General features: G+C 39.3%; 3 protein-coding genes and 1 long non-coding RNA gene across 5 annotated transcripts; 1 reads left to right on the top strand and 3 right to left on the bottom strand.

Annotated features, from left to right (window-relative positions):
• Positions 1 to 7,017: 7,017 nt before the first annotated feature.
• gpi.L (glucose-6-phosphate isomerase L homeolog) lies at positions 7,018 to 28,924 on the bottom strand. Its single transcript, XM_018258011.2, has 18 exons — positions 28,699 to 28,924; positions 24,726 to 24,816; positions 23,893 to 23,961; positions 19,040 to 19,159; positions 18,687 to 18,770; positions 18,447 to 18,593; positions 16,677 to 16,748; positions 14,229 to 14,273; positions 14,072 to 14,125; positions 12,356 to 12,416; positions 12,234 to 12,277; positions 9,749 to 9,901; positions 9,529 to 9,658; positions 9,163 to 9,239; positions 8,517 to 8,645; positions 7,859 to 7,934; positions 7,688 to 7,754; positions 7,018 to 7,490 (listed from the first exon to the last, which is right to left on the bottom strand). The coding sequence occupies exons 1-18, from the start codon at positions 28,815 to 28,817 to the stop codon at positions 7,367 to 7,369; spliced, it is 1,662 nt and encodes a 553-aa protein (XP_018113500.1). The 5' UTR covers positions 28,818 to 28,924; the 3' UTR covers positions 7,018 to 7,366.
• Positions 28,925 to 29,983: 1,059 nt separating this feature from the next.
• Positions 29,984 to 51,237, bottom strand: LOC108714110. Its single transcript, XR_001935301.2, has 4 exons — positions 51,140 to 51,237; positions 48,711 to 48,762; positions 33,112 to 33,581; positions 29,984 to 30,029 (listed from the first exon to the last, which is right to left on the bottom strand). It is a non-coding gene; the product is annotated as an uncharacterized LOC108714110 (long non-coding RNA).
• garre1.L (granule associated Rac and RHOG effector 1 L homeolog) lies at positions 51,214 to 110,296 on the top strand. Of its 2 annotated transcripts, none has more exons than XM_018258012.2 (14): positions 51,214 to 51,351; positions 67,524 to 68,854; positions 77,549 to 77,749; positions 84,849 to 84,989; positions 85,872 to 85,967; positions 86,900 to 87,061; positions 88,763 to 88,921; positions 96,483 to 96,580; positions 97,484 to 97,609; positions 99,391 to 100,427; positions 101,572 to 101,737; positions 103,330 to 103,467; positions 104,126 to 104,204; positions 105,456 to 110,296. In XM_018258012.2, exons 2-14 carry the CDS (start codon positions 68,360 to 68,362, stop codon positions 105,753 to 105,755), a joined length of 3,198 nt encoding a protein of 1,065 aa, XP_018113501.1. In that variant the 5' UTR covers positions 51,214 to 51,351; positions 67,524 to 68,359; the 3' UTR covers positions 105,756 to 110,296. The 2 variants fall into 2 exon arrangements, with proteins under 2 accessions (XP_018113501.1, XP_018113502.1); XM_018258013.2 differs by lacking the exon at positions 51,214 to 51,351 and adding an exon at positions 55,904 to 56,485.
• A 2,934-nt stretch (positions 110,297 to 113,230) lies between these two features.
• On the bottom strand, positions 113,231 to 117,841 carry ss18l2.L (synovial sarcoma translocation gene on chromosome 18-like 2 L homeolog). The gene is given in 4 exon segments (NM_001171722.1): positions 113,231 to 113,893; positions 115,206 to 115,313; positions 117,344 to 117,420; positions 117,755 to 117,841. Coding segments are annotated over 3 exon segments (246 nt in total). The 5' UTR covers positions 117,824 to 117,841; the 3' UTR covers positions 113,231 to 113,893; positions 115,206 to 115,213.
• Between the last annotated feature and the right edge of the window lie 9,232 nt (positions 117,842 to 127,073).

The following is a 127,073-nucleotide window of genomic DNA, read 5'->3' on the forward strand; positions in this document are numbered from 1 at the left end:
TAAGAGGTATTCTGTATATAAGGGGGCATGAAAGAACATGTATTTATATTTTGCTTGGGACTTTTATATATTTTAGTTTTCATATCTGGTATAAACGATTAAATCTGGTTAAATGAATGTTTTACACAGAACAAAATAACATAAGGGTTTTGTTCTGAGATTTCCCACCGCAGTGATAACTGGCAGTTTCCTGAAGGTGCAATTTGCTTCTATGGATAACTTATTTACATTCTTTACAACATGATTTTCTGATGAAAGATCTTGATCGGAAATTACTTCTGGGTTGTGTTTCAAGATTACTGCTGCTGTGATCTATTTCCAAAGCTAGTTAGTAAAAAAACAAAAAAGTTGAGGTAGGCTTTAATAAAAAAATCCCACCTTATAAAATCTACAAAGTCTGCAGCATGAAAGGGCTGTCAAACTTCAAAGCTTGCTATGGGACGGACACAATAATTCTTTATACGAAAGGCATCTTATCCATCAATAGATTCTATTAGTGTGGAATTTCTGCCATTCTCTTTCTCTCTGTGTGTGGTATGCCTCTGCACACCTCAAAGAAGATTTATGATAGCTCTGGAAGATGATCCTTTTGTCATGAACCTTGGTTATCAAAGAGGGATCAGGTACTGCTTCATTACTGAAGGCAGGGTAGTTCCATGAACCCCAAGTTCACTACAAGATCTACGTTACATTTGACAAATAAACATATAGTTGAGATATTAAATCAGCACAAAAGTCAAAATAACATTGTTTTGTCACCATGTACATGAGAACAAATGTGATGACATGTATTCATGCTTTGATGAGATATTTAAAGGCCACTATATTTTTCTGGTATATGGTGCTTAGTTTACAAAAATATATTTTCTCAGATCAGAAATTCCATGAATGTGGTCACATTTTAGAGGTGGTGAGAAGTGGTGATCGCCTCACTTTAGGTGACACTCCTGCAGTGGCTTTGTTCACTTCAGGTAAGGTTGTTTTTTATATATATCGTAGGACCCTGAATATATACCCTTGTCAGTTGCATTTAGAACTGAAAGGAACACATTCTTGTGCTTTTTCTCCGCCTGTGCTTCATATTGGCGTGCCATTAGCCAAAGAGTGGCAGTTTTTATGGGCATTCAACTGTTTTGATCCAGAGTGTTTGTGCTCTTTACAGTAGTATGTGTGACCACAGCACATTGTGGGATGCAGGTGAGGGGTTCCAGTATCAGGTCTGCTGCTTCAAGTGGCAACAGCCCCAAACAGGCCCAAAGGGATGTTTATAGAAGCACAAAGGATAGATAATATTGTTAAACAGTTGTTAAAGGAAAACTATACCCCCAAAAATGTAGGTCTCTATAAAAAGATATTGCATAAAACAGCTAATATGTAAAACCCTGCTTCATGTAAATAAACCATTTTCATAATAATATACGTTTTTTAGTAGTATGTGCCATTGGTTTATCATAAATAGAAAATTGCCATTTTAAAAAACAAGGGCCGCCCTCTGGGATCGTATGATTCACTGTGCACACAAACTTACCAACAATCCATACTTGTTAGGTCACATGAGCCAATTAATAGACAGAGTTCTGTCTTTTGCTTCCAAGTTCTGTCTTTTGCTTTTGCTTCCTGTTACAGTTAGAACTTCAGTATTTCTGGTCAGGTGATCTCTGAGACAGCACACAGACCATCACAAAATGGTGGCTCAAGGCAAGAGATGTAAAGGGCAATATTTACTTAAATATATAGATATATAGATAATTTGGTAAGATTCTTTTTATATGTCACTTACATTTTGGAGGTATAGTTTTCCTTTAAGACACATGGATGCTATTGTACTGGTGGGGCCATTGGACCACCCTTATTATTAAAGACGCATTCCAAAAATATCCAGACAAGATAGAATGTCTCAGGTTCATTTCAGAAGTGATACTATTTTTTTAATGTTCTTATCTTATTATTGGATAATCATTATTATATATTTTTTTTTAATTTATCTGAAGTATTTGCACTCCAGGCCCCAAACTGCCTACCACCATAATGTATTATGTTTGTGGTGATGACCTCAGCTAATCTTTGTGTCTATTAAAATAAAGACTAATTGCAAATTGTCTTAAGGGACTTATTATAGTGTTTAGCTATTGTTATAAAAAGTTATAGGTCTCTCTGTGGACATTCTTCCCCAACAACATACAGTCAGGTAAATGGACTCCTGATAATTGTTTGTGGGGTGCATTTGTGTGTATTTTAGGGACCTTAGATTGTAAGCTCCACCAGGGCAGAGACTGATGTGAAAGATACACAATCTCCACAAAAAGCTGCTGAATATGTTAGTGCCACATAGATAAAGCATAATAAACAAAACATTTTAGCTGTCTGTACAGTGAACATTGGCATTGGCATCGTTTCACAGTCTTTTTAGATTCAGCCACTTACCAATATGGCTCACTGCTGACATCTAGTGTTAAATGTTTGACAGAGAATTTAGTTCACTTGTGCAAAAACAGACTGTCACATAAATAGGCTGACAGCTTGTAAACCAAGTTATAATTATTATAATTGGAACTTCATTTTTTTAAACAGATGCCTTCTATCAGAGATGTGTAATAGCAGTCCTCAAACTATGTGGCAGATCGTTGTAATCCCAGTAGGAATGAGAAATGCAGAACAATCAACCAACAGAAGACATAAGGGTAATTTATAACAAGGAATGCACTGTGCAGCAAAGTGCACAATATGGGCACAATCTGACATTTCTTTTGCACTTTTCACACTGGTTTTAAAGAATTGCTGCAGGTTTCTGTGCTACATTTCAGACCAATGAGAGCTGTGGCTGCCCCCATTAATACAGTGCTGCCTGTAAGAACGAGGCTTCCTCAACTACCCTGTGCATAATTCAGATACACAAGTTAGAGAGCAGTGACAAATTCAGGCTGGAATGTGGCCCCATACTGTCATAGAGTAGGAGACAAGGACAGGTATGGTCTGTACCTGCTAACAGTGCGCTTTGCACGTCACTGCCATCACCATGAAGATCAATTTTTGCTGCTTCAAATAAAAGGCTCCTCTGGATGACCTCTGGGTCTTTTTTCTTTTCTGTTTGACTAAAGATCCCCCCCCCCACACACTATCTGTCTATAATGCCCTCCAATGTACTTGTAAAGAGTATTCATGTTCCATCGCAAGCACCTTTTCTAAAGCTGCAACCTTGGCACTCTTTAGTTGCACAATTTCTAGCTCAATAATATCTCTCTTAAGGACTGAGGTCCAAACTGTGCTGCATACTCAAGGTAAAAACTTTCCAGGATTCTACAGAGGCAAAATTATGTTATCTCTGCTGGGCAGCACTTAGAAAACCTCATCAGGCAAATCTCTTAGCAAAGTGACCGGGTTCTTATAGTTTTTCACAATTTAATATCACCATCAAAAATAGAGACAATACATATAATTCCAGCCACAAGATTTCAAAAGTAAAGATAAGTTATGTTATATATTAATATCTATGTCAAATGCTTGAGCAAAATCTAAGTAGATCACATTCACTGCTACCTTAGTTTCTAGGTTATTAGAAATCATCTCTTATTACCCCCTCCAAAAGATTTCCTATCAAAAGTAAAGATATTATGTTCATTTAATCAGTAATCTTCTATGTGGAACTGTGTCAAATGCTGGAGTAAAATCTAAATAGATCACATTCACTGCCACCTCAATTTTTTAACGTTTCTAGAAATCATCTCTTATTACCTCCTCCAAAAGATTTCCTATCACTGATGTTAAATGAACAGGATTACAGATTACTTCACCAATCTCTCGGCACCATGACATGACATCAAAGTATCGTAGAAAATTAAGTAACGTGGTTTGGTAATCACACATTTGAGCTCTTTTAGTACCCAGGTCCTAGAACTTTGTTTATTTTCACCTGTTTTAGCATGCTATGTTTTATATTTTGAATCTCCCTGTTTCAGCCAGGCATCAATTGTTACGTTATTAGAACTTGATCAAAAGCTTGATTAAATAGGAACCTTTATTAGAGGTGTAAAGAGACAAAAAAAAAAAAAAAGCCCAGTTCAGAATCTCTGCTTTTTTCCTGCTCCCATTAATCAATTTACCACCATTTAATACTAAAGGTTTCTCCCTTCTTGCATCATGTTTTTACTATTTAGAAAATATTTTTATTTAATTTCATTTCATTCTGATTGCTTATTTGCATGTTTTATTGGCATCTTTCTACCTAATAAAAATCTTGGCTATCTCAGCTAAATTGAATGACTTAAACAGCTTACAAATGGGTGTTTTTTTTTTTGTTTTTTTTTTTTATACATGTGCGAGATGCAGGTTTGAGCAAGCCTTAATTTAACAGCTAAAGGATACCATTCCATTCTGCCAGGTTGTACTCATAATGGTTCAATTGTGTTTCATTGCATTCACGATTTATTGCATTTTTTAGAAACGGCTTGCTACATTTTTCTTGTGCTATACACGTTTTAAAAGACAATAGAACAAAATGTTGCATCTGTTCTCTACTTTGTTGCAAAAACACATAAATGCAGTGTTTTTTTTTCGCTCAGCATGATTTTGTAAATGCATTAAAAATTACTGTAAATAATAACCCTTAAATGTATTTTCATACCAACCCATAAGTCATTTGTTAATCAGCATGACATTGAGGTTTACAGTTTCCCAAATCAATAGGAAATTTACAAATTAGCTATATTTTACAGTGATGTTCACTATACATTTAAACCCCCATTTTACATTTTTCAGGGGGAAAATGGTGTAAAATCCAAGAAAATGTACAATCGGGGAAGTGTCAGTAGGACCACAAAAATGGTGCATAATCCAGAAAAATATAAAATCAGGGTATGTAAAATGGATTGCCATTCTTTGCATTGCCTTATAAATATGTCCTAGATCTATTTCTATTTTTTATAACTAGTCCAGTCTTATTTTTTGTTGAATTTACTATCTCCGTTTGCCCGGTATTTGGTAGAACTCTTATGGTCTATGGGAGAGGCACTGAAATCATATAGAAGACAGTCTCCTTTGTGCACCACCCGTGAGCCTTAATGCAACAAGCCAGGTGAACATGTGGAGATCCCATCTCAAACCCAGGAGAAGCGACACATGACATACAAAAACATGTAAAAAATGTAGCGGGACTGTTGAGGAATGATGAGAAAGGCAGAGAGAGAGATTATATATATATTCTCTGTCTTAAATATATTGATAATGGGTTGAGTGCAGAGGACCTCTTGTAGTTGACTATATGTATTTTGTGGTCACACCCTCATTGCACCCCCGCCTAATGGTTTTAAAAAATAGTGGTGAGCACAACTTTCCCTTGTTTGTTATAGTTATACAGGAGCAGTGACCAGCTCTATGTTGTAGCTCTCACCCCTCCCAGCTATAGTCAGGTGATCCCACTGGTGTCTAATAAAAGGGCAGCCAAGTTTGGGAGTTTTACTTTGAAAGCAGCTAGTAAGTTGCAGGTAAAACTTAGTCCCTTTGTAAAATGTATAAGCAATTGAATTCTTAATGAATCAGATGAAAATTAAGTGTAGGACTGGCCAGATATGGGATGACTTTGACGTAGTTGGCCAGCTTAAATATATTGCAATATATGGACAAACAATCCCTGTGTTGTTTAAAGGGTAAGGCATTTTTTAGTAGCAGTATGCACAAAATGTCTCTGTCTTAAATATATTGATAATGGGTTGAGTGCAGAGGACCTCTTGTAGTTGACTATATGTATTTTGTGGTCACACCCTCATAGTGATGTCATCAGTTATAAACGGTGAGTAGTGATGTAATTTCTGTCACATGACTCACTAAAATTTGTGTATTATAATTAATAAAGTACCCCCTCTTGTAAAATATAGGGATATTATAAGTTACCGAGGAGTTTCATGACCATATAAAAACACGAGGCCGAAGGCCGAGTGTTTTTATACAGGTCATGGAACTCCGAGGTAACTTATAATATCCTCATATTTTACAACTGGGGGTACTTTATTAATTATAATACACAAATTTTAGTGAGTCATGTGACAGAAATTACATCACTACTCACCGTTTATAACTGATGACATCACTACTCACCGTTTATAAGGATATAATTTACAAGATATTCATGGCTTTTGTGTATTATATATATATATATATATATATATATATATATATATATAGTCTTCTGTTGGTGAAGAACCACTTCATGTACGATTGTCCTAAATTAATTCAGTTTCCATAGCACTAGATTAACAATCAAGAGTCTTGATTGTTAATAGACTTGATTCAAGACTACTCCAAAACATCTAGTATATTTTCATAAATATACCTATAAAAATTCCTGGGATCAGTATAAGCTTAATAGGTGAAGATGTAACAGATGTTTTAACATTTTGCCTGTTATACATTGACCATTCTGATAGAGATGGTGTGGGTGCTTTACAAGAGACTGGCCTTCAACATAAGTATATTGCTCCAACTTAGTTGTTGTAGGTTGGTCATAACCATACATTGCAAATCTGCCTTTTTTGTAGATTATGTAGGATTTGTGTAGGACACTAGATACAATTTTCATCTCCAGCTTTATATTAAATGTTTCGGTTTGCCCCAAATTCTCTCTTGTTCTGAACCTATAGCTACAACCGACCAAAACAGTTGTTCTACCTTTACCACATCTAATCCAGAGGGCCCAACAGATTGAGGTTAAACCAGAAACCAGTGTCTGAAATGTCCTCATGTTTTGTGGTTAACAGACATGAGTGTTGCTTTCTCCTCTTGTTGTGATTAGACACAGTGGCAGTCTTGTCCATTGCGAACTTTAGAGGGTACCTTGGCAATAGTCATATTCAGTTCTCCAGAGCTATTAAGTCACATGACTTCAAGGGTTGGGATTTAGATGAAAACCAGATTTGGAACATCCCTAACCAGATTTGGAACATCTTTTAACATCGAGAAATTGCTAAAACTAGCTATACGGAAACATTGTATTGAAAAAAAAAACAAAATCAAAATACCACCCTGAACAATTGCATGTTTTTTTTTAATTACGTAAACAGACATTTCACAATAAACAATGAATGCAAAAGAAAAAAAAATCATATGCGTGTTAAGGTGACTTAAAACAGGACATTTTTGTTAGGATGCATGCCTAACAGGACTTGCTTGCCCCGACATCTAGAATAGTACTGACACAGATTGTCTTTCAACAGTAGCTCTTCTTGCTTCATCCTCAGACTTATTCAAACTACAAGACACACCGCAATTACAACTATAGAGAACAAACTACATTAGGAAAGTGCTTTTTTTTTTGCAGAAAGCCAATAACAGGACAAGGTAACAGGTTTGCAGCAGAACTGATCAGTGACCATGTTTAGCCTCTGTGTTTCTTGATGAAGTCGATGAGTCCATTGGTGGAGCTATCATGGGATGTTATAGTAGCATCAGATTCCAGTTCAGGCTCAATTTTCTTTGCCAGTTGCTTCCCAAGCTCAACTCTGTAGGGTAAAATTGCATAATGTAGCATGGATTATGCTGGTAAGGAAAGATTTTGCAAACTTCTAGCAATTATACATCACTGAACTCAGACACATTTGATCTCTATATATGGCAGCTGCACTGCTACATACAAGTACAAACAATTATACTGTACCCCCGATTGTATTATAATACATCTGAAATAGTGCAGACTTACCCCCATTGGTCATAACTGTTTATGTCCCACACAACTCCCTGAACAAAGATTTTATGTTCATACATAGCTGCAGGGGAACAAGAAGAAAAAAAAAAAAAAAAAAAAAAAATTATTAGCCAAGTACAATTTAAATCAATTCACAGTGAACTGGTAGTAATGTTTAGTATTTACCAATTAAAGCACCCAAAATGAATGGATTAAGTTTTGTAAATACAATGGAATTTGTTGGTCTGTTTCCTTCAAAAACCTGCAGAAGAGAAAAGGCCATGGAATAAATTAAAATATGAATGAATAAAAGCCAACAGAAAAAAAAACACTTACCTTATTAAACAGTACTCTGTTTTAATAAACTGATCATTCCCTAGAAATGCATCATTAGCAACTGAAACAATCAATTTTGCAAAATAGCTTGTAAAAGATTTCACTGGCTAGACTCCATAATCAGTGTCTAACGATCATCAGCATATCCAACTAAAGCCAGACCAGGTAAAATGTATGGGACCGGTTATCAAGAAGGGATATGGGGTTTTCCCACATTAAGAGGTCTGTAATTTGGATCCTCATAAGTTTACAAAAAAATAAAATGTAAACATTGAATAAACCCAACAGGATTGTTTTGCCTCCAGTAATGATTATTGGGATCAAGCACAGGGCACTGTTAATAATTCAAATTTTAAAAGGGATTTCCTTTTTCTCTGTAATATTTGATTGAATTGTAGGAAGGCAATCTCCCATAGACTCCATTTAAGACATTTCTGGATATTGGGTTTCTACACCTGTACTGCACTATAAAAGTATTAAGTAGATCATATTAAAAACTGCTGTATACCTTGTGAGGGAGCAATTTTTCCAGAGCATCACCAGTGAGCCCAGAAGCCTGTAACTCCTTTTTGGCTTCTTCTGTGGACTTTCCCTTCATGAGGGCTTCTGTCTGAGCAAGGAAGTTGGACAGAAGGATCTAGCAAAAGAGAAGCACAGTTTGTAGTTTTGCAGAATGGTTCACTTTCTTTGGTTACCAAATTCCTATGTACTAAGAAATAAAACACCACACTAACATATATAATTAATTTTAGTTAATATTTTATGTTTTAAACTAAATAAGCCTATGCAGTGCAGACAACTTGGATTATTCTTTTTGCTTCCACTGGAACGTTCATTAAACGGACCACTCACAATTCATGATGTAAATATACAAATGTGTTTTTTAATGGGGAAAGGAATGTAATGGGCAAAGTTCCTTTCAAACAGACTTCCTTACACTTAGCCAGTAAACCCGTCTCAGCCTAAAGCACAACAGTCTGAGATTAAATTAGTGGCAAACGTTTTGCTTTTTACATTTGCATTATAAAACATTTGTAAATAGCATTGACTTTTATCATTGATTTTAGCGTCCCTTAAATAAGTCTCTATTACATCTCAGTAGGACCTAAGCTAAACTGTAAATGTACCCAAGAATATGAGCCAACAAGTCTCACCTTGTGGTGCAAGCCATTTCTAATTGGATGCTGGGTCTGCGCTGGAATCAAGAAGTCACAAGGAATTTTGCGAGTTCCTATAATAATTCAGGGAGGGGAAAAGGGTATACAAGTTTAACACCGTCATTAGATACAAAACAACTGGCAAAAGCTAGAGAAAAGATACTGCACTTATAACCTGCCCAGTGCCAACATGGCAGCAACCCAACATGGTTCCCTGACGTTTTAAATTGTGCACCCAAACAGCACTAATTTCCTGTTGTAACTGATGTCAAAGTTGGAGGAGCTTGGCAAAGCATGGCATATCAGTACTCCCTGCCCCCTACTCCCCCTGGTGCACATCATAAATTAAAAAAAAAATGTTACCTTGATGTATGAGCTGATAGAATGCATGCTGCCCATTGGTTCCTGGCTCACCCCACACCACAGGGCCAGTGCTATAGTTGACACGAGCTCCTGTTTTAGTGATATACTTCCCATTTGATTCCATGTCACCCTGAAAGGCAAAAAAAAGCAAAGCAACCATTTTTGTTTCTCAACCACACCATCTGAATTGCTGAATGGCTCAGAGTGGTCCCCAACTCACCTGCTGAAAATAGGCAGCAAATCGATGCATGTACTGATCATAAGGAAGAAGAGCATGAGTCTCACAGCCATAAAAGTTGGTGTACCAAATGCCCAGCATGGCCAGTAGCACAGGGACATTATTCTCTAGTGGAGTTTTGTTAAAGTGATTGTCCTGTCAAAAAAAAAAAAAAAAATACATTCTGACGCGGAGGGATGTAAAAGTTTAGTTTGTCAAAAACACTCATTAGGTCGTGTTCCATGTAATATCACAAAATTCCTAGATGCATTTACGAAAAATGTTAATACACAAGCCTTCATGTTCAAACTCTGCAAACATATTTGAAATAAGTTTCACATTAGGTCGTGTACAGTGGGGGGGGAAATGGATTTTTCTCTTCTATGAACGTTATTAGTGAAATTGAAGTTGTGGTTCACCTTTAAGTTAACTTTTAGTATGTTCTAGAATGGGTAATTCCAAGAACCAAGCAATTCTTCAAATGGTCTTCATGATTTATTTAATTTTTTTTTTATATATAGTTTGAATTATTTGCCTTCTTCTGAACTCTTCCCAGCTTTCAAATGGGGTCACTGGCCCAGGCTACACGTTTATGGGGTTACTTATTAAAGGTAGAGTTATCTCAAAATATGATCTTTTCAAGGGTAGTTTAAAAAAAATAAATAAATAAATATAAAAAATTCTGGCGGGGGGGTATGGACTAGAATTTTTAGAGATTTATTATGCCCAGAAGCTGCTAAAGGCCCAAATCAAAAAATATTACAGCTAAAACCGGTTGTGGTCATGAAGATGTTTTTGCCTTCATGATTTTTTTTTTTTTACGCTAGTTTGTGCTCAAACTAAATTAATTTGAGGTATTTAAGGTTTTATACCCTATAAACTCAAATTTGAGGCACACATTTTTCCCCCTGATTGCATTCAATCGAGTTTTTTACATTAAGGTTTTTCATAAATAAGCAAACATTCGAGTTTATTTGAGGTAGAAAAAACCCTTCACAAACTCTACCTTTGATAAATACACCCGTATTGTTACTTACTCATCTTTCTATTCAGGCCCTCTCGTCAGCTTATTAATAAAAAAAAAAAACGCCCATTTAAATTGGATCGCAGAAAAACTAGAAAATGGAGCGAAACTCCAAATCGTACAATTTTTCGGGCTTTTTTCTCCAGGATAGTTTTTGCCTGAAAACCCAGAAAAATTTCAGATTTTCAGGCTAAATCCAGCACAGACCACGATAACTTCAAATTGGGATAGGTGCCTCTCCCATTGACTTATACAGGACCTCGACAGGTCTGAGATGGTGGATTTTCAGATTCTGACTTTCTACAGCATTGGGGTATTATAAATCAAAAAAAAAAAAAAATGTAATCTAAAAAAAAAAAAAAGTTTTTGCCCAAAAAGCCCAACCAGAATAGTTAAAAGTTTTAATAAATAACCCCCTAGATGTCCAGTTGCCTTTGACTAAATTCTATTAAGACACTTTATTAAAGTGTATGTTCACCTTTACTAACCAGGTGCACATTTTGCCATGGTTGTCTATAAATAATCAAGCCCAAGTAGTCTGCACCTCATACAGTCATGCACAAATCACTTACTGCTCTAAGTTGTGCAAGCAACAGAGAGGCCTTGCACATGTCGCCAATAAGGCTGCAATGCCTTAACCCAAATGATTAAAACAGTAAATATAATTTCAAAGTAAAGCGGAGTCCAGTGCTTATATCCTTTGAGTCCTTGAAAAAACAGTAGCTTAAACACATTTACCCAATTCTACACCATTTTCTTCTAGTCCCTTATATAGTACTACTATAGTTTGCTCATAATATACTGGTCTTTATATAAAATTGGCTTTTTTTGCAGGCTGTCTAACAAACAAAAGAATTGTAGTGGGAAGTAAAGGACTGATTTTTCAAATATGGAAGTGGGGAATCCAGATGATTTCATAGCAGTTTGATCTGTTGAACTTTTACCCCTACCTTTTCCGACTTTCAATCCATCAGAAGGTGTTTGCTTTGTGCACAATTGGCGACTACAATAGGGCTCACTTATATTATATTTACAAATGCAGTGGGCAACTTGCCTTTTCCCCTGCAGTACAATGTATGCAAAACCACTTTTGTTAAAGGTCCTTGTGTCAAAATACGCTCTTCACATGTCCATATAGTTGTGCTCGGCACCATGCCGTCCCCCTTACCTTGCGTTATGAAAAAGGCACCGAGGCCCATATTAACGCAGGGGAATCCTCAAGCTCCTGCCACTTCCTGACCAGGCAGTACCCACTACGTCCTTGTCAATTGGAGCAGCACATTACACATTTGACAGAAAGTTTTCAGTGCAGCTGCACAACATTTGCAACGAAGTGCACATGCAATTTATTGTCAAATCAGGCACAATTGCACCAGATGCAACTCAGCTATGTCAGTCCGTGGCTCTATACATTATTATTAACAAAGACACAACAATATGATTGGGCAGTGTAGCAAAACCTACCATCCAGTGGGCTCCTGCCAAAAGCTTTTCAAAGTTATCAAACCCTACAAGGAAGAATAGATACTGTAAGCATAATGTATATATTCGTCAATATATAAAACACACAATGAATGGATACCAACCGACATGAAGTGCAATGGATAACCCAATGGCTGACCACAGAGAGTAACGGCCACCGACCCACTAGAGAAAAATGTTAAAGAAAAACTGGATTATGACATGGGCCATTTTTTTGTATGCATGTAGAAAATCAAAACCTAAACAAACCTAAGTTTCCATGAGGTTAATAATGTGGCTGATCCACTGACCTTTATCATTTACAGTACAAGGGCTTTCCTGAAAACTGTAAAAGGTTAAAGCTGAGAATAGCCAGGAGAGACTTCGCCAAGGACTGTGACAACAGCTCATGTTTCAAACAGCTGCCTGTACAGCAAGTGCCTAGATAATGTTTAAAGACCAGTCTTGCATGGACTACATCTTAAAACGTTTGATACTACAGTGAAACCTCCATTTTACATCCCCGGTTTTAAGTTTTCCATCATTTTACATTGTTGTTTTGTGGTCCCACCTATATTTTATGCATAATACATTTCCCTGATTTTAAATGTTCCTGGATTTTACCCCTTTTTTCTGGTCCCCTGAAAAACTTAAAACGGGGATTCTATTGTATAAATTTAAATATTGCAATCACAAGAAAACCGCATGCCAAGATAATAGTTGGCAAGTAAGGAAGATGCCAATGGTCTGTACAGTTGCTGTTTAAAAAGAACCATTTCAAGACTTGTAGAGTTTCCTCACTTCCACATGAGCTATTACAATACTATGCTCCAGGCTGCCTGCAAGACCTCTTCTGTTTATAAAACGCACAGAGCTGCAAGGGCAGACATCTCATGTTGTCCAGATGAAATACTGCTTGACATATTCATATACATATTAAAGAATATGGCAGGGTGCTCAAAGAACTGACAAACCCTGAGCAACCTGCATCCTTATTGATGACATGGCATTCTTAGGGTTTCAGATCATAAAAAAAAACAAAAAACACCTGTATGTTACAAGACCTTTTACACGGTCATGTTACTTTTACCTAAAACAGCCTGTGTTACATTTTCAGAGTTCAGCAGTACAAAGATTTCACCGGCACACAGGATAATGCAAGCAGGCTCGGCCTTGCTATGTGATTTATTGCAGCATGCAACGTTTCGGGGTTACCCCCTTTATCAAGCATGCTTGATAAAGGGGGTAACCCCGAAACGTTGCATGCTGCAATAAATCACATAGCAAGGCCGAGCCTGCTTGCATTATCCTGTGTGCCGGTGAAATCTTTGTACTGCCGTTACTTGGAAGGTGGCCGTCTCCTTCCTTTGCTGTGCACCAGGGAGTCACTATCGAAGGACGAGGGTGTTTTTTGGAATTTCACATTTTCAGAGTTAACAGCTTTGATGCACTGTGCCCCCAAACTAACCCTTATCTCTACCACACTCCTTTTAATAGCAATTATAGGCCTATCTAAGAAGGAGAAATAGCTACAGACAAAGGGAAATCCCGAGCCTTTCAGATAAAGCATAAAGTGGCCTTGCCACAGGGATGTTTGCACTGCTTTCACGAACATCTAGGGGTTATGTAACAAAAGGCACGAAGTTTGCCCAGGGCAGTAAAACATAGCGACCAATCAGCAAGTGCAATTTACTGGCCACCTGTTTAAACGCAAACATTTTATTGGTTGCTATGGGTTAATGTTCTTTTAACCCATAGATTACATATGGGGGCTAGAGCCTAAGCAACAAGGGAATTGTTGCCAAAAAATTTACCAAAAGAAGCTCAAATGAAATACTTACATCCCAGAATTCAAACATATTTGCGGTGTCTATTCCAAAATCTTTTACTTTTGGCTGGACAAAAAGAGGGGGAAAGTAAATGTTGACATTAGAAATAAGCATGTATACTAGATAAAATGGCTACATTTACAAAGCAGAAAGAGAAGCAAATACTCACTGCATTGGTGGACAGGGCAACAAAATGTTTGGCCACTGCAGATGCCTGAAAAAAGGTGCAAAAATAAACAAATGTACTGATTTGGATCCTATATTCTGCCAATACTTTACATACGATGAATCAGAGTTATGAGGGTCTCCAAATGTAAAGTTTTCAAATCAGTAAAGGTGCCACACTTACACTGGATCGCCTTTTGCAGCGTCGGGTGCACAGCTGTGTTCCTCTCTGCCAAGGAATAACTCCACTGTAAAGCAATAAATCCAGCAGCACTCCGATATGTGAATCAATGATTATTTATTCATGCCATTAGCAGAGCGACGTTTCAGGCTATTCCAGCCCTTTATCAAGCTGATAAAGGGCTGGAATAGCTCGAAACGTCGCTCTGCTAATGGCATGAATAAATAATCATTGATTCACATATCGGAGTGCTGCTGGATTTATTGCTTTACAAATGTAAAGTGATAACTCACCACGAGAAGGAAGTGGCCCAGGTACACCGCCCTGAGCCCTCAGCATGGGGAGCGGACAATCCGAAAAACATTTTGGAGTAGGCACTCAATGAAGGCAATCTTCCACCAGGCAAATAGTTCAAAGCATTTATTGTGTCCACAGCCTTATGCATTTCTTGTCATAAACACTTAATCATAGGCCTATGATTAAGTGTTTATGGCAAGAAACACGCAAGTCTGTGGACACAATAAACACTTCACTTTGAACTATTTCCCTGGTGGAAGTTTGCCTTCATTGAATGCCTGCTCCAAAAGGTTTTCGATACACACACACATTACAGCTATAGTTTTTAGTTTCTGAATGCATCTCAGTGAAGGTCAGTTTAAGGTTACACGAGGTTGCAGACTGAAATAGGAACAGGAGAGGTCAGCCAGCCTACTGGCAACCCCCTATCTGTAACTAAACGGAATGCTAAATGTCACAGTGAGACGTTTAATAAAAAAATTCTGGCTTTAAAGAGACAAAAATAGCACAAGGTGGAGCTGCTGCTTTGCTAACTCTAATACAGGAATGTGTAGGACAGAAGGTCACACCGAGAATTCAGACCCTGATAAAGTTCATCCAAACTGTCATTCCTGCTTGTGCTTTAAGTCCTCAAAAGGCTGCACATTAGAGATACTACAGGCTTGTGCTAGCACTTGCCAAATGTAGTTACATTGCTGTCCTATCAGAAAAATACAATTGCAGAGTATTTTTAATGGGGTAGTTTACTTTAAACTTTACCTTTAATCTAAACTTTAATAAGGCATTGTCAACTTTTCAGCTTTAATGAAGGTCACTGCTACAATTTTTTGTTTGTTTTTTTTATTACTCATCTTTCTATTCAGTCCCTGCTATTCATAACCAAATTTCTCATTTAGACCACTGGCTGTTTGCTAGGGTAAATTGGCCCTTACCTACCAGGCAGCTGGTGAAATTCCAAAATGGAGAGTTGCTATAAATAAAGCTAAATAATTCAAACCCCCCCCCCCAAAAATATATTAAAGGGGGTATTTTACCTTTAATTTCACTTTAAGGGCTGCTATTTAGAAAGAGCAGCTCTCTAAATTCAGGGTGTCTTTTCACAACGGAATACAATCAACTAACAAGGAAAATCCGCACCAATATGCAAAATGTAGCATTAGGGAGGGCATAGATTTCAGAAAAGGTGAAGATAACATTACTACATCATACTTTTACAGAGCAATCATCAGATTCAGAAGAGAAGGCAGGGTAAGGAAAAAGGACTTCACTATATCCTTCACTGCAGATCGGAACTTTTACTCAACTTATTCCAGTATCTCTATTTTTACTCCAGGCTATGCTAACATGGATAGCAAAATAAGTGACCAGATTGTATATCAAAAAAAGTGTTGGACGCCACCTTCTACCTACATCTGGAATATTCACAAATGGTTTGCTTGCATGCAATTCCAGTTGTGTCTGCATAAAGAATAAACAATTCTCTATTAAAAGGGAACAAAGATATTTTTGCAATTTGTTTTAATGGATACATTTCAGTGCTCTCAGTACAAGTGAACCAATTTCACCTACTGATCAGGAAGCAGCTAACTAGGTGTATATGCAGGAAGGATTGCTACAGTATTTCTGATCAACAGAGCTGCAGTGACAGGAACTGACTTCTTACAGAGAGAACCCTGGGATATAGGTGCAGAAAGGATTGGTCCCTCTATACTTCAGATGCACGACAAACTGTCAGGCAATTAGGGGGTGAGGGAAACGGCACTTAATATCCCTTCAGTCAGAGCTGCTTGGTCACAGCCAGTGCAGCTTCTGCCTGACATTTGAAGTTAAATTCGAATAGGGTTCAAAATGTGTTTTCATTGTACACTTTTGGTGTGGCATTAAAAGGAGACATGGGCAAAAAAACAAATATTAGCTCCCCAATAAGAGTATGATTATATATTGTTAGTTTCTCAAAATAATTTTAAGACTCACATCTTTGGCAGAAGTCAGGAACCACTCCTTAGCAGTTTCAGCATTAGTTATGGTCTCCTGGGTGGTAAATGTCTAGAAAGGGAAACAAAACACAATATTTAGTTCGGCTGATTTAGAAAAACTGTAAAAAATATGCAGTTGTTGGCTCTGCCCCTTTAAGGAACATATGAATTATGATGTGAAGGCACAAGACAGACCAAGAGCCAAGTGTACAATGTCTTTATATTAGGGATGCACTGAACCCTGCTAATCCATGATTTTGTGTGCACACTAAACGCATGCATTGGCAATTCCCAGGAGCAAAAGGAATTTGGATTTGGTTGGCTATTCGGACTAATCCATTAGAGGATTTCTTACAAATACCCAGTCAAATCCAAATGCTCTTTGCAACTGCAATTTGGTGGTGCACACAAATTGATGGACGACGCAAATTTTTTTTTTTTATAGTTCAGATTCGGTAGTATCCAAATACTGCTGAAAAAGTCTTGCATTTTCCCAAATCCAGAACTTAATCCTGGGTTCAATGCATCCAGTGTCGGACTGGGATACTAGGGGCCCACCCAAAAACCTTAGACCAGGGGCCCACCAAGAAAATTTAGACCAGGGGCCCACTGTCAGTACTATTTTTCTTCCTCTCCTAGCTCAACCTCTATTTATAGTTTTACATACTATAATCTATTATTCCATCTATTTAGCCACTTTGTTCTCATAGAAATAGGGAATGGCCTTGAAATAGGACAAATGTTTAGCAGCACAAGGGCCCCCTGATAACTTGGCCCACCGGGAGTTTTCCTGGTATCCCTGTGGGCCAGTCAGACACTGAATGCATCTCTACTTTACATGTTCAAAGTGCTCAGCAATGTCAAATATTATCCCTTATATTACTACAAAATGGTTTTAAAGTGCAGAGTCTCTAGAGAGAGACTGTATAATGCTGTATAAGTACAAAATTAAGGGTAATGCCATACTGTCTTACGCTCTGATTTCTTGTCTTCTGTGTCTGCACCTGGAGCAACTGTGGTGGCCCAGATGCAGATACATGAAGTGGATTTTAGCTCTGAAGTGCATAGCCATGCATTTTGATGTCAAATCCAAAATCCACTCCAATGTATTTGCACCCGGGCTGCACTCCAGGTGCAGACCCAGAAGACAAGAGTGTAGGGGTCGTTTCCCTGTCCCACTTATACACACAGACCAAGAAATTGCCCCATGTGGAATTAGCATTTGGAAACATTAAAACGGCTTGTAGAAAGAAACCTACTGTATTTAGTTATCCTACCAACATTCAGGTTTGCATTTGAACTTATGCAAAGTGCCACACCCAGTATTCAAACTGTTGCAGCAGCAGAGAAGGATAGATCTGCCAAAGTCATTACACATTCACAGAAATAAAGGCTAAACTGCAGCAGCAACAAAAAATAATCAACAATAGGTTCTATCTAATCATATTCATTCATATTCAGACTGGGAAGACAAAAGTTAAAAAAAAAATAAAAAAATAAAATAAAGACAACTACTCTTATAATACTTGCCCTAATAACACCACATCTGATGCCATTGTAACTCTGCCACCAATAGTTATTTTCAGGTATTTTAAATATGAATCAAATTTCAGTAAATGGATCCCCAACCTGTAGAATGGTCATTTGTGAAAGCAGTTGTTACGAAGTCCTGCTTACATTAAGGATTAGCAACGCAAATCCTTAATGTAAGATCATTTCCAGTTTTGTTACAGATTCCTTTGATACAAAGTGGTTGACTTGAGTTTACCTTTGATGCAATTATGAAGAGTGAAGTTTCTGGGTTCAGTTCAGCCAGAGTTTTAGCAATGTGAGTGCCATCAATGTTCGATACAAACCACACACGAGGTCCTCCCTTAGAATAGGGCTTCAGTGATTCAGTTACCATCAAAGGTCCCTGAAATACACCAGGATGTTAAACGAGTTATAACAGAATTATGGAGCTTTGGAAGAGAAAAAGAAAAAAAAAAAAAAAGTTTAGAAAGCTCACCAGGTCAGATCCACCAATGCCAATGTTAATCACATCAGTAATGGCCTTTCCAGTGTAACCCTTCCAATCTCCGCTGCGGACTTTCTAAACGGAATTACAAGGAGAAAAAACATAGAGAGGAATGAATGAACTATGTAAAAGTGATGCATAATAAATTTGCTGTTCCAACATAAACGAGAATCCCATTAAACAGGCTTATCATTGCATACAAATACCTTCTCAAATAGATTTAAAAAAAAAAAAAAAAAAAAAAGTGAACCAACTTTGTAAGCATTTTAAAGCAACCATATTGAATAGATTTTTTTTAAAATGCAGTATTCTATACAGAAATGTTAGGCAGCTAAAAGCTATACCTGGCAGAAAGCCTTCATCTTCTCCAAGACTGCATTGACTTCAGGCATGACATCTTTACCTTCCAGCGTGATTGGTGTATTCGAACGGTTGCGAAGAGCAATGTGAAGAACAGCCCGGTTCTATATATGCAGGCATGAATAAAGTGAAAAATGGAAGAATATAGAAATATATCTAAATATATGCAGATATCTAAAAAATTATGGAGCAGATCTAAACGAAAGAATTCAGAAATTGTGGCCAAACCACTTACATGTACGTATGTAATCTTTGCAATATAGATATGGGACAGTTATCCAGAATGCTCAGGACCTGGGGTTTTCTGGATAATGGATCTCTCCATAATTTGGATTGTCATACCTTAAGTCTACTAGAAAATCATTTGCATATTTAAAATTTGAATTTACCTAACTTGCCCTCCTTGTTTAGCTCAAGAAAATTATTTTTCATGATTTAAAAAAAAAAAAATCAAAACTGTGCAGAGAGCACAATCTCTATTCATTCAATTAATGTTGAACAAGGGGGTATACTCCTTTAGAGGTTTTAAAACATTGAGAAGTGCAGAAACAAAATGTTTTAAGTTACAGGATTCAAATAAAATCACACCCAAAAGCCTTGGTAAATGATATGCCTACGTGCCAAAACAAGTTACAATATTATCATAGGTAAATAATGGACAGATTTGTTTCCAAAACTTCCTGGCCATCCCAAAAAAAAAGTCTTTAGATCCAAGACTTTCCCCTTCTTCATTATCAAAAGCCTTCTCCAAAGTCATTCTTAAACAGTGTTTTCATTTTATTCATATAATGTACTGATGCCTTGCACTGGTAAAGCCATTGTGTTTGCTTCAAAAGCACTACTAATGTGTATACGAACAAGCTGCTGTGCAGCAAAGCAGGCAATTGAAATAAAGCTAAAAGGCACAGGTTAAATAGCAAATAAGCTCTGTAGAATCCCATTATATTCCACAGAGGTTATCTGCTATGTAACCTGAGCCTTTTCCCCTTTGAATGGCTGCCAACCCATGGCTACACAGTAGCTTATTTATATAATACTATATAACTTTAGTAGTGATTCTGAAAAACACACACACGTTATACCAATGCTGAGCAACAGTACATTATAATTTAATTACTTTCAAAACTTTAAAAAGAACTTTTTTTTCCTTTAATGAGAAACACTGGAAAGGATCATACGTGGGCTAGCGCAGTAGGCTTCAATGGTAGAACAGGACATGCAGAAGGAATGAAGCAACAGATTAATGCATTGAATTCCATAGAATTACACAAGGCTCAGTTTACAAAAAATCAATCTATAAAATTATAAACTAACATCATTTGCCATTCTGTCCACATTTTGTCTGTAACAAGCAGCATAATGGTCTCAGATTTTTTTGTCTTTATAAAAACGGAATTGCCATTAAAGGGATACTGTCATCGGAAAACTTTTTTTTCAAAACGCATCAGTTATAGTGCTACTCCAGCAGAATTCTGCACTGAAATCCATTTCTCAAAAGAGCAAACAGATTTATTTATATTCAATTTTGAAATCTGACATGGGGCTAGACATTTTGTCAATTTCCCAGCTGCCCCTGGTCATGTGACTTGTGCCTGCACTGTAGGAGAGAATTGCTTTCTGGCAGGCTGCTGTTTTTCCTTCTCAATGTAACTGAATGTTTCTCAGTGGAACATGGCTTTTTACTATGGAGTGTTGGTTCTTAGATCTACCAGGCAGATCGGTTCAGCCCAATATTGCCCACCTCAAGGTGGGCATGTCGGGGAGAGATCCGCTCGTTTGACAACATCGCCAAACGAGCGGATCTCTCAGTGTATGGGCACCTTAAGGGAGCTGCTATCTGGTTACCTTCCCATTATTCTTTTGTTTGACTGCTGGGGGGAAAAAAGGGAGGGGGTGATATCACTCCAACTTGCAGTACAGCAGTAAAGAGTGATTGAAGTTTATCAGAGCACAAGTCACATGACCTGGGGCAGCTGGGAAATTGACAATATCTCTAGCCCCATGTCAGATTTCAAAATTGAATATAAAAAAATTTCTTTGCTCTTTTGAGAAATGGATTTCAGGGCAGAATTCTGCTGGAGCAGCCCTATTAACTGATTCATTTTGAAAAAATGTTTTTTTCCCCATGACTGTATCCCTTTAAGCATGGCACATGGAATCACTGTTTGCCTGATAGCATGTGTCGATATGTTTAGACATTTTTCAGCCTAAATCTTTCAAGAAGGATTCAGCCAAATTCCAAACAAAATTGGAACCGTCATTTGCATATGCAAATCAAGAGCAAGGGCTAAAATTAACTGTGCATGCAGGACGCAGAAAAAAAAAAAAATCAACTTCCTTGTGTCTGTGATGAAGTTGTATGATTTTAAGGATTCAGATTCAGTTCGGGCAGATACTTGGATTTGGCCAAATCCAAATTCTGCTGAAAAAGGCAGAATCCTGGCTGAATCCTGTATTCAGTGCATCTCTTTTACCAGCCTGTGTTTGCTGTTTCAAGCATGAGTCAGCAAGCTACAATGCACTACTGCCAAATATGATTGTTTGTTGGAGCAAAAAAGAAAAACACACATTCAGGTCGAGGAACACACTATAACCATTCATATCTCAGAGATTTCCCATACTGTTATTGGAAAAAAACATGTTGAGCAGACTTCAGCACTGAAATCTGTTTTCCAAAAGAGCAGAGCTAGACATATTGTCAGCTTCTCAGAAGCCCCCAGTAATGACTTGTGATGTGATAAACTTCAGTCACTCTTTACTGCAAGTTTGAGTGATATCAACCCCTCCCTTGCCCCCCCAAGGGAGGTAACCAGATAACAGCTCCCTGGTAGATATAAGAACAGCACTCAATAGTAAAAATCCATATCCCACTGTGACGCCTTCAGTTACATTGAGAAGGATAAACAACAGCCTGTCAGAAAGTAGTTCCACAGTACAGCACTGGCTCTTTCTGAAAGCACATGACCATTTTATATGGTACAGTGCAGTGTAATTTAGAAATAAAAAGTACACCATAAAAACAGAACCCCTTTAAGAATATATATGCGAATAAGTTTAGAAAAACTAATTAAGCATCCACTACAGTGTATTTTACATCAAAAGAGTTCCCTTTTCTATTAGCCATGTAAAAAGGCCACAATTTGCGAAATAGCCTCCATGCCCTAAACTCTATATATTTTTAAAGAAAAAAAATAAAATAAGAAGCAGGCATGCAGATTACAATCAAGTTGAAGTAAAAACTACGCAGTTTGCATACAAGAAGAGGGTGTGCCTGGTGCTTTTGTTTCTGAACAACTGTTAGGGATTTGAAAAACTAGCAGCTTTCCAGTGATAGACAAAAGCAGTAAAGCAAACAGCACGCGTGAACCTGTGCTCCACAAAGGGAAAAATAAATGTTTAGTCGAGGGTGCGCAGTAGAAAAGCACAAAGATTCTCACTCCAAAACAAACTAATGACGCACACTAATTTATTATTACATTTCAAAACTGTGTATATTAAAGATGTATCAGATAAATCTAAAAGCAAAGACAAAGAAACCACATTTCAAATAAATAAGAATTCACTCACCCCTTCTGAATCAAAGGGATATAGATCACACTGAGCTACTCTGAAGTGAACATGGTTACTAACTAGAGAGACCATAGGTCTTAATATACACGTAGACCAAAATGATGGTTTTGCGTGCAGAAACAGTACACCCAACATATAAATTATATTAATACACACAGACACATTAAAGCATCTAATAATGAATCTCAACATGTTTCCTGTGACTTGAGGAGTAAAAGTGAAATGAGTTCAGTTGGGTTAATGCAGAAAAGGTCGAAAAAAAACTCCTAGAAATAAATATGTTATTTTTACTTAGACATGCATAATTCCACTGATCAAAATAAGCCATAATAGCCTATGTGTGCTCACAGGGACCTATTCCCAACCCCCTTTACAATTACTCCTGCCCTCACTTTTTCCATTATGAATTACAGGTACGGGACCGGTTATCCAGAATGCTTGGTACCTGGGGTTTTCCCGATTATTGATCTTTCTGTAATTTAGATCTTCATACCTTTAGTCTACTAGAAAGTCATGTAAACCTAAAGTTTGGATTATTTGGATACTTTGGGAGAAGGCCTTTCCGTACTTCTGAGCTTTCTGGATAATGGATCCCATATCTGTAATTGATTCTTGAAGACCCTCAGCCTTCCACAGCGAGTGGTGAACAGATTCTCTGGAAAGCACACGTTACAGCAAAACTAGGTTAGGGGAAGCTTAAATGGTGGAAAAGGATCATTAAAGGCACAGACACACTATTATGGTTTCTTTTCAACCAGTGGAATCATGTATGTCTGTGTAAAGAAAAAAAAAATCATATTATATGAGATTCGGTCAAATAAAGTGATTTTCCTCGTGGACAAGGTCACTATATGTGGCCAAAACATTGGATTTTCAAATTGTTTACAATACTTAACCAGCACTAAGGCATTTGATTTCTATAGGTGTGTTCTCCTTTGTCTTTTTAAGAAATATTTCCTTTTTCTTTGTAATTATAAAACAGTACCTTGTACTTGATCCAAACTGAGATATAATTATGATAATCCTTATTGGATGCAAAACAATCATATTGGGTTTATTTAATGTTTACATGATTTTCTAGTAGACTTAAGGTATGAAGATCCAAATTACAGAAATCTGTTATACAGAAAGCCCCAGGTTCCAAGCATTCTTGATAATAGGTCCCATACCTGTATTATAACATTGATAATACAGATTATATACATATATTACTCTGTAAACAAACATTTATAAAAAAAAAAAAAAAAAAAAAAAAGTTTGATTGTACCTCAGTGAAGTTAATCTTCTCAGCCGAGAACATCTTCTGTCTCGCACTCTCAACACCTCTTGAGTGGGCCTGTAACGATTCAGAACAGGAAATCATTTCAAGAGGCACATTTTATTCATATTTAAAAAAAATCTACACTGTCATGTGGAAAAATTAGAACATGTATGTAGATACATCACTTTGATAATTACATTTGTTCTTGAATCTTCTGACTTGTTGTTAAAAAGTATTGGAATCTGTGCCCCCAAGAGTCATAATTGAGTGATGTAAATGGTCACTCTTGAAATAAAGTCTTAACTGCAACACTGGCTTGAACAAATGAATTAAGCTTCACATACACTGAAGATTAACTATAGACTAGAAAACTCAAATGTATCTTTCCCCTCCTGATCTAACCTAGAGCTCTTGAGTTGGGTCTCTTCCTGCCTTCCATCTCTACTTGGATGCCCCAACTAAATTAAACATCTCCAAGACAGAAATGGTTCTCTACAAACCATTTCACACCTATAACATCCCAGAAGTGCATCACGGTTAACAACTCTATTATCACCCCATCTCCTCAGGCCTGGTGCCTTGGGGTTATCCTTGATACTGCCTGTCCTGCACTTCTATCTAGTCACTTTCTAAATCACACCACTTTCACCCAAGGAATATTTCCAAAATACAATAATTTATCACCCAAGATGCCACTAAAACTCTAATTTACACACATCATATCATGCATGGATTACTATAACACTATTAATTGGCTTTTCATCTCCACAGACTGTCACCTCTCCAGTCCATTATGATTATGATTATTAGATTAGTATTGAAGAATACAGGTGCTTTACCAGTTCTATCAGAAGCTTCAGGACTTCTTCATTAACAAGGTTCTTTGAGTAGTCAAGCAGAATATCGCCATCATCAGTCGCAAGTTTTTTACTACAGAAAGGGATGACAAAAACCAAAACAGTTATTTGAGAAACCAGATATCTAAATGAGCCAAAATAGATTATTTGTCTGTTATAACTGTAGTGCTGAGGATATGGCAACCAATTAACTTTTCTGCACATATATTAACAAAACGGCATGATTTCATGGTAACACACAAATTTCATGTTGCAGCATAGCAGTTTGTCATCAACATTCAGGTTAGTTTATTGTGTAGAGCCATTCAATTCTCTCTGCAAATCATTTCTCTGCCTTGTTAAGATAAATTGCAAGTTTGCCCAAAACGCCATGTATAGTTTGTAGTCATAGGTCACACAGAATGAGATTAAACATAGATCAGTGCTGTCCCAAAAATTTTTTCCAATGCAGTTGGACAGTTATCAAAATTACTCAACGTGGTCATGACCCTGATTTTAATACAATAATGTGGTCACACCAAGAAATTTGCGAAGCCCATGGAAATACTACAAAGTAGAGCCACATCTGGCCCTTGCGCATCCAACAGAGCAGATTCAGTTTCTTTGACTTTTAAATAGGAATGTGACAGAATGATTTTACTTCTGTATTCAATGCAATTTGATTGGTCAGCATACTGTATAAAGATTCAGTAGAGCATGTAAAAGGCAAGGGATACTGTAGGTTGGCAGATTTCAGTAAGCAGCACTTCCTCCTTTCCTAAACACTGTTGAGAAAGTGGGGGTGAATCCAAATGAATGTGCAATTCACTACATACTAATTTTGTGTATACATTACAAAACTAATTTTTCAACCCAGTTAGGCAAGCGCACTTCTTAGCAAACAAACATGTATCACATTGTGCAATGCAGATATGCTCTTAGCAAGAAGTTGAAATGCAAGCAGTGGCCGATTGAGTGCGGCTCATTTATCATGACTGGACAACTTTGCATCTGGGGAGCAACCCATAGCAACTATCAGTTAGCTTTATATGGAAACCAGTTATCCAGAAAATTATAAATTACGGGAAGGCAATCTCCCATAGAGTTCTTTTGAAGTGAATAATTCTAAAATGAAATTAAAAACGATTTCCTTTTTCTCTGTAATAAAACAGTTCCTTGTACGTGATCTCAACTATAAGCTGCATGAATCCGTAGTGGTGGCAGAACCATCCTATTTGGCTTATTTAATGTTTAAATAAAGACAGATAATAGTTCAACTCAAACCATGAGAGAAAGTAAGAACTGGACCTTATTAGACACTTCAATTAATTAATTTAATTAAGTAGCATAAAGTCGCTGAATTTAAAGAGGTGGATCACCTTTAACTTAAAGGAGAACTAAAACTTAAGAAGTAGCCTAGAAATGTTGTTGCCCAGGGCAACCACAGCCCTTTAGCAGTAAAGATCTGTGCCTTCAAAGATGCCCCAGTAGCTCCCAAACTTCTTTTCAGCTGATTCACTGCACATGCTCTGTGCTGCTGTCTGTTACATCACAATATAAAGTACACATAGAATACAAATGTCGCAATATAAGGCCGATTAGTAATTAATACATGGCAGCACAGAAACCATTGCAACTAGCATCAGAAATTAATAATCAGCCGTGTAGCATCAGTTTATATTACAGGCAAACTTGATTTTCTGCTGGATAATTTGTGATGACCCCTAAGCTTCGCTTCACAGAACCCACTGAGCATGTGAGTGTCAGAGAAACTTTACAATATGATGCCCCCTGTGGTGGGCTTGAAATCCTGGAGCATTGCTGCCATTGAGAAGCTGAAGCTTTAGGCTGGTGCAAAAGGGTCATTATATAAAATATGACATTTTTAGCCATATTCATTTTTAGGGGTTAGTTCTCCTTTAAGTTTTAGTCTGTTATAGAATGGCCAATTCTAAGCAACTTTTCAATTGATCCTTATTATTTATTTAATTATTTGCCTTATTCTTCGTCCGACTCTTTCCAGCATTCAAATAGGGGTTGCTGACCCCATCAAAAAATAAATAAATAAAAATAAAAGAAATGCTCTGTAAGGCTACACATTGTATTGTTACTGCTACATTTTATTACTCATCCTTCTATACAGGCCCTCTCCTATTCGTTTTCCTGTCTCTTATTCAAATCAATACATGGTTGTTAGGGTAATTTGGACCCTAGCAACCAATGATTGCTGAAATTGCCAACTGGAGAACTGGTCAATAAAAAGCTTACCAACTCAAAAACAGAAAAAAAAAATGAAAACCAATTGCAAATCACTCTTCACATCATACTAAAAGTGAATTCAAAAGGTGAACAACCCCTTTAAGGGCTAACCTAATGGGAGATTTGGTGGGCCAGTTTTTATCTTTTGATCTTGTCACACAACAGCACACAATTTTGCAAGATTCTAAAAAAAAAAAATTGAATCCCCACAGCTGTAATATTAGGTTGGATCAGATAAAGTTGGATGGTGTGGTTTGTTCATGCATTGACATCTGACATTAAATAGTATCATAGTAAGTTAGGTTGAAAATAAGATGTGTTAGTGATGTGCAGGCCGGCCCGAAAAACGTGGGGCCAACTCCTGCACAAAATCTTCAGGTCGTGACCTAGTAATGCCGGCTTCGGAATTTATAGATTTTTACCTGTCCCTGCCCCTTTTGTGATGTCACTGTGGGGCAGGTCGGTGCGGGTCTATTAAAAAAAAATACAGGGGGCAGCAGTGGGCCCGGGTCAAGAAATTCTTGACCCACACATCACTAACTCATGTCCATTAAGTTCAACCTTTGAACTCTTATTTTAACCTGCCCAACTGCCAGTTGATCAGGAGGAAGGCAAAAAAACCCCCATCTGAATTCCTTTGTGAATCCAAAATGACAATCGAACTAGTCCCTGGATCAAAGTCTTTCAATGAGAAAAAAAAAAGTAGCTCAGACACCATCAGATTTTAGTTTGTTGGATGACAACACACCATATGCAGTGTTCGGATTGAACTGCCATGTCAAATGGCAAATCTTCCATTTCATTTTTTGTATCAGCCCTTGTCGTCACTAGGGATGCACCGAATCCACTATCTTGGATTTGGCAGAAGCCTTCACGAAAGATTCGGCAGAATACTGAACCGAATTTGCATATGCAAATTAGGGGTGGGAAGGGGATAACATTTTTTACTTCCTTGTTTTGTGACAAAAAGTCACACGATTTCCCTTCCCGTCCCTAATTTGCATATGCAAATTAGGATTCAGATCGGTAGGGGTGGAGGATTCGGCCGAATCTGAATTATGATGAAAAAGGTCGAATCCTGAACCGAATCCTGGATTTGTTGTGTATACCTAGTGTCACACTGTGTATTCAAGAGATGGGGACTTTGTAGCAACTGGAATTAGAGCACTTGAGTTGTTCAGTAGAACACTCTTGGTGCTGAGCATCACTGTAAGGACTAATAGCACTAACATTGCAGAGTGATGAAGCTACAGTAAACTGCCCATGGTTACAGGAAAGGGATTCAGGACGTGCCCTGAGCATCGATCCGCCACATCATGCCGCAATGACTCTATAAATATAGGATATGGGGATGAAAGAGTTTCCTGAAGGTGAGCTGAAAGCTGCCAGGAGACAGGATGTGCACCAGCGCACGTACTAACCCACCCACAAGGGTGAATGAAGGTCACGGCCACACAGGCAGAGATACACGAAGAGAAGCGGCCAGAGACAGATCCCAATATGGCTGGGTACCATTATCATACCTCTAACATACCTCTACTATACCGCTACACCGCCCACACCCTCTCCTGTCTATCGCTCCGCCACCCGGCCAATCACTGCGCTGCTACAACACAGACAACATGGCGGACTGCAAGCAGGAAATACAGCAGCACAGGCTCATCCCGGCACACCGATGCCATGTTGAAGAGAGGCTTCACCTTCATATGAAGTTTACCTGAATTTGCTGAACCTGTCCTTGTCAGCTTCAAACATCTGCCTCATGTTAAGGCTGCCATGGTGGGCTTCGTACCACTGACTCAGCTTCTGGTACACTGGGTCGCAGCTAAGTGCCATTGCTGGGCTTATACAGGGTGCAAAGTTCGGCGCTGAACTACACAAGCTAGAAGTGGAGAACAAGCGGTACACGAGCAGTGGCTCTTATACTGACAGCGGAAGGTGAGCTTCACGCCCATTCAGGGCTGCAACATGTGGTCGAAACTCGACCAATAGGATGCTTCATTTGATTCATTCGACCAATAGCATGCTTCATGGGCACAAGCCCTTTCCCTCACGTATCAGTAAAACCCCGCCCTTCATTGGATGAGAGATTAAGATTCTCTACCTTCTGAGCCAGCAAAATCCAAGTGAGTCACGGAGGAAATCCTGACGTTGTATATTAACTCTAGTGTTGTTATTCACGCTTGCCGCGCATAGTAGCGTTACATTCCTCTTTTATTCTCAGCCATTATCGCCAATAACTGATACTCGTTTTCCAGTTTTCTAAAAAGGCCACAGCTCCGAGACAAGCAGGTCTGTTATATTTTCACTTAAAGGGCCAGTGACATCAAAAAAGTGAAAATGTTTTCAATGATTTGAAGGTATGTGTTTGCCCAGGCTCTGCAATAAAAGATGTTTTTGACAACAATTGATTTAAATGAGAAGTGTTTTTATCATTGCAGTGAAATCAACCTAGAATTGCAGCCAACTGTCTAAAGCTGGCCATAGACGAAAAGATACACTCATTTGGCGACATCGCCAAACGAGCCGATCTTTCCCCGATATGCCACTAACGGGCATTGCTATTTCGGGGGTAATCTGAACGTTTGGCCCTATGGCCGAACAATCAGATTATGATGAGAGCGCAATGGGCTCCGGCGGCATTGGTCGGGACAAAATCAAACCTGTCCGATCGACCAAACGACTGATCTCCGCCGGACGAAAAATGTCGGGACTCTCCACACACAATCCGAAAATCGTAGGAATCCTCGATTCATACAATAGGATCTTTGCGTCTATGGCCACCTTAAAGCCAGGGCACAGGCCCAGACTGGTAATCTGTGAGTTCTGGCAAATGCCAGAGGGGCTGCTCTTAGAAGCCATAGACAGTCACTCGAGTGGGCTGGTGGGAGACTGGTTGCGCCTCTGTGTACTTGAAATGCCAGGACCTATTTTGAGTCCCAGGGCAGGTGGGAAAATTATATTGCCAGAAGGTATACTAATATGTAGACAGAAAGGGCAGCTTGATGTTTGCAGAATCGTTTATTTATCCTGGATATCTCAGTAAACCTGCATGGAAGAAAGTTAAGGGAATTACTGCTAGCATTCAGAAATTACAGTCTCCAGAGTGGTTGTTATCAGTTAAAATAAAACAATACCACTTTAGGGTGATGGCCAGGGTTGCCATCAGAAATCACAGGGCCCGCACAAAAAAATTATCAGCCCCCCAAATGGTTAAAACCCCAAACACACATTGGTGACCAGGGGCTTTAATGGTCCCAGCTTCTCCATTAAAAAAGAAACCTATTTTCAATATACATTTCACTAAAAAAAACTAAACAAAAAGCGATCACTTGCCTGTAATTCTCCACTCACTTTGAATACTGATCGCACAAATCTGGCTGAATTACTTTAAAACCATCAGTCAGAGCTGATCCGAGTTCTGGACAGTAGCAAAGCAGCTTGCAGGGTTGTTTCTGAGGAAGGTAAGCTGCTGTCCCGCCATTCAGAACTCAGAGCAGTGCTGATCGTTTCACTGTAATCCAGCCAGGGGCCGTCTAAAGATTTGTGTAATTGTTAATCAGAGCTGGAATGAAGAGGGATTTGCATTTTTTTTAACAAATGTGTAATGGAAATACTTTTTTTTAAATGGAGAACCAGAGACTGTGCTGTGACTCCCACATTGCTTATCTCTTAAATGACCTGCGGTGTTGCAGTTACTTGGGTTAGCTGGGCCCCCCTGCAGACTTGGTGGGGAGGGAGGCAGCTACAATGACTGCATCTTCTTTTGCAGGTCAACCTGATGTCAAGAGCTAACAGCTTCATTATTACTAAATTTTATCAACATGTGGCAGTATACACAAGTACTGTATATATATATATATATATATATATATATATATATATATATATATATATATATATATATATATATATATATATATATATATATATATATATATATATATATATATATATATATATATATATATATATATACACACACACACAGTGGTGTGAAAAACTATTTGCCCCCTTCCTGATTTCTTATTCTTTTGCATGTTTGTCACACTTAAATGTTTCTGCTCATCAAAAACTGTTAACTATTAGTCAAAGATAACATAATTGAACACAAAATGCAGTTTTTAAATGAAGGTTTACGTTATTAAGGGAGAAAAAAAACTCCAAATCTACATGGGCCTGTGTGAAAAAGTGATTGCCCCCCTTGTTAGAAAATAACTTAACTGTGGTTTATTACACCTGAGTTCAATTTCAAAGGTTATAAAGCCATTTCTAAAGCTTTGGGACTCCAGCGAACCACAGTGAGAGCCATTATCCACAAATGGCAAAAACATGGAACAGTGGTGAACCTTCCCAGGAGTGGCCGGCCGACCAAAATTACCCCAAGAGCGCAGAGACAACTCATCCGAGAGGCCACAAAAGACCCCAGGACAACATCTAAAGAACTGCAGGCCTCACTTGCCTCAATTAAGGTCAGTGTTCACGACTCCACCATAAGAAAGAGACTGGGCAAAAACGGCCTGCATGGCAGATTTCCAAGGCGCAAACCACTTTTAAGCAAAAAGAACATTAAGGCTCGTCTCAATTTTGCTAAAAAACATCTCAATGATTGCCAAGACTTTTGGGAAAATACCTTGTATACCGACGAGACAAAAGTTGAACTTTTTGGAATGTGCGCGTCCCGTTACATCTGGCGTAAAAGTAACACAGCATTTCAGAAAAAGAACATCATACCAACAGTAAAATATGGTGGTGGTAGTGTGATGGTCTGGGGTTGTTTTGCTGCTTCAGGACCTGGAAGACTTGCTGTGATAGATGGAACCATGAATTCTACTGTCTACCAAAAAATCCTGAAGGAGAATGTCCGGCCATCTGTTCGTCAACTCAAGCTGAAGCGATCTTGGGTGCTGCAGCAGGACAATGACCCAAAACACACCAGCAAATCCACCTCTGAATGGCTGAAGAAAAACAAAATGAAGACTTTGGAGTGGCCTAGTCAAAGTCCTGACCTGAATCCTATTGAGATGTTGTGGCATGACCTTAAAAAGGCGGTTCATGCTAGAAAACCCTCAAATAAAGCTGAATTACAACAATTCTGCAAAGATGAGTGGGCCAAAATTCCTCCAGAGCGCTGTAAAAGACTCGTTGCAAGTTATCGCAAACGCTTGATTGCAGTTATTGCTGCTAAGGGTGGCCCAACCAGTTATTAGGTTCAGGGGGCAATTACTTTTTCACACAGGTTTGGATTTCTTTTCTCCCTAAATAATAAAAACCCTCATTTAAAAACTGCATTTTGTGTTTACTTGTGTTATCTTTGACTAATAGTTAAATGTGTTTGATGATCAGAAACATTTTGTGTGACAAACATGCAAAAGAATAAGATATCAGGAAGGGGGCAAATAGTTTTTCACACCACTATATATATATATATATATATATATCAGATAGGTACTAGTACACAAGTACAACCATTGGCAGCTGGAGGACAGCAGGGGTAATTGTTGTAACCCCTTTCTGCTTTGCTCTCATACTCTCTCCACACCATGCTATTCCCTTACACTTTACTCTTTTGTTTTACACTTTTCCTCTTCTTCCATCTCTTCTCTACTTTCCCCCCTTACATTCTATCTTCTGATCTCTTGTTTTGTACTTTTTCCATTCCTCTTTTCATTCCTGAATCCTCCTCCTTTTTAAACTTTGAATCCTCTTCTGATTTTATTAGGCTTCCTGCTAATTCTCTAACCCTTGCCTTTTCTACTGTGTTCCCCATAATTTTTTTCTTTCAAAAACCTCTTGGTGTTTTGCTTGTAAAAAACAATTGAAAATAAACTCCCTTTCTATCAGAGCACAAATGTAGGAGGTGTGCAGTTAAGGTTGCCACCCAGCCGGTATTTTACCGGCCTAGCCGATAAAACACCTGTCAAGTCCGGGGCCGGTATTACAAATTTACTGGTAATGTAGTTGCGCAATGTTGCCCTGCCCCTTTGGCATCACGGTACATGGCTCTGCCCCTATTGCATCATGCCCCCCCCTTTTTTTTGTTCCCGCTCCCCACCTGTCTGTAAACTTTTTCAGAAAAGGTGGCAACCCTATGTGCAGTGCAATTTAGCACACATCCCTTGTGGCTTACTTGCAGGCTGGCTCCAGGCACACTGCATGTTCTTTTCCTGTTCCTCCTGAAGACCCAACATAGCTGTGATGTGATCGGACAATGAGGCAGGTTCTACTTGCGTTATCCAATGGCGAAGTTCTTGATTGTGCAGAATAGAGGAGCATAAAGAAAATGGCAAGCAGTGCAATCTGATGTGTGGAGGGGGCCCGGCTACTTGAAGTAAGTGCAGCACAGCCTTGCCCGGACAACTGTCCCCCCCGATGGCAGCCCTGGTGGTGGCACACGGCACTACTGCGTGCGACTAATCTCCCCACAAAATGCCTTCCCATTGGCAAGAATGTGAATAGCCAGCGGGATGGCATAAGCAAAGTAGCGAAGATTTATTGTAGTTGACAAAATCTCCCAGTGTGCCGTCACCTTTAGACTAATGCCACACTGTCCACAGGCTCAGATTATCTCTTCCACTGCTGCCCTACTGGCCGATGTGCCTGCACCAAGAAACAGATAAATGTATGATAAGTGACTTAATAAAGAATCTTACCAAATGGGCATATACATATATCAATATTCATCAATAAGCAGGAATCTGCACATCACAGGGCTTATAGTTAATTCAGCTGATTTTTATTGTAGAGACAAACATTTTGGCCACATGTAGTATTATCAAACGGCACATACTGCTAAATATATTTTTATGAAAACAGTTTGTTTAGATGAAGCAGTATTTTACATATGGATTGATTATCCTTAAGTGGGTCCTGGACACCCCAGTACAACGTTGATAATAATTGTACTTATATGGAAAATTTACAGCTGACTCATACTGACTGTACCAGACATGTAGCTATAAAGGAAGCAGACAATCCAACTGGGTGGGTGTCTCCTGAAAGAGAGGGACCAGTGACGACCTAAACAGCACATATATTACAACACTGTGTCCCTCCCCCTTCCTCACCTATGCCATAGTCTGCAAGTGAGATGTGCATACAACACAAACAGATAAATTAGACATTGTTTGTATTAAATTATGTTCAAAGGAATATTGACACTTTTTGTTGCAAGCATCACTATTCTATGATGAGTACAAAATAATTTGGTAATGGTAATTTTTTTTTTAAAATGGGGCATCAGAGGTCAGTATTCTCTTTAGCAGTGCATAGTTGGCAGATACAGTACAGTACACTTAAATGCTTTTTAATATCCCAGGATATTGGGTCTTTTAAATGGTACAGCCAGAACAATTGAAAAAATAAATAAATATAAAAAGAGTTCAAAAAATGTAGGGTAAAATATTTACACATACATACATACAGCACATACATTCTCTAAGATATTATCAAACCTGCAGGTCATATAATATTTGTATTAATTTCATCAGATGAATTGGAATTAGATTGCCAAGTGCCAAATAGTATGACATTGCCAGAAACTGTTCCTGAAACAACTAGAGGCCTCAAAGAAGGAGAGAAAGGACCGCAGGTGGCCCCCAAAACATGATTTAACTTGCCTGGCTAAAAGGAAACACTTATTTATCTGGATTTTTGTTTGACATTCATCTCTGTCTTCCTTGGTACAGAGAAGTGACTTGTAGTAGTGTACTAAAATTTTGTAGCATTAGCAATAGATCAACAAAACATTTTTGTGGTATCTTGATACTGTTTATCAGCTAACTGATTTATGTAATAATGCAAGCTTTTGAGAAAAAATATATCAGGTCAGCATCAACCTCTGCTCCCAGAATACAGCACAAGTTAGGGGGCTTCTTGCCTCCCCCTGTCCCTCTTGGATAGAGCCTGTCGAAAGCAAGCAGTGAGTGCTTTATTCAAGGGGCCAGCCACAGGTATCTGTACTCCCAAACTCTGGAATGTGTGCTAAGTACAAAACACAGGTGCATTGTTGGTGTGTTCAGTTTTTGCCCTTTTGCTCAGGAGGTTGCAAATGACCCCTTATGTGCCCCTATAAAGAGGAGGTTCATCCTAAAGTTAAATTTTAGTATGTTATAGAATGCCCTATTCCTGTTATTCATCAACTATTCATATTTTTTTTTTTTTTTATCGTTTTTGAATTATTTGTCTTCTTCTTCTTGCGAAGGAATACAAACAGATAGATGCTGAAAGTCCAAATTGTTTCAGAATATCAATATGTGGCTGGGCATAATACCACACCTGAAAACGTGCTGCCAGTGTCGGACTGGGACACCAGGGGCCCACCCAAAAACCTTTGACTAGGGGCCCACCAATTAATCTTAGACCAGTGGCCCACTCTTAGTACAATTGTTCTTCTTCTTCTCCTCCCCTCAACCTCTATTCTCCTAGTCTCTTTTCTTTACATACTATAATCTATTATTCTATCTATTTGGCCTTTTTGTTCTCATAGAATTTGGGAATAGCCATGAAATATGCGAAATGTCTAGCAGCATGAGGGCCCACTGACACCTTGGCCCACCGGGACTTTTCCTGGTATCCCGGTGGGCCAATCCGACACTGCGTGCTGCCCTAGGTCCGGGCCGGTGCCGGTGACAAACATAAAAAGTGTGACAGAAAAATTTCTAACCTGTGTCAAGTATGTAATTGGAAGTCAATAAACTACAAACCCCAAAAAAATAAATACCTTCATGGTCAGGATAATGTTAAAAATTCAAAAAGCGGCACTTGACCATAATTCACATATAGGCCAGAAACTAGCTGAAGTTCACCAGTGAGCAGGAAACAAAAATATTTGCAAAAGCCTTTTTTTCATGTTGGAAAACATTCTGTATGACCCAAGCTACATATAATAGCAATCCAGGCAATCAGTTTTTCGAACAACTGACAGAGACCAAACAACAGTCAATAAATACAATATAAGGCTGATTAGTAAATAATTCAGATTATTGGTACATGGCAGATCAGAAACCAGCAAATTAGCATCAGAATGCAATCATCTGTAGCATCAGTTTATAAGACAGAAAAACCTCATGTTCTGCCTGATGATTTGCAACAACCCCTAAAGCTTAGCTTCCCAAAAGCTGCTCAAAGCCCACTGACCATCAAAATCCAAGATGGGAAACTCCTGTGAAGGCCTGGATCATTACTATTATAGTGATAATGAACCTCTAGGCTGGTTCAAACTGCCTTCCCCCTGATATAATAAGAAAACACCAGTGCCAATGCACTCGTGGTTCTTCGATTTCTGAAGTCAGAAATCGATGCGCCGCGACTGCATTGTCGCTTGCGTTTTCTCATTCTTAGGCCCTAAGAATGTCACAGATTGTAATCACTGTGTGTGGGGGGGGGTGACAAATAGGCAGCCCCATTTATTTTTACTTTCCTTGTCCTTTAATGGTACACCCAGCTTTTGAGGATATAGCACTAATCTTAAACTAAAGCTTCAACCTTTATGAGTGGCCCCTGCTCACATTTTCCTGCAATGAAATGCAGATAGACAGCCACGTCTCTCTTCTATATGCCAGAAAGCGAAAGAATATCTCATATATTACATAGGCCTAATAGTGCATGTGAAAACATAACACACTGTCTGTTTTTTATGTGTTGCAAAAGCTTCTGCAGAGCTGGAACTAGGGGTAGGCAGAAGAGGCACTTGCCTAGGACTCAAAGCTTGGGGTCGCCAGGAATATACCTCACATGCAGCCTACTCCCAGTCCGGCAAGTGTTACCTCAGTTAAAAGTGGGTACGCACGTCCCCAGTTGCGCGCAGTTATGCACACACGGACTTGGTTGCGCACTGCTGCGGCGGGGACCGAAGTGGCCTGCCAGGATGCCTACAGCGCTTGGCTGGCCTGGCCCCAGCCGGCACTGAGCTTCTGTACAGTGAAACAACCCAAGAAAACCATATATTGTTTGGAACCTACACTTTGTGAAGAATACTAGACAGTACTATTAACAGGGGAAAGAATGATACGGCCTGTTATCATTTTTTGTGACACCTTAAACTACATCAGCATACATGCAACACATTTTCCAAGCACAGTAGTTTCTTATGTGTCTTAGTACTATACTAATACACTACATTTCTTACAATATATATTATATGTTGCTGACACATTTCTTGGCAGCAAAGGGTTACAGCAATTCTGACTCCTTTAAATCAATAACACCTCTAAAACCAAAGCTACTGTTGCTTCTCACCTCTTAAACAGAAGTCCCTATGCAAAACCTTTCCTAGAGGATCCTTAGACATGGACAACACTGCGAGTTGCTGCCATCTACTGACACAATTGGAAATAACTCTAGACCAGATACAAAATGCATTTTACCTCCAGAATTTTCAAAGTGTCCAACCTTTAGGACATGATATGATAATCTTATTCCAAAGGATGTCTAGATTATTCATTTGCAGATTCCCAACCACAGATGAGCATTACCAAAAGGCTTTGGAAAAATTCAAGCAGTCCAACGGGGTCAATTCTGTCAGTCACACTGTGGCTTGATGTAACACAATCCTCCTACAGACTGAACCCCCGCCCCCCTTCGGTCATATTTGTTTAATTCCTATAATTGGTAGCAACATGTATCACCATAAAAGATAATTTGATTATGGCAGATTTATGAAAATGTCCCAAGGTTTAGAAGGCCCCAAAATGATTTTGCTGTAGGGCCCAGTATCATCTAGCTACTCCACTATATATAGTACTTGATATGTTGTCGGCACTAAATAAATAGTGATGTACTGAGCCTTCTAAGGCCAAACAAAGAACCTGAATTCAGGGCTCATTTTCACCACTGAGTTGTAGGCAACACTGTACCCATTAGTGATGAACAGCAGCATCAGACATCTTTAATTTTTTATTCTTCAACTCTCAAGTTTGGACATTCTCCACCCAAATACTGTTTTGGCATAATGAGAAACAGTTCTGTATCATACCAGGTAGTATTGTGTAAAGAGTGTTTTGTGTGGGTCTGGATAGGGAGGCTATACAGATTGACCAATGTGAAAAGGTTTTTAAGAATATTTTGTTCCTTATGTTCCATTGTTTCTAGCCAGTCCATATAGAAAATGTAATATAGTTTTTGTCTGACTAAGGGTGGTAATTCAGGTGTAAGCCAGAGATGTGGGTGGCTGCACCTAGGCGTTCTGCTAGGGCTCTTTCTGATTTAGTGAATAGGGTAGGTTGAGTTAATTTACTGAAGAGGGTACATTCAAAGGATAAATGTAATGGTTTCTTTGTTAGATGACAAAGCACTATATCATGTATGTTCAATTCATCCAGGTCATGGTATATCTAGAAGTAGATCAGTCATTTCTGTTTCAACAGACTTGCCTACTTCAAACCTACTTGCCAGGGTATATTTTTTATCTTTCTTAATTCGTACATTTGCTCTAACCATCTGGCTTTTTTAAAAGAAATATCATTTATCCCCAGCATCTCTGAGTTCTTGTAAGTATCCATTCATCATAGCTGACTTAACATACAGAGAACCTTTTTATTCTTATAAAAATTTTGGGAGTTATTTTTCAAAGGTTGAGTTTGTGAGGTTTTTTCTACCTTGAATAAACTCACAACTCGAACGTTTATTTATGAAAAAAACAGAATGTAAAAAATTCGATTGAATGCAATCGTGGGAAAAACCCGAATACCTCAAATCGATGAATTATTGGCTAAAAAACCCTCAAATAACTTAAATTGATTGCATTTTCTAGCGCAAACCACCGTAAAAGAACCTGGAAATGGTGAAGGCAAAAAACATCTTCAACTGGTTCAAGGGACCTCTGCCATTGACTTCTACATGACCTCGACAGGTCTTAGATGGAGTATTTTCAGATTCAGTCTTTTAGCAGCTTCGGGGCATAATAAATTTAATGGTTTTTTTTATCCAAAAAATTTTAGTTTTTAGTGAAACTACCATTGAAAAACTAAAATTTTTTGGGAAAACACAACTCGACCTTTGATAAATAACGCCCTTCATGTTGAGCTTCTGTTTGAGGCAAAATCTGTCATAGCCCTGTAGCAGTGAAGATCTGTGCTTTCAGATGCCCCCAGTTGATACCTATCTACATATCTTCTGCCACATGTGCTGAACTGCTATAGATTACCTAAATTTATTGACTGACTCATAATACACAATAAATAATTTTCAATGCAAGGATGAATAGAGCCTAATTCCGATCAATCTTACTTGGTTGTTTAGAGAAACCAGTTCATTGTGCATTAGAAGTGATTAATAGCCATACCTGTTTGTCAGCTTTTATGCTACCTTCACTTTCTGCTAATTTATTATTGTCAACCCCTATCGTCTCAACAGCAGCCCACAGCACAGAGAGCATGCAGTTTCCCAGACCCTCAATAGATGGCCTAACAGGATCAGTAGATGGAGAGTTACTGTGTACAACTTTGAAGGCTCATTACTTTTATAGGGCTGCTGAACCTCTAGGCTGTTATTGTGAGATCAGTACATAAAATATAGAATTTCTAGTCAGATTCACTTTTAAGCTTTAGTTCTCCTTTAACTCCATCTATAATTCATTTCTTTTGTTTTAATGATATGTGGTTTTTACTGGGCCAATAATAATAATATTCCTTCTTGGGATGTGACTGGAAAATGATGTGATTTTAAGTATATTCTGTGTATTTGTATTGGACACACAATTTGACTGAATCGGCTGATTTAGCCGAATTCAGCTGGTATGATTGTATTAGAGACTCAATTGAGTCTCTAATCCTGCAGGATTCCTACAAATTGAAGTGTCCTGTTAAACCAAATCCAGTCCCAAGCAAATCAGATTAGTTCCAGTATACTGTACCAGCTAACATGTATCTTCCCATTGACAGCACTCCAATCGCTTTTTCATTAGAATTACCTTTAATTATCACATATCAGGGCAACAAAAAAAAGGTGCAATGTTTCGAGTGGCACTCCACTCTTTACCAAGCATAATAATAAGCTGTACCAGCTAAGGCAGCGCTGCCTTGTCTCCTTTTGGAGGAATGGAGCAGAAGACCATGTACTCCCTTTTTCTAAATTGCGGGTAGGTTCAAACAGGTTGGAGAAAATGAGTGGGCTGATGGAAATAAAATATGGCAGCTAATATTAAATTTATTAATAATGTTGTTTTTCTGTGCAGTCAAGATTTGTGTGCCTAAAAATTAGTTTTAAAAAATTACCATTTGTGAGAGCATTTAGGTTTCCAATCATATAAGGTTCCTGGTATTCATTTTCAGGGGAGCGCCTGCCATGAGGCAAGGTGAGAACCTTGCCTCAGGCAGCATTGCCCTGTGAGTTACCAGAGGCGGCAAAAAGCTGCTCCTGGTAACTTTATGAGCCAAAGTTCTGTTTCCTAAAGGAGAATGAACGGCTTGCTGCACTTGGGGAGCCAAATGTTAGGCACCACTAAGTGATTCTATTGACTTACCAGAAACCCCGGGCCAGTGCTCCTATCAGCAGAAAACAGCACCGGCCCGGGGTTATACCAGTGAGCACCACGGAGCAATCCACTTCCGTCTTCTTCTGTCTTCAAATTTCCTGGGGCAGTTCAGCGAAAAAGCCGACTTTTTAGTTAAAGTTCGGCTTTTCGTTCTACTGCGCATGCGCAGCTGGGAAGAAGGAAGTCGATCGATCTGTGGTGCTCACTGTTATAACCCCGGGCCTGTGTAATTTTCTGCTGATAGGAGTACTGGCCCGGGGTTTCAGGTAACTCAATAGAATCACTTAGGGGTGCCTTACATTTGGCACCCCCAAGTGCAGCAAACCTTTCCTTCTCCTTTAAACTGGAAATTAGGCTCTTCTAGTGGAAGAGAGTGCAATGGCGCTCTTTAAACTTGCTATGTGGCCCCCCTCCAGAGCAAGAAGTAAGATTGGTGGAGGGGGGGGGGCATCACAAGAGTTGCCTCAGAGTGGCTTAGGGGCCAGAATGGCTGTGTTCATTTTAAAAGAAGGAATTTTCTCTTGCACTTGCATAAGAAAATAAGATCCCAAATGAAGGTTTTAAGCACAAATAAGAAAAATGCTTTTTCTAGATGTGTGCAGAGCAGTGGGTGGGTCACACCAAGATCTGGAAAATGCAGAATGTACAATCAGAAAGATTTGTATGAATGTGGAGAGCAAAGAACACACACCCTGTAGGGGGTCATGCCTTGCTCCAAGAGTCCTCAGCAGTGTCACAAAGTTGTGAAATTTTATAAAAGTTGCTGAACTAACTTTGCATTTGAAGGAACTGCTACAATTGTTAACTTTTGATATGGTGAAGGAAATTAAAAAAAAAACAATGAAATTGAACTGTTTATTGCTTGTTTTTCTCCATTCATGATATTTCAAATGGGAAATCACTGCACATAATGCATAGCATTCCTTTCCTTTGCTGCAGAAGCTGCCTCTTTGTCCTGTAGAGCAAATATCTTAACACATGTAATGGAGTGGAAAAGACTATTCATTCTAAATCATGCACTTTTGTGAGCATGTACTCAGGTCAGGCATAGCTGGTGGATCCATCTTGAAGGCTATGTAAACTGTGAAATAAAAGCATGTTAAATTGCATTTCTAAGCACATTTGCAATTTGCATATTTTTTTTAATTCAAATATGTTGTACAAAAAGTGCTGCCTGCTGGTCTGTTTTCCAACCATGATCCAGTTGGCAGAATGTGACAAGAAAAAAAAAAAAAAGAAAAAAAGAGAACTGTCTGGATGTTGTTCAGTTACGAATGACATGAGAAAAGTTTGCTGAAGTTTGTGATGTCTTTGCTAAACAGAGCAACATCAGAACAGTCATTTTTCTTTATTCTGTATATAAATAAATCTATGGATTGCACACTCAGACTTGTATAAAAAGTCAAAATTTATTATATCATGTCAGTAAAAACTTACAACATCGCAGAAAACTCATTGGGTTTTCTGCAATGTTATAAGTTTTTACTGACATGATATAATAAATTTTGACTTTTATTATAGGTGGGAATCAAATAATTGTGATGGTAATGTAAAGCAGTTGATGATTGGAATGAGAAAATTGTGAATTTGAGAACTAAAAGCTAGGAAGCAAAAAAAGAAATGGAAAAAAAGATTAGATCAAGAGAATAGCCATAAATGTTTCAGGTCACTGTGAGATGCCAAATAAAGTGGAAACTGACATACGTTTAGAGTTGGTAGGGCAAGATGGGGATCCCAGAGGAAATGTCAAGAAATGTAGAAGCAAGTCCAATGTGGCAATATATAAAGAAAGGGCATTATTGTATAGAATTAACTATAAGGAAGAAGAAGGATTCTGACATTACTGCTCTAACAATCTCCAAATATAATGTTATGGCTGAAGAAAAATATTCATAGTGAAGGTGGTGTGTAGAGGGGGAAGTGACTTTATTAGTCACTGAACAAGTGCTCCGGGGTGCCAAAGAAAAGGGGACAGTCACTAATGATGTAATGAGAATACAGTTTAAAGGGTTCATTATGCAGGTATGATTGGAAGTTTTAGAAGATAAACACTGTTTAGGTTTTGAGGGCATATTTAATAAATGGCAATTTTTCTCTCTCTCTTCATCTCCACCAAAGTTTGCATCAGTACTTAAGGGGTATTTTCGTGGGGACATTGCATTTAAAGACTTAAAATCGTACTTACATCATGGAATTGAATGTGCCAAAATTTCTGGTTGGGTTTTAGAAGAAGATAGGTAGGAAAAAAGAAAACAGGATGCACATTGTCATGACATTTCCAAAAGGGGTAGTTTAGAGTACATCAACTTTTATTATAGTTATGGAATGTCCTTGTCACGGCCGGCACCCAATACCAGAACAGGTGCCAAGTACCCTGGTCTCGGCTCGGCTTCACCAGTAGTGTGACCACCGTTGGGCTTCGGGAGGAGCCCTCAGCTTACTTGGGTGCCACCTGGACTTAACGAGGGGTGCAAGGCGAGATGTTCTGGCTAGCAGAGGGGCACGGCAGGTAGATAGTCTTTTAGGCCGAAGGTCACGGTACAAATGGAGCAGGCAAGAGAATAGTCAGACAGGCAGGGTCGAGGCAGGCAGATATCAAGAATCGTCAGGCAGGCAAGGGTCAAACCGGGTAATCAAACAGATGGGGTCAGGCAGAAAGAGTAGTCGAGATGCAGGCAAAGGTCAGGATTCGGATATCAGAATAGTCAGGAACAGGCAGGGATCAAAACCGGAATAGCAGATACAAATACACAGGAACAGACAGCACAAGGCTTCAGGAACCACCAGAATCAAGATTCTATCACGGGCACTGGCTGGGGGTCAGAATGGGCTTTATATACATTCGAAATTGTCGCCAAAACGAGCGTCAATACCTGTACCTTTAAGAGGCGCGCAGACGCGCCGCGCGCGCCCTAGAAGAATCAAGATGGCACCGGCCCAGGAGCGCGGCAGCGTTGCAGCCGTCCGCGCCGCCGCTCACCAGGTAATTTTATTACAGTCCTATTCTACTTTTCATATCATATGTATCTATTCAGACCCACTCCTATTCATCTTCCAGTCTCTTATTCAAGCCACTGTTTGGTTTCTAGGGTAAATTAAACCAGATGATGAAATGCCAAACTGTAGAGTTTCTGAAGAGAAAGCTAATTCATTCAAAAAAAAAAAAAAAAACTGACCAATTTTAAAGTGAACTACCCCTTTAATTGCCTTAAAATAACTGTCTTAAAAGGGGCAGATGTGGCAAGAACACAAGGAGAGATTCTATAGCAAACGGGAAAAAAGTGTGGTAACTGGGGGAAGCACCAAAGTCCCCAGAAGTTTAGAAACACATCTCTACTTTTAAGGTGTGTACACACAAAGTCAAATCAAAGCAATTGCATTTCTACTTTAACCTCCTTATAAGATTAACAGCATTCATATTTTTGAAGAAAAAAATATTTCTTGCTGTTTATAAAAGAGAAAAACAGATTTAATTGTCTCCTGGCCAACCACAATCACAGACTGCATTCTTGTGGTTTTACAGCGTAATTCCTTGTGAATTCTTCACGGCAAGAATAGAACACAACAGGGCCTCAGACAAATGACTCATATCATACTTCATGGAATTGGAATTGGTAAAAGAAGTCCCAGATACAGGGAAGGCAAGACAACACAAAACCGAATAAGGATCATAAAAGAAGCCATGGCTAAAATGAAACTGCTAAGTGTACATTAAAACATTTAAACACAACGTAATATAGAACAGATATGCTTGCTGGTAAAATGCTAAATTGCAGATGAACACAGGTGAAGAACAAAGGATACAGTAATATGCAGAAAACACTTGCAAAGCAAAGATGGTACAAAAGTACTGGAATTTCAGTAAAATGTTACTATTTCAGAGCCAATATTTACAATTACTGTATGTTACTGTCCTTTCTTCATAGCATTTAACTACAGGAGAAAAGTTTAACGTGCAGTTTAGAGTGCAATAGCAGTTAAGGTAGCCTTAATTACTTAAGGAATAAGAAGGAGAGGGGAGGGAAGGTATGAAGATATCCTTCTTACTGATTGACAGGACAGCTATGGAGCAGCCTGAGATGAAGCACTCTCATAGAAAGGCAAAGGGGCAGGATTATGTGCACTCATGAATCATTCACTGTTTGATGGGTAGCTTCCCCTAATAATTTTCTGCTCAACATTTAGGGGGTTATATATCAATGGTCGAGTTTATGAGGTTTTAGAGGTTTTTAGACCATGAATGAACCTGAATGAACTTACAACTCGAATGTTTGCTAATTTAAGAAAAAACTTGAATGGTAAAAACTTAAATCAGCGGGTTTGGGGTTAACAACCTGAAAACTTGAATTGATTGAGTTTTCGTCGAAAAAGAAAATTGAAATGCTCTAATTGAGCAATAACAAGTATTTCCTAATGCTAACAAAGCCCCACCAGGTTCACCTTCCACAGGCAGAGTAGGACAGGCAGAGTATGGTACACAAGCACAGGGCAGGAAAAGTATGGCACACACAGGGAGCATAGGGGAGGCAGAGTATGGCGCACACACACACATGGAGCAAAGGGCAAGCAGAGTACGGCACACACAGGGAGTATAGGGCATGCAGAGTATGGCACACACAGGGAGCAAAGGGCAGGCAGAGTATGGCACACAGGGAGCATAGGGCAGGCAGAGTATGGCACACACTGGGAGCATAGGGCAGGCAGAGTATGGCACACACTGGGAGCATAGGGCAGGCAAAATAGATTTGGAGACATGGAAACCTATAAGGGCCACTCTAAAATGAACAGTTCATACTGTGCTTCATACAATTCCCCTCCAGCAGTTTATATGAGGTGTGAACAGGTGAACAATGTGGGCACTTTCAGTCTGGCTCTGAGGTATGAACAGTACAGGGCTTTAGGGGTGATCAATAGAGGTGTGACAGGTATGTATGAACAATGTTGGGGAGATTATATGTGTGAAGCTTCCTGTCTGAATTTGATGTGTAAACAATGCAGGGGGCAGTTAATCTCAGTACTGATACCTTTTAAAATTTACACAAGGTAAACAGGCACAACAGGCAGATTTACATATGGGGGGCCACACAAGGGGGGGGGGGTCATGTGCCACCAGTTGGACAGCACTGATCTAGATGGATAATGTGGTACATAATAATCCTATTCTATATGCTAGTTTGGGTATGATGTGTGATCTCTAAAGTCTGAGGGCCACATTCTGCATATGCCTTAGTAAGTAGTAGTAGTTGTGATATCCGAGAATATGTCTGACCATTTATATTATGACAGTTTATGAATAGGGGCTCAAGCATAAATAGACACATGTAGGCACAAACAGCTTAATGGGCATAGTTATTTTTATTGCCTTTGTGTCTAGTGATAGTAAAAAGTTGTAAAAAAGCTTTGATACAGGGCATACACTAAAGCTTGTATTTAGTATGGAAGCAGTAGTTCCATACTAAAGTAGTACAGCCTTGTCGGTGTCTCCTCTCTGGTAGCATTATTATCCATTGGTGAATGACTCCTCCTCTTTCATCCTTCTATGAGATGTCCAGTGCTCCTGGATGCATGGTGAATGCCCCTGCACGATGATTACTAATGATAATGTCTCAGGGTTTCGTTCTGCTGCTGATTACGCCAAAGAATTCGGAAGACTTGATTTCCTTTACCATCTGTATAGGAACTTGGCTGAGGGAGAGGTCTTGAGGACCCATGTTTGTTAGACTGATTATAGCTAAGGTCTTTACCTACGTAGGGCCGTATCTCTACTAAAAATTGATCTCCGTAGAGACAGTATCAGACAGGGAGATGTTTATGTTTTAAATGAACTCACTCGAATGGTTTCTTATTTAAGAAAAAACTTGAATAATTAACAACCCAAAAACTCTAAATGATTGAGTTCTCAGCAAAAAAAACAAACCTTAAATTGCTCAAATTGATTGAGTTTTCAAGTGAAACCCACTGAAAAAAACTCGAACATCATGAAAGCTATTAACATCTTCAAATGGTTCAAAGGACCTCTGCCATTGACTCCTACATGACCTCAACAGGTTTTAGCTGGAGTATTTTCGGATTTGAGCTATTTACAATTTCGGGGGGAAAATAAATCGTTTTTTTTTTTTTAAATAAATTTTTGACTCAAAACACAACTTGAACCTTAATAAATCTGCCCATAAAAGATATTCAACATTTCCATAGCATTGTGAATTTCTATTGGAGGTTTATTAAGGGTGTTTCCCAGATTGCTGCCCACATCACTGTCCTCACTAATAAAGGGACATAACTTTCTTCATCACATGAGTCTCACGTTGCTTTTGATAAATTAAAAAAAAACCTTCAGCTCTCCTCTGGTTTTGTTTCATCCTATTTGTACTTTAATCCTTTTAGTGTAGCATTAGGGTTCGAGCTATTTTATGTCAGTAGTAGTAGTAGTAGTAGTAGTAGTAGTAGTTCTAATTTTCACATACTTGCATTCTTTTATTGGAAGTTATCTTCTGAGACAAATGATAATGTTAATAACCAAGAACTACTGGATATCAAGCTTACTCTGGAGTGGCACCATCTTTTAGAAGGCTCTTTGTAACTTGTGACCATTCTCATTGACCACAAGAACCTTAAACTTGATTTATATTCTGCCAAAAGACTTAAAGGACCAGTGACATCAAAAATGTTTACAAAAAAATTTGTTCTGAAGAGGAGGGGAAGCAGAGTTTCTGTAAGTTATTTCTTAATAAAGGCTTTGCTATTTTAAATTTAAATTTGTCTTGGTGTTTTTTTGTTCTATTCTAACGAATTTGTTTGTAAACATTTTGATGTTACTGGTCCTTTAAGCCTAGTCAAGTTTGTTGGGCACTTTTCTTTTTTAGCTTCAACTCTGAAGAAGTCTGTGTAGGGAGTGTGTGGGGGTCATACCTTTATAGTATATCTGCATTTTATTTTATATGACATATCTTTATAATAGAGGTAATGTTGTTTGTTATATAACACAAGGAGTACATGACATAACGGTACAAACAGTTGTATTGCATGCTATTGTTTATGCGTAAACAACTGTTGGGGCTATAAAACATCAAAGTCAACTTTTCTGGAGGAGTGATTTTCCTGGACCAAAGGTAAATAAGAAAGCCCAGATGTCTGGTCTTGGAGTCAGTAGGATTGAGGGAGTCAGTAGGATTGAAGGGACAGCATTGAACATCTCATGCTAGTACCCTGTGCCTGTGTTTGCTCAATGTCATTCCATTGTAATCTATGCTGTACCTTTTTTATTGAACAACGCATTAAATATTCATATTTTTCTACAAATACTACGAGCCTGGAGATTGTTACCCCTAGACAACAAGTGAGTCGGCACTTGTATTAGTAATTACACTATACTGCCGAATCTAAAGGCAGTAATCTGGTCCTATTCCGACAGTCTGTGCCCTCCCTCTCACCCTTATTATTCTTCTTCCTGAAATCACTAACAGAACAACAGTGGACAACAGTGGACAAGGTAGAGAACGAGCAGATGGGGGGCGGGTGGTAGGAGGTACTATGTGTCCCTTTAAAGATTGTCTTGCAGGAGGCCTTGTACCCTGTATCTATAGTATACACGATATTTATTCACTTGTTTGCTGTGCCACATATCAAAGATTTATTGGTCTGTACTCGAGTCATTTTATCTGAATTATTGGATTTTAAAGTTACAGTATAAATGGATTTCAATACATTCTATTTAATAATTGTATTATCCTGGATTGTATACCGTTTTATTTAGTACAGTAGCAGAGTATGTGCTGTTAGTTATCAAGCCTCCAGTGGAGTGCTCTGTTCTAAAATGAGCCAGCATGGACAAGGAGCCTTGCAGCAACAGGCAACCTGCTACAATGCTAGGTCGTTCAGGCATGCACAGTAGCCTCTTTGACTACCTGTCAGAGAAGGAGAGCCCAGTGAACCTAAATGGTGTGGAGTTTTATGGTAGAAGAGGAAGTGGCTGATCTGAGCTGCAGATTTGAGCTTCTGTGTTAGGAGATCAGACTGAATCAGGGAGAGAGATGTGTCAATCTGGATATAGTTAAGAGACATTTTAGAGATTTATAAAAAAAAAGTTTACATTTTCTTAAACTGATAATAAAGTCCACTGCAATATCAGTCCAAGAATAATAAAGAACATGCAGTCACTGAAGAAGACCACAACAGCACTAACAATGCAGGGAGACACAAACGATAACATCATGGATCAGGAACACCAATAACAAATCAATAGTCTTTTATACTACCTGGATGTCCAGCCAATCTAGAGGAGTGGACCAACCCAAGAACATGCTGCACCTAGGAAGTGGGAACAAAAGTCTACTCAGAAGGACAAACAGAACTAGAATACATACTCTGGGGTGCAGGAGAAGACACAGCATTTGAAATTATAATGAGTTCATCCTTTGATAAATACGCCTTTCAAAATCCCATAGAAATGAATGGTGAGTGGCGGAATTTCACTCTACAGGACTGTGGTGATCTCTGACTTCACTCTTTGATAAATATACCCCCTGGTGTTAACAGATGTTACTCGTACTCAGACCCATTAAAAATGTAATTTAGTCCCTCTATACTCTGTCAATAAGATATTTTTAATGAGCAAAGTATACTTCCAAACATTTGAAAACCAGGGAAAAAGGGTGGACAAAACGATTTGACGTCCGAAGAGGGTCAAAATGTTTTGTCTATGCCCACAATGTGGTTACAACATCCAAATTCCATTTTCAAAACACACCCATGTTTCTGGGTTGTAGAATAAAAAGTGGGACAGTTGGGAGGTATGCATAATAAAATCTATTAATTTTCCATTTCTTTTGCTATTAATAGGCAGGTTTATGAGTATAAGTATGAGGACATAGCTTATTGTGTGCAGCAACCATTTCAACAAAGTGCTAATATAAATTATAATTGGCAGTGTGTGTTAGAGGGTGCTTGTGTTTACTACAGTGTGCCTGGGAGTGAGTGTACTGCAGTGTTCTTGAGAATGAGTGTGCTACAGGGGTGTTTGGGAGTGTGTGTGTTTCCTACAGGCAGGGTTGCTAGGTTGGCGGTTTTCCAGCCAAATTGGGCTATTAATTTAAAGCCCAGGCGGGTTTTGAAAGTACAAACTAGCTAAGGTACAGATTTGGGCTACTTTTTGGGCCTCTGGCTGGTTTGGGCAAAATTGTTTTACTTGCCCAAATGTGCCAAGTCTGCATCTCCCAATACATGTTGGGTAATGTAGTTTTTGTTGAACAATTTGCCGACTGCCAGGTTTAATGTAAGACTACAATACCCAGCATGCAATGGGACTGACTTGTGTAGAAGTTGGGAGTTTCCAGAGTTTGGGCTGTGTACCCCAGTCTCCCGTCACTCTTAAGCATTCTCACATTTTCCGGTGACTTTCCTCAATTCAATTTTGGGGCAAAAATATGCTGAATGTCTAGAGGATGACCTGTTTTACCAACATTTATTAAAATTGTATACGTATTAGGGCTTTATGGGGCCCCTATACCTCCTGACGGGCAAAACTGTCCCATTTTGCTTCATGGAAAAATATGAAAAAGGTTTATTTTCACATATATTTTTTATACACTTTTGTTTTTCACTGCACATATTGTACTATTTTTTGGGCTACTTTTGAAGTGCCTCTTGGCTAGTTTTGGGCTTGTTTTGAAACTCAGACCTGGCTAGGGTTGCCACCGTTGCCAGCGGCTAAACCCGAACAAAGGAGGCAGGGAAGATAGCATTGGGGGTGGGGCAGTGATGTTGGGATGGGCATGATGACATCAGAGGAAGGCACAATGATGCCAGTGGATTAATGATGCTGGGTGGGGTTAGTACATCACTTAGACGCAAATGGCTTGATTTCTGTTCAGTTTTATGAATGTTTTAATCTGGACAGAAAGTTTTAAACTGCCAGCACTTTAAACTGAGATGTCCAGTTAAAAACCACAGGGGTGGCAAACCTATCTCTATCTATATTCTGCCTGATGAGTAAGCCCAAGCCTCTAATTACAGGTGGTGGATCTATTTATACAGAAATTGGTTATCAAGAAAGCTCTGAAATACAGAAATGCGAATTCTTATTTTTGACTGGGGGCAGCTGGGAAATTGACAAAATGTCTAGCCCCATGTCAGATTTCAAAATTGAATATAACAAAATCGGTTTGCTCTTTTGAGAAATGGATTTCAGTGCAGAATTCTGCTGGAGTAGCACTATAACTGATGCGTTTTGAAAAAAAAGTTTTCCGATGACAGTATCCCTTTAATGGCAATTCCGTTTTTATAAAGACAAAAAAATCTGAGACCATTATGCTGCTTGTTACAGACAAAATGTTTTGGAAAAAACATGTTTTCCATGACAGTATCCCCTAATGAAGGTGAATTGCCCTTTAGGCTGCGAGTTTCCCAAGGGACAAAATTATCTTATATTGTTGCAATTACTTATTTGCTTATCTGAAATTGTTACAAAAGTTTCAGAGTGTACCTAGTGGCTGTTCTGGACTCTCTGCAAAAAGCCAATTAAGTTAGAAACTTTGTTTCTTTTTCTGTCTGTTCAGTGCAGAGAAAAACGGGACTTTCAAATACAAAGGGACTGTGGGTTGAGCTGTCAAAGGAGGGACTGTCTGTCCCTCTAAAAAAGGGACAGTTGGCAGTACAAATATTTTTGTAACCATGTAAGAGAAAGTACCTGAAGCAGCTGCTGCTGATGTCCCTTTTCACACCACCGCCGAAAGGAGCGCTAGCATGAACTACCTACCCAACTAACTTTCCTACTGTGTTAGCGGCCTCCCAGAACCCTACGTCACTTCCGCTGTACACAAGCATCCACTCTGTGGGCGGGCGGAGAGGGTGTTGGTGACTGGATGGAGAGAAGCCCCGGTGGAAACTAATCTTAACACGGTAAGAGAGGCTCACGGGTAACGGGAGTAATTGCGGTTAAAGAAAGCTTTGGCTTCCTTTGTCGAAGGAGAGACTGTGTATTGGAGACAAAATGTGGTAGTGGAGGCCCTCACACCCAATACGTGTTTCTAGCGAGAGAAAATTTCCCGAAGCGATGGGATGCGGCTGAAAGCGGAATGCGGTGCATGTAAATCCATTGGAGAAGAGCATTGCTCATGTAGTTGTCAGAGGATGAATTAGATATACAGTACAGGGTCTCCAGGAGTGCGGGCTTTGCCTTCATACACATACACATACATACATACATACATACATACACATACATACATACATACACACACATACACATACATACATACGTACATACACATACGTACACATACATACATACACACATACATACACATACGTACATACACACATACATACATACATACACACATACATACATACATACATACATACTCACACACATACACATACATACATACACACATACACACATACACACATACATACACATACGTACATACACACACACACACACATACATACATACACACACACATACATACATACATACACACATACATACACATACATATGAAGGTGCCTGGGAGTGGCGGAGTAAAGCCGAGAGACCATGGAAAAGGCATTACTACATGTGATGTGTTCTGCCTGACCCCTGTGGAAGACATTTGTCTCACTAATTGCCCATTATTATCTCTTCCAACCACTGTGTCCTTAAATGGTTTTTTCAAAAAAAAAAAAATGGACAGAAATATATGTAATTCTAAGCAAATATTCATGAAATAAATGAAGTTGGCAAATAGTTCTCTGTAAGTGTAGTTGCAATTGAACGCAGTATTGATTTATCCTTTATGTCTAGTGTTTCTGACCACTGAACCAATGTACAAACCTGCTCTCCATTACGTCTTAATCAGATACTCGTTGCATTGCTTTATGAGTTAGTAAATGCATTGCCAGTCAGGCAAATGCTGCTATTAATAACATTTACATCTACAAGTAACTTTAAAACCATTAATAGAGTTTTTAAAGGACACTTTTCACCCCAAAATTGGGAGACGCCTCACTGGCACAATTGTTTTCCTTTTAAATTCCTTCTGTGGGCATCCATGTTTAGCTGTGTTCTTAATAGGGATGCACCGAATCCACTATATTGGATTCTGCTGAACCCCCGGATCCCGCTCAAAAGATTAGGCTGAATACTGAATCCGAGTCCTAATTTGCATATGCAAATTAGGGGTGGAAGGGGAAAGATTTTTTACTTCCTTGTTTTGTGACAAATTTACGCAATTTCCCTCCCCGTCCCTAATTTGCACATGCAAATTAGGATTTGGTTCGGCCAGGCAGAAGGATTCGGCCGAATCCAAATCCTGATGAAAAAGGCAGAATCCCAAACTGAATCCTGGATTCGGTGAATCCCTAGTGCTTAGAAAAAGACAAGATGCTCAGAATCACCCCCAATTTTCTGACTGCACTGGTAATAACTTGTCAAGAAAGTGCAAAAGTTTATGGCAATTTACATTAAAAGTTAATGCGGATGGTGTTGAGCATTTTATTCTCCAACCAAAAAGCTATGAATGCCTGGGAGATTAAGCTCTCATATATCCCAAGTGCAATTGGCCTAAAATATTTTAGCTGCTTCACAGAGAATGGGCCAGCTTTTGACAAAAGGAAAGGCAACAGATTTTGATTAGAGTTAATATGATAAGGGAAGGATAAAAGAGTATACCCTGGCAGTATGCGGAACTAATATGATGAGCTATCGATAGTAATTGTAAAATGAGAAATATGACATGGTCTGGGTGCAAAATACTGATGCTGATATTTGTCTCATCTTCTACCATACACACACCGGCTATTCTACGAAACCTAGTGTGGACACAAAATAAAAGCCTATTAGCAGTTATTCTGCCTGCTGTTTGATTCCGAATCTTTAAGATACATTTACATGATTTGTGGATGGCAGGACGAAGTATCCAGGGAAAATCATACGAACAGCCTTCTAATTCAAAACACACAGCTGACACCTGCTGATTGCCCTAAACATGGAAGTGACTTAAAGGGATACTGTCATGGGAATTATTTTTTTTAAACGCTTAAGTTGCTCCAACAGACTTTTGCACTGAAATCTTTCACAAAAGAGCAAACAGATTTTTTTTATTTAATTTTAAAAGGTACATGGGGCATGACATATTGTCAGTTTCCCAGCTGCCCCTAGTCAAGTGACTGGGGTCACTCTAGCTGCTGTACTGCAAGTTGGAGTGATATCAACCCCCCCCCCCAGCAGCCCATCATCAGAACAATGGGAAAGTAACCAGATAGCTGTTCCCTAACACAAGATAACAGCTGCCTGGTAGCTGGTAAAGAACAGCACTCAATAGTAAAATCCAGGTCCCACTGAGACAAATTCAGTTCCATTGAGTAGGAGATACAACAGCCTGCCAGAAAGTAGTTCCATCCTAAAGTGCTGGCTCTTTCTGAAAGCACAATCCCAGGCAAAATGGCCTGAGATGGCTGCCTACACACCAATATAATTTAAAAAAAATACACATGCTGGTTCAGGAATTATATTGTATGGTGAATTAATTGCAGTGTAATTTAGAAATAAAAACTTCGTAAAATCATGACAGAATCCCTTTAACATTGCCACCACCGTATACTTGCTGGCTAAATCTGATGGGGGCTACTGGTGGTGTTGAGGGGTCGGCTGAAGTCTGGTCCCTAGGGCTAGCAGTATCATTGTAGGACTTTGGGAGCCTGTTGGACAGGGATCACATTGGGTCCTCATCTGAGACTATTTCCAGACGTGCCAAGTAGATGTCTGACCCAAGGGCACCATATATCGGCCAGTAATAAGCTGAATATGCAGTTTGTCCATGTTTATCCAGCTAAATGGTTACACTATTTCCATGAAACTTTTAAGTGTTTCAGGTCCCTATGCTGCCCTGAAGTGGCCGAGTTGATGCAATGATGCAGTAGTACTCTGCACTTTTTGAACTGATTTAAAATTAGAATTTCTGCTTTTTGCTCTTACTCTAAAGTAGGGATGCACCGAATCCACTATTTTGGATTCGGCCAAACCCCGAAATCCTTCACGAAAGATTAGACCGAATACTGAACCAAATCCTAATTTGCATATGCAAATTAGGGGTGGGAAGGGGAAAACTGTTTTTACTTCCTTGTTTTGTGACATAAAGTCACACAATTCCCCTCCCCACCCCTAAATTAGGATTCGGTTCGGCCGGGCAGAAGGATTCGGCCGAATTCCGAACCGAATCCTGGATTCGGTGTATCCCTACTCTAAAGGTAGAACTCCACGAGCGTGAACATAACATTTTCTTCCGAAATCCTTCTTCTGGGCCTTAAACAGTAAAGTCTCTATAAAGCAACAGCAAGGAATTAAACATAAGAATATCTTTGCAACTAGGGATGCACCAAATTCAGAATTTGTTTCTATATTCAGGTGAATTCAAGCCTTTTTTTCTTTTTAAATCAGCCGAATCCAAGTGCCTATCCAGACCACATCCAAACCCTTAGGGTAGAACTTCACAAGCATTTTTCGTCGGATCGACGCCTGCCGACAACTCACGCGACAAGCTTGCTGGAGTCACACGCGTCAACATATAATTGGACTTAATGAAAAGTCGGAGGTAAAAACTACATGGTCCGACTGTCTGATGAAGATGCTGCTTTCTGCGTCCATTTCCGACAGTTGTGTCGCGTCAGATGTAATGTAGTTTTTACCTTGTTCTTTTCCTTCAGTCCAAGTAGAATCTTGATGCCTGCGTCTCCATCCAAATTGTCGTGTGTGATTTTGTCGCCGAGCGTCGATCTGACGAAAAATGCTTGTGAAGTTCTACCCTAAGGGTTTGGATGTGGTCTGGATAGGCACTTGGATTCTGCTGAATTACAAAAAAAAAAAAAAAAAAAAAGGCTTGAATTCACCTGATTATAGAAACCAATTCTGAATTTGGTGCATCCCTAGTTGCAAAGATATTCTTATGTTTTTAATTCCTTGCTGTTGCTTTATAGAGACTTTACTGTTTAAGGCCCGGAAGAAGGATTTCGGAAGAAAATGTAATGTGGTACGGCATCAGGAAAATATTTGGGATTGTTGGCAGTGGCTGCTGGAGTATTTGGCTTTAGAACAGAGTTCTGTTTATGTGATGGGACCTAGTATGAAAGCAAGTATGACAGAATAAATAATCCACCAAGTTTGGATATTACAATCAGTGATGGGTAAACTGTGGGACTACGGCTGTAGTTAAACTACCAGTCCCAGCATCCAACAGAAGCCTTGCACTGATGTGATCATGTTAGTAGAGCCATGATTTGGTACAGTTGGTTAATCAGCGGGTGACACAACATTATATTATGGAATATATGGGCGCTTGAGGCTTTTCCCTGCCAAATTTGACCCACAATGTGGAAGAGATGACAAGGGGTAACTTTATTTGTAAAGGCGGCTAATGTGAGGGCAGCTGCAGACTAGAAGCAGGGTGTGCGGCTGGGAAGAGAAACAGATATGAGCTTGATTAATTCCTTGCTCTTTTGGGAATGTGTCTGGCGTCTCAAGTGTTTACATCTGACTGGGGAGGTCCGGCTCGGATGTGCGATTGTTCAGCCTCTCAGTTTTAGTTCATGCGGAATTATAACACGGAAGTGTACGGTTTCTCAATGCGGCTGTTAACGTTACTAGGAGAACTTGGAATTTGTGCCGAGTTTACTTCCAACATAATTATTTCGGGGCTGTGTAGTAAAGAGCGCTGCCAGATTGTGATCCTTTTCATCCGAAAGGAGAGGAGCGAGGTGACGGGCGTTTCAGGCGCATGCGCGAATTCCTGAGCACCTTCCTGCCAGATAGTGAGACAGAATCAGGCCAGGGCTGTGACACCCAGCGGATCAAGAGCTCGGGCAGGGACCCTGTGGCACACATCATTATACGTACTCTAATCCGCTCTCAAATCCGCCTCTACCGACTTCCCCACTTTAGGGGCTCTGTTTCCGACCACTACTGCTTTTTTTTTTTTGGTCATCTGTATTTGCACTGGCACGATCAGCATCGTTTTTGTGGTTTCTCCCGCATTAGCGTTGTGATGACTTCGAGGTAGGTGTTAATCCCCATGTTTGTTTAAGTAATAGAACTGCGAGTAATACTGCATAACTTATAATATATGGATGCTGTAGCTTCTATCAGAAATGTGATCTGCTCCTCTCTGGGCTTTGGTTTATGTTTCATGTTGGTGGTGTGAATCAGTGCTTCAGTATGCCTTGTTTCAGACTATTATAGGAGCTACAAAAATATCACAGCTGAGAAGGCTTTTTGTGTCATCAGTTTCTCTCCGCTGTAGTTGACACGCTTGCTTCAGAACCATTGCAGACTATCTAGTCTTATGATTTGGGCCAGATTGCCAGCTTGTGGCCTTTCCACTTGCAATTCTGGCCATTTGCTGCTGTGTGTCTGTGGGGGGAATTCATGTACAGATTTGGAGCCACATGTCCGTTAAGAAGCTGCTACAGTGATGTCTGTGGCAAATGTAGATTCTCTTGGGAAGTAGGACTAACAGTTGTGTAATATGAGAATCTGCTTATGAAAGTTCATTATTTGGGGGGTCAGCCTGGCACAGAAGTGTAAACTATATAACTACAAGAGTGCATATGCATTCTAGAAGGAATTTTTTTTAAAGATTTAAAGGAGAAGGAAGGCACCCCAAATGACTACTTTTACTTACCTGGCACTATTGTTGCCACCTTTTTAAAATAAAATTACCGGCCAGTGGTGGGGGCGGGTACAAAAGGGGCAGACTGTGATGCAAAAAGGGGCGGAGCCGGCAGTGACAACCCTAAACACAGCCCGCAGTCCAGAATCGCACCTTCCATGTCACATAAGCGCCGTGACAGGTGCTGCATAGCTGGGGGATTTCAAGCAGGGAGGGAGCAGCGAAGCTGCTTAAAATTAAGTGGCGGTTCCTCCCCTCAGAATTCTACCGGCAATGTAATTGCCGGTTTTTTTTTAATACCGGCCTTGAGACCCTTTTTTCCGGCTGGGTCGGTTAAATACCGGCTGGGTGGCAACCCTACCTGGCACCCTGGGCCGATGCTCATCAGTAAAGGTGGCCATACACTGAGAGATCCGCTCGTTTGGCGATGTTGCCAAACGAGCGGATCTCTCCCCGATATGCCCAACTTGAGGTGGGCGATATCGGGCTGATACGATCGTGGGCCCTTGGGCTAGGGTTGCCGGCCAGTATTATACCCGCCTAGCCGGTAAAACACCTGCCGGGGCCAGTATAACAAATTTACCGGCAATGTAGTTGCCAGTAATTTGTAATACGCTTAAGAAAAGCCCTTGGCCTTTGGTGGAAACTTACCTTTTCTTCATCTTCTCGGCATCTTGCCATGTGGCCCGCCCCTTTTTGAGACAGGATCCCTCAGCTCTGCCCCTTTTTGTGTCACGACCCGCCCATTTAGTTCCTGCCCCCACCACTGGTGGCAACCCTACCTAGGGTCCAACGATCAGATCATAACGATGGGTAAACGGGCAGTTGGACAGATGCGGTCCTCGATCCAACGGTATTATTAGTCCCTGCCGATCGACATCTGCCTGATCGATATGGGGCCCTCCGTCAGAGGGCCCCATAGACGGGCCAATAAGCTGCCAACTCGGTCTGTCAGCAGCTTTTATCCGCCCGTGTATAGCCACCTTAAGAAAACTGCACCAGCCCAGGGTTCTTCTAGCGACCAACAAGGAGAGCTCCTCTTCCTGCTTCTCGCAATTGCGCATGTGCAGTATAGCAGAAAGACAGATTTTAACTAAAAAGCCGGAAATTTGAAAACCGATGAAGAGGATCTCTCCGTGCTGCTCGCTAGAAAAACCCCGGGCCGGTGCGGTTTTTGGCTGACCGGAGCACCGGCCCGTTGCGTCAGGTAAGTAAAAATAGTCAAAAGTTATTCCTTGTCCTTTAAAATTCTGTCATATAATTATCCACACATTTTAGGGTGTTATTTGTCAAAGGTCGAATTTTAGTTATGTGAGCTTTTTTAAACTTCGAATGAACTCAGAACTCGAATGGTTTCTTATTTAAGAAAAAACTCAAATCAGCCAGATCTGACAACCCAAAACTGGAATTGATCAATTTTTCGGTGAAAAAAAACTGATTGAGCAAGTTTTCGAGCGAAACCCTCCGAAAAAAACTTGAACATCATGAAGGGTACAAACATCTTCACATGGTTCAAGGGACCTTTTGCCATTGACTCCTACATGGCCTCAACAGGTTTTAGATGGTGTATTTTTGGTGTATTTTTGGATTTAAGCTATTTCCAGGGTTGGGGTATAATTTATCTCAATTGGTTTTTGTACTCAAACTCAAATTTTTCGTGGAAAACAGAACTCGAACCTTAATAAATCTGCCCCTTAGTGTTGCCATATTAGATGTTTGGATTTACTACTTTTAGGTATTTTAAAATGTATTTGGCTTTATTGGCTGTGCCTTATCTGAACTTAATTAAGCTCACAAAGTGAGCATAGCCAGCTTGTCAAACAACTTGCCTTAATTTCACCACCCACCTGGGACCAAATGATCAAATCAAAGTAAGGGGCCTATGCCCATGGTAGCCTGTATATAAATATGGCCTTGTAGACAGGCCTGTGGTTCGCTCCCACATACAGTAAGCTACCGACTCAATCTTGAGGGGATGAGTAGGCAGATAATATTGGCTCTGAGTGCCTAGGAACAGCTTTATTTTTGGTGACACTAAATCCAGCAGTGCAGTGAATGAGAATTTAAGACAAATGGTGGCTTGGTGTCCTGTATTAAGATGTATTACTAACATTTAGAGAGAGATTATCTTCTATTTATTTACTGTAAAATATAAGGGAATAGTTTGAGCACACAGTCCATGTCTTCTGCATACTTTCATTTATGCCTAAAGCTGGCCATAGATGCAAAGATGAAGTCACACTATTTTTGGACCGTCCAGACATTTTTCTTGCCATGGCCTTTAGCCGATCAGACAGAACAGAAGATTTCTGTCGACTAATGATAATATCTCTGCATGTATTGCCTATCTGACAATATCAGTGAGAAATTGTCACTACTGTTTGTCGGACATAACTTTTATACAGTTGTTGTCCGTGTAGTAATGGCCAGAACATCGTCTGATTTGTTCTTTTTAGTACTTTATTTAACCTGAATGATTCTTTGTAGATCGGAAGATTGAAACACGATTGTTCGTTGGACATAGGATAAAAGATTAAAGGGATTGTTCACCTTTGAGATAACTTTTAGTATGATGTAAAGGGTGATATTCTGAGACAATTTGCAATTGGTTTTCATTTTTTATTATTGAAGGTTTTTGGGTTATTTCGATTTTTATTCAGCAGCTCTTCAATTTCAATCTTAACCAATCTGGTAACTAGTGTCCAAATTACCCTAGCAACCATGCATTGATTTGAATAAGAGACTGGGTATGAATATGAGAGGCCTGACTAGAAGGATCTGTAATTAAAAGTAACAATACATTTGTAGCTTTACAGAGCATTTGTTTTCTAGAAGGGAGTCAGCGACGCCCATTTGAAAGCTGCAAAAAGTCGGAAGAAAAAACTACCGATAAAACTCTAAAAAATTAATAATTGAAAAGTTGCTTGGAATTGGCCATTCTATAACACAATAAAAGTTACCTTAAAGGTAAACCACGTCGTTAAGGCCTCATGTCATGTTCTATCTGCTTTGCCAGCACCAATCCTGGTGCAGGAAACGGAGCACTAGCTAGGGGGCTTCTCTATGCTAAACTTTATTTTTAACATTTTATATCACATATCACTTCTAGTAAGTGCCCAGCCATTTTCTGTTGTTTCCATAAAATCGCTTGTAACTCTTGTTTGTTGATTTATTGAAAGACCCCTGTTTATTATATTATTTAAAAGCTTTGCATAACTTGCTGGGGCTATATTAATAAATTGTGATGAACTGCTTAGTAATGGTTTAATTAGTCACCTAGGAGTTCCGTGACCTGTATTAAAGCACTTTGTATTCGGTCTTGTGCCTTAATATTCTTATAATACACAAAAGTCATGAATATCCTGTAAATTATATCCTTATAAACGGTGAGTAGTGATGTCATCAGTTATAAACGGTGAGTAGTGATGTAATTTCTGTCACATGACTCACTAAAATTTGTGTATTATAATTAATAAAGTACCCCCAGTTGTAAAATATGAGGATATTATAAGTTACCTTGGAGTTCCATGACCTGTATAAAAACACTCGGCCTTCGGCCTCGTGTTTTTATATGGTCATGAAACTCCTCGGTAACTTATAATATCCTTATATTTTACAAGAGGGGGTACTTTATTCACTATATAATACACAAAAGCCATGAATATCTTGTAAATTATATTCTTATAAACGGTGAGTTCTGATGTCATCAGTTATAAACGGTGAGTTCTGATGTCATTTCTGTCACATGACTCACTGAAATTTGTGTATTATAATAAATAAAGTACCCCCAGTTGCAAAATATGAGGATATTAGAAGTTAACTCGGAGTTTCATGACCTGTATAAAAACACACAGCCTTCGGCCTCGTGTTTTCATATGGTCATGAAACTCCTCAGTAACTTATAATATCCATATATTTGACGAGGGGGTACTTTATTCACTATATATCTTACAATTGGGGTACATTATTCCCATATTGGAATCAGAGGGCGACTGAACCCACAGAATCACTGCTCATTCTTTTGAAACCCAGTTGCCTGCAATCAGGTGTGTTGCTTGAAATCTCTAACTGCCAGGCTTTCAAACAGAAACCCCTGAGATGTGTGTTATCAGTCATAGGTTTTTGTAGAGCAGGCTTTTAGACTGTATACAGTCCTTAGTTATTTTATTTATTCACACTGAAGGCAAAACCATTTAAAGTGGTATTGATAAATGCAGCAACATACTCCAATCTGCTGCATTTCAGTAATAAACTATAGATGTGTTTTGAGTTCTAAAGAAACATTCCCTTGATTGGTTGTCATTGGTTACTAGTAGTGGAGCACACTTTTGCATTCACAGCTGTATAGTTACAGCTACTGTAATGGATACTATTGCAGCTGCTGTTGAACTACAGTTCTCTGCTACAGGGGGTTTGAGTCTGTGGAATAAGATTTTTGAGACAAGCAGGTTTTTGATCACGTGATGATTGTAGGTTACACAATTCCAATTCCAATTAAAGGATTAAGGTTGATTGGCACACCAGAAGTTCCCATGAGGGAAGAAGAGATGTCCTCCTGACAGATTCTAGGAATAGGCAGTGTGCAGCGAGTGCCTACAGCAGGGATCCCCAACATTTTTACTTGTGAACCACTTAAAAAAAAGTTGGAAAGCAGCACAAGTGTGAAAAACGTTCCTGGGAGCACAACTTATGGTCTGTGATTGATTATTGGTGGTCCCTATGTGGACTGGCACACTACAGGAGGCTCTGTTTGGCAGTACACCTGGTTTTTATACAACCAAAACTTGCCTCAAAACAAGGAATCTAAAAATAAGCACCTGATTTGAGGCCACTGTGAGCAACATCCAAGTGGTTGGTGAGCAACATATTGCTTTCGCACCACTGGTTGGGGGATCACTTGTCTACAGTCTTGCCATTACAAAGGCAGCATGTGTAGGACTGGGGGATTTCGGCAGGACAATGCAGTGACGTAATCCTGGTTCTGTTGTTAACCAGGCAGTTTAAAGTAATTGTAGAGTTGTAGGAATGTCTTTATGCCATATCAAAAGTGTCTTATGGAGTGATAACATGCCCTGTCCTTAAAGGGGTTGTTAAAGGGATACTGTCATGGGGGAAAAAAAAATTCCAAAATGAATCAGTTAATAGTGCTTCTCCAGTAGAATTCTGCACTGAAATCCATTTCTCAAAAGAGCAAACATATTTTTTTATATTCAATTTTGAAATCTGACATGGGGCTAGACATATTGTCAATTTCCCAGCTGCCCCAAGTTATGTGACTTGTGCTCTGATAAACTTCAATCACTCTTTACTGCTGTACTGCAAGTTTGAGGGATATCACTTCCCTCCCTCCCCCCACTGCAGCCAAACAAAAGAACAATGGGAAGGTAACCAGATAACAGCTCCCTAACACAAGATAACAGCTGCTTGGTAGATATAAGAACAACACTCAATAGTAAAAACCCATGTCCCACTGAGACACATTCTGTTAAATTGAGAAGGAAAAACAGCAGCCTGTCGGAAAGCATTTCTCTCCTAAAGCGCAGGCACAAGTCACATGACCAGGGGCAGCTGGGAAATTGACAAAATGTCTAGCCCCATGTCAGATTTCAAAATTGAATATAAAAAAATCTGTTTGCTCTTTTGAGAAATGGATTTCAGTTCAGAAGTCTGCTGGAGCAGCACTATTAACTGATGCGTTTTGAAAAAAACATGTTTTTTGATGACAGTATCCCTTTAACCTTTAGATTAACTTTTAGTATGATATATAGAGTGTTTTTCTGAGACAATTGGCAATTGATTTTCATGTTTTATTATTTGGGCTTTTGAGTTATTTTTTTCAGCAGCTCCCCAGTTTGCGGTTTAAGCAATCTGGTTGCTAGGATCCAAATAATCATAGCTACCATGCATTGATTTAAATGAGAGACTGGAATATGAATAGGAGATCAGTAATAAAAAGTAGCAATAACAATACATTTGTAACCTTAGAGAGCATTTGTTGTTTAAATGGGGTCATCGACCCTCATTTGAAAGCTGGAGTATTTATAAGACAATGCTACTTTAAGTTCAATGAATAACATTGGTGTCATGTTTAACTATTATTTTTAGAATGTAGTACAGGTATAAGATTAGACAAGCATCTTGTAACCTGATTCTTTAAACCTCCAAAATATACTTTTTATAGACTCCATTCTTATGTTTCTAGGGTATTTATGTTACAGCACATAAAGGGTGAAAAAAAAAAAGCTTTTTCAAATGACCTAATTGGAATGCAATGCACTTGCTAACAGTATGAATGGATATACCCCGAGGCTGCTTGCATACATCTTAAGAATATACTGAATAGAGTATGCTTTGTGTTTGACACTTACCCTGTAGTTACAAAGCCAGGAAGTGTAGTGGTTTCCTATTTTACCCAAATTTCAACTTTTCAGCTGCAGTTGATAATGATTGCAGTCTGCACTTTTTGTAACAAAAATATAATTATTTCTAAAATAAAAGCCACAGCTACTTTATCCTGAAGATCCTTTAAAAAAGACGCGTAGGATGAATGACCCCCCCCCCAATTCTGTAGGCAATAAAGTATACTATATGGTGCTGGTTTTAGTTTTGGCTGTAAATTAATATTGTTTTCAAAATGAGTCCCTTTATTTGAGCTCCCCATAGATCTTCTCTGGTTCCTGTTTCAAATGAAGAGTGGGCGTGTCATATCGGTCCCTGCCAGAAGCACAGTATGAGGGAGACAGCCAATCACAAAAGCAAAGAATGGCTTTAGTTCCCTATCGGGTTAGCCTAGCTGCTGATTGGTTCCTATACTACAGTGCAGCGTGTGGAGTGCTGCTGGCTCCCCTGCACAGCCTGGGAAAGGAGGCAGCAGAACCAGTAGGGTTTTTGCAGAAATTTTCAATAAAGTAACCCGAAACACAACATTTTAAACCACATTCCTTCTGGCACATTCTTGTTTTTTACATATGTCTCCTTTAAAAGTTTTATGACCCTCCACTTTTCCTATTGCCTATGGTTTGGTTAGACCTTCTCCATTTCCATGCTCATTAGATCTATAGGTGGATTTAAAATCTGGTTTTAAGCATTTTAGGGCTAATGTCACACAGATATTTTTTGGCACAGTACTTCAGTATGCCAAAAACCACCCATGATGGTCTCAACTGTCTCCCATTCGCTTCAGTGGGAAACACGTTGTCACACTGCATGAGGCCTCAAAGAGAAGAGGTAGGAAGGTAGTAGCTGAAGTTGGTATAGTGCCCTACTGCGTTCTGTTTGAGTATAGGAACAGGAAATGTTAATACAGGTATGAGATCTGATATCTGGAAACCCTTTATTCAGAAAGCTCCAAATTACGAGAAGGCCATCTGCTATAGACTTCATTTTATTCAAATAATCCAGAAATTGTTTCATTTTTCTCTAATAATAATACTGTACCTTGTACTTGATCCAAACTAAGATATAATTAATCCGTATTTGGAGCAAACACGCCTATTGGGTTTATTTCATTTTTAAATTATTTTCTAGTAGGCTGTAGGTATGGCAATCCAAATTATGGAAAGAGCCATTATCTGGAAATCCCCAGGCCCAGTGCATTCTGGATAATAAGTCCCATACCTGTACAGGCCAAAGGGAAGGGTAAGTGGCCGTGGTCTAGGAAGGTAGGACAAATAAAAAAAAAAAAGTCAGTGGAATCTATTCTTTCCTCTACACACACAATATTTCATGTGTCGCTGACTGTAAATTATATCTATATAAACGGTGCTTAGTGATATCCGTTATAAATGAAAATTAGTTGTCATTTCTGTCACACGACTCACTGAAATTTGTGTATTTTAAAAAAGTACCCCCATTTGAAAAGTGTGTTTTTATGACATATAATATCCTTATATTTTACAATAGGGGTTACTTTATTCACTATATACTGTATTCGAATTGCTAAGAATGTTTCATGGTGGTTTAAAGATGAGAACCAGTTACTAAATGGGTATTTTGCTACATGGTTTTTCATTTTCTACACATTAATTTCATTTGGGGACATGATTTATTTTTCTTTTATTTGCTATGATATATATATATATATATATATATATATATATATATATATATATATAATCATTGGATAAGGACCCGCACTCCGATATTTCGTGAAAAAAGATTTTTTTATTTTAACTTGTGCATCCAACGTTTCGGCCCATGCCTGGGCCTTTATCAAGGATAAAGGCCCAGGCATGGGCCGAAACGTTGGATGCACAAGTTAAAATAAAAAAATCTTTTTTCACGAAATATCGGAGTGCGGGTCCTTATCCAATGATTGTATGCCGAAGCTTTGACCCAGCACCCACAGTATCTTCAAGACTATATATATATATATATATATATATATATATATATATATATATATATATATATATATATATATATATATATATATATATATATATATAGTCTTTAACAAGGAACATTCTTCTCCTCTGGAATTTTAAAAGAACTCTATTAACTGGTGCATGCTTTTGAAGTCTAGATTGTTTAGAAGATAGCATGCAGTTCTATTTAGAGAAACCTCTGACGCAACACATGAGAAGAGCTCATTTTGTTTTCAGAAGCTATTTTTGTCAGTCCTGACTCTTATAAATGAAAAGCCAGTAAGTTGGTCATACAGGTATATGACCTGTTATCCAGAATGCTCGGGACCTGGGGTGTTCCGGGTAACGGATCTTTCCGTAATTTAGATCTTCATACCTTAAGTCTACTAGAAAATCATGTAAACATTAAATAAACACAATAGGCTGGTTGTCCGCCCAATATGGATTAATTATATCTTAGTTTGGATCAAGTACAAGCTACTGTTTTATATCTTTATTATAGAGAAAAAGTGAATCCTTTTTAAAAATGTGGATTATTTGATTATAATGGAGATAGAGGAGATGTTCATTCCGAACTTTCTGGATAACGGCTTTCCGGATAACTGATCCCATACCTGTATCTTAGAACAGTTCTCTTCTGGCCCGCGCCCCCCTCCCCCTGCCTGCCCTATGCTCCCTGTGTGTGCCATACTCTGCCTGCCCTATGCTCCCTGTGTGTGCCATACTCTGCCTGCCCTATGCTTCCTGCGTGTGCCATACTCTGCCTGCCCTATACTCCATGTGTGTGCCATTCTCTGCCTACTCTATGCTCCCTGTGTGTGCCATACTCTGCCTGCCCTATGCTCCCTGTGTGTGCCATACTCTGCTGGCCCTATGTTTCTTGTGTGTGCCATACATTTTTTTTAATATTTAAATATGTTTTTAATAACTGTAAGATATGGTGATCTAAATTACAGAAAGTCCCTTTATCCAAAAAAAAATGTAGTGTGGTATTGTGAGACTATTTGCAATTGGTCTTCATTTTTTATTTGCAGTTTTTTTTTTTTTTTTAATTATTTAGCTTTTTGTTCAGCAGCTCTCCAGTTTGGAATTTCAGTCGCTGTCTGGTTGTTGGGTCCAATTTAAAATAGCAACCAGGCAAATTTTTGAAAGAAACGTGGCTAAGAATAGAGGCTGGCCTAAATAGAAAGATAAGTAATTAAAAGTAAATATAGCAATAAAATGTAGCCTCACGGAGCAAAAATTGCTAAGAATAGGCCTATGCAAAGATAACATACTAAAAGTTAACCTAAAAGTGAACAACGCCTTTAAAATTTCACACTTGGGGACTGTAAAAATTGATTAAAAAAAGCCATCTCAGGCTTGGTGTAATAGATTAAAGTCAACGGGACAAGTTCCGACACAGAAGAAATTCAAGCTACTATGCCAATATACAAGGTGTTTGCAGGTTATGTTTTTTAAATGCTAAACGCTCGCTTTAAAATAATGAAGTATGATAGGGAAAGCTTGTCCATTAATTGTAGGGGCAGATAGTTGCACATTTCTTATATAATTTATTACATTTAGCTTGCAGTTGTTATCACTATCATTCCGGTTGTTGTGGCAACTGGCTTTCTAAACACTAAAACAAATCTGGAAATATATTCTGACAGCTTTTGACCCAGAACAAGCACATATACTTTCAGGCACATTATTATTAAAACACATATTTATAAAGCACCGACATTACACAGCATTGTACATGCGCTACTCCTCTCCAGCCGATCTCATCAGCATCCTCCTACTAAATTAATTGTTTCTTCAAGAGAGAAATACATATTGTCTGATGTTAGGACCTCATAAGTGTCTGTTGTCAAGTTTTGGTTTGTCTTGAGTTTGCTGGCTGCAATTTCGTTTAAATGTACAGTGTATATATCTATAAAAGAAAGTGAAATGTCCTTTGAAACATTGTTTTTGTCCTTTGCTTTCAAGTATAATGTAAACTTAGCTTTTCATGCAGGAATTTGAAATAATAAAGCTCGGATTGTACTTTAACCCCTCTTTTGCTTTTCTTTCCCAGGAAATGACCTAGAGGCCTTACAGTTACATTGTGTGCATTCTTGCTCCAGACTACCATCCACCGCAGATTCAATCTGGAAGCTGCACTTGTTTCCGTTGTAACATTATTAACTACCTCAATAAACACAGAGAAAGAGGAGGGAGCTTCCAAAAGCAAATCTCTTGTTTTACCTACTTGCATTCAGATTGTCTCCCTGATCAGAGATGAGACGGATCCAATATAAAGGGCACTTCAAGATTTGCAGACTGGATCTGCTAGAGATTAAAATATTTTTTTTTTAATTTTGTTTGCTGGTTTTTTTTTTTTGTTCCTGCATGTGAAGAGGCTTTTCATCGCTGTTGATCAGTGTTTTTGTTCTGTTTCCAAGGAGGAGTGGATTCCATATATGAAACTCCCAAGTTACTTGGCATTTAAAGGATTATTGAAGTTTTTTTTTTCCCCTTAATTTTCTTGCGTTAGACAAAGTAATGTCCATTGGCTGGCACTAGACAATTTTTTGAGCTTGTACTTCTCTGGCCTGCAGCTGTGCGAAGGGTTAATACAAAGCATAAATAACAAAGGAGCCCACAACAGGTTGCCATTATTTCAGCTGGCTTCAAAAGTAGAAGTTGTAAACTGCAGCAGGACTGCAAGAAATACTACTAAATTTTAAGTCAGGAAATTTACTGCCTTTATCACTGCTTATACAGATTACCAAGAGCCTGCCTTTTGGAAATGCCTTTTATGAAACCTGTGAATGCTGACTTCATTTATTATTTGACATAGCTGGTCAACTGAAGGCGTATTTCTGTGGCACAGCAAGTTAACTTAGGTAGCCTGTGAATTGTAGGACACATATGTATTGCTGTAGTGCTCAGGAAAGTAAAATGGACTACAAGAGGCGGTTTTTGCTTGGCGGGTCCAAGCAGAAGGGGCAGCAACACCAGCAGTACCAGATGCCAGAGCTCAGCCGGACTCTGAGTGCACCTTTAGCATCCACAACTGCAGCATCATCCTTAGTTTCCTTGGGTAACAGTGGCAGTTGCCCACATTCTGCAGCCCATACCTCCCCTATTGCAGACATCCAGCAGGGTATCTCCAAATACCTGGATGCTCTTAATATTTTCTGCCGCGCCAGCACTTTCCTAACAGACCTTTTCAGCAGTGTTTTCCGAAATTCGCACTACTCTAAGGCAGCTATGCAACTGAAAGACGTGCAGGAACATGTCATGGAGGCCGCCAGTCGACTTACAGCAGCAATAAAACCAGAGATTGCAAAAATGTTGATGGAGCTAAGTGCTGGAGCTGCTAACTTTAAAGATCAGAATGAGTTCAGTTTGCAGGACATAGAGGTTAGTGTATTTGTTTGTTTTTTCTGCACAAAGTACCATAATATCAACTTACATGTAAATCATTTGTATCCGCAGTTATTCTGCATTTATTCACAGTGGTCTTCCCAGTCGTCTTGACTCTTTACAAAGCTGATTCCTGTACAGGGTTGTTTTTTTGAGAATGAAAACGGGGTATTCATTTCACATTGTGTACACAATGTAAACTTTTTCCATAATTGTAAAATGGTAAATTTGTATTCAATATGTATTTCAAATAAGTGCCTCCCTAAACCTTTTTTTTTTTTTTTTTTCATTTTGTTATAATACTGTTTGGGTTGCTATGGATAAGAAGATTTGGGGTGGCAACCTGTTTGCTATTTTTTTTTTTTTTTGCACATTTTTGTGATAAGCTGGCCATATATGTGCAGAAATATCCTTATTGATCATACAGTGAAATCTCCCAACCTATAACCCTTTAGGTAAATAAAGTAGTGTAGAGAAAAAAACACAAAACGATCTGGCCATGAATTGACCGCAATCATACAAAATTTATGTCTGACAAATAGTACTGACAGTCTCCCAGTGATATCAGATAGGCCAAACATGCAGAGATATTATCGTTGGCTGACAGAAATCTTCTAACCTTTCCGATCGACTAAACGTCCAATCGCCATGGCACGAAAAATGTCAGGACGATCCATACACAGTCCGAAATCATACAAAACTAAGACTTTATCGTTGCATCTATAGCCAGCATTACCTGCACAAAATCTGCCCTATGTATGCAGTTGCAGACCTTTCTGTTTCTGTCGATGTACACAAACCTGTGACACTAAAGCTGGCCATAGATTTTTAAAAGATCTTTTTGTTATCGTAAGACCACGATTATCTCTAAACTATCGTTTAAATGTACGATTTGTCCATCAACTAAAAATACCATTTCAGCCGATATTGCCAGGAAAACTGAGGGTAGCTGCCCGCTTGGCCCTGCAAACATAGATAGATTGCACTGGGGCCGATAACATTTTTTTTAACCTGGCCGATCAATTTTCTGACAGATGTCGGACGAAAAATCGTAAGATGCATGATCGTTCAATTCCCACTAACTTCACGATAATTTGAAGGATTGGTCAGATTGCACTGAAACCAATCGTTCACCAACAAAAGATCTTTGCGTCTATGGGGACCTTAAGGGGGGGGGACCAATTACTGTTTTCTCCAATGGTGGTGATAATGCAGTGTTCGCCATTAACTTCAGGGACCTTTTTATTTCATACTAGACATTAAGCCCGTTAAATTAACGGGCGCTAGAACATATGTAGAAAATTCACCAGAGACGGTCCGTGGGGCACATGCGCAGTAGCGCAATCCCACAGACACAGGGACTGGACGCAGAGACACTTTATTATATAGGATTATATAGGATAGGATTATATAGGATAGGATAGGAGTCCAGTGCTGGGTATTGATTCAATTGGTTTAACCTACTATATCTCCCCAGTTGTTGCTGAACTGCAACCCCCGACACTGTTAATGTCAATTATTAGACAGGCCGAAGGGCAGTAAGAGAGCGCTTACCTGTGTCCCCCCAAATAGCCAGAAGCAGCAGCAGTAGGAGGAGGTGAGGGGCTGCGAGAGGCGGGGGCAGCCGCTCAGCCCCAGGGTAAGAGAGTCCGGCTCTTTTCCCCATGCCCATCCATTCAGGTGGCAGTGCCGGGCTCCCAGTGCCGAGGTGACAGTTGCTCGTAGCAAGGCGGGCGGCTCTTTTCCTCTTCTTCCTTAACGATTGCGTCAAAGTTTTAGCAGGACATGGAAGCAGGGAACGTACAGGGAGAATGGGACGGTGCGAGTGACGTCAGATGGGACACATAATGAGAGACAAAGGGAACGTGGGGGAGAGAAAGAAGGGAACACGGTTACAAGGAGCAGGATGTCCCGCTGTAGCGCCGGCAGGTCCGTGGGGCACATGCGCAGTAGCGCCAGAGACGGTCCGTGGAGCACATGCGCAGTAGCGCAATCCCACGGACACAGGGACTGGACGCAGAGACACTTCAACTTTATTATATAGGATGTGGGAAAAATGGCACTGAGCAATCGCCGGCTAGTTCCTTTTCTAAGCCATATCTCGAAACCAATGGTAGTAATATTCAGACAGGGGAAAATGAATAACTTTTGTGCATAGACGAGTATGGAAACTAAACATTTGTTAAATTAATCATTGGTTTATTTTTTCATAGACTACCTCAGGGTATTACATTTTTGCACTGCAGTTAAGGCAAACGGCTTTCCATAGATGAAAGAGAAACCTTTCTTGACAGACATCTAGCTCATCCAGTAAACATGCTGCATATTACATTGTTGAGCTGTGCCAAAGGGGTTTGATGTGTGCAGTTCTGTAAATAATACTCTTCTGTTCCTTTTTGGGGTTTGGAACAAAATTAAGGCACCTCCTATGATTTTTTTCTCTGTATCTCCTGGCAAATCTTCTCTCTAGAATGAGAGAAACTCCCTTGTTCTCTCCTTAGTGTAGTCTATTTCCTTTCTGTGTTATCATAACCAGCCAGGTTTCCAGTGTTCATTGCCAACAAATATATACAAACTCCAGTCTTTGGTGCTCAAAACTCTGAAACGTACACGTTTTGAGACATGCTGTTTTTTTATAACGGCTCCAAGTTTGTATAAACAGCTTCATTAGGCAAAATACATTTATAATGCAAACCCTATTGGTTGGGCAAACACACATAAAGTGGGAAATAGTGTGAATGATGACCAATCTCTAAAGTGCTACATAGGATGTTAGCTCAATACAAATAGAATGTAATGGTACTTACGGTATTTACTTATACATATGCAAAAAGAAGACATCTCATTGGTTGCTCAAGCTTTGTGTCTGGGCAAGGAACACTTTGGTATGTGACCTAAATCCTAAAGTTACTTGTACTGACTTGATAACACCTTTTAGGAGTATTTAGCAGGGCTTTAGTTAACATAGCAAATTTTTCGGCACGTTTAGATTAGAAGCTTAAATGTGCAGGGCCTTATTAATCAGTGTTTGTGTGTTTGGTGCATGTATGGTTGCATTGTATGTAATCTGTGTTCAGGTTTACACCTATTAACTATACAATGCTTAGGAATATGTTAGAATTTTATAAATGTAGTATCGGTGCATACTTGTTTTAGGCGTCAAGTTCATTTAAAGGAGAAGTAAAGTTTAACTAAAGAAGTAGGTTAGAAATGTTGTTTTGGGCTTTTGTACCAGCCCAAGGCAACCACAGCTCTTTAGCAGTAAAGATCTGTGTCTCCAAAGATACCCCAGTAGCTCCCTATCTTCTTTTCTGCTGATTCACTACACATGCTCTGTGCTGATGTAATTTACTGAGCTTGGGGACCGACTCAAAATATACAGTAATATAGTATTAGTAATTAGTAATTAAAACAGATTACTAAATGGCAGCACCGAAACCAGTGCAACTAGCATCAGAATTCAATAATCAGCCCTGTAGTATCAGCTTATATTACAGGACAGCCTGATTTTCTGCTTGATAATTTGCAACAGCCCCTAAGCTTAGTTTCTCAACAGCTTCTCAGAGCCCACTGAGCATGTGAGTGTCGCAGACACACAAGATGTTGACCCCTTGCGACAGGTTTGAAGTCCTGGATCATTGTTGCTATTGAGAAGCTGAAACGTTAGGCTGGTGCAAGTTTAGTATATAAAATGTGCCAATTTTTAGGCTTTAGTTCTCCTTTAAAGATGCAACATTATTGTTTAGGAATTCAGGCACGGAGGGGTAATTGAATCCATATGTTTGTGTCTTGTTCAATGTGTTTTTTTTTTTTGTTTGTTTTTTTGTAGACATGTATTGCTAATTAAAGGTATTTAATGATCTAAGCATTATTTATTATTGATTTTGGAATATTCTTTTTCTTCATTTGACTCTTTCCAGCTTTAAAATGGGTCATTGATCCCATGTAAGACTACAAATTTATTTTTATTGCTACTTTTTATTGCTCATCTTTCTATTCAGGGCCTCTCCTATTCAAAGTCTCTTATTCACTCTACATCATAGTAAAAGTTAATCTAAAGGTCAACAACCCCTTTCACTGCACATTCTGCAATGAAATAAAGGCCAAGCAGTGTCCTACCTGTTGTCAATTGTAAGAGTCTGATGAGGGGAATTTTAATTCACCGGCTTCAGAGCTATTGCAAGGGCATACCAGATCTTGCCCAAGGCAATGTTGTTCAGAGAAGGAATACACCGAGCAGTTGTTTGTTTCTTCCATCTGAGAAGATGTGGGATAATGTATTTGAAAGAGAGTATATGAAATGTAGAATGATAGAACCAAGTTATGAAAAAGGTAAAAACCTTTGTATATAGTGAAATAATAAATAAAATAGAATCTGATTGGAAAGGCCTTTCTACTGTTATTTTCCCATTCAAACGCTGACCTTTTAATAGACCTTTAATATTTTTTTGTTGCGCTTTATGTAAAATGGAAATATATTGCCGACATTTTAAATGGGAGATATTAACATTTTCACCGTTCTCTCATCTTCGATAATATGTATACCAAGCATTGGTTAAACTAAAGTCTCCATTCCATGTTTTCCTGCCAGCAAAATATGACGTGAAGTTATTTGAGAGTCCTTGCTTCATTGATGTTGTTGCAGACATCAAGTGACTAAAATAGAATTTCCATTTCCTCCTCTCCAGTAGCCAGCTGTTTTGTAAAGGAAACTGGCTCTCCGAACTATCTTTGTTTGCTTATGTCCATAGCCTGGACATGTTTTTTTAGGGGGGGGGGTGTTCTTTAGTTCCGCGATAGAAGGCAAAGCTTGCACCCCAAACACAGACAGAACTACATAGTTTGCTGCCCGGCTAAAAGATACAGGAGTATATGCTTTGAAAGGAACCAAAACCTAACCAATGTCCTGCAAATGTTTATTAAAGGGATTCTGTCATGATTTTTATTTTATTTTATTATACTGTTAACACTGCACATAATTCACTCTACCATGTAAAATGTAATTCCTAATCCAACATGTGTATTTTTTTTTTAGTTGTAATATTGGTGTGTGGGCAGCCATCTCAGGTCATTTTGCCTGGTCATGTGCTTTCAGAAAGAGCCAGTGCTGCACTATGGAACTGCTTTCTGACAGGCTATTGTTACTCTAAAGGTCCCCATAGATGCGACGATTCTTCTTTGGTGAACGACCGATTTCAGCGCAGTCCGACCAATCCGTCAAATTATTATGCGGTTAGTGGGATTCAAACGATCGTACATCTTATGATTTTTCGTCCGACATCTGTCAGAAAATTGATCGGCCAGGTTTAAAAATCTTTATTGGTCCCAGTGCAATCTATCTATGTTTGCAGGGCCAAGCAGGCACCTACTCTTCAGTTTTGCTGGCAATATCGCCTGAAATGGTCTTTTTAGTTGATGGACACATCGTTCACTTTGAGATAATCGTGGTGTCTCGATAACGATTGGATCTTTTAAAAAAATCTTTACATCTATGGCCAGCTTTACTCAATGTAACTGAAGGTGTTGCAGTGTGTCCTGGATTTTTACTATTGAGTGCTGTTCTTATATCTTCCACGGTGCTATTATCTGGTTACCTTCCCATTGTTCTGCTGGTGGGCTGCTGCTACGGAATGACCAATAAAACCTGTCACATTACAGCCCCACTTGTCATAACACAGCCTGCAGTTCCAGAACGCTCTGCAGGTCCTCTGATCCTGCAGGCCAGCACCCCTAGACTTTTGTCACGTTACGACTATTGAGTATATAAGTGCAGTGACGTGGCACGCAAGTGCCTTGGAGTGACGAGAACGGAAGGAACATGGTGTAGGCACACAAGTGTGAGATGTGGTAGATTGTGCAGGGAATGCGTTCGGTATATATGCCCTAGTGTTGCACCTCCCCTCATCTTTGGTCCAAGCAGCTGGCAGGTCGTGGTCTACCAGGAACATTACTGGGATCGACTGGTAGAACGCGATCGAAGTCCTGGGCACCCCTGGTCTAGGCCGATGTCAGATATCAAAATTAAATATAACAATCTGTTTGCTCCGGATTTTCTTGCAGAATTCTGCTGGAGCAGCACAATTAGCTGATGCATTTAAAAAAAAACATGTTTTCCCATGACCGTATCCCTTTAACCAGTGACACAGACCCAATACTAGTGACAAACAAAAAGACAAGCAGAATTCCCAAGGATGACTTGTGCCCACATATACAACACTGATTGGATATTAACACCACATTCCCATATTTCTATATGGAGCATCAAATACAGGACTCTACTGTCATTCATCAAATATGACTTCTCTAATGATATGTCCCACTACAGCACTGTGTGTTGGGAAAACAGGACTGACCCTGTGGATTTACTTTAGCTCTAACAGTTAGATGTGTGGAGATGATTCCTCATGTGATTTCTGGACAAATAAAAAGCTTTGCCTTGATTTATAGCAGTGATTCTAAATAGATGCTTCGATAGAAGAAGAGAGATGGGGAGACACTTATGCTTTGCTTAGGGATGCATTCAAGAAAACCGTGAGGTTGTAGCACTAAAGGAATACTTTAAAAATAAATTTGGAAGTCTTCTACAGCAGACCTCCGGTCAGAGGACAATATAGTGGAAAATACTCTTAATGCATAATTCATTTCAGATGAATGTGGTGTTGTGCTTTGTAACAGTATGCCAGTCATAAGCCCCTTTTTTTTGTTACAGAAGAAATGCCTCCTTTATTTAAAACACATGTAGAAGGAGATCATACTTTCACACTCAAATGCACTAATGCACATGTAATATCTATGACATGATAATCTGTGTCCAGATCACGAAACACAAAAAAAACTACTGTAAGAAAATTGTATGAACAAATCAGATGGATTAACTGGATCCTGCATATAACATATACGTTCTTTGTACATTACTGCTGATGTCAACATTAAAGTAGAAGCAAACCCTAAAGCTAAAAAAACCTTACCCCCCTATCCTACATAGACCCCTCCCCCTCCTCCCCCCCAGCCTAGCTGCTTCCCTGGGCAAATGCCCCTAAGTCTTTACTTACCCCTCGGGGGATATTCTGTTCAGTAGAGTTCACGCGCCATTTTCTTCTCTTCGGTAATCTTTGGGAAGTAAGTGCCGTTTTGGCACATGCACAGTTGGATCAATTTTCTGTTTAGCAACAACTGTGCATGCTCCGAAACTCACGGAAATTGCCGAAGCACCTGGAGAAGACCCGAAGATTGCTGAAGATGTCGCCCGTGAACTCCGTTGGACAGAATCTGCACCAAAGGGGAAGTAAAGAGTTAGGGGCATTTGCCTGGGATAGCAGCTAGGCTGTGGTGAGGGGGGGGGGTGGTCTATGTAGGGTAGGGGTTTTTTAACTTTAGGGTTTGCTTCTCCTTTAAACAGAGTGAGCTGCCAACATCTTTGTATAAACATTCATGTTTTGCATAGATGATTGTTACAGGCTTAGCTAGTAAATGTTTACCTTGTTCATGTATCTGGCCCCATAAGGGTGGTGGGACCAGTTCAGGCAGCTTTTCTGCTCTTAAAGGAGAAGGAAAGCTACCAATCAGTTTATTGGCTATAACACTATATTTATTCTGTAGAATGCTTTACCTCACCTGAGTAAACCGCTCTAGAAGCTCTTTGTTTGTTTAAGATAGCAGCTACCATATTAGCTTGGTGTGACAGCACTTCCTGCCCGAGTCTCTCCCTGCTTACTCATAGCTCATATCAGGGAAGGGAGGAGCAAGCTGAGCATGCTAAAATCCTAGCCCTTGAAGTTAATGCTGAAAATAGGATAAAGCTTACTTAATTTTAGCCTTTCCTTCTCCTTTAGATGCGCATGCATGGGATCATCTATTCATTTCCTTGCTTGCAAATCTTTGTTCAACTTGGTCACCCTTTGATGCCAGGGTAGCAATCAGATCAGACTGCAGGCATTTGGAGACCTGGCAGGAGAGGATCGCTTCAGTGTGGGCACCAAATTGGGATTTTTCTCCGTAGAAAAGTGTTCCATTCGAAGTATCATCTGCATGTACCAATATATACGATTCAATGCAAAAATCTGTTTTTTACTGGGAGGTTTTCTGGATTCCACTATAGGCATCTATATGCATTATTGCAAGGGAATACACATATATTTTTAAGCTATAGGAAGCAAATGTTTAAGGCAGCAAACTGTCATTTTATGGTTCATAGCAAATATTTTCCCTTTGAAAAAGGCTAAAAATTAGCAGGGCGATAGATTTTCATTTGTATTTTTCTGGATCTTCCCAAAAGTTATGGAATGTTTGAAATTCAAAAAAACGTATTATTTTTTTTCAGCCTTGCAGTGCTGTACCATTTGCTGGAAGACAAATTGGTACAATTCTATCATCATCACTTTCTAGTTCTTTTACAATGCATGTAGATAGCTTCATCATACAGACAAAATGGCTTTGTAGCTGTCAGGACAGCTTTGGTTAGTTTTTAACAAGTGAATGTTCTTGAAACAGTGGATTTCTGCAGAAGCCAGTCTGTGGTTCAATTCAGTTCAATAAATTGTATGGTTGATGCCTGGATGGGCATCCAGAGGAACCAGTACACCACTGAATATTAAGGGAGAAGAATGCGCACAAGTTTGAAATGGCAAATTGAAAAGCAAAAGGCATGTTCAGTGTGCATCCACAAATTTCAATTTCTTTTCTTTTTTGCAGGTACTTGGTCGCTGTTTTTTGACCGTGATGCAGGTTCATTTTCAGTTCTTGTCCCAAGCTTTGCAGAAAGTTCAGCCAGTAGCCCATTCTTGTTTTGCTGAGGCAATTGCACAAGAGCGGAAGAGTTCTTCAGGAGCTTCAGATCTGAACCCTACAAGAGAGATGGAGGAGGCAGTGAGATCCTGGAGAGGTGCTACGGAGGTGAGTACTGTAGTTGATTCAGGTGCCATATGAGAGCTTGCCTCTGAATGCTACAAATATAGTAGTAGAAGTTAATTGGAATTTAACTTTTTTCCTTCATTAAATATTTCTGATTTGATGGCATAATACACACCCCTGTTTCATAATCTTGACTTTCTTAATAGTCCTATATTGTAGCATTTTCCATCATGTAATCCAAGGTTAATCCCTGTTTTGGAGGTGTAGTTCAGCAACATTTAAAAACTGAATTTCAAAAAATCGGACTGTGTACATAGATATTACCGATTTATAAGTTAAAGGGGAGGTTCACCTTTAAGATTACTTTTAGTATGTTATAGAATGGCTAATTCTAAGCAACTTTACAATTGGCCTTCATTTTTTATAGTTTATGAATCATTTGCTGCCTTCTTCTGGCTCTTTGTAGTTTTCAAAAGGGGGTAACTGACCCCATCTAAAAAACAAATGCTCTGTAAGGCTACACATGTATTGTTATTGCTACTTTTCCCGCCGGCCATTTTAATTCTAGCCAGCGGGAAGGCAGGAGAGGCAGTCGGGAGATTAGTTGCCCCGAAGAAGAGGAGATTTCTCGCCGGGCGACTAATCTCCCCGAATCGCAGCGGGTGTCTCTGCCCTTACTAGTGCAGGGCAACACTATTTAAAACAATTCCATTTTTTTGATTTTACTGTTCCTTTAAGTTGCCCTTAACAGTAGTGGTGGCATACAATGTAATAAATTGCTTTTCCCAGCACTATTCAGATATGTGATGGATTTGTATGCAGGTCTTTTGTAACATAACCCAGTTTTTCTTGCTCCTCCATGTGAAATGAAAATGTGTGACTGAGCTGTGTGCAGTAAGGTATCAGCAAAACATGCATGTAGAGACATGATAGCACTTTTACTTGTATTCACAGGCTCAGTATAAAATTAGATGATACAGTCTACCCAGCCCAGTGCATGTGAAACATTCTCTCCTCCAAATGTTTGGCCGCTATCGAATATGACTTTGCTGATTGTTGCAATATTTCCTTCTGGAGGAGTGTAGTGGAGCTTCGAGAAAGCGAAAAGAATGTTTTACAGACCAGTCTCAATAATTCTTTTAATTGCATGTAGTGGGGCTGTGCTGAACTCAAGCTATTATGAAGCTTGGATTATTTAATTGCATGCTCAGGGAGATTCTGTCATTTGACGAGCTGAGAATTTTGCATTTGCAGATAAAAGAGCTCTAAATGTAATTGTCATATACCATGTTCACATAGTATGTATTATGGAAGCTTACAGATCGTTTCTAAAAATCAATATATGGTGAAATCAAAGCTGAAAAAGCAGCGTAGACATGCAAAACTAGAGCTATTGTACCAAATCCACCACTACAGTAAAATATTTGCCTTTGAAATGCCTCCAGTATCTCCCGGTTTTCTTTGTTATTTCACTGCACAAACTCTGGGCTGATGTCCCTTACCTGGGCCTGGTAACCTACTCACAACATACAGTTTATATGTAGATATATGCACACATTATGAAATGTATAATCCTGTCTGATTATTAATTAATTAAAGATCACATTTTATGGCAGCATAGAACATAGTGCATGGGAATTGATTATTACTAATCGGCCCCAACAGCTTCACTCACTTTTTGCAAACGTTTTGATGGCAGGGGACATTTTTAAAGGGGTTGTTCACCTTTAAATTAACTTTTAGTATAATGTAGATAGTGAAATTCTGAAACATTTTGCAATTGGTTTTAATTTATTATTATTTGTGGTTTTTGAGTTATTTAGCTTTTTATTCAGGAGCTCTCCCGTTTGCAATTTCAGCAATCTGGTTGCTAGGGTCCAAATTACCCTAGCAACCAAGCACTGATTTGAGTAAGAGACTGGAATATGAATAGGAGAGGACCTGAATAGAAATGAGTAATAAAAAGTATCAAAAACAAAAAATCTGTAGCCTTACAGAGCATTTGTTTTTAGATGGGGTCAGTGACCCCCATTTAAAATTCTGGAAAGGGTCAGAAGAAAATAACTCAAAGTATAACATATAAATAATGAAGACCAATTGCAAAGTAGCTAGGAATTGGACATTCTATTACAGACTAAAAGTTACCTCAAAGGTGAACCACCCCTTTAGGCATCACTTCTGAACAGTAGTCCACAGCACACTGAACATATGTAGTGTTACTGATGAGGAAAACAAGGAGCTCCTGTGTAAATCTTTAAAGCTTAACTAAAGAACTGGCTAGAAATGTTGTACATTATGTTTTGGGTTTCTGTACCAGCCCAAGTTAACCACAGCCCTTTAGCAGTAAAGATCTGTCTCCAAAGATGCCACAGTAGCTCCCCATCTGCTGCTGTCACTTACTGAGCTTAGGGGCCGACTCAAAATATACAGTACACATAGTATATACATGTCACAATATAAGGCTGATTAGTAATTAATACAGATGATTACTACATGGCAGCACAGAAACCAGTGCAATACGGTACAATGCAATTAGCACTGGGCAGGGCAACACTACTATTTTTATTACCTTAAAACACTTTAATTTTTTGTTGTTACTGTTCCTTTAATAAGCCTTTTGTATAGGTGCCCTCTTAATCCCCCCCCCCAGTCATGAAACTACATGGAGAAGCATTCCTGAACTATGGGCAGCACAAGAGTCAGGCTGTACCCCCTCCAAGTAAAGGAATTGCAGCATTTTGTTCTTCATAATGCTGTATTAAAAAAATAATAATAATAATGATGATAAAAAACATAAGGGGGGTCATTTATCAACACTGGGCAAATTTGCCCATGGGCAGTTACCTATAGCAACCAATCAGTGATTAGCTTTTTAATGCCAGCTGCAAGTAGAACAATGAATGCAGCAATCTGCCCATTGGCAAATTTGCCCAGTATTGATAAATGACACCAGGGTGTTTAGGGGAGAATTCTATGCACATTTACTTAATTTTTAGCATTTTCTTTTTTTCTAAATCTCAGTTTAACATATTCTCAGAATGTTGTTCGACCTGCTTATAAGTTACCTTTACGCAAGAGGTTCTTAGAACATGACTGGAAAGAGTGAGAGTGCATTTCAGGCAGCACAAATCCTTAGTTGTATTGTGGTGTCAATCTGTGACCCTCGATAGTGATGTTGTTGTTGGTGCCAGACACAGCTGGCCCTGTTATTCCTCTGCTGCTCATTGTTAATTGTTTCTCATACAGTAGAACATGCATTCTGACCTTTCTTTATGTTATAGCTGCATTTTAATGGGAGCAGTCATTTAAGTGTGGGAGACCCTGTAGGCGATTACTGTACAGCTTTGTGTTTTTTTCAATTATAAATCTATTCATGTTGATCAAATTATCTTTTGTTTAACGAAAAGCCTGAAAATGGTTGAAGAAAAACACTATTTGCTACTGCCTGCCAGCTTGTGCTAAAGCTTGTGTTTTAAAGGAATTGTCCAGTGTAAAAATAAAAACTGGGTAAATAGATAGGCTGTGTAAAATTAAAAGAAATTCTAATATAGTTAGTTAGCCAAAATTCAATATAGAAAGGCTGGAGTGACTGAATGTCTTAACATAATAGCCAGAACACCGCTTCCTGCTTGCAGCTCCCTTAGTTTCCACTGACTGGTTACCCTGATGACCAAGCAGTAACCAATCAGTGATTTAAGAGGGGCCACATGGGTCATAACTGTAGCTTTTGGATCTGAGCTGCATGCTGAGGATCATTTGCAAACTCACTGAACAGTTATGTCCCATGTGGCCCCCCATCAAGTCGCTGACTGACTTGGAGCTGAAAAGCAGGAATTAGTGTTCTGTTATGTTAGACACCCAGTCACTCCAACCATTATACATTACATTTTTGGCTAACTAACTATATAAGAAACATTTTTTTATTTTGCACAGCCTATCTATTTACCCAGTTTTTATTTTTACACCGATCTGTTCCTTTAAGAGTGCAGAAAATGCAGATTCGGATTTGTTCTCGCATCTCGTTTCAAGCATTATCTCCTCTCCAGCTGCCTCCTGTATTCTATATAACTTTGATCCACTCACTTTTGCCATATGCTTGTTACCCTTATAGCCTTTATAGATGAACGCTTAACTTTTCTTAACAGAACTAGGCTTTTCCTTTCCGTGAGAGGATGGCACTAAATGTAAACAGCTGCTTGTAGCAAGAGGCATATGATCTCTTGTGATCTCAATGGAGATTGTTTCATTGGGCCTTGATTTACTGGCTTGCTTCTTTAACACCGCTGTGTACAAAGTACAGCTATTTTGATCCCTTCTCTAGTCTGTTTTTTGTTGTTGTTTTTTATATGAATGATTTATATACTTGTGTTTAACAAGATTCTGCTTGTAGATGCAGTTTCAGTCCTTCATATCTGGAGTACAGTCGTTGTATAGCCTTGATACATGCTGCAAGCCGTTTAGGAAAGAGTGTTTGTCCTTTTCCTTACCTTAGTTGAGTGATTTATTTACTTCTTAATTGTGTAAATGTTTTATAAAGTTGAGTCTTGAACTGGCAGCAAAATGTGTTTTACAAACCCAGGATTGCCTCGTTTTGTTGGAATTTTTTTTTTTAATTTCAACCTTTTTATTATTTCACTTTAGAGGACTGGCATTGGCATGCACTAATAAGGATATTCTAATTTGAAAGTGTTTATGCAGATATAGCTTGTCTATTAGGGCAATGACACACAGGACTCCTTCTGGAGCTTTACACTGTTTTCTTTGCATATTGTTACATAATTGTTAGCAACTTTTACTATACGTTAATGTGTTTATAAGGTTATTTGTAAGTGTAATTGGTATTAAGACCATTATTCTGTCTGTTTATATTTACTGCACTCCTGTCTGACTTCTGCAACATTATAGCAGAAGCAGCTGATTAAAAGGCCTGGAGAAAACTGCTACATTCTTTTAAGAATAAGATCCAGAGAACAGAAAGGGATAAACAAATTCTGCTTTCTAGTCATGTGCAGGTCATGAAAAACATAAACTACACCCAACACACAGAATGTTGCCATTGTAGGACCAGTATACGGAATGCATTTTAGAACATCAGGACAGCACACGCTCCTGCATGCACTCTCGTAAAGATGTATGCAGACTCGTCTCCTATTCTACTCACTTATCCGAAGAAACTGCATTCTCACCTCCATGCTGCCCACATTTGCTGTTGAAATCTTCCCCCTCATGGCTCATTCCTCAGCCCTCCCTCCTCCGTCCTCCCTCCTCGGTCCTCCGTCCGCAGCCCTTATTACAAAATCCCTCCGTCCTCAGCCCTCCCTCCTCAGCTCTCAGCCCGGCTTAAGAGCTGAGGTCTGAGGAGGGAGGGCTGAGGCAGTCTCACCTCCATGCTGCCCACATTTGCTGTTGCAATCTCCCCACTCATGGCTCATTCCTCAGCCCTCCCTCCTCGGTCCTCAGACCTCACTCCTCGGTCCTTCCTCCTCAGCCCTTATTACAAAATCCCTCCCTTCTCAGCTGTCAGACCTCCCTCCTCAGCTCTCACCCTGGCTTACGAGCTGAGGTCTGAGGAGGGAGGGCTGAGGACGGAGGGCTTTTGTAATGAGAGAGAGATTTATAGTTATTTAAGTTCTATTATCTGGGTCGTAATAAACTAGGCCCAGAGGTAACTCAAATGTTGTATGTAAAAGGGTGTATTTACCCAAAAGCTGTTCTTTGCATAATGAAATTAATTTCAGGTACATTAACTGCACATTTCCTGTTGTTTTAAAGCAATTTGACATTGTAATTGCAATTGAATTGCCACAGTGTAGCAGAAGCCAGCTGATCAGCAGACTGAGGAGAACTGATTTTGCTGTAGTGTTTCAAGACAAGAAGCAGAGAACAGAAGGGTATTAAATAATTATTTCAGTAGCAGTTAGGTTGACAAATCATTTTAAAAGCATTACATTTTTTTTAATGAAAGTATATTTTAAATTTTCTTTCATTATGCAAAAAACTGTTCTCTTATTCACTGAGGGGCAGACAATTTCTTAGGCATTATAATGACTAGCAATTTATATTTTCTTTATATAAAACTCAACATTGATTATTGAAAGAAACCCATATCTGAGATTCAACACATTATTCATTATTGTAATTATTATATGACTATATTTGTAGAGTGCAGAGGGAGTAATGTTTGGCTCAATGTTTTGTTACATTCTAGTTTTAAATGACAATTGTCTTTTGACTTCTACATTACTGACGGTGTGCTGATGTATTTTAAAGCACTAACACTGACCTTACTTATTATTTCCATTGGTACTAGGTGTACTTTTGTAACTGCATGAACTGCAAAATCGGAATGTTTTTATTCAGGCACACTTTCATTTTTTTGTACAGTTTGTAATTTTTTTTTTCAGTGTTGTGCAGGTTTAACAAAATCATGGTATTAGATTAATGTTTTCATTGCTTTGATAGTAAAGCTACAGCCTAGGCTAAATTTGGCTATATATTTCCAAGATGCCATTACCTGTAGTTGCTGTCTATGGATAGACAATTTCTACTACATCAGTTAGACTATATATTGACATTGTATGTGTGAGCTTACCTCTTTCACCGTATCCTTTTTGTTACCCACAAGACAGCATTTTACTGTGCCCATAAAGGTACTAATATCCCTATCCATCAAGATGGGCAGGTCCATTTCACTGCAGTGACACATGAAATATTTTATGGACGTATCTGTTTTAGTCTGTATTTATTTTGTTCCATTTCCTTTTGGCACTCACTCACAAGGAATGTGACTAGTAAATGTAACCTGAAACTGTGATGAATTGACTAAGTGAATCTGAATAGCTTTATAGCATTGACATTATCATCTAGGTGTGCATGTAAAACAAAGTAAATATTGTCAACTTGGTTGATCATGTTTAGGAATGCTTGTAATGCACTAAACATTGTAGCCATGGGACTTTTGGCCCACTATTTTTGTATGCCATACCATGGCATTTACTAATCACTGATTGCGGAATTGGCAATTTTACGACATGCCACTGTTTGTTCACACACCCCATTTTTAACTAACCTTTTTTGAATTGAATGTGCTTATTAATATTACCTTGACTGCCGTCATTACATCTTATTGTTTTTATTACAGGTGACATGCCGTCTGCGTGAGAGGGGATGTGATGGCTGTTTGGCTGGAATAGAGGTCCAGCAGCTTTTTTGTTCTCAAAGCTTAGCAATACCAGACCATCATCTGAAGGAGCTGAACATGAAAATTGACAGTACTTTACAGGTCTCTTCTAACCTTTTTCATTAGTTTGAATCAGAATATGTAACTCTTGTTTGAAAGCTACTTCTGAATCTCTACTTCTGACTTCCTTTCATCAATAGTTCTCTATCATTTCTGGCTGGGTTTTATTTTGTTTATGCCTTTATTAACTTTTTTTTAGCATTATTAATTTTTAAGGAGAAACAAACCCTTAATAAAAAAAACCCTACCCTGCTTGTACCCATCCTCCCACCTCCCCCTCCCAGCCTAGCTTCCCCCCCCCGGGCAAATGTCACTAACTCTTTACTTACCCCAGCGGAGTTCACGGGCGCCATTTCCATAATCTTCAGGATGAGACCAGCACTTTCGTGACTTTTGGTGCATGCACAGTTGTGGCGAAACAGAAAATGGCTTCAACTGCACATGCACTGCTTCCCCGGTCTCTCTCCGAAGATTACCGAAATGGCTGAAGATGGCTGCCACTAACTCTGCTGGACAGAATCTGCACGGAGGGGTTAGTAAAGAGTTAAGGGCATTTGCCGGGCGGGAGGGGGGGGGGCAGCTAGGCTAGCTAATGAATTGTAGTATCCACAATTGTTGCATAGGCAGAATACTACTGTTGGTGTATATCCTTTCTTGATGCAGTATGTAGATCCATATTTTTGGAGTACTGAAATGTGTTAAGTTTCAGTGTGCAATGTTTTAGTAATGCTCCCAGCTTTGCTCTGTTGTAATGTTTTATGTGCAAGCACAGTGGGGGGAATTCAGGAAAGCCCACAATAAATGCATTGTTGTCTGCATATGAAAGAAGATAAAAGTGCACAGCTAGTGAGATAACAGGACCTGTCTGTTTTTTGCTCTGGAAAATGTACTAAGCCGTACACACATTTTATCTTTATTTTCTAGGCATATAAAATAGCATTGGAAAGTTTAGGTCACTGTGAATACGCAATGAAGGCTGGCTTTCACCTAAACCCAAAGGCTATTGAAGAATGTTTGAAGGTAAGCTGAAAATGACACAGCTTTGCTGCTTCTTGACTTATTTCCTTATTGAGTGTACTTTAAACAATGCCATTAAAGGACCATAAAAGCTGGCCACACATGCTCAAATTTGGTCAAGCAGTTTGATTTCAGCCATACTGCCTAACCATTGATGCATGGATGACAGCTCAGGGGTCAGTGTTGACAGACATCAGTAGATGATAAAATGAAGAGGAGCCACCTTAAAGGAACAGTAACACCAAAAAAAACAAAGTGTTTTAAAGGAATGGCAATGTAATGCACTGGTGCCCTGCACTGGTAAAACTGGTGTGTTTGCTTCACAAACACAACTATAGTTTGGCCATTAATCACAATTACTATCACAAGAAAGGCCTGCCGAGGAATAGTACCGTTCCAGCAAGTTACTGGGGGGTCACCAGCCGATCGAAATTCTTTTTATGAATAGCAACCATGTGACTAGATGAAACCCCTGTGAACTATAACTAAACATTTTAGTGTCCCAGAGACTTTATTTACTTGCTAATATGCCAATACACTGCATGAATGTCTTTTTTAAAATGTGGCCTGTACAGCAACTCTGTTTTTAGGGATGCACCGAATCCACTTTTTTGGATTCTGCCGAACCCCCGAATCCTACGTGAAAGATTCGGCCTAATACCGAACCGAATCCGAACCCTAATTTGCATATGCAAATTAGGGGTGGTAAGGGGAAAACATTTTTTACTTCCTTGTTTTCTGACAAAAAGGTCATGCAATTTCCCTCCCGCCCCTAATTTACATATGCAAATTAGGGTTCGGATTCGGTTCGGCTGGGCAGAAGGATTCGGCCGAATCCTGCTGAAAAAGGCCGAATCCCAAACCGAATCCTGGATTCGGTGCATCCCTATCTGTTTTAGACACTAATGTTACCTGTTTATAATTGTATTTTTTAGGACTGTTGTAATGAAGCTGAGGCACAACAGGCAGGAAGGAGGCAGACGCCACCTCAGCCAATACAGTGTGAGCTTCCAACCATACCTGTCCAAATAGGCCCACACTTTTTGAAGGGAACATCTTTTAATGAGTCCACAACAGAGAATCTTAAACTAAAAACGGTAAAAGCTTTATTTTGTGCGTTAATGGGTTATTGCTTTTGTTTCTATGTAAATAACGTTTAACCCTAGATCTATCCGACGAAGAACATTAAACCAAAAGCTAAATGTCACACGAGGAGCTACTTTCTACCCCCAACTTTGGTATTCTCTGGCTTTTCCTTGCCACATGACCCTTGGGTTATATGGATGGTGAACATGTACAGCACTGGTCAAAGTGAAATTCGTATGCACTCCCTGGCCTTTCCGTGATGCAATTATCTGGTGCTCAGTCCTCTAGGGAGGCGGCACTCCCCAGGATCCACAGGAAACAAGCAAATGAGGAAACGGCACACAGAAATGAATGCAAAAGGGGATAGACCCCTATGGATTTATTGTGTCAAACAAGCACAAATAAATCCATAGGGGTCTATCCCCTTTTGCATTCATTTCTGTGTGCCGTTTCCTCATTTGCTTGAACATGTACAGCAGCCAGGAAGGAGGCAGATATCAAATTTGAGTCAAGTTTGAGCTTCGAACCATACCTGTTCACTTTTTGGGGGGACATCTTTTAGGGCTTTGGCACACAGCATGATTGCAGGTGTTCATCATCAGGGCACATTATAAATTCTCAGAAAGACAACTTAATACTCACTACCCAAAAATCACTACCCGAAGAAAAGGAAAATACATAAAAAGCTATTCTAAGTTTTGCTTATGTCGCAAGTTCATGCAGCTAATCATTTTCCAACTTGAGCCATGTACCATGAGTGCACAACAAAGAATCTGAAAATGATAATGGAATATTTTTTTTATAGCTTTTTAGCTATTATTTCCATATAAATAATTTGTTGCACAAAAATTATTATTGAAATTTCAAACCTAAGACTGTAAAAAATGCTGATAATATAAACACACAAATCCACATGGAAAAGACAGGAGAGAACTACTACTCAACTTTAAACAGTCTGCAGCTAAAAATTTTCTCCCTGCAACACTACGGGTCAGATTTATTAAGGGTCGAATTGAAAATTCGAATTTTCAATTTTTTTTTTGTTTTTTTTTTATCATCAAAATGGTCAAATTCAAATATCCAAACTCGATTTGTGTTTTTAAATAAAATTCGAATTTGATTTTCGAGATTTATCATACTCTTGCCCTTTATGAATTTGACTATTCGCCACTTAAAACCTGCCGAATTACTGTTTGTCAATGGAAGAGGACCATTGATCAATTTGGAGGTGTTTGCGTGGAGACATTTGAGTTTGATCGAATTTGGATCGGATTCGAGTGTTAGGGTCATATCAGTTGGTCAGAGTTTTATTAATTTGATTCTAACAAATTTTTACTAGTTGAATTCATGGGAGTTTAAAAAAACTCACATGAATTCGAAATTCGACCCTTGATAAATGTGCTACTAGGAATGTTACAGGTTGCCTATCGTTGCCTATCCTTGCCATGTGGCCCCCGGATTGTAAGAATGCTTACCAGGCTAATTGGTTGTGAATTTGTCACACCCTTTCTTATTGACAGAAATGTGGAGTGAAATTTGAAAAAGGAAGTAAAGGTCTTGTATTTAATGTTACGTGGTCATTTATTTTCTAAATTATATTAAATGCTTTGCTTGGGCGGACTGAGAACAATTGACCATGAACATGATTTCCTTTAAACTCGCTTTATCTAAACATATGTGTTATAATCACCTCTGCTTTTTATTCTTTTCAGCACGCAATGCGACAGTTAATTAAAGATGCTGAGGGACACAATGGAATTACTGACAGAGATGAGACTGCGGTGACAGAGGTTCTCAATCAAGTCTGTCCCTCTACCTGGAGAGGGGCTTGTAAAACTGCAGTGCAGTTAATATTTGGCCAAGCCGGACTGGTGAGCTGAATAAAATATTCAATGTTTGGATTATGTAATCCACAACTGCAACATAATCAGCAATAACCAACCCTTGAAACTGTACATGTTAATCCTTTTGAAATCTGTCCTGCATCTCTTCCTTATATTATGTAGGCTATCTGAAAGCATAATTCATTAAAGGGGTTATTCACCTTTTTGGTATGATGTAAAGCGTGATATTCTGAGACAATTTGCAATTGTTTTTTTATTTCCATTATACAAGTTATTTAGTATCAGTGACTGAGATGTACATAACACCTAGGGGCCGATTCACAAAGGGTCGAATATCGAGGGTTAATTAACCCTCGATATTCGACTGAGAATTAAAATCCTTTGAATATCGAAGTCGAAGGATTTTAGCGCAAATAGTGCGATCGAACGATCGAAGGATTATTCCTTCGATCGAACGATAAAATCCTTCGAATCGATTCGAAGGGTTTTAATCCAACGATCGAAGGAATATCCTTCGATCAAAAAAACGTAGGAAAGCCTATGGGGACCTTCCCCATAGGCTAACATTGAGTTCGGTAGCTTTTAGATGGCGAACTAGGGGGTCAAAGTTTTTTCTTAAAGAGACAGTACTTCGACTATCGAATGGTCGAATAGTCACGATTTTTAGTTCGAATCCTTCGATTCAAAGTCGTAGTTCGAAGGTCGTAGTAGCCCATTCAATGGTCGAAGTAGCCCAAAAAACACTTCGAAATTCGAAGTTTTTTTTACTTCGAACCCTTCAGTCGAAGTTAGTGAATCGGCCCCCTAATCTTTTATTAAGTGGTCAGAGCACAGCTGTACTGATGGCACTTGTTTAGCTTGAAAGCTTATCATATGAGATCTTGATGCTTAAGAGCACAAAAGGTTGAAAATACAACTGCAAAAATCATGTTTTTCTACACAGCATAGAAATGAGAAAGCACAGACGTGCACAATAAAGCTCACAGAGGTCTTTTCTATTATAATTCACAGATGATATTGCTTTAATTCTAACAAGAACACTTTCACTGCACACGTTATTCAAGGTGGTCACACTCTCAAAGGAACAGTAACCCCAAAAATTATTTTAAAAGTATTTTAAACTAATGAAAATATAATGTACTGTTGTGCTGCACTGTTAAAACTGATATGCTTGCTTTGGAAACTCTACTATAGTTTATTTAATATAGCTGCTGTGTCACCATGGGGGCAGCCAAACAAAGCTGAAAAAGGAGAAAAGCAACAGGACACCGTTACTGTTCCTTTAAATGTCAGATAAGTGCTGGTCTTTTAAGGGTTGGGCAGATTCGGAGTGATTTAATTGCCTCTTCTGCATGCCGAACAGCCTTCCTGCCTGCTTGATTGAAGAATTGCCTGTGCTAATGCACTCGCGGCGCTTCGATTTCCAAAGTCGCCCGAAGTTTCCTTGTGAGGCAACTTCAGGCGACTTCGGAAATCAAAGCACCGCAAGTGCATTAGCGCAGGCGATTCTTCATTCAAGCAGGCGGAATGCAGTTCGGACAGAATCTGCCCGTCTGCCCCAACCCTAAGTCAGCGCCTGCAGATAGTGCTATGCTAAAAGTGAAAAGACACATCCTGTTTATTGGCAGTACAGAGATAATGTATTGTTCATTCAAAGACTTTTCACTGTTACTCTGCAATAACTATTATCCATCACATTCATTGAGGTGCGTAGTAGAGATAACCCCATTGTTATGTCAAATATTATGCTTTTCAGGAAACATCTGCTAAAGAATAGGCCAATGTCACATAATAGGAAACTTGCTTTTTCCATTTAACACGCCAGGCGGGGTGTGAGAATCTAGTGGCTTCAAATGTATCCTTTAGTTTGTGCCAAAAACACTGCTAGTGGATCTGCATCCATGCTATCCAGCTGTCACATATTCTTACATGCCCATACTTTGCCTCCCTAATCCATAATTCATGCATTAAAGTAAAGTGCATAAAGTATATCGCTGTGAAGCATTTAGTGTGTCATTCTCAAAGGTATCCTATATCCATTGTTAGTATGGCATCACTTTAAAAGGATATTATGCTGGGTAAACTTTCACAGTCCACTTTAGCTGCCAACTTGGCCACAGTGGCTTATTGACCCATCTATTGGGCCTGCCCAATCATCATCATAATTTATTTATATAGCGCCAACAAGTTACGCAGTGCTTTGTATAAGAAAATGAACAGGGAGCAAACAGTAAATAACAAACAAGGTTTTATTGAGTACAATAGAATTATAGGGCCCTACTTGTAAGAGTTTACAAACTAAAGGGTTAGAGTACAATTCAGACATAGGGATTTTAGTAAAAATTTGTGATTTATAATAAGGTACATTGAATTATCTTCCCTATACAGTTGGATCTTTAGGGAGAGTTTGGAAGGAAGGAGAGAGTTTGACAGCTCGAGGCAGAGAGTTCCAGAGAAAAGCAGAAGCCCAAGAGAAGTCTTGTCATTGGGCTGAAGTGATGAGAGAAGAGAGGCAAAAGTTAGAAGCAGAGCAAAGGTTGCGTGAAGGAGTGTATTTAAAATCAGATATGAAATATATAGAGGGGGCTTCACTGTTAAGGGCCTTGAATATGTGTGTTAGTAGTTTAAATTTGATTCTAGAGGAGATTTGGAGCCAGTGAAGGGATATGCATAGGGGAGCAGCTGATGTGGAGCGGTGACATGAATGAGTCTAGCAGCAGCGTTTAGAAAATATTGGAGTTGTGAAAGGCGACTTGTTGGAATTCTTGCAAGGAGTAAGTTGCAGTAGTCAAGGCAAGAGATGGTAAGAGACTGGATAAGTGTTTTGTTTTCATCTGAACTGAGATACAGCCATATTTGGGCAATGGTGAATACAACAAGATTTTGCTAGTGTTTGGATGTGTGGTAAAAAAGTCAAATGAAAGATAATTCCCTAAGCAGCATGCTTGTGTGCTCGAATGAATGGTGATGTTAATTGTGAGTGAGGAGGATCTTGGAGGAAATATGAGTTCTGTTTTAGAAAGATTCAGTTTCAGGTGGCGCTGTGTGATCCAGGAGAAGAGGTCAGAAAAGCAGTCTGTAACAAAGGACAGAATGAGAGAGGTCAGGAGTAGATAAGTAGAGTTGGGTGTCATCAGCATAAAGGTGATACTGAAGTCCAGATGACTGAATAAGGTTTCCTAGTGAAGTAGTATAAATTGAGAACAGCAGAGGACCTAAGACAGAGCCTTGAGGAACTCCAACAAAGAGAGAAGGAAGAAATGGAAAAAGAGAAAGCAACTGTCCGAAAGATGTAAACCATGAAAGAGCAGTGTCACGAATGCCATCTGAGTATAGAATGTCTAGGAGGAGTTTGTGGTCAACTGAGCCAAAGGCTACAGAGAGATCTGGATGGATTAGTATGGAACAGTAACCTTTTGACTTTGCCAGGAGAAGATCATTGGTTACTTTGGTGATTGCAGTTTCAGTTGAGTGTTTTGTGTGGAAGCCAGATTGAAGGGGTTACAGAAGGCAGTTGTAAGTGAGATGTTGGACCAGGCGTTTGTAAACAAGCCTTTCCCACAATTTGGATGCGAAAAGATGTAGGGAAAAGATAGTTGGTGGCAGAGCTGGGATCAAGGGAAGATTTTTTGAGGACAGGCGTGGTTAGTGCTTGTTTTAATTAAGATGGTAAAGTACCAGTAGAAAGGGAAAGGTTAAATAGGTGGCTAAGTGCAGGAGACAGTGTATCAGAGATTGGGTAAAGAAGGGCAAGGGAGCAGGTTGTGGATTTTGGGCAGGCTAGAAGTTTGCTAACTTCATCTAGTGTTGAGGGGGTAAAGGAGTGCAAAGTGGATGTGAGTGGCAAGATAATCTGAGATTGTTGTCAGTTATGCTTAATCTAACAAAATCAATTTTTTCTTAAAAGAAATGAGCGGGGTCTTGGGCAGTTACATTAATGGGTGGAGGGGGGCATGGTGAGTTAAATGTGGAAAACAGTTGTTATGGTTTAGAGCAGGGATCCCCAACCTTTAGAACCCGTGAGCCACATTCAGAAGTAAAAGGAGTTGGGGAGCAACTCATGCATGAAAAATGTTCCTGGGGTGCCAAGTAAGGGCAGTGATTGGCCATTTAGTTACCCCTATGTGTATAAGCACCTGCTTTGAGGCCACTGGGAGCAACATCCAAGGGGTTGGAGAGCAACATGTTTCTCGCGAGCTACTGGTTGGAGACAGGTGCGTATTTGCGGCAAGGCGGCAGGCCTAGGGCGGCAAAAAATAGGGGCGGCATGCCGCCCAGCTGCATTATGGGGACGTGTGCGTCCCCATTCAATTACACCACCTGCGCCGGCGTTCTTTCGCCGGCGCGCTGGGAACGGGATGTGTAGGCGGGCACTACGACCGCCTAGGGACGGCCCACAAAGAAATCCGGCGCTGGTTGGGGATCACTGGTTTAGAGGATAGAGTGGAGATTAAAGAGAAGTACAGCTGTTTGGCTATTGATAGAGCTTGATTGTAGCATGAACTTGAAGTGGATGAAGTCATGATCAGTTTGTGACTTTCTCCACTGTCTTTTAGCTGATCTACTACAACTTCTGAGGTACAGAGTTAAACTAGTGTGCCAGGGTTGGGGTTTAACTGGTTGACTGTGATGGGTGGTAGAAAGAGCAAGGGGAGGCTAGAGCTGTTGAACGAGCATCGTTGTAGAGAGAAGCTGCCATATTTAGACAGTAAAGGATCTTATTGTGAGATCCTCTGTGCTGCTACTGATGATAATTGTTGTGGATCAAATGTGTGAGGTTTCTATATGTGCAGATGAAGAGAGATTGTTGCGATAGCGCAGGTTAAAGTGTTATCTGAAAGGAAAGTATGTGAGTCGGATAAGGGGAAGGGAGTGATAGTAAGGTTGGAAGGGTGACATGAGTGACAGAATATAAGATCTAGAGCATGACACTCAATGTGTAGGAGAGTCGGTCCACTGAGAGAAACCAAATGAAGTTGTTGCGAGAGGAGTTTAGAAGTTGCAGGAATATTTAAGTTACCCTGACCAAATGAGAGCTTGTGTATCACTTGAGGTAAAGTATGGAAGCCAAGCAGCAGTGTGATCCAAGAAAGTAGAGTAGAGACCAGGGGCAATATATGATTGCGACACGCAGAGAGATTGGAGAAAACTAGCTGTGTACTTCAAAAGAAATGAATGAAAGAGAAGTTGTTGAGTCGGAAACCTACATTTGGAGGAGAGAAAAAAAACTGATCCCACTGCTGTGATGGTCTCCTGTTTTAGGGGTATGTCTAAATGAGAAGCCTCCTTAGTAAAGGGCACAGATGAAGCAGTATCAGCAGGAGAGAATCATATTTCAGTGATAGCCAGAAGGTTAAGAAATATAAAGTGATCATGAAGTGCTGTGAGTTTATTGCAGATTGTGCATTCCAGAGGGCACAAGAAAAAGGAAGAGAGGGGTGGCTTTATGTGAATGAGGTTTACCGAATTAGAAGTGCGTCAGGTCTGAGATTGGAGAAGTCATTGATAAGCGTCTGTGTGTGGGAATATCCCAGGGTAGCAATGATGAGAGAGTAGGACCAGAGTTTGGGGAGATGTCCCCAGCTGCAAGTAACCGCAATAAGGAAAGTGACACAAGGTATGACCGAGATTTAAAAGTGTGAGCATTGTATTGTTTGTTGGGTTGAGAGGGGTTAAGCGATAACAATGCAAGACCGTGTTTTTAGATTAAGAGATGGTGTTGGGATCAGTGAAGAGGAGATTAGAATTTCAGGATAGTTAGATGGATGTTGGAGGGTTGAAGATATATGCAGAAGTATAGAGGAGAGAAAAAAAAGAAGGCAAGCAAATTGAACATAGTTAAATGGTATAACCAGGCTTATCTTGTTTACAGAAGTAATGATGAGCAGTGGTGTCTGTTAGTATAAAAATAAAAAGTGGGTAAATAGGCTGTGCAAAATAAAAAAATGTTTCTAATATAGTTGGCAAAACTGTAATGTATAAAGGCTGGAGTGAATGGATGTCTAATATAATAGCCAGAACACTACTTCCTGCTTTCTGCTTATACTGAATGCCCTCAATCAATATCTTGGTTTTGACTAGATATCTATCAGGCAGATTTCAAAATCCCATCAGGGAAGGCAGAATCAGACAGTTAAGCCTGATGGCCCAGGTTGGTAGACAAGCAGGTCTTTAGGTGTAGGGTAAACTTACGTATGCAAAATACAATAAAAATCATGTATGACTTTTCTTCTTGAGTAACACACTTAAGCTTTCTTTTAAAAGGTAAAGCTTGTTTGACTTTTTCAAAAAACTGAGAGCTTTGGGAAGAATGGCTAGTTGCTTATGTGGATAGTTATGTGGATACTACCACAGCTTAGATGTCAATAGGAGGGAACTTTTGAAGACTATACCAAAAGTTTGCAAAAAGAGACTGTAGATGTCTGTCTATAAGCTTTTTATGAGCTAAGGTGGTCCCTGATTGGGTCTCAAAAAAAAAAAAAGGATTTGACCAAAAAAATTCTTGAGACACCGCCTTAAAGGTAGTTTCAAACTAATTCTATCCTTCCTAGAACCATGGGTCCTTGGGTTGGCAATTTTTTTTCCTCAAAACCCTTCCCCCCCCCTTCCTTTTCTTAGGTGCAGCCGCCAGAATTTAAAGGGATACTGTCATGGGAAAAAATAAATTTTCAAAATGAATCAGTTAATAGTGCTGCTCCAGCAGAATTCTGCACTGAAATCCGTTTCTCAAAAGAGCAAACAGATTTTTTTATATTCAATTTTGAAATCTGACATGGGGCTAGACATTTTGTCAATTTCCCAGCTGCCCCAAGTCATGTGACTTGTGCTCTGATAAACTTCAATCACTCTTTACTGCTGTACTGCAAGTTAGAGTGATATCACCCCCTCCCTTTTCCCCCCAGCAGCCAAACAAAAGAACAATCGGAAGGTAACCAGATAGCAGCTCCCTAACACAAGATAACAGCTGCCTGGTAGATCTAAGAAGTTACAGCACTCAATGGTAAAAACTCATGTCCCACTGAGACACATTCAGTTACATTGAGAAGGAAAAACAGCAGCCTGCCAGAAAGCATTTCTCTCCTAAAGTGCAGGCACAAGTCACATGACTTGGGGCAGCTGGGAAATTGACAAAATGTCTAGCCCCATGTCAGATTTCAAAATTGAATATAAAAAAAATCTGTTTGCTCTTTTGAGAAATGGATTTAAGTGCAGAATTCTGTTGGAGCAGCACTATTAACTGATGCGTTTTGAAAAAATTATGTTTTCCAATGACAGGATCCCTTTAAGCCCCAATTCAATTCTGCTGTGAGGGAAGTTGTACCACCTGACTTGTATCACTGGTAAAGGAAATTGGGAGGTTGAAGTTCAGAATGATATACCACCAAAAAAATAAAGTGGTTTCCTGGGGATGGTAGAAAAAGCCAATATGCCTTTAATTTAAAAATTCATATAATCTGTTATGTCTAAGAAACTGCACAGAAGCTGCTTTTAATCTGCTGGGTGGGCATGGTGTTGTGGTACATTTTAGTGTTTGGAAATGCCATGGTGTACCAGTTAATTGTTTATGTTGTTGTTGTTTTATTACCAGGTGGTAGTTGACACAGCGCAGATTGAGAACAAGGAATCGTATGCTCCACAAATTAGTCTTGAAGGATTAAGAATAGTTGTGCAAGTTCCATCTACATGGTAATTTTTTTTTAAAATGTAACCATTATTCATTGAAAATCACTTTATATTCAAGCTGTTTAAATGGTGTTAAAAAATGTATTGGAGAATAGTGCATAGTAGTGATGCCAGTGGATAAAGTAGGCAAACATAAAAAGCTGTGAGATAGATGTGTTGGTTTGTATGAGTACCATGTAGCTGAAGCAGAGACAGTCTGTTAATCAACCAACCAGTGACAAGCATTTCATTATTATTATTATGTACCAATACCCTTTACTGTCTAAACTGTTCCTTTGCTTCAGAAACGCTGCAGTTATTATAAATAAGCTGCTTTCAGTCCTGGTGGAAATCTTTCAAGCTGATTTGTACTTTTTTATTTGTTCTTTGCATCTGTGCCTTCTAGTCTAAACGAATTGCTACATACATTTTATATTGCACCACAAATGTCACATTCCCTGCCTAGTGATGAACACGGATGTTGTTCAAGTGAAACATGTATTTTAAAGGCTTTGTGGCTTCATGGCAGTACAGGTAGGGGTTCCGTTACCCGGAAACCCATTATCCAGAATGCTCCGAATTACGGAATGGCCATCTCCCATAGACTCCATTATAATCAAATAATCCAAATTTTTTAAAATTATTTCCTTTTCCTCTGTCATAATAAAACAGTAGCTTGTACTTGATCCAAACTATGATTAATCCTTATTGGCAACAAAACCAGCCTGTTGGGTTTATTTAATGTTTACATGATTTTCTAGTTGACTTAAGATATGAAGATCAAAATTACAGAAAGATCCATTATCTGGAAAACCCCTGGTCCCGAGCATTCCGGATAACAGGTCCCATACCTGTATAAGTAATCTTCACGTGTGTTCTCCAAGACACAGTGATGTATGTTCCTTAATGCTCAATCTGTTTTTCTAGGTGTTTGAAAGAGGATCCAGCTACTATGTCTCTGTTGCAGAGAAGTCTCGATCCAGAAAAGACTCTTGGGTTGGTTGATGTGCTATACACTGCTGTGTTTGACATCACAAGATGGAAGGAAGGCCGGTATGTATCCGTTTTTTTCCTTTTAAATTATTCTATTTGTATGCTTTCATTTTTATGCTTATTTGTATTGCAATTCTCATAGCACTAAAATAGCCTGCTACCTAATTCTTATGATGTGCAGGCATGTGGTGTTTACACACTGAATTTAATTTTTGTTTTTGTTTGTTTTGTTTCAAGCTACTTTTATATTTTGAATTTGTGATAAACGGAGATTACCACTCCACAAGCGAATAAAGTCCGCTATAAAAACACCTAAAACCATTATCTGTTGGGTATGCAGGCCCTCCAATGCTGACCAGTATCCATATACTATGGAAAATGGTCAATCAGGTGATAAAGCAGGTTTTTAATTTTTCTGATGTGCTTAAATGGATAAGAAACCTTCCGTAAGAACTATTTCTGCCTCTCGTGCTTCCTTAAGTGCCTTTACAGTGGGAGACAAGGAAGTAAATATAGATTTCAACTATAGAGATATAACATTTTGCTATATGCCCTAACTGCCCTTGCCAATGCAGCCTCTGTGTGAATTACCAGATTAAGATCCTATTTATTACAACACACAGTTTGCACAAGAGCTAATAATTGATATATAGAAGTATATAAAATATTTTTTTACTTTTCAGGGCCAAACACATTGTATAGTATTTAATGAACAGTAATACCACAAAATGAAACTGTTTCCCTGCACTGGTAAAACTGGTATGTTTGCATCAGAACCACTAATTGTAGTTTATATAAACAAGCTGCATTGTAGCCATGGGGGCAGCCATTCAAGCACAGCATACACAAGTGGATAACAAATACGCTATGGACTATCCCAGCTGTTATCTGCTGCGTATCCTGTGCCTTTTCTTCTTCTTTTTTAGCTTTGAGTGGCTGCCCCTATGGCTAAACATCGACTTGTTTATATAAACAGTTGTAGAGTTTCTGAAGCAAACGCACCAGTTGCGGTTGGTGCATTATATTTTTATTGCTTTATTACACTTAATTTTTTTGGTGTTACTGTTCTATTAAGTAAAGTTAAAAAGGATTTTAATTGGATATAGGTTTGCCACCTTTTTACAGGCAGCGGCTGGGGGTTTTTCTACTAGGGGTGTGCTATGATGTCAGTGGATGGTCTCACAGGGGGAGGGGCATGACATCTGGCTGCAAATTTAAAGGGTAAAAGTTAGAGAGGGGAGAAATGGGCAAAAGGGGCGAGCCAGAATAGGATTGAGTATTTATTACACATTTACCAGCTAGTAAATTTGTAGTACCGGCCCTGGCCTCGGCTAATATTTTACTGGCTAGGCCGGTAAAATACCAGCTAGGTGGCAACCCTGATTGGAGAACACCTTGTATTTCAAGTGAAGTAGAACAGTCATCATCAGGAAGAGTAGCCCACACACTAATGGCAAGTAGGTAGAGTTCAGGAAACAAAGTCTATATCGCAAAAAAATGAAAGGAAAAATTACTAGACTTAAGAAAAGGGAATGCCTCATTTAACCATTTTATTGCCATACACTATAAATCCTACAGTTTGAGGATTCACTTTGCTCTATGCCACACCATGCGTTTAGTGGGAACACAAGAAGGGTTGCCACCTTTTCTGAAAACAAAATACCGGCCTACATATTTTTACAGCAAAGCTGGTAAAATATGGCAACCCTAAACACAAGAAAGATGCAACAAGAAAAGCTGGCACAGAAAGGGTTAAACATATATTTGAAATAAATATGCCATATTTGTGTTTTGTAGCTGGACCTGTTTCTGATTTTGTCATTTATTTATTTTTTTTACAGTGAGCAAGCATTACCAATCATCCAAATCCAATTACAGCGCGAGTCATCTGAATTTGGAAATCAGATGGATCTCCCACATGGGAATGGTAGTAAGTCAACAGGAGGACTTCAGAAGACTTTTTCTAAACTAACTTCAAGGTTCACAAAGAAGGCTTCATGCAGTGGTTCAAGTCACAGTGGGAGCTATTCTGTTCCTCAGACACCTTCCAAAAATATCTTAACCACTAATAACTCTGATGAAAAGGCAAAAATCTCAAGTAATATGGACTCAAGGCTGCAGAGCATCTTGAACATTGGTAATTTTCCCAGGTCCACAGATGCTTCACATACTGCTCAGAGCACAAACCGCCAGTTAGTTAATGGGTTCCTTGTTGACAGACGTGAAGATCTGTTTAAGGGAGATGAAATGAAAGATGACAAAGGGATGAATTTGCCCACTGACCAAGAAATGCAGGATGTTATAGATTTTCTGTCTGGATTTAACTTGGGTAAATCTCAGCAGAGCTCACCTGTGGTGAAAAGAAAGAATTCGGCTACATCATCTGGAGCAACAGAACAAAAACAGAGTAATGTAAAGCCACAGTCCCAGTCGGTGTCGCATGTTCCTATACATTCAACACCACAGGGATTGCTGCAACAACAACCACAGCTACAGCTGTCACAGAAACAGCAGCTACAGTACTATCAGCATTTGTTTCAGCCAGTTAGTCAACAGCAGCAGCAACAACAACCACCACCACCTCCACAGTCTCATGTACCTGGAAAATGGCTGAACAGTTCTACACAGCAGCCAGCACAAAGTGTTGGAAGTGGGTTGTCTCCCCTTAACCAGATGAACCAGTGGAATAACCAGGGCGTGTCTGACTTAAGTTCTGATTTATACAGCTTGGGACTTGTCAGCAGCATCATGGACAACATGATGTCAGAAATGTTGGGACAGAAACCGCAAGGACCCAGAAATAACACCTGGCCAAACCGGGACCAAAGTGAAGGAGTTTTTGGGATGCTGGGAGATGTTTTGCCTTTTGATCCTGCAGGTGACTATGCAACATTATATTTTTCTGGTGTGATAATACTATATGACTTCTCTGGTTGCTCTAGTTTCTTCAGCAGCCCAAGTCAGCGCTATGCTATATCTGCATTTTTTTTGTACACTTATAGAGCAGAATCATTTTTTTGAACAATTTTCCAATATATATTTTTAAACCAAGGACTATAATTGTCTAATTAGTTCCGATTTAATAATTCCAATACAGCTTTTGTTGCTGCAATGGTCAGTTCTTTAAAACTGCCACATTTCAGGATAAACAAAGGTAGCTATCAACAAACCAAAACAGAAAATTCTGACTTATAAAAAACATGTCAGTGGCTGACTTATGTTTTTGTCATCGGCCACCCAGGAGCTGTACTGAGCAGTGAGTCTCATTACATGATGGTCTCTAGAGTGATGGTGCCATAGAGCTAAAGAAAACTGGAGACTCTTGTGCAGTGTACCTTATTTTAGTGAAGCCAAAAGCTGAAAACCTTTTCCCAGCATAGGTAGAAGATGAACATGGAAAGTGTGCAGATTCCTCAATTAGTATGACTTTATTATTGTAACATCAGCCAGTGCAGCTGTGTTGAGAAAGTTTCTCGTCATCCATTACGAACTTGCATACATTACACAGAAACAGATTTGTCATTTTAAGGATACAGTGTTTTTAAAATTCAGTGTAAACGGTACCTAATCTGTTTTGTTTAAATGAGAGGAAGTGTGTTTAGTAGGCTTTATCACAAAATGGTAATAGCCTGGCTGTTAAAGGGGGCACAACATTTCACGTGCCACACTTTGGAAAGGTTTTTTTATCACATTCCATGAACCTAGATTAAATAGAGATCTGTTGCTCCCCTGCTGTTGATGAAACCCCAGTATCCTCTTGTTTCCCGAAGGTGAACAAGGAAAGTTTGCAGATTCCTGAATCAATGTAACTTTATTTTTCCAGCTATAGCTTTTAGTTGATTTTGAAAGCAACAAAAGGATGGAATCCTGACTGGAGTTGAGCATGTTCATTTAATACTTGTTTAGTCCGTAACGGTGTATGACGTTTGGAGATTAGTTACAGAGATAATGATACAGTATGACAGCCAAGCAATGCTTGCTAAATGAATGAATGATTTCTGTGTTTCTTTTGTGTCATGTAGTTGGCTCAGATCCTGAGTTTGCTCGGTATGTGGCTGGGGTAAACCAAGCTATGCAACAAAAACGGCAAGCACAGCATGTCCGTTGTCCAAGTAACACACGTAGCAACTGGCCCCATCCTGATGATTCTCACAGAACATGGCCTTTTCCGGAATATTTCACAGAAGGGTAAGACTGTATAAAGAAATACTTCTGTCAGTTATGAAATGAAGTGATTGTGTTAAAAAAAAGGCTTTAGTTCCTCACATTTTTAGGCAGTCTTTTGGTTCAACCCACTGAATTAAAGCTGAAAGTCTGCAGTTCAACTGCATCCGAGTTGTTTCATTTAAAATTCATTGTGGTAATGTACAGAACCAAAATTAGAAAAAAGTTGTCTGTCCAAATATTTATGGACCTATCTATCTATCTATCTATCTATCTATCATCTATCTATCTATCTATCTATCTATCTATCTATCTATCTATCTATATATATATATATATATATATATATATATATATATATATATATATATATATATATATATATATAGCCTCATTTATTAACAACTGGCAGTGTCAGGCAAATTGGCATGGCTTTACCCATAATACATTTCTATTCCCTAAAATTTCAGAATCTGAGCAATGGTAGACACGCCGTGCATCATTACTGGCACAAAAGGTGTATGTAAATCCCATGCAAAATGCACAAGTATCTGTGTGGTTGTGCTCTGGACATTCTCCTTCATGCCTACCATTTATGTGCCACTCGTGTTTTTATTATTTGCATGGTCAAGTTCTTTCTGTACTTCATTCCATTTTGTTTGTCATTCTGGCCCTTTTTCATACTGAGTGAAGAATCATCAACACTACACTTATATTACTACATATTTATTATGTGGCGGAATAATTCGCCAGGCATCGCTGTGTAAAAGTGGCATCATACTTACAAAGGTCTGGCATGCGCATGTCATAAAATATCACACACCTTGGTAAATTTGCCATTTATTTTCGTTTTACACAACATAATAAATAGGCCCATGAGTCTGTTCACTTTTGCGCAAGATCGCGCCATGTGCCTCCTCGAATTTGATTGATCAACCCAGTAAATATGAGGTCACATTTACGTGAATAAATATATAGATGTGTTTATACATTAATTATGGACACATTCTAGCCCTTTCTAAGCATTAGGGAGGGGTTATTTAACTGTATAATTTTAGAGTTTTTTTTATACATCGATTGAACTCACAACTCAAATGGTTTCTAATTTTTTTTAAAAACTTGAATGGAAAAACTCGAATCAATGATATTGGGGTTAATAACCTGAAAACTTGAATTGAGTTTTCTACGGGGAAAAAAAACGAGAGTTGTCGGGCAAATCCCTCTGAAAAAAGGATGTGCTGATATATAACTTTTATAGCTTGTATAACTTTTTTGAGACCTCTACAAATATTGGCCTGTAATAGTATAACAGGTATGGGATCCATTATCAATTATTTAAAAGTGATTTCGTTTTTCTCTGTAATAATAAAACCGTACTATGTACATGATCCTAAAATAACTATAATTCATTACTGGAGGTAAAACAATCCTATTGGATTTAATTCATTTTTAAAGGATTTTTCAGCAGACTTAACGTATGGTGATCCATTTTAGGGATCCCATACCTGTACTTGGTATTTATTCCTTACTGTATTATAATGATTACTAATTCATGAACACACCACTCAATTTTTTATTTGTAAATAAATCTCTGCACATCTCCTTTCCTCCTGCAGTGATGTCATGAACAGTAGCTGGTCGGGTACTCAGGGAGACTCTGCCAGCTCCAGTGATGAAACCTCCTCAGCTAATGGAGACAGTTTGTTCTCTATGTTCTCAGGGCCAGACCTTGTTGCTGCAGTTAAACAGAGGAGGTAAATTGTGAACCATCAACTTATTGTCATGTTGCGTGCTTGGTTCTATTTATTTTTTTTCTTCAAAATTCACTTTTCATTGTGACCATCCACATGATGATTTCAACTTTACCTATCGGTGCCCCTGTTAAATACGGCATGTAGTAAAATCAGACCAAAATAAAGTCTCCTAATGGCCAATTGGTTAGAGAATGACTAGAAATATTAAATCCTGCTGTGTGCTATCATATACTGTAGCTCTTTGCAAACCGTCTGTATTTTGTGTTGGCATTTTTTGTCTATGGCTTCTGTAAAATTACTTTTTTTTTTGCCTGGACTTTTGCACATAAATGCACTTTCCATATTTCATTGAGCTCCAGGAAGTTAATCTGATAAAATGAATGATCTCAGGCTTGTGATATTGCCTTGCCCACCCAGCCCAGTGTTACTCACACATTTGTGCTGCTTGAGGGATTGTCAGTGCTCAATACAGCATAGTAATGTAAGTTTCCAGCCTTGATACCTGAATACCAGCCTCATCAGATGTGAATCTTTTAGGCCAAAATGCAGTGACTTCGTTTCCAACAATATTTTCCTGCATATAGCTAGTATAAGACAACCCATAAATGTGATCATGTTTGAAAATAAATATTTGTTTTTTTTCTACCCTTCACAACAGAAAACATAGTAGTGGTGAGCAGGATACTAGCACGTTGCCATCACCACCTTTACTCTCCTCAGTAGATGATTTGAATCAGGTAGGTTTAAAAAAAAAATGTAAATGTTATGTAAATATGAATGCAATATGTAACTTACATGGAAAGTGTGTGTGTGTGTGTGCGTGCGTGTGTGCGTGCGATTTTATTTAAGTTAATTTAAAAAACAGGCCAACATTTTGGTCTGTAACTAAGACCTTTATCATCTTGATAATGGTCTTAGTTAGAGACCGAAACTTTGGCCTGTTTTTTAATTAACTTAAATAAAATTATGGTTTTAAAATAAAAACTTTGGGAAGGTTCACGTGTTGCAGTCATTTTCTATGGACAATTATCAATCACGCTAATAAAGCCAGAGGTGCACGATCAAGTAAGTTGTAGTAGTATATGAGTAGAAGATCTGCACTCAATGATGTATGGCGAAAAAAAAAATATATATATCTATATAGATATATATATATAGATATATATATATATATATATATAGATATAGATATATAGATATATAGATATATAGATAGATAAAAAGGCGAGCACTTAAGATGCAAAAGGCAGATCTTAAGATACAAAAAATCTGGGGAAATTTTATGAAAATAAATACCGTAACTGACATTTCGGCTAATCCTATAGCCTTTCTTTCAGTAGTAATATATACGTGATAACTTAAAAACATGTCAATTAAAAAGTTCGATCATGCTCCAAATATGTAAGCTCACATAATGGTAAATAATTATTAAACTGTGGGGAAACCCCCATTCTATTGCAATTCAATTATTTGTTAGACCTCATATGTAGATGTGGAGCAAGAAACCAGATTTGGTACTATATCCACACATCAGTCCATAAACGTCAGAACACATATCAACGGTGGGTGGATTAATTAATCCAGATGTTCTTCTATTTCTGCATCATTTGAAATCCTGGAAGGGAAGGAGGGACTAAAACACAGATGTTACAAATTGTAACAACTTCTCTACAGCTTATAGACAGCATGGAGGAACTACATAACCCACAATGCATTGCACTGTGATGTTCCATTCCTTGTTGAAATCATGTGTGCAGGGAATTGTGGGGTTTTGGAGGATGCAGGCTGGTAGTCAGAAGGATCAGCAGAAGAGCAGGGGGCTAGGCTTAGGGAACTGTCACAAACCATTAAAAATCATGAAAAGTCTGCATATTTTTTTGCTTGAAAATTATGTTTACTTTTCAAAAAGCTTACGTTATGTTTGTGTAGAGTTCCCCTTTAAGTACCGACCTTGATTTTTTTTTTTCTTCTTTCATTCTTTAAACCAGGAGAATAAAACCAAAACATGGCCTCCCAAAGCTCCATGGCAGCATTCGTCTCCACTCACCAACACAATGCCCAATCAGAGTTCTTCTATTTACCAGATGGCAAATCCTGTGAGCCAATGGAATGACACAATGCAAATCCTACAGTCGCCAGTTTGGTCCACAGCCAATGACTGCGCTCCTCCAACAGGGATTTCCTCCACATTTGCCTACGCACAGCAACAATCACAGCAGGCAAATAAGGGCTTTAAATCTTTCCCGATGAAGCATGAACGGAGACCCTCATACCTGCACCAGTTCTGACAGTGGCAAAAATAGACAAACTGTCTATTAAACGCCAACATGTCTGCTTTGTTTCTGGCAAATCCACTCTCTGGAAACACGTATTTTTTTTTTAGTTTTCTAAACATGTAAGAGTGAGTTTGTAATTGTGTTGAGCAGAAGAGAAACAAATGTGTAGCCATGTCTTATACCAAGAGCAGACAACTGCTTTATACACTCACACGTTGTGCTTCGATATTAAAAAAGCACAGTTAAATAAAAAAGGGGGCTTTTTCCCCCTTCTTGAAATGCTCTAGCTTTCGGTTGCAGTTGTGATGGTCTGATCTTTTCTCCGCAAAACATGCCTCTTTTTGCTAATTTAAAAGCTAGTTTTGAATTTTGTATAACAGAAGATTTAAAAAAACAAAAAGATGTTTTTGTTGTCTAACACTATGGGCCATGCTGACCTTTACTGACTGTTGAAACCTCTCATGGTATGTTCTGCATCATTATGTGTGTGGAAGTGTGACAGGTTAACACAAAAGTAATAGTACCCATGTACTTGGTGAAAGGAGCCCGGGCTTTTTTAATTCGGATGTTCAGGGAGCCTTCTTTAGTCATTGGCCATGATGCTTTCTTAAGGTCCTGAGCCCAGGCTAATGACTTCATGGAGTGAATAGGATTTGTTTTGGGTACAGTTCTTTAAAGCAACTGGGAGAACAAATTTACAGCCTTTGTGGCACTGCTTCAGACACAAAGGCATTAATTTAGAATAAAAGATCTATTTTTTAATGTATACCATTGGAATGATTTAGGACATTCAACGTTTGTTTATTGAAGGGGATGTAAAACCGCTGAAAACCAGTGAGACTCTAAGCTTTCAATATTTTCAAGGGGTTTAAAGTTATTTGTAAGCATAGGTGCCATTGAAAGCTGCATTTTTTTGTTGCTTTGCCCTGCTACTTGAAACATTGGGTCTTATTTAGGCTAGTGTCAGACCTGCGGAGAAACACAGGCTGAGATCCGCTCCTTTGCTGCTGCTGTCCTGATCAATGTGCCTGCACTTGGAAACATCATCTCTTCCCACTTGCAGGAGGAAATCGGCTGCGGAATTCGGTCTCTTGTGGGGTTTTTTGCCGATATCCACCTTGTCTGTCTGCACCCGGACAGAGACTGCTTCTGGGTGCATATTGTGTGTGTGCTTCAGTCACCTTATTTAATCTTGTGTTGGGTGCAAAGCAGTCCGGAAACCCTTACCAGGGGTTTTCATAGACATATATGTCAAAAATACAGCTGCAGCACCTCGTGCAAGAAGAGAAAACTTTAATTCATTAGGTCAAAAAACCAGGTAACATTTCGGCCCGAACACGGGCCTATAAAAGCTGCCGACAGACTGAGTCGGCAGCTTATTGGCCTGTGTGGGGCCATCCGCCGGGCTTCCCCGATTGATATCTGGCCAACTCAATCAGGCAGGTTAAAAAATCCCATCTGATTGCGGCCGCATCTGTGCGTGTATGCGGTCCTGCGATCCTACCGCCCGTATTGGATGCATTATGAATAGCCCGTTATCAACCACTTCAATGTGGGCACATCAAGGAGAGATCCGCTCGTTTGGCGAAATCGCCAAACGATTGAATCTCTACGTCTATGGCAACCGTTACTCTTTCTCAAACCTGTCTGGTGATACAATGTACGTACGAACTATTTAACCCTCTTTGAGTGGGAGTTTACCACACCAGAACCCCCCCTTAGCACACATAAATCAAATAGTATAACAAGTGTGATGAGTCCAATTGTATTTAACAGTCACTTAGTCCATCTTTTTAGAGATGTGATAGTCCATTATTCATTGTGTCCTGGATAGACATAGTGCACACCCATCTCAATACGAAAATATAGTGTTAAAATAATAATGCAAACCTTCCAATAGAAATGCTTCTGGGTGCAGGCACATTGATCAGCAGCAGCAGAGGAGCGGAACTCACTGCTGCTGCCATTTGCAAATGCTATTCATTTTTATGGCATTTTGTTTGGTGTAATTATGAAAAGAGTCAACTCTCCGTTTCTCCTATTGTTAAATAAAGGGCCGGGATGAGTTGTTTCACCCTTTTGCTAAACATGCCGCGACTGTAGTGGAAGTCAGCCATGTTTATTTGCAGAAGTCAGAATAGAAGGGGGATGGACAGACCCTACTTTCAATAGCAATTACATTGACAAATAACTTTAACACCACTGAAAATGTGTAATACGTGTGTAATATTGTAATATCGCTCAGAATCTCTATCATTGGGCAAAATTCTATTTACGTTCCCTTTAAGGGTTTCAAGAAATAGTCTTGTGTGCATACTACAACAGCTTTTCCGAGTAGTTGTTTCAGATCTCTGCCACATTACTGCAGGAGTAGAAAGCAAGTGCTCCATTCACTTCACTGGGGCTAGTGTGCGGCATTCTTCTGATACACATGCTCCTGTGTGTATGAACTGCACAAAGCAAGGACGCTGGGAATCTTTAGTGAGTTGCTGCGTTGTCAAATAGAGGCTTCCTGACCCTAAAAGCTGTGGCATCCATTCCCTATCACCTTCCCCTCCCCCCCTGGAACGGAAATTTCAATGTTCTGAAAAGTATAACGTTTTGAATTATAGTTGATGAAAGAACGGGAGGAAACCGTTTATCGAAAAGCAACTGTTCTGGACGACGAGCCCGGCAGGTGTCACCACTTCCCCTTTAAGGTATATCACTTCCTTTTTGTGACTTTGTAACATTCACATTTTATATCTATCTATATATCTATCTACCTTTGATATCGTTCTGTATGGCCAAATACAGTATGCACACACAGTTCCTGATGGGATATTTAAATCTTTAGGAGAAAATAAAAAACGTGAGCTGGCTCAGACAAAAAAAAAACCAAAACTATATATATAAATATAAGTAATTTAAAGGAAAAGTAGCATATAGGTGAAAAGAAGCTATATTTTTAAAGACCTGAGCATAATGTCACTTAGTATATAAATATATATATATGTGCCATGGAAACTGATCAACCTGTGGAATTGGGAATCTTCTTCCAACCAAAGTGCATAGACACACGCTTAATGGTGCTTCACAGTGAAATCCAGTCTGTAGATATTCTAGCCCACTGTATCTTACTCGAGGTTCAGATATTCTTTATATATATAAGTTTCTATGTATTTAAAAATCATTTCATCTTTTGGAGGAAAAAAAAAAAAAAGTCTCTAACCGTTAAAAAAAAAATCCATATTTTTTAGTATGACAGAAAAAAAACCTATTGACAGTATTAATCTTATTTTTGTATTTTCTTAAATTGTTCTATCACGAATATACGTTGTCTCATTCCCGTGAGTAACAAGTTGCGTTTCTAAAAAGCGTTATCGCCATGCAAAACGAGGGGAAATGTTCAAAGCGCATTTTGGTTTTTTCACTTTTTTTTTTTCTTACAGATTGAAAGTTTATCTATTATACCAAAAAAAAAAAAAAAAAAATACGTAGAGGAAAATAAAATGAACGTACAGCAGAAAATAAAAAAAAACACAGAACACTAAACTATTTAAAGAGGAAGCAGAACGGGGTTTATACTCCTTCCCATCCCCCAATGTTTTGTACAGTAATGGGTTTGGTTGCAGGCCCAGAATGTAACCTATTGTGCTGTGTGAGAAAGCCAAGGTTGCCTGTATTTATATATTCATGGTTTTCCCCTCAGTCCTCATTCTTTACCATGTTTACAGAGACTTGTTTGCTGTATATAGATATATATAGACTTTTTTGTAGTGATGTGCTCAGCCCAATCGGCGTCTTGCTTTTGTCTGTGATTTGTCCCGAAAAATGTTCCGTACTACTTGTTTTTTTTTTGAAGATCTCCTCCTTACAAAAAGTGCTTGCTCCAGATGAACAAATGGTTTTCTTTCAGTTTCCAAGATGCAGAATATATTCTATTCCAAAATCCTTCTTCCCCCTCCCCCGTCGCACTTATCTGCCCCTTATTTTATCAGAAGTATAGTCTTCTTATTGGATAGACGTATATATTTGTACGGAAACAGACGTCTGCAAAGTGCCAACCCAATGTTAAACAGGCTATATCTATTTTTTTTGTATTTTTTGGACTATTCTAAATGAAATGTGACTTTAGAAAGGAAACTGAAATCTGAAACCATTTTTATATACATAAAAGCTTTGAACCATGTAGGTGCTATGTTTTCTGCTTCCAATATTTTCTGAACACTGGTCTTTTTAACCCTTTTGAAAGCCCTCGGGTGTTGAAGCGGTCACCGAAACACTTGGGGAGCTTTTGTAGGAGCCACGTAGGCAACACACAGGAACCAGCAGACCTCTGCAAGGCTTTTCTAGTCTGCTGGCAGTCAAAGAGTTAAGGCATCATGCCATATCATTTCACTTGGTTTCTTCACACTGCCGAGTGTAAGGGGTGTGGTGCCCTGCTAGGAAGACCCCCCCTATTACAATGCTTCTTGTTTATAGTTAAGACGTATAAACTGGAACTGTATATTTTGTATTGTACCTTAAGGCTTCTGTAAGATAATGATTGCTTTATTAAAGATATACATTTATTAGTGTGGCCTGTTTTCCTTCACCTACTGGTTCTCCACGGGCGCCATCTTGAGCCACTTCGGTAACCTTCGGAATGAGGCCGGCATGTCGGCGCACGCGCAGTTAGAACGATTTTCTGTTTTGCGCCAACTGCACATGCACCAAAACTCGAGAAAATTGCCGAAGCGCCGGTCCCATTCTGAAGATTACCAAAGCGGCTCAAGATGGCTCCGTGTACTCCAATGCTTGAAACTGCACAGAGGGGTAAGTAAAACGTTTGGGGCATTTGCCCGGGGTAACACTTAGGCTGGAGGAAGGGGGGGTAGAGTTTTTTTTACGTTTAGGGTTGAATTCTCCTTTAAAGTTGGAAACTGGCAAGTCCCAAATAATGGGGCTCATTTATAAACACTGGGCAAACTTGTACCTGGGCAGTAACCCATAGCAACCAATCAGTGATCAGCTTTTTTCAGCCACCTGTAGGTTGAATGCTGAAAGCAAACCTGTGATTGGTTGCCATGGGTTACTGCTCAGGTGCAAATTTGCCCAATGTTTATAAATGACCCCCACTGGAACAAGGTATATCCTCGGGATCAAGCATTACAAAAAAAAAAAAAAAAGCTGTGCTCATTTTTTAAAAACATATTTTTTAAAAGTAGATGTTCCTTTTTAAATAACATGATGTAGACACTGGTACGTTTGCATCTTCACACCAAGCTCCGCACAGTGTAGCTCCACACAGGCCAACTCCTTGCCCACAAAGCAGATGACAATGGATCAGCTTTTCTTTGTGCCGCATACAAAACGCACATGGAGGAAAGCAGGTGATTCGCTCTGAGGGATGGGTGCCTACACTCATTTTCTTAGTAAATTTCAATGCATTGTCTGGGACATTTTTTTCAGAATGTATATGCCCTGTAGACCTTAGTGGTGAAGCTAACAATTTAAGGACCCTGCCACATTCAAATGTGCTGGGGCCAATTTTATCACAAGCCTGTATGTCCCGGCCCAGGACCTGCAGGTTAAGGTCCACTGCCACATGTATTGTACAAGTCTTAAGGTGGCCATAGACACACAGATCCTATCGTACGAATCGAGGATTCGTACGATTTTCGGATCATGTGTGGCGTGTGTCGACATCTTTTGTCCGGCGGGATCTCCAAACGACCGATCTCCGCCGGACAAAAGATGTCGGCACACGCCACACACGATCTAAAAATCAGCACGTACGGCCGAACAATCAGATTACCTCCGATATAGCCATGTTTGTTAATGGCATTTCGGGGAAGATCCGCTCGTTTGGCGATGTGGCCAAATGAGCGGATCTTTGCATCTATGGCCACCTTTATGCAGGTGCGAGTTAAGCTCTTCCACTCTCCCTGCTGGCTTTTGGCTCCGGTAGCCTCCATTAATAGGTGTGTATGTGCCTTGCCCCACCCCCTTTTCTGACAGACAGCTCTGTAAATGGAGGTGCTGTCCGGGTTTGGGTGCCGGTAGAAATTTTACTCGGCCAGCACATCACTAGTCAAAACATTCTCAACCTCCCCCCAACTTTTATTCATGAGAAGCTGTTGGCCCAAACACCAGTTTGGTATCAGTGACTACCCCCCCCCATCATATAAATGTAGTGACTGATGCATTGTGTACCATGACTGCCACCTTCCACAGAGTTGTTCTATTTCTCATCTGTCAGTGCAGTTTTTGCCTTTGGTGTGTTCAGCCCAACTGCTGGGTACTGTAAGTATCGTTGTTTTTGTACCCTCACTGCAGAAATATCTACCATAGTCAGCAAGTTCACATTCATGTGGACGGACGCATCAGCAGAGAAAAGTATTTATATGTGAATGTTTCCCATACTAGTGCTGTGCGGGCTGACCCTATACCTGTGGCTCAGGTGGGTTTGGGCGTCCATGGCAGGTGCAGGTCACACTGGGGTATTACAATACTGAAGTGGCTGTGTAGTGATACATGGCTCCGTGTCGCACCACTAATCTGTGGGTATTGATGGGTGCTGCTCCTACAATGGAAACATTTTGAGGTTAGCAGCCCTGGACTGGGAGTCACAATAGGCCCTGGCATTTCAAATACAGAGGCCCAAACAGCCTCCCCACCAGCAAAATAGTGATTTTCTATGGCATCTTCCAGCAGCCCCTCCAGCATTTGCCAGAACTCAGATTGCCAGGCTGGACTAGAGTCCTGCAGCGGGTCGAGTACCCACGGGTTACCCGCAAAAACCTGCGGTACCTTGTGGGTTGAGGGCAGAAGTTCTGGGTGCGGGTAAAGATGCGGGTCGGCGGTTCTTCTCAGTAGCGATATTTTCTCCTTTTTTCTGGTCACGGCTACTTTCGATGATGTCACTTCCGGTTTACGACAGCACTTCCTGATTCTTGATGGTCAGTGGATCCGGGTTGCAGATAAGGTACTTGCGGGTAGGGTCGGGTAGCGGTTCCAAGCGGGTAAGAATGCGGGTCCGGGTTGCGAGTCCCAAAAAATGGACCAGCGCAGGACTCTAGTCTGGGCCTGCAGGTTAAGGTTGACTTTTTCCTGACCTATATATTACTCTCCCATAGGTCTCCCACTCATCGAAGGGTCAAACTGGCTTATGTCTGGCTTTAACACTAATTGCAACAAGAAGAACTTCCCAAAAACATTTGTGTATTCTGCTATGTGGGAATAGCCAGTCCCTAGGAGTGGAGACACATACAGGCCAGGATATTCAGTAAGTGGTACAATCCGGGCACAATTGTCCCTAGAATTTTGCACGGGTTCCTCAGAGGATTAAATATTTTGATGAGTAAATCTAGTTGAAGAAGCTTATGTGTTGATTTCTAAAACCAAACGTGCACACAATAGCATCTTTATTTTTATGTAAGCTGGATAACACAATGTGCAAATTCTTAATATTAATAACAATTGATGTTCATTGACATTAAAACAATACCACAACTCAAGACTGATGCATTACAAAATCATTTATTTATAAAACACCAAAACTATGCACAACATATGAAAATTAAACAAACATATTTAAAAAGCCAGAGACTAATACAACAAAAAACATCTGTATTAAATCACGGCGGCCTCCAACCCAGTTATGAGGGAGCTCATTGATCTCTTATCAACTTGAATCCAGACACATCAAAACAAAGTTCTTACTGGTGTAGGGAGGCCGTCATCTCAATGCAGTAACTATGATCTTGGCAACCTCCAAATCAATAGCAATTTTGCAGTTTATTAAAGACAACAGGAGCAGCCACACCAAAGCAATCTGAGCATCTTGTGGAGTTGGCAGATAAAGGAGTTTTGATCTTTACATGTCTCTCTGCGGCAACTCCAAATGCCCTATGTGTTATTGTCCTAAACAAAATAAATGAGTGCAGGCCTGGGGGCTTAGTGTGGCTTTCCACATGCTTTTTGAGAGAGAGAGAGTGAGTTTAAGCAGGCCAAATGGTCACAGGGTTTAACATGTATATTTGGGTAAACTGGATATATTTAGGGCATGCAAATTAGGGATTAATGCATTCCCACACTAGTAAACACTAAATGAACTGCAATGTATTTCAGCTGAATTCCACTGCCAATCTGTATTCTTCACAGTCTTCTCTTAAGGAAAGGCGGGCCTGGTGGTGAGAATTTTAATAATTCTAATTTAGACACAACAGAGTAAAGTATTAAGCTCTTTAAAAGTAGATGGAGTTGATATAACCCTCAAATTCGGCCTTTTGTTCTAGTTTCTTGTTTGATTTGCATTATCCCTGTCTTGTTTCCACATGTACTTCAGCTCAGCACAACTAACTATACCAGCAGTGAAAGAGGAGGAAGGGAATATTGTCCTCTGCTACCTTGTGTGCTATTACCCTAAATGAATAACCAGAGGAAGGAGGAGAAAAACATATGAGGGAGATCTCCAGTTTGACACAAGACATCCAATCCTTTTCTGGAACTAGTGTATCTGCAAGCACAACTATTCAAGGGAGAGAATTCCACAGCTCTCGCTAGAAAGATAAAACATTTCTTCTAATCTTAGGGGATACTCCTGTGCCCAAATGAAAATTATTACTGGTTAAATAATACAGCTTTGATTATTAAAAGGGGCCCCTTATATATTTATACTTTCTGGTCATACAGACGCAAGAAAAACTTGTGAACCCTTTTATACCACTGTATTTTAGGGATGCACAGAATTCAGGATTTGGTTCGGAGCTCATGGACGGCATCTTCTGGTGCGTAATCTTTGGGACTTCTTCCGGCGCTTCGGTAATTTTCATCATTTTCGGTGCATTCGCAGTTATAACGAACCGGGAAAATGCTCCGACTGTGTACGCGCCAATACTGTGCTTACTTATTGAAGATTACCGAAGCGCTGAAGATGGCCCCCGTGAGCTGCGCTGACTCTGCAACAAGGGGTAATTACCAGCTATGGGACATTCACTTGTGTGAACACCTGTGCGGTGAGAGCAGGAGGGAGGGGGACTATGGAGGTTTTTATAAGCACATGACTTTTCATCATAAAACAAGGAAGTAGAAAAATAAAATTCTCTCTCTCTTCCCGCCCCTAATTTGCATAGGCCAATTCGGATTAGGTTTGATCAATTGTTTCACAAAGGATTGAGGGGTTTAGCTAAATCCAAAAAGTAGTGGATTCGGTGAATTTACTTCCATTTTCCAGCCTTTATTGCTACATGCGAAACCCTACTTTCTGGCTTTTTCTGCAGATGCATTTAATGGAAAAATGAAAAAACAAAAACATAGGAGTGTAGGGGATATGTTCATGCTAAAGGTTCACTCATAGACTGGTTACTGATAAAAGCAAAAAAGTTATCAATTGGGCAATAACTGCAAACTTCCCAACAAATTTTCTCCAGACGTGTCAGGCTCTAATAACACTTCATGCTGCCCCACCTGAGCAAACCAGGAACTATATATACATACCTAGAAAATCACGTGTCGGCCTTTACTGCATTGCTGGCCGTGTTAGTGGTACCTGCATCTGCTATAGTTGCCAAATAGATGAGATTCCTGTGCAGAATTTGCTGGTACCTGAAACAATAATGCATTTTTTACTTAAAGGAAAACTATACTCCCCAAACAATGTAGGTCTCTATAAAAAGATATTGCATAAAACAGCTCATATAAAACCCTGCTTCATGTAAATAAACCATTTTCATGTTGCTCTCCAACCCATTGGATGTTGCTCTCAGTGTCCTCATTTTTTTACTTTATTTTTGAATTCCAGGTTTGGAGTTTTAATTGCATAAAAACAATAGTATAGTGCCAAGCAGGCTGCCAGTGCACATAAGGGCTAGCAAATAGCCAATCACAGCCCTTATTTGGTGCCCCAAAGGACTTCTTCATGCTTGTGTTGCTCCTCATATCTTTTTACACTTGAATGTGGCTCACGGGTATAAATGTGCATTACACTGTGAGCCCAAGGAAGGGGGTGGGGGGGACTATCCCATACAATCTCTAATAGGTCACCTGACCCTAGGCAGCAATGTGTTCCCAATTTAGGACCCGTGTCTTTGCGCTCTGTATCTTATCTCTGTGCACACTTCTGATTAAACAACTGGGAATATTCTGGAGCAAAGGAGTAGTGTACATCCTCAGTCTGACCCACAACCAACCCTTAAAGGAATAGTTCAGTGTGAAAATAAAAACTGGGTAAATAGATAGGCTGTGCAAAATAAAAAATGTTTCTAATATAGTTAGTTAGCCAAAAATGTAATATATAAAGGCTGGAGTGAACAGATGTCTAATAAAACAACCAGAATCCAACTTCCTGCTTTTCAGCTCTATAACTCTGAGTTAGTCAGCGACTTGAAGGGGAGCCACATGGTACATTTCTGTTCAGTGAGTTTGTAATTGACCCTCAGCATTCAGCTCAGATTCAAAAGCAACAGAAATGACCCATGTGGCCCCCCCTCAAGTCTCTGATTGGTTACTGCCTGGTAACCAGGGTAACCAGTCAGTGTAAACCAAGAGAGCTGAAAAGCAGGTTCTGACTGACTTGTTATACATCAAATCACTCCAGCCTTTATACATTGCATTTTTGGCTAACTAACTATATTAGAAACATTGTTTATTTTGCAAAGGCTATCTATTTAGCCAGTTTTTATTTTTACACTGAACAATTCCTTTAAAGTGATCCTGTCATCGAAAAAAAGGATTTTTTTCAAAACACATCAGTTAATTCTGCACTGAAATCCATTTCTCAAAAGAGCAAACAGATTTTTTTATATTCAATTTTGAAATCTGGGGGCTAGACATTTTGTCAATTTCCCAGCTGCCCCTGGTCATGTGACTTGTGCCTGCACTTTAGGAGAGAAATGCTTTCTGGCAGGCTGCTGTTTTTCCTTCTCAATGTAACTGAATGTGTCTCAGTGAGACATGGGTTTTTACTATTGAGTGTTGTTCTTAGATCTACCAGGCAGCTGTTATCTTGTGTTAGGGAGCTGTTATCTGGTTACCTTCTCATTGTTCTTTTGTTTGGCTGCTGGGGGGGGGGGAGGAAGGGTGATATCACTCCAACTTGCAGTACAGCAGTAAAGAGTGATTGAAGTTTATTAGAGCACAAGTCACATGACTTGGGGCAGCTGCCAAAATTGACAAAATGTCTAGCTCCATGTCAGATTTCAAAATTGAATATAAAAAAATCAGTTTGCTCTTTTGAGAAATGGATTTCAGTGCAGAATTCTGCTGGAGCAGCACTATTAACTGATTCATTTTGAAAAAAATGTTTTTCCCCATGACAGTATCCCTTTAATGACTGGCCACATTTCAACCAGAACCCACCCAATAGGTGGTCAATCCTAAATCAAACCTAATCTCTAACTGTCATGGTTTTCTTTTAATCTCTGGGTTTAAAAGAAAAAAAAAGAAATGTCTTTTTGTTTGTATGTAGCATGTAAGTATCGGCAGTGTTTATACACCAACTAAATGTTGAAAAAAAAGTGGTTATTTCTTCCCTTGAACAGGTCACTCTCCTAAAATACAAGCAGCTCTGACAGAATAATAAAAGACTGCCTAGTGTACAGTATAAAGGAATAGGATGTTGCAACAGAGTTACTCACTGAGAACATTCTGTAGCTCGGCCTTTGTTCTGATACTCAACAATGCAGCGGATCAGTTGGTCATTTTCTTCCAGCAACTAAATAAGAAGAAACCAATGAGAGGCGAGATTCCCAGGGGACTAGTGTATTCTTCCCACTGAACTCTCTCACACTCAAGTTATCATACTGAGTTCCTTCTAACAAGGAGAGGTTACTCTTCATGTTACGTTTAGACGCTTCTACTTCTCTGTAACTAAAGCACCATTAGCGCAGATCAGTCCCATGGCAACCACACCCGTCCTCTAGCCCCCTGACCCCACCAGAATCACCCCCTCTATACAGGAAGCCGGACACACGAGCAATGTTCTTGCAGTAAGGCACACTTCCGGCTGGCACATAACGGGAGCCCCATACCCCCACTTTAGCGCTTACTCTCTGCACGGTATCCTCGCCAACCTGGGCTCTTCCTCTCAATCTCTCCGGTACAAACACCAGCGACATATTAACAGAATCACCCAGACACCGACGCGCTAAAATGACGTCACAAACGGCGCCTTACCTTGTCGTCACCGGAAACCGCTGTTGTTTACTTAGTCGCTTACTAGAATGTTGAAGAATCAGTCACTGGCTAATTCTCAGTTCTGTTCAAGAGATATAAAGATGATGTAGTGTTTTGCAGGCTTCCATACCCAATTCACTTACAGTTATATTTACCAGGGCTGGAAGTGTAAAAAAAAACAAAAAACGTCCAACCACTCCAAAAATGACCCCAGTGCACACGTATCACACACACATACTTATTTATACACTCCATTATGGGATCCATTATCCAGAAGGCTCCGAATTACGGAATGGCCATTCTGCCAGCCATGGACTCCATTTAACCATATAATCCAGATTTTGATCCTTATTGGAGCTAGGGTTTCCACCTTTTCTCAAAAAAATTACCAGCCTTCCTATATTCTTGCTGTTTTTTCCCTATTAATAACATTGGCATAAAGCTAGGGTTGCCACCCGGCCAGTATTTTACCAGCCTAGCCAGTAAAACACCTGCCAAGGCTGGGGCCAGTATTACAAATTAACCGGCAATGTAGTTGCCATACCCTTAAGAAAAAGCCGTTGGCCCGCCCCCAATTCGCTCAGTACTTACCTTTTTTCCCCAGGTTTCTGTCCATCGTGTGTGTTGCTCCTCCCCCTTTTGAATCACTGTGCGTGACTCCGCCCCTTTACATCACAGCCCGCCTTTATGCCCCCCCCACACCGGCCTGTAAAATGTTTTAGAAAAGGTGGCAACCCTACATCAAGGATCATTTTTACCGGTAAAATACTAGCCAGGTGGCAACCTTAATTGGAGCCAAACCAATACTATTGGGTTTATTTAATGTTTAAATAATTTTTTTAGTAGACTGAATGTACTAAAATCCAAATTACGGAGAGATCAGTCATCCAGAAAACCCTAAGTCCTGAGCATTCTGGATAACAGGTCCGGTATCTGTACTAAACATAACTGGAGATCTTATAGGGCACCTATCACAAAAAATAGTTTCCCCAACCAAATGTGTGGGCTAATAGAGCAAAAATATTTTTTTTCCAAAAAATGGTGCCTTACTAGCGCAATCCTGCCCACACTGAGAGTAGCGTTGCCACCTTTTCTGGGAAAAAATACCGGCCTTCCTATATATTTATCTTTTTTCCCTATTAATAACTTTAGGATCAACCATCATTTTTACCTGCCAGGTGGCAACCCTAACCAAGAGATATCTCCAAGAGCATGTGGTGATGTTTGCTGACGCACATGCATATAGTGAGCTTATCTCCCATTATACTCATTATGCACATGTTTATGAGGTAGAACCAGAAGCCATGATACCTTCATAATGAGTAATCTGGAGTACTCCCTCTTATGTGTATGCATATGCCCCAAAAGGGCCCCCCACAGTGCTGTGGTTAAGCACGGACAAGGAGCATTTTTAATGAAAAAAAACTATTGTTTCCCCTTACTGGAGTGCAGGCTTTATTAGCCTGCTCCTTTAGTCATACCTCCCAACATTTTAGAAATAAAAAGAGGGACAAAAAATGTGCAGAATTTGTTTTGACCATGCCCATTTTTGGCCACACCCCCAATTACCATTTTCCTTTTACAACATTTGGCAGTTTATGAAATTTTGAACATATTTCTGTTTTTTCCCCCAGTTATTACAGTTTTGCTAATGAAGGTGAATTGCCCTTTAAGCTGCAAATCTAACTTCTCCCAAGGGAATTCTCTAAATTGTTACAATTACTTATTTGCTTATCTCAAAGTTATTACAAAAGTATCTTATCTGCACCTGTGGCTGTTCTGGGCTCACTGCCAATGGCCAACTAAGTTAGAAACATTGTAGCTCTTTTTAGCTGTTCAGTGCAGAGAAAAATGGGACTTTCCAATACCAACACGGGAATGCGGGTTGAGCTGTCAAAAGCGGGACTGTCCCGCTGAAAACAGGACAATTGGGAGGTATGCTTTAGCGGGGGAAGCAATTTTTCTTTGATAGGTGCCCTTTAAGATCACAATAGCCTTTGATGTTATGCTTGCTCAAGCATAATTCTTTGTTCTTTTCTATGATAAAAAAGATCCTTTGCTATCTGTCTATAATGTCTTTTATTGTACTTGTAATCTGTAATTGTGTCCCATTGTAAAAACCTTTTCTCCATAGGAAAGCACCCCAACCTTAACAGTCTCTCCTCATTTTGTGAATGACCTTTTTTATGCAAGGCAGTACTGTATTTGCTTAAAGGGACACAGCCATAGTTTTTATTGTGTAGTTTTTATATTTAAATTACACTGTTGACATAATTCACTTTACCATATGCAATTTTATTCCTAAACAAACAAGTATTTTTTAGTTGTAATATTGGTGTGCAGGCAGCCATCTCAGGTCATTTTGCCTGATCTTGTGCCTTAAAAGTATACTGTCATGAGAAAACACATCAGTTAATAGTGCTGCTCCAGCAGAATTCTGCACTGAAATCCATTTTTCAAAAGAGCAAACAGATTTTTTTATATTTAATTTTGAAGTCTGACATGGGGTTAGACATATTGTCAGTTTCCCAGCTGCCCCAAGTCATGTGGCTTGTGCTCTGATAAATATCATCCCCCTTCCCTTTCCCTTCCAGCAGCCCATTAGCAGAACAACACTAAATAACAGCTGCCTGGTAGATCTAAGAACAGCACTCTGTAATAAAATCCAGGTCCCACTGAGACACATTCAGTTACATTGAGTAGAAGAAACAACAGCCTGCCAGAAAGCAGTTCCATCCTAAAAGTGCTGGCTCTTTCTGAAAGCACATGAGCAGGCAAAATGACCTGAGATGGCTGCCTACACACCAATATTACAACTAAAACAAAATACACTTGCTGGTTCAGGAATTACATTTTATATTGAAGAGTGAATTATTTAAAGTGTAAACAGTGCCAACAACTTCATGATGGAACTGCGTTCAGTTAAAGGGCCAGTAACTTAAAAAATCTTTTTGAAAAATTTGTTTGTACAAAGAAAAAAAAACACAGTCACATTTAACTTTAAATTTGCAAAGTCTTTATTAAGAAATAACTTGGCGATACCTAACTTGGTGATCCATCGTGCAGCGCTCAATTTCTCCTCCCTGGCTATATCCTATAGAATGCAGGGAGGAGAAATCGAGCGCTGCATGATGGATCATCGCTATGTCACCTTTTCTTTTCTGTTTTTTACATTATGTACAAACAAATTTTCGCAGTGGGATTTTTTGTTTGCATTTTGTGTGCATTTGCAAGAAGACAACAGAGGTTACTACTTTTCCCTCTGATATTTACTTTAGTCAGTGGAGAGTTAGATCATAGTTACCATTGTGTCCATAGACGCACAGATATCGTACGAAACAAATTTTCGTACAATAGTCTGTTCATGTATGGTGGCAAAAGAGCGGCCGATATCGGCAGAAGACTTGGATATTGGTCGGCTCGTCGATCGGGCTGAACGGATAATTTTGATCGGGTGCCTTTGAAGGAACCCAAACATCGGCCATTGTTAGTGCTGAATCGTCAGATACAGGTAGAATTCTATTGTTTCTAAATGTATATCTGACGATTCAGCTCTACACGTGTGTATTGAAACAAACAATCTTTCTTGGAAACATCTTTTCCAAGAAAGATCATAACAGTTACATCTATGGACAATTATAAGTTATAACAATAGGTTGTAGCAATCTGGATATCAGATTTTACCCTAGCTGCTTTCCTAATAGTTGAAACCACACTGTCCCCTGAGAAATGTAAAATTGAGGTTCTACTGTAACTCCTCTGCTGGATTTTTTTTATTAGGGGTTAGTTCCCTTTAAGGAGATGTATGATCATTTTTACAACTATGGGGTGGACTTTACAGATACTTGGAAAGTTTACCACTGTGTGTTTAGTAGAATTCGGATTCGGCCAAATCCTTGTGCCTTGCTGAACCGAATTTGCATATGTAAATTAGGGTTGGGTAGGGAAATCACATGACTGCCACAAAAGATTTTTTCCCACTTTTTCCTTTCCTGACCCTAATATGCATATGCAAATTAGGACTCTGAACGGTATTCGGCCGAATCTTTCACCAAGGATTTGGCTGAATCCCAAATAGTGGATTCAGTGCATCCCTACTTCTATTATATGCTTCTTATTGCATTTCTTGCAATAACACAAAGCAAAGTTTTTGAATGGAATGACTATTTAGTAGGGATGCACTGAATCCAGGATTTGGCCAAATCCTTCTGTCCTGCTGAACCGAATCCTAATTTTGCATATGCAAATTAGGGGCAGGGAGGGAAATCACGTGACTTTTTGTCACAAAACAAGGAAGTAAAAAATGTTTTCCCCTTCCCACCTCTTATTTGCATTAGGAGTGGGAACGGGATTTGGCCGAATCTTTCGCAAAGGATTCGTCTGAATCCAAAATAGTGGATTCGGTACATCCCTACTATTTAGTACTTAATTTTCCTGAATGCCCAGAAACCTTCCTTTTGAGATTTTCATCTTGCTCTTATATTGAAAAGCGTGGTGTTTGTCAAGATAGTTCCCTAAGCCAGTGCATTTTTCAGTGAAGATCTGCGGTAAACAATTGCAATTACTGGGGGATGTCTAACAATTGTCCCCCCCCCATCGATTAAATCTCTTAATGAAAGTGTGTTATAAAAATTATTTGGTCAAACAGTGTTATAAACATTTGGTCAAAGTTTTACATCAACAAGTAAAACAAACCAACGCCATTTTTTTTTTAAACTTTTATTCTGCCTTGGAATAAAAACCTTTTACTCCGAAAGAAATACAATGCTGTTTATTATACAGATACAAAAAGGAAAAATCTCAAATTTGTCCAGACTCCAAGAAACTCCAACTTTTACTAGAACAGCAGTGATATTTACAATACACTTTTTCCTTTCAATTTAAATAGGCCTAACATTTTTTTTTTTTAACACGGTATAGTTATACAAAAGAAAAGTCATGTGTTAAAGCACTCAAGCTGTTCCAGAATCATGATTTTCACCTCACCAAAAAAGCATTACCATGCAGAAATGGTCACCAAGTCTCAAGTCAAGGCAGCCTTTAAAGTAGATATTAAAACATTTTCATAGTGCTATGGAAGTTGTAAGACTATTTAGATTTTTCTGATCACTAAAGTAGCGGAGTTGAATTCAAGCCTACAGAACATTCCTTATTTGCAAGGATACAATTACTGGAACCTGCAGTATTTCCGGTCTTATTTTCTACACACATTTGAGGTTGCCAACACAACGGTGATCAGCAAGCGACCCATCTTAATGACAATGAAAAGGAATGCTTTGTGCACACAGTAAACTCCCATTTCACTGTTAATACAGAGTGAAATAAACAGAACACACCACACAAGTAAGGGATAAAACTGCCAGCAGTAGCCTACAACAGAAAATGGCTCTTTAAACTACTCTAAAATGCTTCTAACGCAAACAAGCATAGCCTTTAATGCTGTTATTTTAAAGCTGATTTTCAGCTGTTGTCAGTAGTCGACGGCTTTGGACTCCCACTAGATGAAGTGCATCAGAAAAAAGATGGAAGCTTCTGTAGGAAGCCTCGACTTATAGTAAGAGACCATTACAAGTCAATAGTTTTATCTTTTTGGGAAAAGGTGCAGAATACAAGCAAAGGCTGCGGCAGTGAAATCATTTAAACAACCAAGAAACTTGATCAAATGTCCCATTGTGGATTACCTCCAGCCTGAACGTTGCTTATAGGCCTGCTAAGATCTGGTCTGAGGTAAACAACAAACAAACATTGTAAAATACATTTGTCTCTTGTACAAATAGAACCCATTGTGGCAAAGCCTGCTTCATACAATAAAATCAAAGCCGATTCCGTGCCACAGAGTATGCGAGACCAACAGTATTAATTACAGAATGACCACTGCCTCAAGCATAAATGGAAGCATTTGCAAAGCCCCTTTGTATCTTCCTGTGTGGATTACAGGACAGCCCCATGGAACTACTTCCTCTAGGGTCAATACACGTATCAATGGGCAGGGCAAGAAAAACGACATGGAGGGAAGATAACCTATCGGTTGAGACAATAAAACAGAGCCATCCATTACAACTAGAAAGCATTTGGGGCTACATATATAAATGCATTTAAAGAAATGTATCTGTACATGTGGTTTGAAAAAAAAAAAATCCCAATGTTTCAATCATAAACGGATCTTCCTCAGGAAAAAAAGTGTTAAACAAACCCTTACCCCCAATGAAATTGAACCAAAATGAGGCTAAGTTAACACAATAATACCTAAAAAAAAAAAACTTGCAATACAAGCCCAACCCATAGTCATGGGAAAAGATGTTTTTTTCAAAACGCATCAGTTAATAGTGCTGCTCCAGCAGAATTCTGCACTGAAATCCATTTCTCAAAAGCACAGTTTTTTTCATATTCAATTTTGAAATCTGACATGGGGCTAGATATATTGTTAGTTGCCCCCAGTCATGTGACTTGTACTCTGATAAACACCAGTCACTCTTTACTGCAAGTTGGAGTGATATCACCCCCTCCCCCGTAGCCTTACAACAGAACAATGGGAAGGTAACCAGATAGCAGCTCACTGGTAGATCTAAGAATAACACTCAATAGTAAAAACCAAGTCCCACTGAGACTGATTCAGTTACATTAAGTAGGAGAAAAAACAGCCTGCCAGAAAGTAATTCCATCCTAAAGTGCAGGCACAAGTCACATGACCAGGGGCAGCTGGAAAATATGTCTAGCCCCATATCAGATTTCAAAATTAAATATAAAAAATTCTGTTTGTTCTTTTGAGAAACGGATTTCAGTGCAGAATTTTGCTGGAGCAGCACTATTAACTGATGCATTTTGGAAAAACATGTTTTCCCATGACAGTATCCCTTTAAATTCTATGGTAAAGTATTAGAATAACTTGTTTTAGCACCATTTTACTGGGTGGAGGGTTTTGAGTGCTTGTTCAATCCACACTTTTGTTTTGTTTCCGGAGGAAGATCAGTTTGTGATTGAAACACTGAAAATGTTTCTATGGAATAAATCAATTTGGACAGTTCCTGTAGAGTGCGGTGCTGTGTTCTTGTACATTTTGCTTCACCTAGACCCAAGTGATAGATACATACACAAAAGCACTTAACTCATCAGGTCTTTACAGGTGAAACTTTATTGAAAAGTGTGGTTTGGGTCCATCGGAAGTGCTTTTCTGTTATGTTTCTCCTGTTACTTGCACTGGTTTAGAAGAGTGCTCCCATTATACATAAACACACACATAGTAGCTTGGAAAACCAGCCAATAAAGTTGTCCTACCTTTGGCAACCCACACCTGGCCTGACCCACCTATGCAGTGTTGGCATGGTAACATCAATGCATTGGAAAGGGCTAGTGAGGTCATGTCACAAACAGAATGATTCTCATCCTAAACCCACTCACCGTCAGCAACACTTTGAAGTAAACTTTTACAATAAGTGAATGTAAAACAGATGAGGGTGCTATGCTAAGCATTTTTATAATTTACATTTATTTTGTTTTTATTCCAAGATATTAAGGGATACATGTGCTTTTAATATGAATGAATTTTGTTCCAACAGCGCCACCTGCTGGTCAGTTTCTGACCAGTCTGACACCAAGTAGTCAAGGAAGTTGTCAGGAGAAAGAAAGAGGCTGCTCGGATGTTCTTCTGTTTAGGAAAGACGATAAAGGTTTCTAATTTTTTTCCTAACCAGAAGAACATCAATGGTGCTGTTGGAACAAAATGCATTCATAGTAACAGCACATGTATCCCTTAATATCTGTTAATATCTTGGACTAAAAACAAAAAAAAAAATTAATATTCATTATAATAGTGCTTAGAATTGCCCCCTCGTCAGTTTTACATTCACTTATATTAAAGGTTTACTTATCCTTTAAATGCTTATCATTTTGCATTACTGAAGCCAGTAGAACTTGCACTGTGCATGAACATCTCTAGCTACTTTGTTACTCTGTGCCATTTTCATCTACAGATACAAAAGGCTACACGTGCGTCACCTAGCAAACATGGAAGTGCTGTCAGGAAGTCCCTAATCATCAAGTTAACAATGGGGATAAGGGCAGCGTCCGACAGGGAGATTATTATATGATTATTTATGAGCAACTGCAGGCGACAAACCCCCAAGAAAATGCTTCTCCATTTGAAATCAATGGTGTTATAACAAACATGTAGCTAAATTGTGACTTAGATAATTGCAGACGACAAATCTCCGTCGGCCACTGCCCTAAAGATAAAATCTGTCATGAACCCCAGTGGAGCGGCGCATGCTCACTTACCCACCCTGCATTAAGCAGCGATATTTGCTGGATTGAAAACCAAAGAGAAGAACTAAATGGCAGAAGGCAATGCATTTCTATAAACCCAAGTGAAGCGGGTCTACGATAAGAAAACCCCATTCAAAACAGAATCTGAATGGTTAATGCTACTTACTTACTAAGTTTTAACAAACAGTGCATTGAACATGTTCACAACAGAACCAGTTAACCTCTGTGAAAGTAAAACATCTTTGGATATCCCTTTTTTAGGGTCTGGCCACACTGTCAAGATTCAGGGAGATTAGTCGCCAGGTGACATCTCCAATTCTTCGTGGCTAGTAATATCCCCGATCTGCCTTCCGCCGGGCTAAAATGAAATCGCCTAGGGGCAGGCACTTGGAGCGCTTCGTTTTCCGCGCCTCACAAGGAAAATTCGGTCGACTTCGGAAAACAAAGAGTTCCGAATGCCTGCCCCCCCCAGGCGATTTTCATTTTAGCCGGCGGTAGGCAGATTGGGGAGATTAGTTGCCGCAAAGAAGAGGAGATTTGTCACCTGGCAACTAATCTCCCAGAATAGTAAATGAATACACAAATGCCACTGGTTTTGTTTTCGAGAATAAATTTAACCCCTCTAAAGCAGATGCCCACATAAAACTACAATTGCAGGAGGCATTAAAGCAGTTTAACAGGTGGCAATCTATGCCATCACCATTTCCTTAAGGCTAACTAGACAAACTTTTTGTAGGCTATACTATCCAAATAGAGGCAACTTCAATAGAAGATTTAGCAATACAATTATGTAATATAGCTGCATCTTTCAAAATGTCAAGAATTTCAATTAAAGTCAAAGGTTGTTTCAGGAATGGTAGGGAGAAAAGCTGTACTTGAATTTTTGAGACAGTCCAACGTTACATCTGTCTTTTGAGGATCACAAAGATT

This window comes from Xenopus laevis, chromosome 4L, assembly GCF_017654675.1.
Source record: "Xenopus laevis strain J_2021 chromosome 4L, Xenopus_laevis_v10.1, whole genome shotgun sequence".
NCBI classification, from domain to species: domain Eukaryota; kingdom Metazoa; phylum Chordata; class Amphibia; order Anura; family Pipidae; genus Xenopus; species Xenopus laevis.

Coding starts and splice junctions, on each gene's coding strand:
- gpi.L (XM_018258011.2), bottom strand. CDS start 28,817: ATGGCACTTAGCTGCGACCCAGTGTACCAGAAGCTGAGTCAGTGGTAC. Junction 18,771..19,039: donor AGATGAAGGCTTTCTGCCAG/GTATAGCTTTTA, acceptor AATTCCGTTTAG/AAAGTCCGCAGCGGAGATTG. Junction 7,935..8,516: donor AAAAATTGCTCCCTCACAAG/GTATACAGCAGT, acceptor TCTCTTCTGCAG/GTTTTTGAAGGAAACAGACC.
- garre1.L (XM_018258012.2), top strand. CDS start 68,360: ATGTATTGCTGTAGTGCTCAGGAAAGTAAAATGGACTACAAGAGGCGG. Junction 68,855..77,548: donor TCAGTTTGCAGGACATAGAG/GTTAGTGTATTT, acceptor TCTTTTTTGCAG/GTACTTGGTCGCTGTTTTTT. Junction 104,205..105,455: donor CAGTAGATGATTTGAATCAG/GTAGGTTTAAAA, acceptor TCTTTAAACCAG/GAGAATAAAACCAAAACATG.